The sequence below is a fragment of the Clytia hemisphaerica genome, unplaced genomic scaffold, assembly GCF_902728285.1.
Source record: "Clytia hemisphaerica strain Z4C2 unplaced genomic scaffold, Clytia hemisphaerica genome assembly, whole genome shotgun sequence".
Lineage (NCBI taxonomy): Eukaryota > Metazoa > Cnidaria > Hydrozoa > Leptothecata > Clytiidae > Clytia > Clytia hemisphaerica.
The window spans coordinates 26,031-149,541 of record NW_027104423.1 but is presented as its reverse complement, the minus strand read 5'-3'; the positions used below and the strand labels follow the sequence as shown (position 1 = coordinate 149,541).

Below are 123,511 nucleotides of genomic sequence, written 5' to 3'. Positions count from 1 at the left end.
CGTGCAAAGGTATGCATCGTGGATTGCACATCTCTTGCCGTTTTACAATAAAAGTATCTTCAAATATCACCCTGTGCTTCATCCAAAGACAAAATATGCAAGCTATGCAAAACATGCCTACAGCGTCTTATTTGTAGATCGAAGGTACTAGCAATGAATTTTACACATAAATGGGCTCCCGATCTTGATTTCCCGACTTTCTGTTAAACGTTCGACCTACCCCCTGATCTCAGTCAGATAAGCTATGGCTGTTTTATTTAGGCTATAGTTGAAGGTCGTTGTGGTATCACTATAGACAAAAATATATGACCTAGTTTTTATGTAAGACCAAATTATGTATTTGATATGAGGGAATTCTCCTCAAATCATGTAACAATTGCGTGGGGTTGATGGAAGGTTGAAATTAAGATGTTACTGCTACTGCACTTCAGTTTGTTGCTTGGTGATCCTTTTGTTTAATACCCCAAAAAAGTTCCAAAATTTTCAACCCCCCCCCCTGGACCTTATTAGGACCCCTCCCCCCGTTTCTTAATTTTTAAGAATATTTTCAGCTGTCAAAGAGAAGGCCCCTCATTTTATAGCCTGATTTTAGCCTATATTTACCTTACTTTTGGGTTTCAGAAGCACGATTTCCAACCCCCCGGTAATTAGTTCCCCCCGCCCGTTTATTTGGAACCTAAGAGTAAACGTCTGGTGTATTTCGGAAGATTAAGATTACGTCATGAATATCGTGAATTGTTCTATCTTGGTCGATTTTAACACTCTGAATATCAAAATCAAAAGAATCTAATCATAGTTTATTTTTCATTCAGAGGTTGGCTCAACTATGACGTAACAGAAAGGAATTCAATCTCCATGGAAACAAGTGAATTATGCCAGGAATTTCATCGTAAGTACTGTAATAATTATATACGTTTTACCCAAAATTGAGTTTGTTTTTATTGTTATTTCAACGTCACGCACACAGAGCAAAACGTCATAAATTTGTTCACATTTGTGTGTGGGGGTAGCTAATTAGATATGTGGCGCAAAATTTGCCTCCGCGAAATTAATGAAATTTGCGAAAAACGATGAGTAAATCAAGGAAGTTGCTTGAATGAATGTAGGTTTTGAGTAAAGTACAGTGTCACGTTAGCCAATGATATGATGTAGGGTGCGAGCGCCCCAAGTGGGTGACCCTAAATCTGAAATAGCTTAATTTTGGGCAAAGTAGGTTCAAATTAACAGAAACAATTTCCCCCTTAAAATAAAAAACAGGACATTAACGATATGAAACTCACCAAAAAATAAGAATAGCCGAGGATCAACAAAAAAAAAATGTGTTCTAGGCGAAAATAAAAAAATGCATTGTTTCCGGAAGCCGGCCGGGTGAACAAAAAGTTTTTTCTGACCCGGCCGCAGATCAATTTTTGTTTGTTAGTAGTTGATACATTAGTATTCAGGGCTTGCTTTATACTGTTTTTACATAAAAGTTATCTTTAGAGTTCTATTTCAATGATCTTAAGTTATCAAAAACAGCAACAAAAAAAATTTTCCGGCCGGCCGCATGAGAGCTTTTTTCCTTCACCCGCATTCCGGAAGCACCACACTTTTTTTTATTTTCGCCTTACGTTTAAATTTTATTGATAGCCTCAATTCGAGGACGTAAAGTGGACGTAAGTTTGTAAAAAGAATTTGACATGTTGAGTTCGTAAAAAGCCTAACTTCAGTGTCAATAAAAACAAATACATGTAGCGTGCCCTTAAGCACATTAAGTTGACCTACTATACTACCGGGTGCGCCACAAAAAAGTTTCTCTCTTTAAAACTAATTTTCTAGAAATCTAAAAATTAAAAAAAAACTATTCTTATTTCATTGGAAAGAAGAAAGATAAACTTAAATTTTGATGGGTCATTTATTGAATTCGATTCATTAGATCAAAATTTATGCTCAATTAAATAAAAAAGTTACTTTCTGAAAGTGCTCAAAAACGTTAAAATTTTACCTATCAAATTAAACAGAAGCATAATTACATAATACATCATTATCTTCGTTTCAGTCATTAAAAATGATAATTAGCTGTCTAAATGACCTTTTGTTATGTAAAGGAAGGTTGTATCTCAATACAAGGAGGAACATTTGTTCAAAAAGGCCAAAAAATCTGGTAAAATTCATAAAAATCCATGAAATATGGCTTTCGAGATATATCCGGCCTTACATAAACTTTATCCAATCTAAAACCAAAAATCGGAGAAAATTTTCGGTAAAAATAAATTAAAGTGATTTTGATGAAGATTTAAACCCTTTCGGCATTTCAGTTTCGAAATTTATGTGTTTAAATTACTGAAAAATGCTTTTAATCATGTAAAGGCTATTGCAATTACCAATTTTAATCTAAAAATTTGATAGGTCGATTTTCGACGTTTTCGAGCACTTTCTGAAAGTAACTTTTTTATTCAATTGAGCATAACTTTTGATCTAATGAATCGAATTCAATAAATGACCCATCAAAATTTAAGTTTATCTTTCTTCTTTCCAATGAAATAGGAATGGTTCTTTTAAAGCTTTTAGATTCCTAGAAAATTAGTTTTAAAGAGAGAAACTTTTTTGTGGCGCACCCGGTATCATGTCCCACTCGATTTTTGAAGTCTTTTCTTCGTATTAATGTGTATATTTCATCCTTTCACACGCAGCAGTAAAGACATAACAATATGAGAAATGACAACGTCTGAAGATATCCCTTAACAGTTAGTAAGTTATTTTAAGATTTTCCAAATTTGTGAAATTTAAATTCACAATTAAAGACCTTCGCTTCAATGGCCTTTTATTATTATAGAACTTTTATCTGAGGGTGATAAAGTTAGATAAGGTCGGTTGGGCTATAATCTTAGCGTGGGTCGCGGTTAAGGGGCGGGACCAACAATTTAAACAACTTACTTCAAAGACATAAATGACAATATTCATCATAATACAATATTCTGTAGCTAACCTTCTCATATCACCTTTCCGTCTAATTCGTACTTCGTGTTATTAACAGGTATTCTACGATGTATCTTTTTTTGTTACTGTCAGGTTATAGCCCCTAGTATTTTCCCATCCCTCGTTCTTTTTCTTAAGTCACGTTTAACACGCTTAACATGCTTAACAAGTTTACATTTCGATGTATCTTTGGCACACCCGGTATGAATCTGTACTGTCTTCAACTAAATGGTTCGATAAAGATTGCTCTAAATTACTGATTAATGAATCATGCATTTTAAGTAGAATTCTTTTTTCCTCTTTATTTATAGGTTGAAGTTTATTTTGAAAGTGGTTTTGTGGTATTTTATGATGGATTACATAACTGCTGGGTTGATTGCTGCCATTGGGAGAGTTGCCAAGAAAAGTGTTTCACTGTTTTACTGTTTTCACGACATGCTTTATGCGAAAGCTAAAAGATGGTATTATCAACTTTATTTAATGACTATCTATGGGTTTCCTGTTTGGCTGATAGTTATCAAAATTGAAGTAAGGTATTCGACGCAATTTTCAGCGTTAAATACTTCCTTCTATCTTTTACCAACTCAGACCAACAAGCCACTCTTTAAACCCAAATAAAGAAAACAACGTGCAAAGGTATGCATCGTGGATTGCACATCTCTTGCCGTTTTACAATAAAAGTATCTTCAAATATCACCCTGTGCTTCATCCAAAGACAAAATATGCAAGCTATGCAAAACATGCCTACAGCGTCTTATTTGTAGATCGAAGGTACTAGCAATGAATTTTACACATAAATGGGCTCCCGATCTTGATTTCCCGACTTTCTGTTAAACGTTCGACCTACCCCCTGATCTCAGTCAGATATAAGCTATGGCTGTTTTATTTAGGCTATAGTTGAAGGTCGTTGTGGTATCACTATAGACAAAAATATATGACCTAGTTTTTATGTAAGACCAAATTATGTATTTGATATGAGGGAATTCTCCTCAAATCATGTAACAATTGCGTGGGGTTGATGGAAGGTTGAAATTAAGATGTTACTGCTACTGCACTTCAGTTTGTTGCTTGGTGATCCTTTTGTTTAATACCCCAAAAAAGTTCCAAAATTTTCAACCCCCCCCCCCTGGACCTTATTAGGACCCCTCCCCCCGTTTCTTAATTTTTAAGAATATTTTCAGCTGTCAAAGAGAAGGCCCCTCATTTTATAGCCTGATTTTAGCCTATATTTACCTTACTTTTGGGTTTCAGAAGCACGATTTCCAACCCCCCGGTAATTAGTTCCCCCCGCCCGTTTATTTGGAACCTAAGAGTAAACGTCTGGTGTATTTCGGAAGATTAAGATTACGTCATGAATATCGTGAATTGTTCTATCTTGGTCGATTTTAACACTCTGAATATCAAAATCAAAAGAATCTAATCATAGTTTATTTTTCATTCAGAGGTTGGCTCAACTATGACGTAACAGAAAGGAATTCAATCTCCATGGAAACAAGTGAATTATGCCAGGAATTTCATCGTAAGTACTGTAATAATTATATACGTTTTACCCAAAATTGAGTTTGTTTTTATTGTTATTTCAACGTCACGCACACAGAGCAAAACGTCATAAATTTGTTCACATTTGTGTGTGGGGGTAGCTAATTAGATATGTGGCGCAAAATTTGCCTCCGCGAAATTAATGAAATTTGCGAAAAACGATGAGTAAATCAAGGAAGTTGCTTGAATGAATGTAGGTTTTGAGTAAAGTACAGTGTCACGTTAGCCAATGATATGATGTAGGGTGCGAGCGCCCCAAGTGGGTGACCCTAAATCTGAAATAGCTTAATTTTGGGCAAAGTAGGTTCAAATTAACAGAAACAATTTCCCCCTTAAAATAAAAAACAGGACATTAACGATATGAAACTCACCAAAAAATAAGAATAGCCGAGGATCAACAAAAAAAAAATGTGTTCTAGGCGAAAATAAAAAATGCATTGTTTCCGGAAGCCGGCCGGGTGAACAAAAAGTTTTTCTGACCCGGCCGCAGATCAATTTTTGTTTGTTAGTAGTTGATACATTAGTATTCAGGGCTTGCTTTATACTGTTTTTACATAAAAGTTATCTTTAGAGTTCTATTTCAATGATCTTAAGTTATCAAAAACAGCAACAAAAAAAATTTTCCGGCCGGCCGCATGAGAGCTTTTTTCCTTCACCCGCATTCCGGAAGCACCACACTTTTTTTTATTTTCGCCTTACGTTTAAATTTTATTGATAGCCTCAATTCGAGGACGTAAAGTGGACGTAAGTTTGTAAAAAGAATTTGACATGTTGAGTTCGTAAAAAGCCTAACTTCAGTGTCAATAAAAACAAATACATGTAGCGTGCCCTTAAGCACATTAAGTTGACCTACTATACTACCGGGTGCGCCACAAAAAAGTTTCTCTCTTTAAAACTAATTTTCTAGAAATCTAAAAATTAAAAAAAAACTATTCTTATTTCATTGGAAAGAAGAAAGATAAACTTAAATTTTGATGGGTCATTTATTGAATTCGATTCATTAGATCAAAATTTATGCTCAATTAAATAAAAAAGTTACTTTCTGAAAGTGCTCAAAAACGTTAAAATTTTACCTATCAAATTAAACAGAAGCATAATTACATAATACATCATTATCTTCGTTTCAGTCATTAAAAATGATAATTAGCTGTCTAAATGACCTTTTGTTATGTAAAGGAAGGTTGTATCTCAATACAAGGAGGAACATTTGTTCAAAAAGGCCAAAAAATCTGGTAAAATTCATAAAAATCCATGAAATATGGCTTTCGAGATATATCCGGCCTTACATAAACTTTATCCAATCTAAAACCAAAAATCGGAGAAAATTTTCGGTAAAAATAAATTAAAGTGATTTTGATGAAGATTTAAACCCTTTCGGCATTTCAGTTTCGAAATTTATGTGTTTAAATTACTGAAAAATGCTTTTAATCATGTAAAGGCTATTGCAATTACCAATTTTAATCTAAAAATTTGATAGGTCGATTTTCGACGTTTTCGAGCACTTTCTGAAAGTAACTTTTTTATTCAATTGAGCATAACTTTTGATCTAATGAATCGAATTCAATAAATGACCCATCAAAATTTAAGTTTATCTTTCTTCTTTCCAATGAAATAGGAATGGTTCTTTTAAAGCTTTTAGATTCCTAGAAAATTAGTTTTAAAGAGAGAAACTTTTTTGTGGCGCACCCGGTATCATGTCCCACTCGATTTTTGAAGTCTTTTCTTCGTATTAATGTGTATATTTCATCCTTTCACACGCAGCAGTAAAGACATAACAATATGAGAAATGACAACGTCTGAAGATATCCCTTAACAGTTAGTAAGTTATTTTAAGATTTTCCAAATTTGTGAAATTTAAATTCACAATTAAAGACCTTCGCTTCAATGGCCTTTTATTATTATAGAACTTTTATCTGAGGGTGATAAAGTTAGATAAGGTCGGTTGGGCTATAATCTTAGCGTGGGTCGCGGTTAAGGGGCGGGACCAACAATTTAAACAACTTACTTCAAAGATATAAATGACAATATTCATCATAATACAATATTCTGTAGCTAACCTTCTCATATCACCTTTCCGTCTAATTCGTACTTCGTGTTATTAACAGGTATTCTACGATGTATCTTTTTTTGTTACTGTCAGGTTATAGCCCCTAGTATTTTCCCATCCCTCGTTCTTTTTCTTAAGTCACGTTTAACACGCTTAACATGCTTAACAAGTTTACATTTCGATGTATCTTTGGCACACCCGGTATGAATCTGTACTGTCTTCAACTAAATGGTTCGATAAAGATTGCTCTAAATTACTGATTAATGAATCATGCATTTTAAGTAGAATTCTTTTTTCCTCTTTATTTATAGGTTGAAGTTTATTTTGAAAGTGGTTTTGTGGTATTTTATGATGGATTACATAACTGCTGGGTTGATTGCTGCCATTGGGAGAGTTGCCAAGAAAAGTGTTTCACTGTTTTACTGTTTTCACGACATGCTTTATGCGAAAGCTAAAAGATGGTATTATCAACTTTATTTAATGACTATCTATGGGTTTCCTGTTTGGCTGATAGTTATCAAAATTGAAGTAAGGTATTCGACGCAATTTTCAGCGTTAAATACTTCCTTCTATCTTTTACCAACTCAGACCAACAAGCCACTCTTTAAACCCAAATAAAGAAAACAACGTGCAAAGGTATGCATCGTGGATTGCACATCTCTTGCCGTTTTACAATAAAAGTATCTTCAAATATCACCCTGTGCTTCATCCAAAGACAAAATATGCAAGCTATGCAAAACATGCCTACAGCGTCTTATTTGTAGATCGAAGGTACTAGCAATGAATTTTACACATAAATGGGCTCCCGATCTTGATTTCCCGACTTTCTGTTAAACGTTCGACCTACCCCCTGATCTCAGTCAGATATAAGCTATGGCTGTTTTATTTAGGCTATAGTTGAAGGTCGTTGTGGTATCACTATAGACAAAAATATATGACCTAGTTTTTATATAAGACCAAATTATATATTTGATATGAGGGAATTCTCCTCAAATCATGTAACAATTGCGTGGGGTTGATGGAAGGTTGAAATTAAGATGTTACTGCTACTGCACTTCAGTTTGTTGCTTGGTGATCCTTTTGTTTAATACCCAAAAAAGTTCCAAAATTTTTCAACCCCCCCCCCCTGGACCTTATTAGGACCCCTCCCCCCGTTTCTTAATTTTTAAGAATATTATCAGCTGTCAAAGAGAAGGCCCCTCATTTTATAGCCTGATTTTAGCCTATACACGCTTTTTTTTTTACAAGAATGGTGTTTTTTCATTTCATCATGGATATTCTTAACTTTTTGGCGAAAATTATCCAAAAATATTCTTACGGTATTCTTAGGTTAAGATCGAAATTGGCAATCTACAGGTTAAAATGCATTAAAAATGACATTCTTAGGTTCAGTTGCTAAATTCAATGATGGTGATATTCTTACCATATTCTTAATTTTTTGCCCATTTTCATCATGGACATTCTTATAAAGTGTATTCTTATAAAAAAAAGCGTGTATTTACCTTACTTTTGGGTTTCAGAAGCACGATTTCCAACCCCCCCGGTAATTAGTTCCCCCCGCCCGTTTATTTGGAACCTAAGAGTAAACGTCTGGTGTATTTTGGAAGATTAAGATTACGTCATGAATATCGTGAATTGTTCTATCTTGGTCGATTTTAATACTCTGAATATCAAAATCACAAGAATAATAGTTTATTTTTCATTCAAAGGTGGGTTCAACTATGACGTAACAGAAAGGAATTCAATCTCCATGGAAACAAGTGAATTATGCCAGGAATTTAATCGTAAGTACTGTAATAATTACATACGTTTTACCCAAAATTGAGTTTGTGTTTATTGTTATTTCAACGTCACGCACACAGAGCAAAACGTCATAAATTTGTTTATGTGTGTGTGTGGGGGTAGCTAATTAGATATGTGGCGCAAATTTTGCCTCCGCGAAATTAATGAAATTTGCGAAAAACGATGAGTAAATCAAGTTGCTTCAATGAATGTAGGTTTTGAGTAAAGTACAGTGTCACGTTAGCAAATCACACGATTTAGGGTGTAAGCGCCCCAAGTGGAGCGAAAAACGCAAAAAACTTTTAAGAACAACCCTGATTTTAAAATAGCTTAATTTTGGGCAAAGTAGGTTCAAATTAACAGAAACAATTTCTCCCTTAAAATAAAAACCAGGACATTAACGATATGAGACTCACTAAAAAATAAGAATAGCCGAGGATCAACAATAACAAATGCATTCTAGGCGAAAATAAAAAAATGTAGTGTTTCCGGAAACTGGCCGGGTGAACAAAAAGTTTTTTCTGACCCGGCCGCAGATCAAGTTTTGTTTGTTAGTAGTTGATACATTAGTATTCAGGGCTTACTTCATACTGTTTGTACATAAAAGTTATCTTTAAAGTTCTATTTCAATGATCTTAAAGTTATCAAAAAAAGCAAAAAAAAATTTTCCGGCCGGCCGCATGAGATCTTTTTTCCTTAACCCGCATTCCGGAAGCACTACACTTTTTTTTATTTTCGCCTTACGTTTAAATTTTATTGTTAGCCTCAATTCGAGGACGTAAAGTGGACGTAAGTTTGTAAAAAGAGTTTGACATGTTGAGTTTTAAAAAGCCTAAATTCAGTGTCAATAAAAACAAATACATGTAGCGTGCCCTTAAGCACATTAAGTCTTTACTTAAGGTTCAAATGTCTTTGCCAAATTTTCGAGAGACCATATCTTTACAACATCGGAAACAAGAATTTTGTAAAATGTTTTTTTTTTAATTTTCGTCTTAAAGCAAACAAAGTGATTTATGAAATGTTGGAAACACGCCTGTCATTTAGAAATATCAATCAATTAATTAATTGATTCTCCTGGCAAGTGTTAAGGAAATGCTGTTTGTAAACAATTTGTTTTTACCAAGTTTAAATTTTCCTCTTATGACTCTGTTAAAAAGATTTTGACGCAAGATTTGTTTCTAGATGTGCCTTTAGAGTATTATAACTAAAAACATCTGAAAGTTTTAGATTATGTGATTTCACCTGACAGCGTCTCAAGTATTACAGTGGGAGGCCCCATGTTGGCCGGCTCAGCTGAAATATTTTAGGCCTTACCCGCATAAAGGTAGTCGAACATGTCTTGGGATGCTTGGGTGGCATTCCAAGGCCGGCTATCATTCCCTATATTTTAATTACTTTCTTCTTGTTAAGCTGACGGGCGACTCACAGGTGGCATGCTTACTCAAAATACCGCACCTGATCTCAGACTTCGGTATTATAACTTCACAATATCTCCAATGTGAAATAGGGCCGCTGTTTTAGAGCTTTACAGAGGGCAAACGCCAATCTTTATGGGAAAATCAGGTAATAAGTAGACTAGTAAACTAGTCGGTTATTACTTAAAACCTTATAATAAAACTGTCAATCAAATAATGTAAACACTAATTAAATATTCAGCGCGCGTGAGAGAAAAGGAAAATAACCGACTAGAAGCTACTTCCAACGCCTTTTTTTCTTCACCTAAAATCGTAAGGAGAGACATACAGATTTCTGTATGTCTGACCCGTGCGGGATTGCATTTATTTTTCTTTCTGTTTATTGCGTTTTTAGAAATGCTCATTTATTTATATGTTCCCATGTTCAATGTTACTATGAAATATTATTCAGTCAAAAAAGTTGGATGGATTCTCAAAAACCTAAAAAAAGTTGTAAAATTAAACAACGTTTTTTGAGGGAAGTAACTTCTAGTCGTTGAAATTCAGAAAAGAGACGCAACTTCTATTTGGAGCTTGATTTTTTGTATAATAGGTCTGTTTTCAACGACTAGTTTACTAGTCTAGGTAATAAGGTGCTCGGCGGGGGTTAGCCTGTACCAAACTCTTCGCATCCAAAAACCGATAATATAAAAAAAACCACCAATGGGATGGATGGTACAGGTTAGGCAGGAGTCGGTTAGGAAACACTGTATTTGAAGTGACTGTACACTTTCCGCGATCCCAAACATGGAAGATACGGAATTGAACTGAAATTGAGGTTGTGGGTCACCAACAGTCACCAATTACCTTCTCATTTGCAATTGAAGATCCTTTCAGACGTTGCTTTGACGTCAATCGTTCTACCAATAAAGGAAACCTACAAAAACTCTGGTAAATTAATTCGCATGGTAAAGAAGAATGGAGTACGGAAACTGATCGTGCTGTTTATAAAGAGACACTTAGAAACACATTTTCTATCGAATTCCTCCGCAACTAACTTCGATTTAAAGACATCTCTCTAATTAATTAGAAAGCAATCATGTTTTGACCACAGTATTGTGATGACATATTTGGTTTAATGATAAACAACGTAGCTCCTTTACTCAATCAATGAATATAATACATAAATATAAAAGTTCTTCCAATATATTGTTGTTCAGACATTGAGTCGTCAACATCCAAGCGAGCGATAGAAACATTTTTGAAGAAGAATCACAGTTTGGAGTTATACAAATATGGTGAGCTCCTTGCTATACTATTTCAATTTAAGGATGGAAACGAAGAAAGTAGATAATTTAATTTGATTATTTTTGATAGTTTTAATTATATCGTAACATCTTCTTTTTGTGTTATGTTCGTTTCTTGGTTCATAAGAATTCTTGGAAAAATAGTTACAGCAAAAAATTAGTTTTTGAAGTGGTAGCTCTTCCTTCCTATATTTATAGTTATCGTTACCTATACTTTTAAGTGTAATATTACTTATGTCTTTTCTTCACATTTTCGTCCCACACAGCATCTTCACTTGGTCGTTTTCTTGACACTCACAATATGTGCAACAACAATACATAGTCAAAATGCAAATGCGAATGCAAACGCTTGGAAGGTACGACCGAGTAACAGGCCTCGCTGGTTTACGCGACCCACACGACCGACACGACCTGTTGTCGCTTACACAGATTATGAAACAACATCTACAACGACAATTACAACAACAACTTCCACGACAACACAACCGACTACAACTACGTCTCAACCAACAAAACCAACACCCAAAACTGAAACTGCAGCTACAACGAGATCAACATCAGACAGACCACAACCAACAACAACTAAACAAACAACAGCGACGACAAGTAAACAGACATCTTCAACTGATTCCACGTCACCAAAAACACCCACGACACCTCCACGATCAACGAAAATGACAACAACTTTACGTTCTTCAGCAACAGAAAACACTGAGCTAAAACCAACAACAAAACAAACACCCAATACAGAAATAACAACATCCTCGTCCAGGACGACTACAGCAGAACCTGCTACAAGGCAACCTACCCCAACGCAAAAGACACGACCTACAACAAGACAGACTCAAGCACCGATTTCTACAACAAAATCGACAGTAAGACCAGCAACAGACAATACGAAAACAACAACACAAGACCCCAACGTCACTAAAAACACTACTACAACAACTTCTGAAACAACAGAAGGGACTGGTCAATCAACACCTACAACAGATAAGTCATCCACAACCACATCAATCAGAACCATACCGACCGACGACAGTCTACCATTCACCATTTCAAAATTCATCAAATACAAGATCGGAAAACTCTCAGATCTTTATGGTCTTCCTTTTAAATCATTGACCGAAATCTTTGCAGCTCTGAACACGTACAATATCAAGAAAGTCATCAAGACAGGTGTCCGGTACCAAGCTTGTCCGAAATTATATGAAAAATCAGTTAAAACAGCTGCGGATAAATTACTGAAGACATTGAAACGACAAATCAAACAATTTAAACGAAAAGATAATCAAGTATGTTTTGGTAATCGAAATGGGAAATATGATTGCGATGAATGTTGTAAACCTTCAGTTAAGAAAAACGTGAGTGGGTTTTGTCAATTCTGTGTTTGTGTCAATGATGTTTCATTTATTGGTGAGCAAATTTCTATAGCTTCAAGTAGCACCAAATCTTCCGAGACTGAGAGTATTGTTACTGCAACAACTTCCTCAAAAGATACAGATGTTCATACAACAACTAATACTCCAGCAAAAATGACCACACCTCAAACTTCAGATCATTCTTCTCAAGAAGAGAACATCTCTGGTGAAAACTCGGCAACATTGATAGCATCAGAAGCAGAATCAACTCCACATGCTTCAATTGGCAGTAACAATGAGCGTTACAGAAGACGACGTTCTACAAATGGTAAGAATTATGGTACTTTTTTTTTAGTGAGTCTCATAACATTCATTACATCTAGATCGTACTTAAACGATACGCATTAAATTGCAAAGAATACTTTATATCTTAAATACGCTATATGTTTTTTATTTCTTAAGCATAGGGTTCATTTGAGATGAGGCTGGACTTATGCTTAAATCTCTTTTGTTCTATAACAATAAAGATCTATTGTTATATCAGCTTAAACATTATCTTAATAGATATAAAAACGACTTCGGTGAACGTTATTTTAAAATCTCGTGCATTTCTCATAGGGATGACGGAAGAAGAGCAAGCTGTCCTTGAAGAATTGAATCTTCACAACACTTTGGGAGCACGTGCTACACTGAGAACAAATTGTCTGGAGAGGGGGAGTGGGAACGACCGAAACACCGTCAACATGTGTCGATCATGTCAATATGATATCAACCTACCAAGCGAGTAAGTTGCCTTTACTACTTTCTTATATGGTGCAAGGTTTCTTTAAAGATCTTTGCAAAAAATAGGTTTAAAGAAAAGATTCTTCTGTTAAACCAGGTATTTTTTGAGAAACTCTTTTACCAGTAGATTACTCCATCATTGTTTAATTTCATCTTTTAATACCAGTGGTCCCTGGGAGAGACAATGGTTCAGCTCCATGGAAGCTGAGTCATTATTCCATGACCAGTCACTTAAAGGTTTTATCTTTACATAAGTGTTCCCGTTTCATATATTTCATATCATTAAAATGTCTCCCTATTGTTATATTATGGTGATATAAGCAGAAAAGTGTTTTTCTTTTCCTCTTTCTGGCCAATGTTAAAAAGCTTGCGAATTAAAATGAGTAAGCAAACGATATGACTCTTATTTAGAAACAAAACCTTTAAAATATTAGTGATTTTACTTGACTCCCATCTCCCCTTGATCTCCCATTTTCTATCGATTCTTATTATTATAGTTTACTGAAATAGAATCTCCGATCCGCAACAGGAAAATTGCGAAGGAGTACAGTTGAGTCTCTTCATAACTCGAACACGCACGGGGAACACAAATTTGTTCGAGTTAAGGAAATTTCGTATTATGAAGTAAGGTTTATAAGTCATTGTTAACTGAAGGGACGAGAAAACTTGCTCGAATTGAGGAGACATTCGAGTTATAGAGGTTCGAGTTAAAGAGACTCTTCTGCAGACTCTTCTTCTTTATATATTTTGTATACCATGTGTGCTCTGAAATTATTTTATGGATTGTTTCTCTATAAAAATAATTTTGACTTGTTACTTTCCATATTTTTTACTTTCACTTATTCTTTCTTTCAGTCATTACCCAGAATCCTTCATTCATACCACGTGCGGGAACGGTGAAGATATTTCATGTTTCACCAGTGAAGGTGTTTGCTCTAAAGTCATTGTCGTCAAACCTGTTTTGAAATGGAAAAATGATGGTGGTTATCAAGAATTTCATGTTCCAGTAACAATCGGATGTGCTTGTGAAATTATCAAGGGAAGCATTATGGAGGTTTTTGTATAAATACGTCGATGCTGGAAAATTTTGCCTTTGGAGTTAGGACGATAGCTTACAACGTAAGTGTAAGAAAACTGAAGGTGTGTGATTCCAAAAACAACGCCAGTCCTTACTAAATTACAGTACTTACGAACTGAAACCTCCCATATGAGCATTTTAAACAATTTCGTGACAAATGTCTTTCTAAATGGAATGTGTACCGGAAAGATTTACTGAAAATTACCGGAATTTATTGAAGCAGCGAAAAATTAGAGCTGATATAGGGACGATACAAAACTATCAAACATGAATTAAAATTGATCATCTAATTCCGCCATTATACACTCTATTTCATCGTATTTGGAATTTAGAAAAGACTTCTATGTTTTATTTGAACCATCGATTTAAATTGCCTTATTTAGAACCATAGGGATATGGTATTGGACTGACTCGAAAAAACGGAGTGATATTTCTTTTGCTTTGATAAAATTTTATTTTTAGAAATTGTATATTGATCTTCGAAATGTTTTTTTTCATTTGATCATTTTTTAAATCTGTATATAGAAACAAAACAAGGATTGAATATATTATATTAGTATCTGTAATTCAAATATATAAAGTCTCAAATTAATTTCCAGATACTCTTAGCGGAACCTCGTGCTTTGTTTTAAGAATCAGCAAACTTTGAGCCAGTAAAGTTCTGTTCTTGTTTTTTGTGATTTTTAGGCTTAAATATTCAGTCATTTCTGAAATCTGAGGCTAAGATTTTTCTTGTATTTCTTTCGAAAATTGAGCCTCCCTGATCTTTTTTAAAAAAATTTCTTAGGAAAAAAATGTATTTATGACAGTTTATCAGAAATCATCGAACAAAAAAGTTCCTAATTTCTCACAGCGAGATCGATACACCAGTGGCGACTTATCATAATGTAATAAAATTAAGTTTATTTACTTCAATCACCATACAAGGTTATCCCATTCCACTATCTTCACACCTTTTTTGTGTTTGTTGGCCCAAAATTTGAAACAAGGTTTTTAATTTGATTAATACTGAATAAATACGATTCTTCAATTATTAAAATTCCCATTGTTAAAGAAATAATTGTGTGATGGTTTGAATTTTAGGAATTCTGTAGGGACTTTAATCAAAATAATAACAAAGGAATATTCATGAAATTGAAAATAAAGCAGGAATCAAATTGGAAATTTTTAATTTAGAATTTCTTTTGATTAAAATTTTTGGACCTTTGATTAAACTAACCACATCGCATATTGGATTTATCGCCTTGAGCTAATAAGCATACAACAGGAAATTAAAGACATGATCTAATTTTTCAACAATTTCATATTGGAAATTCGCATACACATCCTAAACATTATTTTTACAGTGAAAAGTAAGAATTGAGTGTTATATGAAGTAAAATATTTTAAAGCTGCTGTGAAACTTGAAGTCTCCAGAGTCATAATAAATCAGCACAACTGTTATTTTGTCTTTTATGGATTTATTCGCACAAAATTATTTTTACGGAAAGAGAATCAGCGGTTTTGTATTGAACAATTTGGTCGTGTTTTTCATCTCAATGCATTTATGAAATCTGGATGTCATTATTTCAATAAAGTTTTTATCGTATAAATATTTGACCAATAAGAATTGAAAATGTTGCAGGATCGGTCAAAGCATATTGTCACCATACTGTCACTTATCACTTTTACTTTCGCTTTCGGTTGTGATCCCAATGACGGTGTACCAGTTCAAATCTCACAATATGGAACTTACAATGTTATATCGTTTGTCTCTTTTAACTCATCAATGAACAATCCAATCTCCGAGCAACTTTTACGATTCCATATGAGAGTAAGATATATGGCTGCGAGAGAATTGCAAAGTTATCAAATACTGAAGACTAAGAACAACTGTCAGACACCTGTTGGCTTCATTGCGTATAATGTTTGTGGAAGCCATGATAAACTAACAAGCATCCTACTTCAAATACTGATCGGTACAAGGTTTTATTACCAAGATGGTGACCAATCAAAATCAAACATAATCGCAGTAGTCTCATTCATGCCAATGTCTTTAACAGTACTGACTGGTCAGCTTTTAAAAGCATCTAAATATGACATACCATTCTTGGCCTATACGGAAGAAAAAGGTTATGACAATGTCCTTGGACTATCGACATACAACTTGATCAATAGAGAGATAGAGCAATCTATCCAAGAAATTCAATACACCAAAACAACGCATGTCTTATTATTGCTGATCGAGAATGACCTCGTCAACCAAATCCCTAGATATCATCAAAACTTAATCTGGCAACAAATGGTAGATTTGCAAAGCATCACCGTCATGAAATGGATCTTAAACATGCAGAATGTGAGTGAGATTCACAAAGTAGTGGACACTTTAAAATACGATAAACAAATTGATACCATTATAGTATGGTCAGATTTTGATTCTAGAGATCGATTTATCAAATATGTTGATGACATTGATGATAGATTATGGTATTGGTATTCAGAAACTTCCTTCAACCTATTCTTTCAACACAACATTTCTCTACCATCTCTGGTAACCCATATGTTTCATAACAACCCTTTATTTGCTTATCAATCACTGAATAGAAAGTATACTTTCTCAGATATGCAGAGTTTTATCTATGTGCAGCAATTATATGATTGGGTAGTCAATGATCCTTGGTTCAATTTATACAGAAAATATCATCCGAATTCTACTCTTGAAAAATTGGATATTTCTACCAGTATGCGCTCAGAGGTTTCTCAAGCTATTATTTTACCTATTTGGTGGTCTCAAGCTGTTCGTCGTCTGTGTCATTTCAGATGGCCCCTTTCCCGTGTTCGATCCCACATACATAGACTCAGTTCAGGAGTACTATACAGAGTGTTAAAGTCTGGCAGGTTAACATCGATAAGATCTAAAACACCGATTTCTGAACTGAATCGAATCCGTAAACAAAATGATGGTCTCTATAACCGGAAATCTTGCCTACCCGGCTACGAATCTTACATGAAAACAACGGAAGTATCACCTGTCCGGACTTCATTTGCATGGAAATGCATCCCATGCGAACCCGGATATGCAAAATCATCGCATAGTAATCACTCTTGTAAGGCTTGTACCCAATATTTTGAGCCAAATGCTGATAAAACCTTTTGCATTGATCCCTACACGAATTATTATTTGAACTTCGATAGGCACAGTATCTACATCTTTATATTTTGCAATGGAGCTGTATCATTGTTTCTATGTATCGCTCTTGTTATTTTCATCGTTAAACGAGATACACCTCTTGTCCGATCCTCAGACCTCCCGTTGACTCTTACGCAAATCTGTGCTCATCTGATCGTCTCTATAAACCTACCTCTGACATTTATCGGCAAACCAACGGTCTCAAAATGTATTCCGATGTTTAGTGCAACCGGCTCATTCTTGATATTTGCAAATACAATCACTCTAACTAGAAGCCATAAATTTGTTTACATTTTCAAGCAAATGAGACGTTTATCACAGAATCATGTTAAGAAAACTCAAACCATGCATTATTCCTCGTTGGTATTTTTTCAGCTACTCTACATCGTGTCTTGTGTCTTTATATCATGGTCGCAGAATGAGTGGATTAAAGAAACAATATATCCTGAAACTAAACGACGTGAGATTTATTGTAACGTAACCATCCAAATGAAAGGTCTTAACTGTTATTTAATGTTGATCGTTTTGGGTTCTTTCATACAGTGCTTTCGTGCACGAAAATTGCCGAAAAATCTGAACGAATCTAAACGTATTTTGTATTCGTCCTTTCTAAAATTTGTACTACTCGCCGTACACTTTCCTATATGGTATGGACAGAAAACCGATCTCGATCGCGCTTCCGTACGACTGTTTGCGTTAGCCCTGTTTAACGCGTTTGATGTGATCTTCAAAATTGGTTATATGGTATTTATCGTTTATTTTCGAGCTGATCGAAATACGAAAGAATCGTTTCGAAAAGAAATTTTTGACAGTATACGATCAAGGTGAAATTATTCCAAGATGAAATCCATATGATAGCCTATTTTCCTTGAATTTAACTTTCTTTTGGCAGAATTACGGAATTGTCAGGGGACGATCATTTCCTTCAAGCTTTAAGATATTTTCTAAAGAGATTCTTATTTTCCAAACTATGCGCAGTTGGTTTGTACGAAATCCTTTTTTAATTATTGCTATTCACGAAATACATCTTTAATTGATAATCCATCCAGTTATCATCTTTAGTACTCAGCAGGTATTTTATCTGATTAAGCTCCATTATTATGCTGCCTTTCCCAGCTGGCACACAACGTTGTTTTAACGTTCAAATAACGTTATTTGGACGTTATGAATGTCACATGGACGTTGTTTTGACGTTGTGTGCTGTCTGGGTTTAGAAACCTATTTCCTGAAATGCGATTACTCTCGAGAGATCTTATCTATTATATCAAAACATTTGTTTTCCGTGTCTATTTAAATATAGCAAAAAATCTGGAGATTGAAGTTCTCCATTTTGATACTTTGAATGAGTAATCAATTTTGTAATTAGAACGTTTTTCCTTCCTATGTACTTGGATGAATACCAAGAAAAACTCGTTAACCTCCAAAGTCATTTTAAAGCAATTTTTCGTTGAAATCTTCCACTAATGAAGTAAAACCTCATCGTTGAATCATCATAATCCTATTAATTCTGGTAAATTAGCAACTTTAGTCCCAGACTCTTTTGGTGAGATGGTCAAACATTATTAATGAGAAGTCTGGTAAAGAACTTGGTACTCATTTTAATTGAGAAAATGCGTACACGCATATGTAAAACCTCATTGAAAATATTGGCTAATCAGTATAGTAAATGGCTTGGCTGGTCGTGCTATAGAGAAAAGCTGCATACGAAACTGTTGTTATAGATTCTTTTGACACAAAAATGGTAAGTCGAACTCATTATAAGAGTACCTAAATAACGGGGGGGGGGGTCTGTGACACTAGTCTTAGTAACTATTCATAAATCCTACAAACGAAAATAGATTTTAAGAAATTCTTTATTCCTCTATCATTCACCTAGCCGTAACGTACACGTTTTTTTTTTTTTTAAAGAAACTAGTTTTACCAAGCAGCCTCAATGTTTCTTAAGAAATCGGCCTTTTGAGCCTTAAATGTTTCTAACATGTTTCTAAACTTTTTGACATAATCAGCCTCATGGAAGGCTGCATTGGAAGGTTCTTAAAAAAACCGAATTAAAAATCGTTATTTTCTCATTCTCAGCCTCAGCATGTTTCTTAGATGTTTTTTTTAGTTTTTAGGCATTCTGAGCCTTATGTTTCTTAAAAGTGTGTTTCTTAAAAAAAAAACGTGTAGTGTATAAAAAAATATATATTACTTTTTTTACAGAATAATCAGAGCAAAAGTGATGAAGAGAAAATTATCAGAAAGAGGTACGATCTATGTTTCAAACCTTGTTTTTGAGTTTCCAAATCTTTAATTGAAGACTGATCAGGAAAGACCTGGAAATCTTGCGAACGAGGCTGTTTTTTTAAAGTTGAGGAAAATGATAGTTTAAGGGAGGCTTTACAAATAATATAATACCGAGCCTAATAGATTTTGACTCCAAAATACCTTATATTTTATACTTTATCGTCGGCAAAAATTGATTTGAAAATCGTTTTACCGTTAAATTTTATAGCTGACGTTTTTTTTTGCCCGCGATAATTTTTGCCGGTTAATATTTTTTACCAAATGATTATCGGTTACTTTGAAAATTTTTTTGTTTAAAAATTTTTTAATACTTTCTTGTTAAATTATTCCTGCTTAAAGGACAATAATTGCAATAATTGCTCAGTTTATCTTTGTTTTTCAGCCTTGATTTCTCTATAAGGCCGATGTTAAGCCAGAAAAAAATTTATCGGCAAAAACTGTTCGTCAGTAAAAAGTGACGAAATTTGAATGTTTTTTACCTAAGAATTTTCTACTGATAAGGTACTTGCTTCTTTTTCTTCAAAGTAATAATATTCATTTATCTTTTAATCGTCCTAGGATGGCAATAAGAGACTTGGAAGAAGATAAGCATCGTAAGAGAAGATATGCTTTTTTGAAAGCTTTCCACGTCATCAAAAATCTTCCACCTGAGAACGAGGACTCTTATTGGAAAATTGCGTCCTTTAATGGTCAGCCTTTTACACATCCAAGAACAACTCCTCCAGAATCACTTAAAATGTGGGGCGCTGACAGCCAACACCAAAATGTTCTTTTCCTCCCCTGGTACAGAGCTTATCTTTTACATCTTGAGGAGGCTCTTGTGAGAAATGCCCCTGAAGATGGAGATTTAGTTGCTTTGCATTACTGGGATGAAACATGGAAAGAGATAATCAAAAAGGGTGAACCACCTTTGCCAAATCTCTTGGTAAAAGAATTTGTGGAGATTGATGACGATGGAACCACGATTTCAAACCCTCTTCTCGGATTCACTCTTCCTAAAGCAATACCTTTATCCCAAGCAACATCAAAATATGTCAAACCCGCAGGTTATACAACATGTCGTTACCCATACTCAGGGCTCAGGAAGCCTGAAAATCCACTTCAAGAAACCTTCAACGCCAAAATCCAAAATGATTATGTCAATCATAATCTCCCAAAAAGTCCAACTTTTTATTTGCAAGAAAATATCACACATGCGTTAAAGCATTCCATCCACAAGAGTTATAAGGATTGCTTGGAAGTTGAAAAATATAACAAGTTCTCAAACATCCAGTCAGGTAATCACAGTGTTGAGCTGGCCAGTATCCAGATGCTTCAAGCGTTAGGTGGGACTGGTGAGTTTTCCTTAATTGCTGGTTCCCATGGTGATTTAGGATCAAACGAAATGGCGGCTTTCGATCCGCTTTTCTTCTTGCATATGTCAAATGTAGATCGCGTTTTTTGGCTTTGGTATGAGAAATGGGCTCATAACGTAGATATGGGTATGAGTAAGCCAGATAAAGGGGAGCAACCCAAATATGGTCAAGGACCCAGTCCAAACCAAACTGGGAATGAAGTGTTAACCGCAGATACGAATTTGTACCCGTTCAAGAAGGCAGGAAAATACTTGAATAGGAATGAGCTTATGGATATCAAGGAACTAGGTTACCACTATGAGAGAGGTTCTATGACCTTACCTGACCCCCCTCATGATTAAATAACAGTCACAATAAGTGCAGTTGATTGTCTCTAATTCGATCTTCATGAGACTGAAAACTTTCTTCGAATTAGGGAAAGATTGGAATTACTGAGAAGCGGACCAATCGGACAAATATTTCAGTTCGAATTACTGAAATATTCGAATTAGAGTGAGTCCAGTGTTATTGTTTTGATCCATTATTTTTAACACAGGGTGTATGGAAATTTTTCTTGCTTTTTTGCTTCGTTTCAAATCTCATGGTCATGGTCGTTTACATTTTAGGGTTTTAGTATACAGTGTTCGTGTACTTTTAGAACATTGTTTATCTATCAGCATATCAGTTATTATCAAAAGTTACGAAAATTATTATTTTGATTTTGCTAATTACACGTATGTTTTCGAAGGATTTACTCCTTTTCTTCAATTCCTTCAACTCTAGTATTTTTGTAGAAATATTTCTTAAGTAGATGTTTGTTATCTTTTTGGTATGTTTTATATTTTAATATTCTTGAAATGACAAGGTGTAGACACTATACAATTTTTTACAATATTTACAATTTTATGCACAATATAAAATCAAATAAAAATATAAAAATTAAAGCTGAACTATTAAATACTTTCATTTAGTTTCCAGAAATAACTTGTTCTATCCTAAGCACAAAAGTTTTCCAAACATTTTTTTTTACTTAATTTCCATTTTGTGTTACAGTACTGTCTCATTCGAGCCTGGGAAACCTTATTTCTTCGAATTATAGATAGTTTTTAGTAAATTTTTACTTTGGTTGAGGGCGGAAGTTTAATTCGAATTATAAATCGAAATACAGAAGTTCGAATTAGCGGAAGTCGACTATTTTTCTAGTAATTTGAAAATTATTTTGCTCTACCTTGATGTATATTTAATGGTATTGTTGGTATAATTTTTTTTCGCTAAAGTCTTAGTCCCATCCCTTTTAAAATTTCTCGAAAGATTTGTTTATCATGAACATGAGTACCTTAAGGGAAGAAATTTTGGCGGATTTGGTCAAAATTCGCCAAATCAAGTTCCGGCAAAATTTAATTTTTCAAGCGATCCGCCAAATTAAATTCCCTCTGAAACACTTTTTCGGCCGCTGCCAAGTTAGATTCCCGCCAAAGTTTCTTCCCTTAAGGTACTCATGTTCATGATAAACAAATCTTGATATTCTTTTAGATTACATGGTGTCCGGAAGGACTTTTGATTTCATTCCGTCTATCGGCCACTTCATCTTCATCATCATCACTGCTATCCAAACGCACTTGTTTTTTATGTTTCATTCTACGATTTTGAAACCATACTTTGACTTGTTTTTCACTCAGGTTCAAACCGACAGCAAGTTCGACACGTCGGCGTCTTGTCAAATATTTATTGGATTGGAATTCACGTTCCAGTTCCGTAAGTTGTGTTGTATTGAAACTTGTACGGAATCTCTTCAAACCATCACGATCATAGTCGAAGTGAAAATCTGTATATAAATAGAAGAGAAAAGTTTGAATTTCAAATAATCAAATTTTGAAGAGCCTCACATTATACTCTCAGATTTTTAGGTGCCTAATAACCGCTTTTTGAAGACACCTGAGAGAAGTTCACTGTCGCATGTTACTCACTGGAATCGCAGCGATATATTTTTTGTTAAGGAAACAGCTTTATTGGTTGAGAATTGGCTATGTACTCGTTATGACCAACGTTTTTTTTCGTTTTCCAGTTTCGCGATATGAAGATTATATGACAACGAGAAGACAGAGGTATGAAAGTTGGATTCTTTTCTATTAAGTAGGATATTCAACCTTATTCGGAGAGATGCCTTGGAGTTTTTACAAGATACTTCACTAATTGGTCATTTAAAGTGATAGAGATGACGCGTTCTTTAGAAAAAGTAATAAGACTCTTTTATTACATCCCAACGACCAACCAAATCAAATAAGAGCTTGTAAAAACTCCAGCTTGTCCCTATTCGGAGGCTTTTGAAATAGTAATATTCTTACCATAATAGAAAGGTCTTGGGTAGAAATTTGGATAATACGAATGTTTGATTTGCATTGCTGGAGGAAGTGTGGGCGGTGGAGGCGGTGGGTAACGAAAGTAGGTGGGTTGGGAAGGTTCAATACAGCAACAATCTTTACAGCTATGTTCAAATACCCGATGAGGTAGGGCTGGTAAGGGTGGTATGGGTGATTGTAAGGGCGGAGTTAAGTCGTGTTTACGATTGAATTGTGGGTGTACTATAGTAGGGCGGGTTGGTGATAAAGGTCGTTCGTAGCAGTTGTAGCGACTTATGGGTGTTGCTTGTCTCCGATGTATGTTTGTAATCTCAGCTCTTTCATCATGGGCTGTTTTGGCGGTTTGAGGTGGTGATGGGGTAAAGCGTTGCCGTGGTGATACTGTACATCTGTCAGACATTTTCGTTACTGGTGAACGCGAGCGTGAGCGTTGGTATCGCTGTTTCAGTTCTCGTTTGTTTTTCGAGTCTTCTTTGGTTGCACCGGGAGTGACGATTGATCTACGATATAGTGATGGACTCGCAGCACTTTTTCGATGAATCTCCTCTTGTGTATGGGTAGGGCTTGGGATTTCGTGAGTTTCAGACTTTGGTGATCTTCGGGAAAAATCGCTTGCATGTGAACTTGAAAGATGGCGTTGAATTGAATAAGAATGGCGGTATTCTTCTTTTTGACTGTTTAAATCTGGTTTTTGTTTAGGCTCTTCACTCTGTGTATGAAGCATTCGTTGACTGTGTAATGGACTCTGATTATGTCTCCGTGTGTCGGGACTTGGTACGCGATGATGATATATTGGGCTTCTGGTGCGATGTATATCTTCTTTCGTATGTGTTGGGCTAGGTATGCAGTGCTCACTTGGTCGCTCATTGTGACACCAACAAGAAGATTTGAATGCAGGTAATGGAGGTGAGGTTGGTTTGTTTTTCCAAGATGACGTCAAATCACCAAGCATCTTTCGACGGTTAATTGTGCCAAGCATTTCAGTTGACGAATAAGCTATCTTCATTCTTCTGAATATATTTCTACGATTTATAAGTTTGTGTGAGTTCACCTAACGGCTAGGGTGACTTATCACACAGGTATTATGTTTTTACTTCAATCTTGTCACCGTCAAACACAATATCTTTCCAACGCTTAATATGATTAAGCCAACTGACCTTGGAATGTCTTTTTCTTCCCTTCTTTGACTTGGTTTACTGCTGGTCGACAAATAACTGATTTCTGACCGATCATTCTTCACCCATTTAAATATCAATTCGGTAAATAGTATTAAGTTTATAAATGATGACCACAAATTAAAATACAATTGACAAGACAAAGCTATCTTATGATACACTAATACACTTTTCATTGAAGCTTAAATTTCTTAATCCTTTTCACTAAGAGAATTCTTTCCCCCTTCTAATTTACACACAATCGTTGATTTTTCACGAGATGAGTTGACGATAAAAGTAAACCTCGATGGCAAAAGCTCCTTAATATAAATGGTTTAGCAACCTTTTAACCACTTTCTTTCAAGGGGGTTTTTAGATTTTCTAAAACAAATTTACAAGTTTTTTTTTTCTTTTACACATATCGGAACTTATACAAAACAAATCAACCCTACATAAGCTTAAGTACATTATAAATAATGTGAAAAAATATTTAAAATCTCCCTCTTTTTAAAATAAGCCATTATCACATATGACTAATTAAACTGTCCTTTCAGTGTGTTGTGAAAAACGCGGTACTTTCCAAAATAAAGATCAAATATCTTGATCCGTACAATCTTCAATGGAATTACAGATACAGATACAAAAAAATTCGGTCCCCCTTTTTTGACCTATTGTTCATTACCCCCTACTATTTTAAATGCGTGAGAATTTTTTGATGAGTCTGTCTACAGTTGATACCCCTAAACAATTTAAGCGACAATAAAAATTGACCATTCTGACTAATAGAGTAATTGTTATGATTTTTGAATGTCATAATAAAAGGGTTCCCGTGGGACGTAATAAAAAATCGATCATTCTTTTATGACTGTTTGATTGCCTTATGAAAAAAAATCGAAAAAATGACGATTTTGTTGCGGTATTGAAAAAAGGCTAATTTGTCTGAGAAGAAATCTAAAGATCAAACGGAAATTTTCGAAATCTCATTTTGAAAAACTTTAGTTTTATTTAGTTGATTATGGTCAATTGATCAATAAAGTGACAACACCGTTATAAGACTAATTGAAATCGAGGTTTTATAGCGTTTGTGCTGAAAATAAAGCTGCGAGTACGAAAAGATCGATTTGAAACAATCTTTTTCTTTTCGATTTTCAATATTTTCAAGATTAATGAGAAGATTTCTAAAACAACTTTTTCGACGCGTTTGAATTTGTAATCAAGGGACAAAAGGAGAAGTCAACTCATGAATACTAGGCCCCAATACTCCCAAAATTAAGGTTATAATTTATATGGAGCGCATCTACGTACATTCAGTCAATTACACGATTAGATTGCGAATTTGCGCTCGTTGAAAAGATAATTGCTAGTGGGATATTTTATGAAGATTTAAAAAAAAATTGGTTCACAAATACACTCTTCTCGAGATGCATAAATTTATTATTGTCCTCGTTTTCAAACAGATTTCATTGCTATGAAATTATAAATTTATTGTTGTCCTCGTTTTCAAACAGATTTCATTGCTATGAAATTATACATTTAAATCAATTTAAATTCCCAAAAGGCTAACATTAACTCTAAAACAAAAGTACTTGAAATTCAAAATGTCTCGTGAGGTTTAAACAACAATATTATCATTGTGAATATGTAATTTCATAGCAATGAAATCTGTTTGAAAACGAGGACAACAATAAATTTATGCATCTCGAGAAGAGTGTATTTCATTCAACCATTACATTATACGTTATTCTAAAAAAACCTCACCATGCTTTCACACTAATTTTGATAAGAAAACATAGTTACGACTTTACCTAGGTCTAGGTAAAGTGCCAAATTGATAATTCTGCGGCGGGTTTGTAAAAAAGCGAATTTCATGGCAGGACATTTAACACTTGACAATTTATTCAACTCGGTTAATAAACTCCAAGTATCTAAACTATATTCAAGATCCATTTCATTCCAAAACTTTGAATTACAGATGATAGAATCTTGAAAAGTACCGCTCGCTCTGATAAAGTTGTTCAACATTTTTCAAATGGATGTCTTAAGGTCGTTAAATGTTCGATAGCATCTCGGTAAGCCCTTTTAGAACCTTCTAATTTATAATTTAACCTTCTAATCTTAACTATGATTAAAATCTAGATTACTATTATACGTATTCGTTATTCTAAGTAATACTTTATTAATGTTCTTAAGAAATGACTCAAAATTGTATAGAACCCTCACGAAGCTTGTCGATTTTTGAATCTGAAATACCGCGATCGTAAAAGTGATCTAGCTTATCTTTTAATCGCCAATTCACATTTTCCCGCTCTTTGTTCCAAAGGGAAAAGATCAATCGAATTTCGCCGAGTTTAAGCAGTCTTGAAATTCACCAGTGAGATTTAATAAACCAATTTTTCCCATCGGAGATATTTGAATTAAGGGTTTGGAAAATAGGCTAGTCCCAGTCCGAATTTTGAAAATCGGAAGAAATAAAACTCGACCGAATGAATTGGTGGTTTTTATTAGACTTAATTTCCGAAATGACTCTAAATGATCTTCCAATCTTAAAAAATATATTTTTGGGTTTCCCAGTGTCGTCTTTGTGATATTTATAAGATCTCCTAACGGAAACACTTGGCGCGCGAGCAAGGAGCAACATCCGAGAAATCTAAGTATTTAGTGCCTCAATTCCCTTTCCATGTTTCCCTTTCCTTTTCATTTCAGGTGAAAGGTCAAAGGAAAAATAGTAAACTATCTAGAATTCCTAGATTTTCATGTAAAATATTGACAGAATTTTGCTATTTTGAATTGAGTAAAGATTTAAAATTTCTCTCCGCCGGTAAAAATGGCGCAATAATAAGATTAGAACCAAAAATACAAATGGTGGATATGATTTAAATGAGTAGACGAATACACGTCTAAAGGTGAGCGACAAACAAAAACCGCTAACGATAAATAAATTCACTGATAGATGCGTGAGAGAAATTAAAAGCGAACGGAGACAGAGGTACTAACTGAAAAGTCAGGTATACAAAGATACCGCATTCAAATTGGATTGGTATCAAAAGCAATACTTAATCATACTTAAAGACGTGTAATTCAAAAGTGTTAATGTATCTTTTTATATACACACAATTCATCAAATATCTCTTTTGTATCATTTAATCGCCTTTGCTTTTCTATCTTTGGCGCTGACTTGGACGTGCAGGCTACATTTTGTTGCTAGTTTTTATGAGCACTCTTCCTCGCTTTTTGCAAGCTTTGGGTTTCTTATAAACCTTGCTTTCTACATCTGTGTAGCCTTCATCTTACAATTGATTGTAATTCATGCGTGGATGAGTTCCATAATTCATCAGGGACATCCTAATGAAGTATAAGCCCGAAGGGCTAGAAGCGAATCTTTATCCTTTCACAGGCAAGAAAAAGCCTTAAGGGCTCTGACCATACTGAGTTTTTAATATTTACCACTTACAAAATATAAAGTTCTGCTTGATGTTGCCCACAAAACTGTGGCATGTTATACATTTTATGTTAGGCCAATTATCCTTGAGAGAAAATTTAAGAATCGCAATGAAAAAATTTGATGAAGAAGAAAATGAAGACTTTTGCAAATGAGATATTTTAACTTTGAAGAGCTTAGTTTGGTCGAAGAAGAAATTATTTGAAAATTTTTTTGCGGTAGATGGTGTATCTTTTACGAAACTAAAATAAATTTTTCGGAAAATTTTTATAAAAGCTTATTTGCTTCAAAATCTTAAAAATAGTGCTTTTTGACCAATTTTCCATCCCAATTTTTCATAGAAAAACAACCATAACTTTTGATGCTTTAATTTAGAAAAAATTTCCGAAAAATTTAAAACAGTTCAATTTGAAATTCAGTTTGAAAAAAATTCGAAACAAAAAGGCTAATTAACCATTAAAACTTAGCACTTTTTGTAAAAGAAGGTGATGCAACATATTATTAACGTTTTTTTAAAGTCATTTTTGCAATTAAATTCTTAATTACTCTTAAGGGATTTGATTAAAAAGCAATTTATAAAGGCAATTCTTTGTTAAAAGTGTTAAAAAACCTAAAACATAACTTTCGAACTTTTATGTTCAAATACTAAAATCAATTTTCCGACTATGGTCAAAACCCTTAAGGCCGGTCTCCACTTTCGCGCGACATGAGCGAAAACTTTTTGACGTTATTGTAAGGTCATTGGTCGGTTGAAAAATGAAGCAATTCCATTGGTCAAAATTGACGTAACGGTTGAAAAAAGTAGAACATCCTTTAACTTTTTTTTTGTTCGTGCGAAACTTTTTTATGACGTAATCTTTTCTTTAGGCAAATAAGGTTGAGAAAAAAACTGTCGCCCATTTCGCGCGAAAGTGGAGACCGGCCTTTAGATTACACAGTATTTCTGACGACGGATTGGATTTAGCGATTTCTATGTTTCGAGTGGAATATTTTTTGAAATCTAGCGGAGAATTTTACTTTCAGCCCGTAATTTGTATAATAACCACACGGGCCGCTCAAGGCCGTGCTACTTTGGTGGGATCTAGGGGCTTGACTTCACTTCTAGCCATTCGGGGTTATAATTCATTTGGACACCCACATAGAGAATACCTGTGCACATCCAGTTTGAATTTCAACCTCTTACACTTCCCTTTTTCACTTACTCTATTTCATTTGAACGTTGGAAAATAAACTAGTGTCTTGTCTTGTTTAAAGTAAAATATACAAGGTACTGGCAAGGAAGGGTAGGTTCTTTGGTTGAAGAGTAGGAACCTTTAGTGTTTGTGAACATTTTAAGACATTAGGCTTGGAACTGTTAAAAAATCCAGAACATTCGAACGTTTTAGATGTTCTTAAAAAAAGATCATGGCATTGAATTGGTGCTTTACAAAAGCTTAAGGTCAGCGGGTCAGTTCAGTTAAATTGAAGAGCCTGAAGATTTGGATTTGGTGATGATAATCATGATGTCAGCCCCCCCCCCCAGAAATCTGAAGGGCACCTAGGCCAGGTTAGTAGAGGGGGCTAATGCCTTGCAATTCTTTGGGGTTACCTATTCATTAAGGGTACCTAGCTGTCTTGATGGAGGCTCTGGGGGCTGGTTATGTTTTCCAAATCGAATATTTCAAAATATTTCAAATTATTGAATTTTTTTACCCCAGCACCTAGTTCCCCATCCAATTTCTCTTTCGTTTCCCATCACACCATCTTTTGCTATATTTTTCTAATGTGGTTGTTTTGATTTACAGCCACCATCTTTATAGCATAACAACAAAGCTTATTAGCAGACGTTCATGCGTGAGCGCTTTCCACACTATCATTAAGATTTTAGGAATGACAAAAGAACAAAAAGTGTCAATTAAAAAAAAATGTTTTTGGCTGAATGGGGGTACCTAACTGAAAGCAATTTCTCAATGGGACCTAAATTGCTGGGGACACCATGCTCAATGGGGGCACCTGAAAAGTGGGCTGAAACCATGGATAATGAAATTTTCAGGGATTTCACAGGTGAAATCTTTTGGTCGAAGTTTGCTAAAGTAAGGGAAGAATTTCGCAAACGCCACTACATACCCAGCTGGCATACAACGTTTTTTCGACGTTTATCTAACGTTCACAACGTCCATATTACGTTTAGGTGAACGTTGAAACAACGTTGTGTGCCAGCTGGGTAGGATGTAGTAAGTAAGGGGCATTATAAGATTTGTTCTTATGAGGAAAATATATTTGGTATGCAAGTCATGATTATCAGAAATGATCAACATATTATGAAAACCTCTAGAGGTTGATATTATGAGAGAAATCGATAGTTAATCGTCCAAATCACATTAGATGCTTTGTGAGAATGTATCAGCTTAGATACCACAATGAGGGGCTTTGTTAGGCATTTGTACCCTATGATGCCAATTACCATATCAATTGGTATAATTGCATTACTAAGATTTTTTAGTGAAACAGCCCCGTCGGCTCTTTAGTCTTTTCAAGTCTCCCGACTTCAGAGACTCAATGACGACTTTCGGAAAATAAGTATTTATTTCTCATTTTATAACTTTAGGCATATTACGCATTAAAGTAAATTAAAACTTTTCGTTATTTTTCAATAATGATACTTTCAAAAAACTTCAACCTTTCTAAAGGATCTTCAGATCACTAAAGCAAAATAGGGTACGGGGACGTGTAGATGGGGCCCCGTCTACTCACGATTTTTTCTGAACTCGATAGTAGACGGGTAGTTTTGGACAAAAATTTCTACAATTTTTTGTAGAAAAGCCTCTGATTGGCCGATTATGTCTATTGTTGTCCCGAAAAATTTATGCAACAAAATTCTGATTGGCCAGTTTTCAAACGGTTTTTTTCTGGTGGCAAATTCAAAATCTCCAATTCTACCATACTAATTTTTATCTCATGTGAGCTTTGTGAAATGGAGTAAAAATTTGTATGGGTCCAGACTAGGGGATGTGCTGCTGGCCAGGTTCATTTTTTCGAAATTTGAAGTAAGGGTCATAAACACACAAAATCTGGCATTCGATGACCAAAATGTTAAGAACAAGTTAAGAATATTTTAAGGCTTTTCAGACTCTAAAATGGCCAATTTATGAAAATGGTGAAAATAAGAAAATGTTAAGAACACTTTTAGGCTTAAAACTCAAAAAGTTAAAAACATCCTAAGGCTTTTGGTTATTCTTTAAAACGTGTGTTTTTCCTCAGTAACCTTTTGTGTTTTTAGGCTATGCGATAGCTTTATACCAAACACCCTCTTCTCACGGACCCACTGGGAACCCTTCCCACTAGAAAAATTGGCCTAAATATCGTCCCCAGTGGAAAATTATACTTCAATTTTTGTCCCCGCTGAAAATAATCAAATAGACCTATCCTCACTGCAAAATATTATGCTAATTTTTCCATCCCCATTGAATTTTCTGACTTGAAAACAATGGATTTTAAATCCCTAGCCATAAAAAATATGAGAATATTAATCCCCATCGAGTTTCAGTCTGTTATTTTTATCCCCACTGGCTTAGACTGGAGTCGTTTATAATGCGTGTAATACTAATAATACCAATACTAATAATAATAATAATAACAACGGGATTTAGTTTGTATAAACGACTGGAAGAATCCGGTGTTCCAGCCTTATAGATACAGGGGTTAGCTACGCAGAAACTTGCGTAGCGAGAAAATAATTTATCAAGCAATAACAAACTCTCAAAACAAAATCAACTCAAATGAAAAACTTTCAATACACAAATCCACATACATGTTTTTCTCAAGAATTATTTTGAGCGGGAAAAAGATTATAAATGCAAATATTGACACTTTTCTTTTGTTTGGAGTTAGTGCACAAAGGTTTCTAGACGACTAAAATTGTTCCCTTTATTACTTTTTGCTTTCTTTCTACTATGTATGAATTAGTCGTCTAGCTTGCTAGACTACCACTGGCTGAAAAATCCTACCGGGTCTGTAAAAAGGGAGTGCTTTAGAAACATCCAAAGCTGTTAATTTGGTTGATTTGCATGGATCTTTATTGGAAATTACCAATAACACTGACATTAGTTAGAACATAACTAAAGATTGGAAACAAGTCTAATCACTGTAAAAAGGTATTATATTATATCAATAATTTGATGAAGTCGTCTCCTTTTATCAACCTCAAGTTGGTTTTATAAAATAATCAAAGCTGCTTAGTGTTACGAGATAGGCGCTTGAGGGGCAATCAGCACAAGTTTGTTTTGGTTACAACATGACTGTTATTTGTTTAAACAGTCTTTGGAATGTTTTAAAGCTGTATTTAGAACTCGATTGAGAAATATTTAAATACTTTCATATGATGGGTTGTTTAGTGATTTTCCAAAACGTTTATTCACAATATAGTGTCATATAAACAAAAAATTACATCTAGTTTCCAATCCTAACTCCATTTTTTATATTTCTTTTTTTTCAACCCCAAGTCTATTTTTTTGCAGATTTACCACTAAACTATTGAAAATTATTATAATGAAAACAATCTCGTATCAAAACTCAGCCTCATCTTTATCTTTAGTGATGGTTGTACCGATTTTGATTTTTTGACGCAAATTACTTTATTCTTAAACGTATTACTGAACCTGAGTCATATTTTGACCGTTATGAATTGTTTTTCTTTTGCACTTCAATCTACTTCATATAAAGAAAGAGCTCTCAAATCTTAAGAATCTTAAATTAACCAGGGAAATTCTAAAAATCTACCACAAAAAAAGATTGTTCATTGATTTTTCTCATGTAAGTTCCTTGTTTGAGGCTGATCAAACTTCGTTTTATCATCGAATATTTGAATAACTGATGTTTGAGACACTTTCTGTGGTCCTTTTTCCTTCAGAGAGGTTAAGCTTGTTGTTTATTTTCATAAGTAAGAAGGAAGAAATCCTTAACTCAATCAAGCTTGATTTTGATGAACCTTTATTCGAAATAATTTTTTATACTTCTTTTAATTCTGACAAAACAAATCTTTTCAGTACATTTAGGAGTAAAGACCAAAATTCGGACGGCTTATCCCCGTTGGTACGTAATGGTGTTAATTATTGCATCACGGATACTCTGAACTTTCTTGAGGGGAAGTCATCCTAAAATATTCTTACGTCATTCTTAGGTCGTCAAGATCAAAACCCAACTTAATTTAAAATTTTACTCATTACTCGGGGTGATAATTGGCAATATACGGGTGAAAATGCTTTAAAATGACACTCTTAGATTCAGTGTCAGATGCCAAATTCCATGATGGTGATGTTCTTTGCATATTTTTTTTTGGCCTATTTTATCATGAATTTTCTTATAGAGTACACTCTTGAATCAAAATCAAAGATTGTTAGACTATATGTGGATATTCTTTGTTTATGTCATTTGTGCACAAACATTCTTTAGACTGGGGTCAGTTAGAACTTAGGAGAATTCCTCAGATTTTCCATGCAAAGTTACTTTATTCTAACAAATTGTTACATAGCTACAGTAAAAAGTAAATCTAATAATATAAGGGCGAAAATTAGATAATAACTTTTTGGGAAGATTTCAAAATCCGACCTTGCCGCAGAAATCAACAATTTTATAAAGCTATCTGAACAAAAAGCCTAATCAATATGTGATACTAGACTGGACGAGGAGCAAAATCGTAAATCCTAGAGAGCTAATTTTGACGAAAACAAGGCTAAAAATTCGGCTTTTGTTCATTTGTTCAGTTAAAAATGAAGAAAGATTTAAGGATGTGATTCTAGAAATTTCCCAATCAAGGTCTCAAAACAAGAAGTTTGTGACACACCCATACCCCAAACAAACAAATTCATAATAGAAAATAAAACATGCTAAAATTAAAATGATAAATACAGACTTTCTATAACTCGAACATAACTTATCGTAAAACTTGTTCGACTTAGAGATATTCAAGTTACAGAGTTTCTATTTTAAAGGGACTCTACAAAAGTTAGTAAATGACAAAGTAAAGTATAAACTAAATTACCTTAAAAAGCGTTTAGGAAGGGGGCCTTATGAAATCATATGAAATTCAATCTATTCCATAAAGGGCGGTGACCGCCCATTTCCCTGACTGACTTTTCCCCAACAGACATTTCCCTGACTGACTTTTCCCCGACACACAATTCCCTGACACACAATTCCCCGACTGACTTTTTTCTACAGAATCGTCCGGTAATCAAAAACTGATTCCTTTTTTTGAAAGACCTACCAATATACGTAGCCTTTTAGGAATTAGGTGCCTAATGAATGGACAAAAGCTCTGAATCTACCATATCGTCTGTTAAACCTAAAGAATTCTTTAAATGTAGTATAGATTTTATTTGAATATAATATAATTTAAATATAGTGTCAACTTTCCTAAACAGACTGTATTAGACCTTTGGTGTACAGCATCCTTTCGCTTTACTCGTTAGTGTAAAATTCATCAACATTTTTCTCACCGCCTTCAGCATATTGGGAATCCATTTCGATCGCCATCTCATCTTTGACTTGTCGACGACGACGCTCATAATTTTTACTACGCATACGCTTCCAATCTTTCTGGGCACCATACCTCTCATCTTGGTATTCCATTTCATCTCTCTTTGATAATTTGATCACGTGTAAAGCTTTCCAAGATGGTAAAAGATCAAGGAGCGAACCTTGCCAATAATTATCAACTGATTCTTTCAATTTTGCTACATAGTCGTGATCTCCGTGTAATCTTTTCAGAGCGATCCACTTTCCACCATCCTCCCAATTTTTCTTGATCTCCCAGTTTTGATTGGTCTCATACCATTGATAACCCCACTTGTCAAGGTTGTAATGTCTGTCCATTCTCACAAAAACATCTTTGCCACATTTATGACTTGCTATATCAGCTCCATCGAATACACAAGTGCATGCGAGCTTGTTTTCCACATGCGTTGAGCTGGTCCACCAACCTTCCCACTGTTCATTGGTTTTACAATTGAGAGTTTTATTACAATAGTCCCTACCATAATGCATCTTTTTAATCATAGAAACTGCATTTTGGGCGTACATGGTTGACCAACGAATTTCATTATTCAAATCTTCTGCGTATCGGTGAAACTTTTTCTTCATTGCTGGTAACTCTGCATAGGTGGCTGTTAAAGCAGAGATACTACCCAAGCAAAGAATTACATAGTCACGAAATGTTATTAAGCTTGTTTCGATCCTTTTAGTATCATAAACAGGGAGTTCTTTATTCGCTTGAACTTGGTTTGAAAAGAGAGCGAATTTCGGTCGCGCCGCCATGATGTCCTTAACAGCGTCCTCCTGGCATTCATTGACTTCGATTTCTGAAACTTCCTTCAAACAGTTTCCCCACATTTTGAACAAAGACTTGTATTCTCGACTGATCAAATCCTTCTCCAGATGGATTGTCTTTTGGTCGACATATCCTTTCATTTCGTCCAATCGCTCGTTTACTTCATCCGTTAATTTTTCGATAGCTTTGTTGGCTTGGTCCAAAATATCTTGAGGTGAAGGTGAAGTGAATGCGTCAAGGACCGCCAAACCAATCCCAAAGGCTCCCAATGCACCGCTCAACTTGGATGCAAACTTAGACACTTTTTGGATAGTTTCAATTCCTTGTAGAATCATACCACCATTATCAACTGCATCAACCAATGTACCAAGATTAGCTGTAAGTCCAGAAAGAACATCTTGTTCCATTTTCGCCACCGGTGCAATGATCTTCTGAACTATGACTTTATTTCCTCCTGGTGCATAACCTTTGAATTCGCAATAAGCATCTGATGTATTTAAGTACCTTGCATAGAAACGTCCAGGTTGTTCAAGTGCCTTGGTGAGTTCCTCAAAAAAATTGAAGGAAATAACCTGGGTGGGACTTGCGAGTATGAACAGCAGCAAAATTACCTTTAAATACATTTTTATGGAATGGATATCTAAGAAAGAAAATAATCAATAAGTTTACCTCCACCAAACCCTATCATTATGTTGAGAAGGCCATTTTAGAATTTCAGAATTAGTACCCCAGTGATGCCTGATTAGAAAAGTAATTTCGAGTAGACAAGGTTCTCTATTTTTCGAATAGAAAAGTTTTAAATTAAGGTTTAATATAAGGCACTATGGCAGATTTAAGACAATAGAGCAAGTACAACGGAAACATGCGAAGGAGCGCAACGCTCGTTAAAAGAAAACGAAATTACGATAAGTTCGATCATAGTCCGTATAAAAAAACCCGTTCTGGAAGCCTTTTGTTTCTTTCCATTGTTTCTTAATCGAGCTTGCGTTGAGAAATTCGATTTTTATCGATTTTTATCTTTTGATATTAACAAAGGAAAAAGCTAACAAAAATTTAAAACAATAAGCTTCCAGACCAGGGTTTTTTATACGAAGGACAAAAACTTATTTCTACTGGATCCAAATTACCTAAAAGGCTCTGACCATAATGAATTTTTAATACTTGCCACGTACAAAATATAAATTTCTGCCTGATGTAGCTAACAAAACTTTTGCATGCTATACATTTTCTGTTAGGCCAACTACCCGGGGGGTACTAGGGTTGCGAGCTGACGGGGGGGGGGGTGTGCCGCCCGACTTTCGAACTTTGGACCCTTACCGGGACTAAAAAGGAGAAAACAAAGGAAAGTTTTGAGAATTTTACGACCCTTTGTGGGATAATTTTGACCAATTTTAACCAAATTTCGATCTTTCAGGGGGTAAAAAGTTGAAACTTTCCTATTTTTCTGACCTGGAAATCCAAATAAGGTACCCTTAAGGGTGGCATATACTGTACCCTCCATTTGCCTAAGTACCCCCCCCCCCCCCCCGGGGGGAGGCAACTATCATTGAGTCTGAAAATTAAAAAATCGTAATGAAAAGATTCGATGAAGAAGATGATGAAGACTTTTGCAAAGAAGATTATTTTAGCTTTGAAGAGCTTATTTTCGGCGAAGAAAAATATTTTGAAAAAACTTAACGTCGATAGTTTATCTTTTACTGAACTAAACATTTCGGAAAATTTTTAAGTAAGCTAATTTGTCTCAAAATCTTGAAAATAGTGCTTTTTAACCTATTTTTCATCCCAATTTTCCACAGAAAAACAGTCATAATTTTTGATACATTGATTTAGAAAATTTTTCCGAAAAATTTAAAACAGTTCATCAATTCATTGCGGACAGTTTGAAAAAAATTCGAAACAAAAAGGTTAATTACCCATTAAAACTAAACACTTTTTGTAGAAGAGGCAAAAGAGGTAATCCAACATATTATTAATGTCTTTTTTAAGTTCATAACGTCATTTATGCAATTAAATACTTAATCGCACGATGGCTTATTTTTTCTTATTTGGCACGCCCTCAAAGAGAGCAATTAATCGTTTATTGCATCCTGTAGAGAGCAATTAATCGTTAATCACACTCTCCAATGCTGCGCCAATGTTTACAAAATTGATTTTAATGTTTTTTCTTACATTTTTTTTGCATCGAACGTTTTAATTGCATTCGAAATTTATTTAGTGAGAAAGAAAATCAATAAGCAACAATAAAAGAGAGACATAAAGAGAAGAGAAAAATATAAAACTCTCAGTGTAATTTCTGTAATTTACTTTCCTTACTGGGAAAAAGTAGTGACAGCCATTGTGCGATTAGCTCGTAATCACATGATAACTCGTACAATTCGAAAATTGCACTCGTGATTTTTTTTGTTTCGAATTTTCCTCGTCCTTTACGTCCTTTCGGACTCGGAAAATTAATAACAAAAAAATCACTTGTGCAATTATATTCGAATTGCACTCGTTATAATGTGATTACAAATACTAATTACTCTTAAGGGATAATATATGATTGAAAAGTAATTTACAAAAGCAATTCTTTGTTAAAGTGTTGCTGAAACTAAAAACTAAATTTTATGTTCAAATACCAAAATCAATTTTTGACTATGATCAGAGCCAAGTTTAACAATTTTTTTTTAGGATAGAATTTCTATGGATAACATTTTTTATAAAATATCTTTAGTTTACCAATGCCTAAATCTTTCACATCTGCCAAATTTAAAAAAATCGATCATTCACCAAATTAAATCCCAGCTAAAAATGTAGCTTTGGTCATTCGCCCAATTAAATCCACGCCAAGCTATCCTCCCGTTCGTCATCATGGGATAGTCCTGTACAAAAACTGGCGCCGTGGTACTGGGGAGGGGGGAGGCAGTCGACCCTTGACTCGACCACATTTTTTCAAAGTAAAAAGCAAATTAACTAATCAAACCAAAATTGTTTAATAACGTTGGAGCAAACCTGATTTACCTTAAGGGAACTAATTTTTGCGGGATCTAAATTTTGCGGTTTTTGCGGATTTAGGCCCAAACCGTAAAATTAAGTTCCTGCAAAATTTTTCAAATGCGAAAAACAAAGGTCGAATAATACACTCTTCTCGAGATGCATAAATTTATTGTTGTCCTCGTTTTCAAACAGATTTCATTGCTATGAAATTATACATTTGAACCAATTTAAATCCCCAAAAGGCAAACATTAACTCTAAAACAAAAGTACTTGAAATTCAAAATGTCTCATGAGGTGTAAACAACACAATTATCATTGTGAATATGTAATTCATAGCAATGAAATCTGTTTGAAAATGAGGACAACAATAAATTCATGCATCTCGAGAAGAGTGTATTCACAGTACGGCTCTAATTTTCTTTCAAGTGAGAAATCCGCAAAATTAAGTTCCCGCAAATATTAAATATTAAATCTTGAACTGCGAACCGCAAAAATTAGTTCCCGCAACAAAAAATAGTTCCCTTAAGGTAGGTGATCTACCTGGTTTAGGTGATCTTCAATCGGTGCCGAAATATTTGGCACAAAAGGGGAATTCCTTTAAAACCGCAAGTGATTTTTAAGTGCTTTGAAGTACAGTTTGGAAGTAGAGTTTTAACATTGGACCTTAGGATCTCAGGATCTAAAAGCTTAAAAATGTTCCAATAAGGCTGAGAATATAGCCTGGAAGCCACTTAACCCCTCTCAAATCAAAAAATCCAATGAAGCAAAGTGGAGTACTGATACTGCAATTCTCACCCGACCTTTAAATTCTGAAAAACGTTAAAAACACATAATTGCCAATTTCAGCCAATATTTCAGCGCTGATTGTAGAAGGGCTAAAATTCCTTTGTCAGTATATCATGGCCATATCACTTTCAAAGTGGAGCTGCGGGCCCTGAAAAATACGCAAAAAGAGCATCTTTGTTAAGTAGGAAACTAAGAATTAATGTCTGTCCACATATAATTGGCAGTGGAAACAAAAAAGGCTGCAACTTTTGATACCTTTCGAATCAGATAGCGTTTTTGTGCTCGTTGAAAAGATAATCACGAGTGGAATAATTTCAAATAAAAAAATCTGATTTTATTTTGAAAAACGAAGATGAAAAATGAAGAAGAAAAAAATCAACTTCTTCCCTATTTGAGCTATAAATACTTATTTCACAATAATGGAAATTTAATCTTAGCTTATCTTCATTGTGAAAAAAATTTTCAAAAATATTTATTCAGTCAAAAGATATTGACTTAATTGTGCAGCTCATTGACCTCAAAAAAGGGTACTTTTTGCTGCTTTTGCTGTTTTTTGGTCCCAATCAGGCCAGACTTTTGTCCATAACTTTTGACTAATATAAATTTTTTTGAAATTTTTTTTACAATGAAGAGAGCTAAGATTACATTTGATTATTGGAATTAGTATTAACGCTCAAATAGGGAAGAAGTTGATTTTTTTCTTCTTCATTTTTCATCTTCGTTTTTCAAAATAAAATCAGATTTTTTTATTTGAAATTATTCCACTCGTGATCATCTTTTCAACGAGCGCAAAAACGCTATCTGATTCGAAAGGTATCAAAAGTTGCAGCCTTTTTTGTTTCCACTGCCAATTATATGTGGACAGACTTTAGTTCACCACGTACAATACCATGTCCCGAATACGTCGCTGCTATGTTGAATATGACAAAGCTTTCTTCTTCGCAGCTCTTGCGATGATATTTTTTTTCAATAGAATCTGTTTTTAGAAAGATCTTTTGTTTTTGTTTTTTCAGTCCTAACAACACTTTTGATTTTCACGTGTTTTTTCTTCAATAGAATCTGTTTTTAGAAAAAACTTTTTTTTTCTTTTTCAGCCCTAACAATACTGGGAGTTTCTGAAAGTCGACCAGAAATGACGACCACGACCGGCGACCACGACCAGCGACCAGATAAATTTGGGTTTTTGAGTTTTTTCTCATTCTCCACTTTATTTGCTTTATATTTATTGCATATTAACACAAGAAAAATAAAGAAGCACAACATGTCTACTTTTGTATCTGTAGAGTGTCTCTCCTAATCATTTGAATATATTTAATATTGAAGAGTTCACCCCTGTCTCATCTAATTAAAGTCACGTGCCAAATACGTAAAACAACCATTTCGACGCTCTTGGAGCTTGATCATGGTGTCAATTTCTATTCTTTTGTATTATCAGCATCACAATAATTAGTGGCCAAAACCTTTTGAAAATGGTTTGAGAAGCTTTGTATTTCATCATCAGATTGTTATTTCTGTCGATATTAGTCTTTTGTCAGCATAAAGACAATAGAATAATTGATTAGATTCATCTCTCTAAAACTGGCCTTTCCAGTTTTTTCCTACTGACAAGTTCTATCTATTCATACTAAAGGCATATCATTCACCATAATTAAGATATATGGTTTAAAAAAGCTTACAAACATCATACCTAATGACCCTGTCAATATCTTTGTCAAATAGTGTCACTTTGTCAAGAAAATGACTGATTACTTCAAACGCCACTTTTTAGTATTCTGAGGACTTGATTTAAAGATTCTCTACGGTGGAGAGAGCAGATAAACTCGATAATCCAAATTTATCTGGTCGCCGGTCGTGGTCGCTGGTCGTGGTCGCCATTTCTGGTCGATGTTTAGAAACTCCCAACAATACTTTTGATTTCCACATGATTATTTGTTTATAGTATTTGTATTTCTCAGGTCTAACCTTTATGAAACAATCTTACATCTTTACAATTTATATAGATCTTATCATTCCATTTGTTTGTCAATTCTAATTCGGATTTCCCTACGGACGGTGCATTTAGAACATTGGTTGTCAAACCGTTCCAAGTATCAATGCTCCTATAGTAAAGTGAATTCGTTTGGTATCCTCAACTACCGTCAGCAAAATTCCTCTTTAATTCGAGATTGTGCTTACGTTGAGGTCGATTTCGAAGGACGAGTTTCTGACACAGGGAAGATTTATCATAGACATTAAGATGTTTTTATACTTCCACCATATCCCCGATTTTACGCCGAATCTTGAGGCTGGGTAGGTTCATGACTAGTAAACGTTCTTCATATGAATGGTTTTATAACCACCGACAAGTCTTGTGGCCCTACGTTGGACACTTTCAATTGCATCAGAGTGTTTGATCAGCCGTGGAGTCCAAAGTGCTTGCGCGTACTCAAGGTGAGGTCTCACAAATGCAATAAAAAGTGTGCGGAGCAAATTGGGAGAGAGGAAGTCGAAGCTTCTGTCTATTCAATCCAACGATCGAGTTAGCCTTGTTAATCTTGGTGTAGATGTGCTCTTCGAATTTCAATTCACTATCAATAATCACTCCGAGATCCTTCTCTTGATTGACATGTTCTAGGACAGAACCATTGATCTCGTAAGGATGTGCATGTTGAATGTTCCAGAATTTCCCTAGTGTCAACACGTGGCATTTGTCAGGATGGAATTTCAACAACCAGTCATCAGACCACTTTTCCATTGCCTCGATATCGTGCTGAAGTCTAATCGCATCTACAGCGTTATTTATTTTCTCAACCAGCTTTGTGTCATTGGCAAAGAGGTACATTTCGGAGTTGGTGACTTCAGCTAGATCATTGATATAAATAACGAAAAGGAGTGGACACTTCCTTGTGGTACACCACTTTGCATCTAGTATTTCTTAGATAACTTTCCATTGACCTTCACATTTTGGTAACGATCGGACAAAAATTCTTTCATTCAACCAAGTACCCTTCCTCTGATACAATACGCTTCGNCGTGATGAAAACTCTGATCCAGCAGGAGGTTCATTTGTAAAAACACTGCAAAACTGATCCTGTAGGATGTCAGCTTTATCCTCATCAGTAAAACGAAGTGATGATTTATCATTTGGATCAAGGCGAAGAGGGGAAATTGATGAAGGCGACGTTTTTCTTTTAGGCTTTGTTGAATATCTATCGATTGCAAAACTTCCCTTTTTTCCGTAAGTTATGTTTTCCCTTCGTAAGAGGAACGTACCGATTCCTAAGCTTGAATAATTTATCTCGCAACATCTTCCAGCAATCATTTACGTTTGCATTTCCTGCTTTTTGATGGAAACCTGTAACCCAGTCAGAGTTCTCAAGATTCAAGTCAAGTTCAAAGTCCTTTCATTGCTTCAAAATTTGCCTTATTGTAGTTATAGTTTTCATTAATGCATTCTGTTTCAAGGTAACATTCGAACGTAAATGATAGAACAATGTGATCACTTTTATTAAGTGGTGAAAGATAGGAGATGTTGCTAACCTGGCTTTCTTCTTTTGTCAGAATCAGGTCAATAAGTGATCGCGTGTCGGTACCTGTAGCTCTCGTTGGTTCATCGACGTGTTGGTAAAAGAAGGAGTCTCTTAAAGCTTCGAGAAATTGTTCGTCTTCCTTCGTGTCGTCGTGAGGAGTTGATCAATTTTCCCAATTGATATCTTTATAGTTGAAGTCTTCGACGATACACTTATGACTGTATTTCTTATTCATTGCAATTTCCTTCAGAAGAAGGTTAAATGCTGTATTGTTTTTTGCTGTTGTTGGCGTGTTGGTTGGACTTCGATACATACATCCGAAAAGCAAAGAATCCGCTCCTTTGAGTTTGACTTCCAGCAAGCATACCTCCTGAAATTCACTATTGGGTGTCACTGTGATTACATTTTTGATCGATTTATGTGTAAAAACGATGATTCCACGCCCCACATTATTTAAGGCATTTGTTTCGTAGGGTTCGGAGTAGCCTTCAATGTGGTAACCTATTTAAAAACTTTCGGTTATGAGAAGTCAGAAGGTTCCCCCTCCGGCTCTGCTAGGTGTAAACCCCTTTGGTTTTAAAATTTCGGTTTCAAAATAACATATGGTTATTAAACCAAACTAAAATGAATTTAAACTAAATTGCTGGCTAAACTTTCCTGAATTAATCCAGACTTTGTTAAAAAGTTATACACCGTTGGAAAGATATTCTCGAGGAGAATTATCTAAAAGATTGGAGATATTTATAAAATCGAAAATTAAAAATCACTTTGAACTTCGTAGATTTTAGTAAAGTGCCCACATACTTTTGTAGAACAAATTTTCCCCAATAACTATCGTTTTAAGGCACTAATACAGCTGAATTAGGGCAAAAGAGGAAACTTTCAAAAACATTTTCCCAAAAATTAATAAGCCTCCGGGCTGGAATAAGAATATCCTTGGTGGAAAATCTGCGGGGGGACGCTTATTAGGTACCCGAGAGTTTACCACGGAAAATAAATCTAAAACACCCCCCAGTTTCACGCGTACTATTTCCCTTGCTCTGTTACACCAATTTTTTCAACCTATTCTGACCTATACTACCCAAATTGATGTTTTCACGTTGTCGTCGCAGTTGTCGTTGTTAAATGCAGAAACAGGGGAAGGGCTTACGGCTTACTAACTTCTAAGGTTCTTCTATAAGATGGACTTATGTTAGTAGATGAGTAGAGCCTATTTCAATTTGTGCTGTCATAAAATTACGAAATTATTCTAAATTTGCGTTCCCTTTACCCCATGTTTTTTGCCATGCGTTGCAAAAAATTATAATTTTATTTTGTTTGAAGAATACTCATGCATTGAACAAACAATTGAAAAATTGAAATTTTCATTTTGTGTAATAACTTTTGTCTGGACTAAATTTCTTCCAATTTATAACTAGGTTTATAATTTTATAAAATTACAAAATTATTCTAAATTTGCGTTCCCATGACCCCATGTTTTTTGCCATGCGTTGCAAAAAATCTTAATTTTATTTTGTTTGAAGAATACTCATGCATTGAACAAACAATTGAAAAATTGAAATTTTCATTTTGTGTAATGACTATTGTCTGGACTAATTTTCTTCCAATTTATAAATAGGTTACAGAGGTTTTAAATCTAAATACACCCCACGTGTTTTTATTATAATAGTGTTTTTCAAATGAGAGGACAGATCATGGCAAAATTACAGCCCGGAAAAAAGTAGAACAAATTTCTTGTATCTTAATAAATTGATTCGAATCAATTTTACTCCATTGTCCCAGGGACAAAATTAGCGTGTCCTTTGGGTATTTCCCTCATTTTTTGTCTCATGAAAATGAAGTTTCCGACGGACGAAGGGAGTTGGAAACGGATTTCCTTACGGTTTGGGAACGAGTTTGTCATGTGTAGCGTGTGTAAATAAAAATGGTAGCATTTTTCATTATCGCCCTCGGCTCACTTGAACATCTGTGCAGTTTCATCATCAAAAAAAAAAATTTAATCTAATGCAAGCTTTACAGTATATGGCCCCCAAAACGGAGACGGCCCCCAAAACGGAGGTTTTCATTAAAATGAAGATTCTGACTTGTAGATTTATCAGAATTAAACGATTTTTGTTTATTTTAAAAGAATGATGGTTATACTAAAAAATGAGCATGTTTTTGATGGTTTGAGACGGATTCAAAATAACATATTTGCGTCTAAAGGAAATATTTTAACACCAAAATTAGATAAAAATTGCATATAACTCACTCTAGCTCCTTTGGATATTGAAAATAAGTTATGAAAACGGGGTATAGGAAACTTTCTACACCTAATGCCGTTCAGAAAATGCAAATACATCTGTGACTTTAGAGGCTGGGTAAAAGATGTAGCATCTTGCATGTCAACCAGTATTTTGGAGCCCTAGAATGGGCTCTTCCAGAAAAAATCCGTTCATGGGGGGTGGAGGATGAATTGTCCAGGGGTAGTGAAAAAATACCAAAAAATTGCAATGTCCAGGAGGTAAATTCCAATGTCCAGGGGTAATTTTATGTGTCCACGGGATTGATTTGATGTTTGTCCAGGGGTATAACCCGTGTCCAGGGGGTTGAAAATCAAAATGTCCAGGGGTAATTCATGAAAAAAATAATATATCCTCCACCCCCCATGAACGGATTTTTTCTGGAAGAGCCCAATCAGCATTGACAAAACCGAAAATTCTAAATATGAGAAAAAGCAAAAAATCTTGGAATTTTATTCCTATCACCTTGAGTTAATAGTTTATAACAAAAGATTAACATTATATATAAAATTTTTCGCTGAATCAGCAAAAACGGCAAATTCTGTCATTTTTTTGCAAAATATAGGAGAAAAATATCTTTAAAGCTTAATATTTTCAGTTTCAGTTAAGCTTTTTTTCTAAAATTTTCACAGCTTATTGCATACATGTCTGGAACTATTTTCAAAAGAGATTTGTTTTCAAAAACTTAATTGAGACGTTGTTAAATCAAAATTGTCATTTTGAAAATTTCTAATTTTTCAGTTTGGACTTTGCAATATCGAAAATCTTGAAATATTTCATAAAAATAAATTTTACATCCATTGGGTCGTAAATTTAAGGGAAAACACAAATATGTTCATAGTTTTTCCCCCTATTACCACTGGGCTTAATAATTTGATTTTAACTACACCTCCGTTTTGGGGGCCCCAAACCTGCATTTTGACAACCAGGGGTATACTGTAAAAATTTTATCAAATAAATTTATGCCCAAAAGCCTATAAATCATATTTCAAAACTATCTCAAAGATATCTCGAGAAATCGCTAAAATTTCAAACCTCCGTTTTGGGGGCCATTAGAAAAAAGCTACCTATCTTTAAGCGATTGATGAAAAATATTGTTAAAATTGAAAATTTTGAAAAAGAACTTCCAGGAAATAAAGTTTTCATGCAGCAAAATTTTTTGTAAAATCTCTTTTCCTCTAGATTTGAGAGAAATTTCAAATTTGATCGCCGTTTTGGGGGCCACATACTGTAAACATTATTTTTCTGGTATCACTGGTCAATCGAGACTTCAAAAGAAGAAAGAACGGTAGTTAGAGCGTGTCAATCGGGTCGAACGGAAAGTTCAGTGGCGCTAAGGAAAAGACAACAAACAAACGACAAAGATAAATGTTTTTGAATTGTATTAATATTTTTAGTTTATTGCTGGCTTTCGGATAAACGGTAGCTCAAAGGTTCTCCCTGTCAAAATACTCATACTTGGTATGTACTTCCGTAGTTCGGGAAGAGACTGAGGGTTTAGTCCATGAGGAATTGGGGCCCATCTAGCCTTCGGGGCCCCTATTCAGCCCTATCCGAAAGTTAGTCTGATTCGTCAACCTTGAGAACACGACAAAGAGAAGTACGTTTCACAATGTTGCAACCAGGCTAACACCTAGGTAGGAAGTAAGATATGTAATATACTGTACACTGTTCACGCAACGATGTAAAAATAATAGATAACCAACTACAATCCTGGACAGAACTGTTTGTCCACCCCCTCCCCCCAATATCAGTGTTGATGTTGAGTCTTTTGAAGGTGCAAAAATTCAACTCCAACATTGATTTTGGGGGGAGAGGGGGGCTTGTCGGTGGAAAAGAGTTATTGGACACCAGTTTTGACCACGATTGTACCTCTAGAAGACACTTCTCCCAAGAGAACAACCATTGTTTTCCTATTGAAATGAGCACTCCTTTAAATAGCTCTGTGTGCAGTGCGTGTTATGCTTTTAGCTAGATTTTGACACACTTTTTGACATCCACTGAATTGATAGAAAATTTGAATTGTTATTTACTGCAAATTTTGGAATTTTTTTCAAAAGATAAAGGTACCAATCTTTAGACAAATTGACTATGGATGGGCCTGATACCACTTAATCTTTATCTGGATAAATAAACGCTCATAAAATGATGTTATCTGAAAAATATATGTGTGATTCGAAGTGCGATATCTCACGAATGAAAAGTGCATGAAGGTTGCCTGATACAAAATAAACAGATGAATGTTTATAGAACAATAATATCTAATTAAAAAATTCCTTCTGTGAGGCTGCCTATAGGAAAATACACTTTTTCTAACCCAAATTTTGGAAAAATATACATCACGTGATCGATTCTGGCCAATAGAAGGTTACAAATGAAGCAAGTTTTTATTTAATTACACTTTTTACGATGCAAAATGTCATTAATATTTTTACAACCGTAACACGGATGTTTTTTGAGAATCAAGGCAAGTTGGTTATCTATTATTTTTACATCGTTGGTTCACGCCAGCCAAAGACCAAATGCTCAGAGAAAACAAATATGTGTATTTCAATGTGTTTTGAACCCTTTGAGTAAGATAAGTAGGAGTGGAAAATAGGAAGGAACAAATGTTGGTGGGATAGAGCTTTTCACCAACGCGAAAAAAACTTCTCGTCCCCAAGCCTTTATGAATAAATTTGAGAATAATTATTTTGTGAATTACAAGTAATGTTCAAGCTCGATCAAAAGGAAAGTAAATCTGAACGAAGAAAACGGGAGACAAGAGTTTTTTATACTCAAAAAAAGTTTATTTTGTGAACAAATAATATAATACAATATTAAAATTCAGTAGAACGCCATATTTCCAGTAATAGTAATTGAAATAATAATAAAACTGATAGATATACTAAACTCACTAAAAATCTAAAATTTATCAAGCATTCAAAAATATACTACAATTGAGTAAGAAACCATTCCGTCTCGAAGACTGCTAATTTGGAAGCTTCGACTATGGTAATAGCAACAGAAAGATGCAATTCTTTTCTTCAATATTTTTTTCGAAAAACCTTTAGAGTCTTTAGTTTATAGAAAGTATACATATAATGAAATTGTCCCAGAAAAGAATACATAAGACATTCCAAAATACTTAAAGTAAAATTCACCATATCAAAAGTGGTTTACAATTTAACCTATATGCTTTTAAGTAAAAGAAGAAAAATGGAACAAAAATAAAATCTCCTAACATAAACTATGATACAAATTAGTGGAACTAAATGATACAGAAAGTCAATAATTCCATCTGGAACTCCAATTTGCTTGGAGAGAGGCTCAATCTCCCACAGCAACTGAATATAATAGAAATAATTGGAACAAAAATAAAATACTGTAGTAAAATTGCTATGAACAATCAAAATAAATTCCTAGCACCATTTTGACATTAAGTAATGGCTTCAAATTTGAAAAATGTCAAGAAAGTTTTTTTACAGTCTCATCACCTCATTCTGAGCAAACATCTAAGATTTAGTTCCTTTTAGATCTTTTCTGAGACATATCATTATCGATGAAGGTTAATTATCAATGTAGGTGCTTTCTAAAGTACTAAATACCAAAATTAATAAGGTTCTTTGAAACAATGTCTTATTCAAACTAATAATAATGAGGGAAATACAAATTTTTAAATGACATATTTACAATTCATTCGTCCAGATGACAAAGCACGTTACGAAACGTCTGAAATAGAAAAAGAAATTTAATGTACAGAAATAGGGAAAAAACAAAGTCAAAAACCCTCACGGCATCTTTTTTAAACAAAGATAAATGCATTCAGATGTATTTACCCCAGAAAAATGTGGTCTCTTTCGCCAAACTAGCCTAGCCTTGATGAAAAAAAGCCCTCGAGACAGAAAAGTCAAAAATTTTGAAGAATAAAGAACCTTTTATTCTGAGAACAAATTTAAAGGTATACTTACAACTACATGATGAATTTTGATATTTCCTCATTATTTGATCTTGAGTGAACTTCAAAAAGGAGTCGTACTGTTCTGTAAATTGGAATAATCTTGTATAAATAAAATTTTACAGGAAAACAACAAATAAAGCTGAATAACAATGGGGAGAAAAGTAACAGGCCAAGAATCAGTGGAAGTCAACGCTTTATAATTCAAAGTTCTATTATTTGAAATTTAAATACAGTACAATTCCAATCTCTCTATACCATAAAGGAAGAAATTTTGGCGGAAAGAAAATTTGGCGCCAAATTAAGTTCCTGCCAAATTAAATTCATTTCACGCATTCCCCGAATTCGTGCTATTTCATACCTTAAAACAAGTTTTTTTGCTTATTTAATAACGCTTTTTGCCAAAAATATCCTGCAACCGCCAAATTAAATTCCTGTCAAATTTAATTTATCCAGCTATCCGCCAAATTAAATTCCCTCTGAAAAAACTTTTTTGGTCACCTGCCAAATTAAATTCCTGCGTTATTAAATAAGCAAAAAAACTTGTTTTAAGGTATGAAATAGATAATTTAAATAAAATTCTTGGCCACTTAAAGATTGAACCAGAGAAAGTCAACTGTACAACTACTACGTCTTAATTAGCTGTGACTTTTTCTTTTAAAAATAAAGCTGCCCATGTGTAAAAATATTTACCTGACAGTCTATCATTGAGAACTTTGTCATATTCTTCACGAAGTTTATCCTCGCGTTCTTTCCACAATCTTTCACAGAGCGAAACGACTTGTTTGACATTCAAACTGGTCTGTTCTGAACGCTCAGTGGTGGTTCTAGGGGGAGACATGGAACTACTACATGGTGACATTGAACCTCTAGGAGGTGACCAATATCCTGTGTTGAAGGAAGTTTGGGATCCAAAAAGACTCTGAAGGTTGGATGTATTGTTTTGAGGTGATGAGGGACAGGCCAATCTCCTACGGCGTTGTATCCTTCTCCATTCATCTTGTACATTTTTGGCCAACTCATCTAGAAAAAAGATTGTGTAAGTGTAATTAATAAACTGATAGCGCTTTTAGAAACATCTGAATATTGTGCTTTTAAAATGCTGACTAATTGAAATTTCTAAACACTAGACAGAGACTAGAGTGACTATATTCGCGATCATATAGTGTATCATCGTGGTTGTGCCCTGGCAGGTTGGTTCCCCACTTGGAAACTGAAGAAGAATCCACTGACCCCTACAAGGCTTCAAAAATTAATGATTTTTTCTGCAAAAAACTGAAAAAATCTTTTTACGACCATAAACTTCACATAAATGGAACAAACACTTTAAAACAGGTTTTTTCAATTTTTTAGAAGGGGAAAACCAAGGACAGGTCTAATTGATTGTTAATGGGTCAGTGAAATTGAAACCTTTTTTTATTTTTCCCACCAAAAACCTCAATTTTAGAAGTCCTACATTCTTCAAGCAATCACACAATCCTGGAATCCAACCGCGAATGTTAAGATATAGCCTGAAGACCAAATCCACAGATTAAGGCATTCGCCGTGTGTTCTTATAAGGAATACATCTGTGACTCTCTGCTTATACCATGAAGTTGGGTAACTTGAATCAGTGGAGGGTAATTTGAATCAGTGGAGGGAAACTTGCATAGCCATCAAATGCCTGACCATTCAAAGTAGCAAAATTTCAAAGCAAATGAACTAGGGGGGAGTACAGAGGCAGGGTACTGACCCATAGCCAGGTGGTGGTGTCTATTTTTGCATTTCAAAAAAGTTAGTACCCGGTACTACTTTGGGGGTTGGGGTGTGTGTACTTTTCACTCTTCAAGCAAGTACAGGATACTATATAGGTACCTTTTCACAGAATTTTGCTGTTTTTCAATAAAAAAAGTAGTTTGTTGCAATGTTTCGACTTTTTTCAAATTCTAATTTTTTTGATTTGAAATTTTTTTAATCGACTAATTTTTTTTCTCAAAATGGTCAAGAAGTGTCCAAATTAAAAAGCTTCTGACTCCATCATTGATAGTTTGCTTGAATTATCTGTCAATTTTCAGTCTGAAAAACTAACAACAGTACCCCTCTCTTGGTCTAATCTGTAAAATTTAAGATTTTAGGGGTGGTGTCCCTATTTTTTACAGCAAAAATGAAGTAGGCTACGTCATATCTTCCTTCGTTTCGAGCGTAAAACTCCTACTCTTCGGGCTATGAGCACTGCTCTTGTTTTGAATCACACTAGGAAATCAAGGTTTCAGAAATTACAACATCAACCATCTACAGGATGATGATGTTTTTGAAACAACAAGGGTGAGAGTTACCTGAATCAAGTTGAAGATCCCAAGGCAATTAAAGTAAAATATCGAAAGCTTGAAACAAAAAATAATGACCAAACAAAATTTGTTATGCAATTCCCGAGATAAAACCTTGATTGTAAGGCCTTGATTACACACTAAATTAAGAATAATTCCACACATGTAAATGGGTCAGCGTATCATGAGCTCTGGCAAAATTTCCAGGTAGTAGCCTATCTGGCGGTGCACGGATCTAGGTGGTTGTCTTCTCATCCGTAGATCTTTTTTCTTGGGAAGTCGTTCTTCAAATTAGTTTTTGAGCTTGGCTTGGTTCAAATTTTTTCATCTATGGCTTAAAATTTAGGTAATTCTTCATAGTTTTATCTAGTGTTAATTTTATTAAAAAGTACCGGTACAGTTTTTCATCAATCCCTTTAGAAATTTTGCGGCACATTTTCTTTGATTGAGTCCAAGTAATTGATAAAGCGCTTCCGCAGCATTAATCTTTGATAAGCAATTCGGCGAGACGCTAGTGTGACTAACTGAAGGAAGCAAGTGTTAAAGAATAGGCTATGTAAGCAAAATACAGGGGTGTAATAGATTTATTTTTAACTCCTTAACCAAGTTTATTCCTCTTTTCATTAGGACATTGGTTAAATGGCTTTTTCAGTCGGACGTTGACCGATGACGGACGCTTATTTGCAGCCCTGTTAAACATTATTAGGCATGACATCGCTTAAGATTAAGAGATACCTTAATGCCCTTAATTTCCGCGCGCCTTTTATTTTCGAGCCCTTTAATTTTCGCCACAAGGTGAAGGAATTTGCTCCGATGGGAGAAGGAGTATTCACTTTCCAAGTGAATCATAGTGCCACAAGTCAAGACACAAAACAAAACCAATTTTCTTCTTTCTATGGACATGTTCATAAAATAAGGCAAGCTCTGTGACATTCAAAAAATAGGAAAAATTGGTCTTATGTTGATAAAACCTTCAAAATAGCCTCTACATCAATAAAATTTTTTGGCTAAAAAGGTAACAAAGGTCCAAAGGCACTAGAATTGAAAGATTTTGGATTTGTAGGTTATTTTGCCAAAAACGGCTAAAAATGTAACATTTTCATTATAAATGACCTAAATTTTTATTTCAGGTGAAAAAAATTAGAGCAAGGCTTGGAAATGAAACTTTAGTATGTTAACTTCCCGCTGTTGTTATTCGCGGAAATTGCACATCGTTAAACTGAAGATATTGGCTAAAGACGTAACATGCTCAGAAAATCAACTTCTATTCATAATTTCAATAATTTAGAATTTATGGAACTTAAACAATTACCATATACTATCTAGACTATAAACTTAGCTATGGAAATACCTTAAATTGGCTTATTTCTTGTTAAAATACACATTTTGGCTAAAATGTAACAAAAACAGTGTTCGACCATTTCAAGATTTTATAGTTTCAAAATTAAAAGAATTGGGTTCAACAGAATTCAAAAATATAAAGGATTGTTTTTATTACTTGTCTTCAAGTCAAAGTTTTTAATTATAGGCTCATGTCTGGCTAAAAGTGTAACAAATATAACATATTTTTGTTTTATCGAAAACGTCATAATTCAGAAGTAATGCTGAGCTATGGAACTTCTGAAAGTTTTTTCTAAAAAAAGACTGTATATAAATGAGTTTAATAGAACAAAATAAGTTATAAAATAAGAACTTTCAAGATAAAACCATTCTTAACTGGAATAGGCTAAAGTGTAACAGAACATATTATATTGTTGTCTTAGTTGTTTTAATAAAAATGTAATTAAGAAGTAATGCTAAGCTATCAGCTATGGAACTTCTGACATCTTCTTTAAAAAAACTAATGAACTTATGGAACATAAAAAATTATGAAATAAGTACTTCAAGATAAAACATTCTTAACAGGAATAGGCTAAAAGTGTAACCATCAAAAAATGAAGATTGAGATTGATATCCCATTAATTCAATGAAATTATCGTGTTTCCCCCATGTTATACTGACAGCCAAGCTTCGGCAAGTATGACTTCTGTTACACCTCTCATTGCAAAGTGATGTTGCAAATATGATTCATGTTTCAATCAACCTTTTGTAATACTTATTATTACAAAAGGTTGATTGAAACATGAATCATATTGATAGTGCTGTTAAACAACTTGTTCATTCTCCAGAAACGGCTAAAAAAGTAATAAAATTGGATATTTCTTCCCAATTTTGTTACAAATTTAGCCAATTTTGGCTGATTAATGAAAATAAAGGCTTTTGGAAGGTTCATCAAGTGAATTATCTGTCATTAAGATGCTATTTTTGAGATGTGAATTATGTAACTTAGACTAAAGTCTGAATACCAGCCAATTTAATAAATACTTCTATCAATGGGCCTGAAAAGGGACCATTATTAGAGTTATAGGATTGAATGTTACCATATTAGCCAGTTTGTCCTATCATTTATTGGCAAAGTCATAATATTGTCTAAAACAATGCATGAACTAAACAATATATTGCCTTTTGACTAAGGATTCGTTGTTATGTTGACAAAATCTGGCTTAAATGGAACAGCACATTGGGATATTTCAGCCTTGTTACACCATTAGCCGATCAACTTTTTAACCCAAATGCATTACCAATAGCATCCCCTTCAACCCCCTAATGATGCTAATGTACCATTTTTTATGTGAATATTGCCTAATAGCTGTTTTAGAGTCATTAGCCAGCTTTTCTAAAATTTGCAATGTTACATCATTAGCCAGAATTCTGGCAAGATTCAAATTGTCATAACTTGAAATATACTAAACTATAGAAATCGCTGTTACCTAATTTGCCAACAGAAATCTAATGAGCTAACCATCATGTTATTCTTTGAGAAGGATCAAATTCTGTTAGAAAGATGTAGGCTAATTTTGTAACATAGGTATGAAATGTCACAAAAACCTCAAAAACTTGCCTTTTTTTATGAACATGTCCCTATACTCTTATTTTTGATGAGAGGGGGAAGCAAAGAGAAGCTAGGCGATCCTTAGAATAGCCATAAGTGACTAGTGCGCAAAAATAGGCCTTTTTCGCCCATCCTTTAATTTCGGGCAGAAATTAAGGGCATTAAGGTATTTTAGCCTGGATATCCAGTTGCAGACTGTAAACTATTTCACAGTCTAGTTTTTTATATTTCATGTTCTGGTTTACAGCCTGGTCTCCCTAGAGCGATTTGCATTCACAGAAAATGCAGTCGGCTTGCTTGCGCTCACTCGGCTGAAGCCGTAAGGGCCAACCTACATTGGTCAGAGAAATTCTGCAACAAAAATAGGGTAACCCAGTCCACCATTTGCTAGTTCACATTTTTAGCTTCAAGAGGTCTGAAAAATGTAGATTAATAGAAACTAGAAAAAATTATTTTTAAAAAGTACATATTTGGTGGCTGATAGACACTTTCATAAAAAGAACGAAATAAAAAATCCTTTTTTTCAGCCGCCAATGGACCATTTACCCTTAAATTTTAATGTACATTTTTTATCTGCAATTTAGATTGACACTTCCCCTCAAGGATTTTTGTTTTAATTTTCATGAATTGTGAATGTACAGTCTGGTGGCTGATGTTTAATGGTACTTATATTTTTCCACTTTCAGCCACAACGTACTTTTAACGTACAACTTTCTGTTACATGAAAACATGAAAAAGAAGAAGTGGGGGCGAGTTTATTTTCCAAGAAAACATGGTTTGTCATGGTGACACACGCAAACTTGTTGATGGACTTTGGTGTAATCTTTTAGATGTTTTAAATAGCTTTAGATCTTGAAAGGCTCCTTTTAATTAATTTCTGTTTTGGTGCCCTGGGTTGGCTAGAAAAGTTTTGGGTTTGCACTTTCATTCTCTTAGGGAGACCAAGCTCTAGTTCTATTAAGTAATCACATAATACGCTAACGTACATTATCATGATATCATTATCTATAATTTTAGAACTTTGTATGCTGGGGTAAGTTTTGTTTTTTCTAAAATTTTGAGCTTGGATAACCAGGCTAGAGATATTTATACATTTTACCACCCGCAATTTTTTTGTAAATCAGGTTTGTTTGGATTTAACTTTGTATTTTAATGCCCAGCCAGGTTATTCATTTGGAGGGCTATGCACGTTTCCCTCCAATGATGCAAGTTACCCGACTTCATGGTAAACTGGGGTAAAATATTGGTTTTTAAAGTATAGGTTAGGGGCCATTCAAAAAGTATGTTCGCCGCCAAGTGGGGGGAGGGGTCAGCAAAAAAGCGAACGAAAACGAACGGGGGAGGGGGGGTCAAGTCGATCTGTGTACGTTCGCTTTTGCGTAGGGGGGGTGCTTGTCACAAGCGTGAATTTTAACTTTGTCTATGAAAAATCTTTTTCTATCCATCTCCTAATTACATTTTTTCTTTGAATGGATAACCGAAGATAATTGTTAATCCCCTAAACAATTGTGTATGTTATAATTGTTTAGCAATTATTAGATAATTAGAGAGCAAAAACTTAAGGTGCGATAAGATTAGAATAACGAATAGAATAACGCCAAAATCATATTCTTTGAACTTGACTTTTTATGTATTTGTGATTGTTGTAAGAATTATAGTCCGGGAGCTGGAGCTCAACTACTTTTTGCCTTTACTAATTGTGATCAGGGGGGGTTCATGCAGTTATTATATAAACACTATGACAATTACTACCGTGGTGGTATATAAACCAAAATTTGGGAAAACAGTTACTCCACCAGTGGACTAACTGCAACATGGGTGGTGCCTAAGCCCAAAATTGTCGATTTTGGTAGGATATGGTGTACTAAGTGAGCACATTTTTCAATTTTTCACTTAAAATTTTAGGTTTTTAAAAATTCCGGAAGCAAAAAAATTCAAAACATTTTTTTCAAAAGTAAAAAAAAAATCACAAAATTTTTTCTTCAATCAAGGCATGAAAGATATTTTAACAAACTTGGAAAATGATTGAGATATTTAACTCTTGAACGGTCGTTAATAAGACGTACCCAGTAAAATGGTATTAAAAATGAGGAATTCAGTGAAAAAATTGCCAAATTTGGCATTTTTGGGGGTGGTATACACCAATTTTGAGGGTAAAATCAGTTAGTACACTATGGAATAACTGCAAGGGTGTTGGTGTCTGTAGAAAATGTCCAAAATTGCAGTTACTCCACATAGTGTCAAGGAGTAACTGCAAGACCCCCCCCCCTGTTGTGATGGGGGAAAAGTAAAGCGCCATCATTCAAATCAGAAAGCGAAGATAGCATACGCCAAATTTTCTGACTATAAGAATTAGGGTGAAATCCAAAAATCAGGGGGGGGTCGGTGGGGGGGGGAGGGGTAGAAATTTTGAGATAAAAACGAACGTACGTACAAAAGGGCGGGGGGTACTTCAAAACGAACGCTGACGAACAAGGGGGGAGGGGGGTCTGAAAATAGGGAAATTTGGACGAACGTACTTTTTGAATGGCCCCTTACACGGGATATTTTTGCCACTCACTCACACAATGGTGTAAGCTGTACCTTATTTTTCATTTCGTTGTTTCTGTGCACAAAGTGGATGTTGTTTACAAAGTCAAAGAAAGAACTGTGGAGATTGTGTTGATCACATGAAAAGGAAGAAAGAAGGATTTGATTTTTCCGACTCAAAATGAAACATTTTTCTCAAAACACTTAGAGTTGACCGGAGGACATGAACCAAACTATCAACTGGGCCTGACCCAACCTGTCGTCAGAATAGAGGACACGCACTGCTCTGCTATTGCTGCTCGCGCATTACATATCTTATTAAGGGGCCGTCGACATTTGACTTTCGAATTTTTTAACGGCATTTGGCCGTTATGGTTCTGACCCCCTCCCCCCTCTACGTTAACGGCCATCAAATTCTGTAAAGTTAAAAAATTGTCAAAAATCAATGAAACTCTTAATTTTCTCCTTCACTTTCATCGTTCTTTCGTCAGCCATCTTTAATATCGCTACGGCTTTGCTCAGTTTACATTTTAAAAATAATGGAGATAATTTCTAAACTTTTTTCCGAAAGTTGGGCGAATTAATTATCTCTGTAATCATACTCAAAAGAATACAGCATTTCAAAGAAAAAAGACCGACCGTCTGCGAAATTCAAGGGCCGTGCGGACCGTCTAAACAAAAGGAACACGAGACATAAACATCAGGTCGTTTGTTTTGGTTAAAATTATTCTAAAAAATAGCGAAGTGAATACTTTAGGATGCGACTTTAGCAGATCTTAGTTGATAAAAGGAGGAAAAGAAATATGGAAAGTAACATTTGTATGGAATAAACGTCTCAAAAATCGATATTTTCTGGTGAAAAGAATTGATATGTGGTGAGTTGACCCCTAAAGAGATTTTCGACCTTCCCTTAACGGTACATGGTCGACCCCCTCCCCCCCCTTTTAACGGCCAAATGCCGTTAAAAAATTTGAAAGTCGAATGTCGACGGCCCCTAAAGAAGATGGCTCCAAATAAAAATCAAAGCAATTATTTTCAACAGAGACAACTCAATCATCTTGATATTCAACTGTTTTAAATCAGAATATTACTTACAGTATGATTCATATAAATTTTCTTTCAATCAAATTTCCAAGCAATGCAAAAAACTTACCTTTGCATAATTTTGGAGTAGCTTCAAGGAAAGGAGAAATACTTGTTGACGAACAAGATGTAACTACAGCTCCACATCTTCTCCTTTTAGGAGATGCACTGACTTTATGATCAGGACTGTTACCAAGAAGATCAAAGTTGTGAGGTCTCTTGAGAGCAGCACAAGCCATTGTTAACAAAAATTGAGAATTTTGGAACCAAAGAAAAACGAAACACTAGAAATATAACGGTAGTAAGCAGCTTCAAACCTTTGTTCAACCTTTTATAAGGCTAAGAAAGTCTTAAGCCTTAAGATTGCGAAGATATTTGAAGCTAAACTTTCGTAATTTTCTTTGAAACACCAAAAAGTCACAATATTTAACAACTTTGCGAAAACACCGGCTTCTTTTCAAAACAAGATTTGGCTGCCATTTTTAAAAATTGATTATTTTTTCAGTAGCCAATCAGCTGTTTCCAATTTGGTTGGAGTTAGTGACGTAAACAAACAATGACGTAAAAAGTATATAAGTGCAAAATAGGGCGCTCGGGCGTACGCCCGGGCGACTTTATAGGTTGGAGCATATTCCCCCACCATGTAGTCTGAATCGCAGACCTCTACAAAACCCCAGGTAGTATATAAGAGTACGAATCCGTTACGCCAGGAGCCTACCCACCATGTGAAGGAGGGGGCGTACGGGGGTCGCAGACACCGAAATACCGACGTATATTTCTTGGATCACCGTCAACACCGACAGCAAAATTTGGTAAAATCCTTATTTTCGTCACCGCATGGCATGTTTGACACCGAAATACCGTCACTTTTTTCTTCAAACACCGAAACACCGACAGAAAAAAGGGTTAATACCGTCACACACCGTCAAACCCGTACGCCCCCCTTGTGAAGTGCCGCCGCATGAGTATCGTATATCATAATAAAATGGCTGGTTATACGAAGTGGCTGTGCATTCATCACTCCATCATTGCACCTCGAGTAGTTATCTTATCACAGTTCAGGGTATCTCATTACACGGGCAAATGAAAATCGTTCCGCGTGTGAGCATCACCACAGCTTTCAACCTCGTCCTTGCGTATTTTCAGCTTTTTATCCTGACCGATAACGCCTCTTGCGTCCATCTACCGTGAAAAGCACAGCTCAAAATCATATATTTACGCTGTGCCGACGAATCGAGATTCTATTCAGCGCGCAATCAACGAAGACAAAAGTAACCATGACGACCATCCAAGATCTTGGATGAGGTTCAAAGTTGACATTTTTATTCCCGTCGTTGAAAACACAACAAAAAAATATCATCAATGCTTTTTAAAAAGATTCAGTGATAGAGAATCATAACATAAAGTATGTCTATTATTTCGATTCAATTGAAAGTGACATTTCCATAATTAATAGTTTAGTAATTACTGTTATACATTTGGGGATCATGTAAAAGATTTCTTTCGAAAGAAACTCACTTCCATTACACTTGGAGGTTTCTGGGAAATTCGTAAATAGTAAACTGCATACTGATACAGTTTGCTAGACATTAATAAGGTATTATTTGCTCTTCATCTTTGATTCTTTCTACAATGATTAGATTGACACATGCGCGATAAAATTTCTATTATCGGTCTTCAGAGGTTAATATATTCTTCGAAAACTTAACCTCTGATACTCAGGGTAGCGTACATCAGTAATGTAAATAAAGCCCGGGATAAACGTAGACGAGGTTGCACAGATTACAACTGTCTCAATAATCTAACCTGGAGGTATTAGGTTTGCCGCGGATGACGGGTACGGGCGGTGTCTCCCCCCGGAAAACGTCTCTTGATAATTTTTCTTTCCTCTAGGAGCATTGTTCAAAAGCCAAAGATTTTTGTAATGCTTGAAAAGAGGGCAATACTTAATCTACAGTAATTCTTAAAATAGATAAGCGAGTATACAACAGATTTTGACTTATTTACCGCCGCCGCCGCCGGTATTGTGCTATTTCCGCTATAGACTTCTAGTCATAGATAACCTGCCGCCGCCGGGTAATATACGATCACCGGCGGAAACCTGGAGACTACCGCAATAGTATTCTATTCTCAAAGAAAGTTCTAAATTCAAAACCCGCCGCCGCCGGTAATATACGATCAGCGGCGGAAGCCTGCAGACTACCGCAATAGGATTCTATTCTCAAAGAAAGTTTTTAATTCAAAACCCGCCGCCGCCGCCGGTAATAGACGATCACCGGCGGAAACCCGCAGACTACCGCAATATGATTCTATTCTCAAAGAAATTTCTAAATTCAAAACCCGCCGCTGCCGCCGGTAATATACGATCACCGGCGGAAACCCGCAGACTACCGCAATAGGATTTTATTCTCAAAGAAAGTTCTAAATTCAAAACCCGCCGCCGCCGGTAATATACGATCAGCGGCGGAAGCCTGCAGACTACCGCAATAGGATTCTATTCTCAAAGAAAGTTTTTAATTCAAAACCCGCCGCCGCCGCCGGTAATAGACGATCACCGGCGGAAACCCGCAGACTACCGCAATATGATTCTATTCTCAAAGAAATTTCTAAATTCAAAACCCGCCGCCGCCGCCGGTAATATACGATCACCGGCGGAAACCCGCAGACTACCGCAATATGATTCTATTCTCAAAGAAATTTCTAAATTCAAAACCCGCCGCCGCCGCCGGTAATATACGATCACCGGCGAAAACCCGCAGACTACCGCAATAGGATTTTATTCTCAAAGAAAGTTCTAAATTCAAAACCTGCCGCCGCCGCCGCCGGTAATATACGATCACCGGCGGAAACCCGCAGACTACCGTAATAGGATTCTATTCTCAAAGAAAGTTCTAGATTCAAAACCCGCCGCCGCCGCCGGTAATAGACGATCACCGGCGGAAACCCGCAGACTACCGCAATATGATTCTATTCTCAAAGAAAGTTCTAAATTCAAAACCCGCCGCCGCCGGTAATAGACGATCACCGGTGGAAACCCGGAGACTACCGCAACAGTAATAGACAAACACCTACAACAATATGATCATAGGCTCAAGCAAAGAGTTTAGACACAACCACAATAGGATTCTAGCCTCAATGAAAGAAATTTATGAAATCAAAAATCAAAATCCATCTTATTATTAATTTATTAATCGAAAATAGATATTGTTTGGCAGCGCATAGACTTATAAACTTGAGTTTGAAAAATGATATAATTGCTTATATCATCCCTATCTCGATAAATTCCAAAAGGTCATTGACATACCCTGAGTATCAGCGGTTAAGTTTTCAAAGAAAATAGTAACCTCTGAAGACAAATAATAGAAATTTTATCGCGCATGTGTGAATCTAATCACTGTAGAAAAAATCAAAGATGAAGAGCAAATATTACCATATTAATGTCTAGCAGACTGTATCAGTATGCAGTCTACTATTTACGAATTCCCCAGAAACCTCCAAGTGTAGTTGAAATGAGTTTATTTCGAAAGAAATCTTTTACATGATCAATGTATAACAGTAATTGCTAAACTTTTGATTATTGAAATGTCACTTTAATTGAATCGAAATAATAGACAGACTTTATGTTATGATTCTCTATCGCTGACTCTTTTTACAAAGCATTGATGACTTTTTGTAAGTTGTGTTTTCAACGACGGGAATAAAAATATCGACTATGACGCTCATCCAAGATCTTGGATGGTCGTCATGGTTACTTTTGTCTTCGGTGATTGCGCGATGAATAGAATCTCGAACGTTCATTTATGACATGACATGACATGAACACCGAAGTGGTGGAACAATCGTTTTCTAAATTGAATCGATTCAAATATTCTACTCGAAAAATGAGTTACTGCAAGAGACTATTATTTTTTAAATTTATTGATCATAGTCATAACAAAAGGCTGACAAAGTAGTGGAATTACACCCCTGTCTCACCTCTGTGAACTTGAGAATCATATGAAGAGAAGGATCGCTTTTATTATATAGAAGGGTTTTTTGAGATTAAGTACGATGGGATGAGGGTAATAAGTGAAGGTTTAATTTTGTTTCATCAAGTCACTGCAGTAAGTTTTTTTATTTAGTTGCGTTCTTCTAAATGGTTTAACGTTTTTTTTGAAATATTTGATTTGTATAAAGTTTAAATACTAATCATGTTAGCTATTTTATAACTTTATTTTAAATGTGTTTGAAATTTTTTAAGCTCACTCTGAAAAAAACGTACACCTATGTCATAAATGAACGTTAAAAGGTTTGAACGATTATTTTTGACCAAACTCTAAATATTTTGATAAAAAAATGAAATTTGCCGGCGGGTTTCTGCAAATTACCGCGAAACCCGGCGGCGGCGGCGGTAAATTATTCTGATGAAAAGTGACATTTGCCGGCGGGTTTCCGCAAATTACCGCGAAACCCGGCGGCGGCGGCGGTAAATTATTCTAATGAAAAATGTTGATTACCGGCGGGTTGCCGCAAAACACCGCGAAACCCGGCCGCGGCGGCGGTAAATTATTCTAATGAAAAATGTTGATTACCGGCGGGTTGCCGCAAAACACCGCGAAACCCGGCGGCGGCGGCGGTAAATTATTCTAATGAAAATTGCTATCAATTTTAGACAAGTTCTGACGAATGAGAAATACCGCCGGGTTTCCGCCGGGCTACGCGGTAAATAGATTGATATCTGTGCCTAAATGAGATAAGCAAAGAAATGGAAAGGCACAATCATGAATGTATATAAGCCCCAATTGGGTACTTGCAGGTAAAAAACCGCTCTAAATTAAAAACCCTAAAATCAACATTCTTTTCCAAGGATTGGGAATTAGTACTAGATTCGTTTCTGTAAAGTGTCATAATATTTACTGTAATTGTAAATTTTTCTTAAAACATATCGAAATATTATTTATAAAAAATTCTACATTTCATTATCTCGCGAATTGACAGAACATAAAGTATAAGATAATGGAAATAATAAATTCCTAAAAATAACGATACAGCAGTCACTCAGCAGGTGGAAAAATGTGTCAAAAGCAATAGTATAATCTAATTTAGGTATTTTAATTATTGGCTTAACGTACCCACTTATGGGATACTTTTTATATTCAAAATAAAAATCGGGTTATAGGGATTTTGATTTATATGGATTATATGCTAGCTAGGATGAACCCTTTCAATACAATTAGCAAATCCCTTGAAAGCATACAACATTTTAGGATCTAAAACTCTCCTTCCTGCTCCTTGCTCCATTCAGGACCCAAAAAGTCTTTTGTCTACACAACCTGACACATCGTCATCGTCCACATTTTTACTTGGTGGAGTCTATTCAAAACAAAAATGGAAGTTTATAATAAGACAACAACAAACAGAATACAACAAACAAAAAGAACAATAAAATTAAAATGACTGTGAAAAAAAAAAAAAAAAAGAAGGAATAAATAAACGATATGCTGTAGAAAACCATTGTCAATATAAACAAGTCCGTTTGAATCTAAAAGTGGCATTCAGCACAACGATCACATTCGAAGTGCTCTGATGGAGAAATAATGAAAACCATGCCTTTTATTAATCTATTTACTTTCAAAATTAGATGTCTCCATCCAATTTTTGACTTTGAGATCTTAAAAAGTTGTGTATTTATTTATACAAGGCGAAAATTAAAAAATATAGTGTTTCCGAAATGCGGGTGAAGGAAAAAAGCTCTGATGCGGCCGGCCGGAAAAAGATTTTTTTGTTGCTATTTTTAACGAACAAAACTTGATTTACAAGCGGGAATATCTAACCAAACAACGTTTGATAGCTTGAACGGTCAACTGGATTTTCTTTATGATGAACCCATAGTCTGAGGCCGGGTCAAAAAAATTATTTTTTTCACCCGGCCGGTTTCCGGAAACACTACATATTTTTATTTTCGCCCAAGTTTGTAATTTTTAGACAAATAATTTTCGAAAATACAAATATATATCATAATTCTATTGATTACTTTAATACATAATAATTTCATAAAAGCTCACTTACAAATAACATTCATCTACATAAAATTCAAGAAAATAATTCCCAAAGAAAGAAAATATACCGAGGGCTAGCCATAGACAACAGATAACGCATTTGAAGGGCTCAGCAAATAATGTTTCGCTTTGATCTTTAAAATGTTAATAAAGATTGTTGGATTGTCTTTGAACAACATTCTATAATCTATAAACCCCTCTGATGAAGTATAAAATCGAATCTCTCTCCATATATACGTTTCCAACAACATCAGTTCTACCAAAAAAGTGCAACGGTGCAACTGAACTATCATAAAAAAGTTCTTCTATTTTTCAATTGATTAAAAGAATTCGTTAGATCACCTATCACAATGGTTGTCCATTGACTACCTGTTTTTACCTGATACAGGTAAAGGATGAGCCTCTGTATTGAACACCCATTCGTCAAGTCGCATGAGGTCATCATCAGAGAAAATGAGGTATAAATATTTCAGTGTTTCAGCAAGGAAGAAACTCTGTTGGACGTCGTCGTGAGATGGAGGCACTTGGTAAACATCTCGAATACCACTAAAACCAACACCGACGTGACAATGTTTTTCGATGGCCTGTAAGAAATTGAAATGAAAAGAAGAATTAATCTCAGAAAGTTCATTTCGTATAAAACACAAGCTACCTGGTTTGAGTTAATGATGTTTCATTTCTAATCTCTGACATAGTTTCAAGAAGGGTCAAGACCCCCTTAGGTAAGAGGACCCCCCTTAAGTGCTACCCCCCCCCTTAAGTGCTACCCCCCCCCCTAGGAAATTCATTTAAAATTTCACCCCCCCCCCCCCCTTAGAAAATCAGCATAAATGAAACGATTGTACAAGAGTCATCATTAGGTTAGATGATTTTATTGGAAAAGAAAAAAATTGAAATTTCGCATAATTCAAGGAAGATATCCCCTTAGGTAAAAAGACCCCCCTTAACTGGTAACCCCCTCTTAGAGAAATCTTGCTTTTGGTTCATCAAAACGCAAGACCCCCCTAAATGTAGGGGGTAGAAACTATGTCTGATTTCACAAAACTGTTTTACTACAAACACAGAAAGATATTATCTGCTTCCAAGAATCAAAAACGAGTCAATAAAAAAAGGTTGAGGAGGGACTATGCTGAACAAGAATTTTGTGATGAAACACTTATTCACAATATGAAGAACTTATGGCTGCTTCAACCTCATACTTTTTTGTATAGCAATACATTTCACAGTTCTATTGACTTCGTTACACAAAACATCTTGCGAAGTGAATAGAAAAAGATTATATACCTGAGCTGCATCCCATGCCCAGTCTCGATACTTTTGATCGTGTGTTAATCTCCACATAACGAAATAAGTTTCCACAACTTCAGGTCTCAAGATATAATACTTTTCATTTTGTCGTAGCGCTTTAGCTTCGTGTGGCCCCTCAAAGCGGAACGATTCAGGTCCAATATGAGTTGCTATAATCAAGAAGGAAAGATTAACTATAAAGCGCTACATAGTAAATTCTCAAAGACATCAGATCATCCCCATTAATTTCACCCAACAAAATAAATAATGCATGTGCTGCAAGGTTCACAATGACTTAAATAAAAAGTCTATATGCCTCGGCCATATTAACACAAAAAACAACGAGACTACCCACCTGAATTCCTGTAAGATTCTCTACAAGTCCTGGCAATTTCTTTACCAAGCTCCATATGTCTCTCTTGAAGGTCGCTCGGTGCATGTTTTGATCCCAGGCCAAACATACCACCAGAGAAACAAGCCTACAATGGTGAAAACATGTATTAGCATTTTTTTTCCAAAGAAAATCTGAACGATAAACGATTTAAAAACTAACGATTCTCAAATTCAACTTGGATTTTAAACCAAATTTGTCGTCCCCTAAGAATCATTAACATAACCATAACAAGCCATAGAAGAAATACTAATATTATCCGTACATCAGATATCAAGCAGAAAAAGTTTGACATCAAATTAATTTCAACTTTTTTTTTTGAGTTAATACGAATAAACTCGGTTAAACTCGTTCAGCTTGCGGCTCCAGGGTTGATGGATTTTTTACAATCTTTGATTGGAGATCTCTACTTACCAGATGCTCCATTTTGCTTTCAACCGATCCATAGTTATAAACACCAGCGTATGTGAAGCCTCCTCGTGATTTGCGAATCAAATGTTTATCGATTGCCTACGTCAAAAAGAATTAGACACGTTTTTAGTCAATTAGAATTGGAAATATGAACTAATGAACTCGATATATTTCTGAGTATTTCTAGTTAAGAAACAGAAACAATAATCGGAAAGTATTTACTACAAAAGATAGATTAGAGTCGACATTATACTGTTGCATGGAGTTCGGAAAAGCCAGTAACTAGTATCGTTTGTTTTTACGGAGTGAACGGCTTTCTATCTATAAAACTTAATGTCCCCTCGGTTTGGACCATTAAACCCTTCGTTTATTGCAAAGTCGCCTCGAACTATTCAATAATCAATCCTGAAAAGTCTTTATTAAAAGCTTTTAGGAGGAATACCCAAATTCAAAATCTAAACCATCATACCCTCATAGCATCAAAGTACATGTCTTTAGCCAAATGATCAGTTTCACCGCTCATGATCCATCCCTTGATCAGATATTCATAAAAACTATCGCCAAGAGCACCCAGAGAAACGTGTTCTGAAAAATGATTTTATAGTTTAAATTTTAACTAACGAACGAAATCCATTGTTTTCGCTGTGAAGATCACTGTTTCCAGGGGGGGGGGGTACCAAGTCAGTGTACTGGACCATAGGGTACTAACTTGATTTTTGGATTTTTTTCCAAAAAATTAGACCACCACCCTTTTTAGTACACTGTACTAACTTTTTTTTACGGTCGGGGCTTTGACACCACCCTTTTAGTACACTGTACTAACTTTCTTCCACAGCCGGAGCTTTGATACCACCCTTTTAGTACACTGTACTGAGGTTTTTCTTTAACTAGATTTTTATTACCACCCTTTCAGTACACTGTACTAGCTGTTTTTTCGATCAGATAAGTTTAGAAACCACCCCTTGTAGTGCACTGTTCTAATTTCTTCTTGGCCAGATAAGTTTAATTGCCAGCATATACAAAGGTTTTGAAGCATTTTGCTAAGAAAAGCACCAAAATAAAAAAGGAAAGATTTGAATATTAAAAGACTTGAATCCTTATATAGTACAAACACTGAAACAATGAAACAGACAAAGCAAAGTCAATCAAATACAGTGAAATTAGCTGAAATTAGCACGTCAAAACACTCAAAACCAACTTTGAGTTATTTCCCTTCTTGTGACTTGATTTCTGATTGTCTGGCAAGCTGTAGAAGTTTTTCTTTTTTGAAAAATAACAAGACGACTTGAAGTCGAAAATTTCGCCAAATATTTGCAAAAAGTATGCTAAAATGCTGGCTCTGAAAAAGCTGTTAAGAAAATTACGAGGTGGATTAGAAAAAAGGTTTAGGTCGAGTCATGAGAAATGATTCGGACACGGTCATTTTTTATGATGAATAAGCGAGGCTGAGCTATATTAAAACTGCTGCAACCAGTAGTCCCCTGTCCACCTTGTAAGAACTAATTACTTAAAAGTATATCCCCAGCTATCAAAAGTTATTGATTTGATATTATAAAGTATATTGCCTTTAAGAAAAATAAACATGCCCATATTGTGCGCATTCCCTTGTTTACTTTGTAAGAACTAATTACCGAAGGGTATATGGCTGTCTATCAAGAGTTATTGACTTGATTCTTATAAAGTATATGCTTATAAGAAAAATAAATATGCTCAAATTGTGCGTCATCCCTTGTTTACTTTGTAAAAACTAATTACCGAAAGGTATATGGCTGTCTATCAAGAGTTATTTATTAGATTCTTATTTTAAAGTAAATGCTTAAAAGAAAAATAAACATTCTCATATTGTGCACTGTCCCTTGTTTACTTTGTAAGAACTAATTACCGAAAGGTATATCACCGTATTTCAAGAGTTATTGCGATTAGATTCTTATATGGTAGATGCCTATATGTTAAAATAAACTGTTCCCGCATTTTATGCCAACCTTTATTTACTCTGTAGGAACTAATATCCGAAAGGTATATTGTCCATATCATTTTACTACGCTTCACAACCAAATCCTCATTATTTTAAACGCATAATACCTTAAGGGTATTAATTTTCGCGGGGATTATATTTCGCGAATTTCGCGAGTTTTTCCGAAATTCGCGAAATATAATCCCCGCGAAAATTTTAAAAACCTGTGGATTCACGAAATTCGCAAAATATAATCCTCGCGAAAAATTTAAAATCATGATTTTTGCCTGAACCCCTAGGAAAATGAAAGAAATTCGGTTAAAAAGGGGCTGATTCGCGAAATTTTATCCTCGCGAAAATTTACAATTCCCGTCTTCGCGAAAATAAGTCCCGCGAAAATTAAATTATTTCGCGAAAAAATTGTCTCGCGAAAATTAGTACCCTTAAGGTAACCACTCTCTGTTTTTCATTTACGCATGTCAAGTAGAACATTCATAAAAAAAATAATAAAGGAATAAAGTGTTTGTTTAAAGTACAATGAGCAAATAATATTAATGATATTTGAATTGTTTCAAAATTGTACGTTTTATATTTATTATTTTTCTTTTTGAAAAAAAAAAACGACCACAATATTTATACATGGTGAGTGTGACCGAGGAAAGGTAGAAAAACAAATTAAATTTAGTGAGTTCATCCACCGTATCGAGTACTTTCGTTTTCTAATTTTTTTTCCGATGACACCGCGAAAGGCTATCGTAATACTTTCGCTAAGCGAAATTAAAAATAAAAGACTTAATAACATTGTACACAAACTGAAACGGAAAATCTTTTATCAAATGTAATATTATACAAAATATATAAAAAGGTGCTTTCCCTGTAAAATTTTATAAAATATCAAATTTTGAGGTAAAATTTGAGAAATTTCAAAAGATTTTGCCCTGAAAGGGCAAAAAAATTCGAAAAATTACACTATAAGGGTCGCTTTTCAGCCAAATTTTTCCTGCACTGTAAGGGACCAATTTTAGAGACCTGATTTTTGGCCGAACGTACGGTCGTTTTCACCCCCTCCCCCCGGTGATTTCACTTATATACAGATTTTTTTCAATTAACATCAATCCAACAAGGTTACTAAAAGCATAAAACAATAGAGCGGATTTTTTTTAATAAGTTCTTGTTGTTGCCATAATGTAGATAGGGCCTTAAAGAAAACGTAAACAAGATTGAACTTAAGGCCGGTCTCCACTTGCGCATGCTGCGAATCTGAAACAAATCCAATCAAGTAAACAGGAAACATTGGAAGAAAATCAGTGTACCAATTTGTATAGCTTAACCAGCCTTGACTTGAAGGTTTCGGACCAGCTTGGACCTGGCAAATTAGGGCAAATATACATGGGAATTCACTGGGTTTGTGTGTTTTTACCATGAAATTAGTACAATGTACTAACTTCTCAGTGTGTATCAATTCAGAACACCAACCTTTCTAGTACAGTATACTAACTTTTTCATTGTATTTTTCTCAGAGGACCACCCTTTTAGTACACTGTACTAACTTTTTCATTGTATTTTTCTCAGAGGACCACCCTTTTAGTACACTGTACTAACTCAATTTAACCTAAAAAATACACCACCCCACCAGCTATAGGCCAGTACACTGACTCGATACCCCCCTGCTGTTTCAGGTATTTCATTATGCATGGGTTATGCCAAGACAACATTTAAAAAAGAAAGTGTTTAAAATTCGTCTTACTTTGACCCCAACTGCCAGTCTTTGGGTTGAAATAATTTGGGTATAACCCATCAGACTTTGGTGTATCGTGCATCACTTTGCGAATCTTATTCACCTGTTAAAAGAATTAGAATTCAACGTAATAATTAATCTATGAAAAGGTTCAAGGAAGGTCAGGTGACGAGAAACTAAATTTACTTGATAATACAGTGGACTTTCGTTAATTCGAACTTATTTTGTTCAAATCTTTCTACAATTCGATCAATTTCTCATTCCCCGTCATGAAGAAATACTCCTTAAACTCTTTCCACAAATCGAATCTCTCTGTAGTTCGATCAAATTACATTTTCCGTTCGAGTTCGAATTCAGGAAACTCAACTGTATCTTTATTAGTGAATCCTACTATCTCAGAATCCAAGTTGAGCTTTCATAGACAATCACAATATTTTAGTTGTATTTAGAGTTGTAAAAAATTCATTAACAATCGTCCAGCGTGAAGCTATCATGTTTTACCTTTTGAAAATGAAATAATGAAATTACATATCATTATCAAATAATTTTTATGAAGAATTTACCTTTTCGAGGTAAACATTTTCACCGGTAATTTGTGTAAGATAACTCCATTCCAAATGTAGACTTCCAAACTCTGCCAAGATAGAGCTTCCCCCTGAAGCCCAATTATAATTGAATCCATAACCGCTAAAAAAAGCAATGAATGATGATTATCTACTTAAAAATAAGCAACCCTCCCCGTCTAGTTTTTATTTTCAAATTCAAAAATATACTGAAAAAGGAAATGCAGTAAAACGAGAGTAAACAAAAAATACCCATTTTTAAACAGCTTAAAAATTCATTGGCCCGTTATCTGTCGACTCAGTCATATAATAGCTCCCTGGAAACAGGACTGTTATTGCTTTAGTAGAAATGTGTCTGCTGGTATACATTGGAGCAAAGTAAGTCTCTTGGAGATAACAACCGTTTTACCTATTTAAATTCACAAGAGCCCATGGTACACCTGTTGGTGTTTTGAAAGCTGGCAGGAGCTTATCTGCTAATTCTTTCGCTTTGATTTTGAACACCTGTTAACATAAGAAAAATATAGAATTTGCTTGCTAATTCACCACCCATTTTAGTAACACAATCATCCTGAATAGCAACATCCTACTAATTGATAAGAGAAAAAGCTTTATACATAACGCATTTGTTTGTTAAGGGAGCAATAGACTGATACCAAGGAACACTACTGGAAAAAGAAATACAATGTAAAGTACCTCATCTTTGGTCAGCGCGAAAGCTGATAACAAACCACCAACAAAACGAATGTTCATTTCAAACAATGAAACTTGAGTATTCTGAAAAGTGAAGTTATAACCGAAAATGAAAACATAACCATGGGAGAAAGAAAACATAATAAAATACGATGCTACACAAAGTATCTTTTCGACCTTAAGGGAACTAATTTACCAAATAAACGAAAGTTAGTTCCCGTAAAATTTGGTTCCCTTATGGTATTGGCTAGACGTCAAGAGGAAGCCTGGGCATGACTCTCAACTTCTCTGTTCTCTTCTGTTCACTGGTAACCCATCTGACTTTTAAAAGCAATAAGACAGTAGCGAAATAAGGTAAACTTCAAATAAATTTAAAAAAAGATCATAATTAATTGCTTTTAGATATTTAGTAAGAATCGAGCCCACTAGTTCTATGGTCATGAGCATTTAAAGCTAAAATTTGATTTTACACTCTTTGAAAAAGGTAAAAATGCGAGGGTACATGTGTACATACAGTACATGTAATTCCAACAAATCAAATTAGACCAACTTACCACATTAAAACTTAAGTGTTGTGCAACCCAGTCTCGTGCAACTTTGAATTCATCTTTCAGCCCCATAATGTACAAAGTATCTAAAGCATCCACAACAGTGGCACCCATCTGTGAGCTACCAAAGATTCCGGCTGAATGTCCTCTCTTTGCCAATGGTTTCAGTTCATTGTGTCCCATTGCATGATTTTGGTAGCCATCCCAGGCGGTTTTCATCATCTAAAAATAAGGAGATGATAGTGAAAAAGCTGGTAATTTCTAAACTGGAAAAGTGATAAAGACCTCCATGAAACATTGCCATGCAGTTGGTTGACAACAAATTTCAATTCTTTACTGTTAGAGGTAAATGAAATAAGCGAATAAAACTAGAATAATGGTGGTTTTAAACCCGCTGATAATACTGCTTACCTTTCTAACAAAATCTCTCCTTGTCTTAGCTTGGGCATCTTTGGGTTCACCACCAGTTTCCACGCCCTGATGGTGAGGTGCTGCTGTAATCTTCAAGAGCTGTTGTTTTCTCTCGTTTTCAATCTCAATCTCTTTCTGTTTCTGATGGTGGTGATGAATAAAAGGAGAAGCAATCATTAATAAAACAAACACTGATGTACAAGTCACTAACTTCAACAGCATTGGTTTTTGAGACTTCTCCATGTTGAACTTCATTAAAAAGAAATGTTTAATATCTGAGGATTTCCAAAGTCACAACTTAATTGCTCAAGTTTTCCCTTGTTAAATTATAAATGAAGTGAGGTTAAAATAAGAGTTTGAGATATAACAAACACCAGTCTCACACTATGGTTGCTTCAAGAATGAACAATGTAAATAATCAAATATTTAAATAATAAATATGACATGGGATATAAATTTTACAGACAAAACTGTGTCAAATAATTCAGGGTTTGACTTTGATTTATAAATGCTTTGACTTATGAAAATAATATTTTACCCCAAATATACATCAAAAAACGTCTTTTTTAAGAAAGGGATCTGCTGAAAGATCTGCTTTTTGACAAAAACCAAACAACAATTGTTTTGTTTTGAGTTTCCAAGACATTAAGAATACACTTCCTTAAGAATGAAAATTATGAAAACAAACAACCACTTGGATTTCGAACGTGATTCAATACCAATAGTAAAAAAGGTTTATGTATAGATGCTCTAGTCCCAAGTAACTATTTTATATAGATTTTGTAAGTGCAGTAGAAGATTTCTCGAAAGTTCTTACTTGCTCTTTAATGAAAGCTGCCTTTTCTCTAGCAATTTCCTCCTTGATCCTTTGGTGCTGTTCATCACTGAGATCAGGGTCCTTTTGGTGACCAAATTTTTGCTCTAAATTAGCTTGAGTTTCAATTTCTGCATGATGATCACGTGGAGGATCATGCATTCCTAAAAATGAAGAAAAAGAAAAAATTACAAATGATCAAAACAGCTAAAAGGTACCATTAAAAAAACAACACCTAGGCCTAGTTAAAAAGCAACCCTCCTATTACGCTTATGAGTGGATAAATTTTAGTCTGGCAGTCATTTCCAAAGTGAAGAGAACGCTGAGTGATCATAGTTTGACAATAGTGCTGAGGATCATCTATTGATTATCAAATTACCCCTTTATAATACTAAATTTGAAAGGCAAAAGACTTTTTGACTCGCTTTCCCTGATTATTAATTTAGCATTAGGTGAAAGTGAAAGTGCAATATTGGGTGCAATAATATTAAGTTTCGAATACAAAAATTGACTTTGGCTTTCCTCTGTTTTTCTTTAACTAATTAAAAAGAAATCAAAGCATCCATCTTCATTATATAAAATCTACACTATCTAAACATAAAAAATCTGTTGAACAGTGAAAAAAAATGCAGCTATTATATTTTGATTTTTCCCGACATGTTTCGGACTCGGTCCGTTCTCAAGGGATCAAGGTATTCCTCACACCTCATGGATTGAACCAAGAACTCAATCTTCTCCAACCGAGCGCCTAAGTCTGACTTACACGTTCATTTTAAACATAAAAAATCTATGTACATAATTTTGTGTACCTGGTATTTGTTTTTCTTATAAGAACAATTTTTTAAATAATATCTTTTGTCAAATTTGTGGCCCCACTCCTGAGAACAGCAGTTCACCATCAACGCAACGAAAAGCAAAAAAACAATGAAAATCTGACAGCAGAAATATGATTGGAAAACCAATGGATCCGGCGAGACTCAAACTCACACCATACTAGCTAGGTCTATTCACTGAACAGAGACAGTGAATTAGGAGAAATCCATCTCCACATTGTTATTGTGTTTACAATACACCAACTACAGTACTAAACTAACGAAAAGGTTTGGGCATGCAACTACAGATATTTAATCATGAATTTTGCCCTTTGTATTAAAATGATGGTAAAGCAAATGCCCGTGAATGGAATGGTTGTGAGTTCGAGTCTCGCCGGGTTCATTGGTTTTCCAACAGTTCTGGTGGCTGGCCAAAAGACAACATGAGAGCGACTATATTCACTTCATTGTTGTAAAGGAGAATTGAAATAATTTTTATTATTATTCAATTCCCAGGACCCTGGTTAACTGGGTTAGTTATACTTAATTATATGTTACAATTTGTTTTGTTTTGTTTTATACATTTTTACTTAAAAATCGTGTATAATAAACAATGGCTTATTCATTCACATAACAGACACATTTAGTTCAAGCGGAAAAGGTTGCATTCTTCCACTAAAGGAGCATTGAAATCAAATGAAGTAAACATCAGAAGTTTCATAAAAGAAGAATATTGGTCTAACTTGTTAAAATGCAATATCATCTAGCATAGTTGTGGCGAATATGAACATGAAACTGACGAAGAATAAGCACCTGAAGTGGGGCCAATGACGCAGCAATAGTGTTACATATTACCACTGATTGTTGTAAGGCATTCTTACAAGAAAATTGAATCGACAATACAAACATACAATAGCACTACAGACGGCAACATGCTAATGGAAGGCTCGATGCTTGGCTGGCAATGTACAGAAGTAAACAAAAGGATTATAAACTGACACCTTTTTTCTGAATAAGTGAAGACTTTTCAAAATGAGACATAAAAAAGAAAAAACATCCACAGAGAAAGAAGGACATACACATAGAACAAATGAAAGCCTTCAGTAAAAGGTCAGATTTCAAAGTTTTTGAGCTTTTTCAAAAAATGACTTTTGTTTTCTCCTAAGCATAACTTCCCATCCATTGATTTAAAAAAAAAATTATTCTCAGAGGCATTAGCTTTTTACGACCATTTCATTAGCTTAAATGATTGATGATTGTGAAACTCAGAGTCTTGTGACAAAAAAGGGTTTGTCTTTTTTTCTTGATTGCATATCCTCTCCTAGTTGCTTGAGCACTGTTTGAAGCTTGCAGACTCATTTTCTATTATTAATTTCCGGTCCAAAAATTTAATAAATGACCAACCAAAATTTCAGTTAAAAGGATTCCGGGATGAAAGATGAAACTTTGTCAAGGCAGAGCTATCACCAAAAGCATTTGAAAAATTCAAGTAAAAGTTGTCAAGAGCGTTTCTATCCCAAGATATCACCAACAACTGCACTTTCTATTCCCTAATCCAAGAAGATTCTTTATCAAGTCTTGAGAAAATTGAATTTAAAGTTTGTTTACCAGCATAGTAAATCAAGGTAAATATATCATTTCTATTTCTATTTCTATTCAATAATTTACAAGAGGTTTTACAAAACCTATTCTCACAAATATTATCTAGAAAAGAATATAAATAAGGTAAATAAATAGTGATAAAATGTATCTGTCTTAAAAATAAACTTAAAATTAAAATTTGCATATAAAAACAAGATTTTATTTACTAAAAATAAATATAAAAACATCTTAAAAGGTAAGGCTTAGTGAGAAGAGAGACTCCGAATGATCATTACCAATGACCATATTATGTAAGATTCAAATCATTCTTTTTAATAATTTTCCTAGCTTAATTGGAAAATAGATGATTAACTTTTATATTTGAACAATATTATATTTGAATAAAGATGAAGATTTTTAAATTTGTTTGCTAAAATAAGGAATTTAAAATACAAATATTATGTCCTGAAATTACACGATCGGAGCAAGTTTTCGATAATCTGGCCCGAACATGGTCCGAAACTGTGCGGGCCCGCGCGGGCCATTTTTAAAAAGTATTAATCAAGAGGCCCGAACATGTTTGGGCCATGCCGTGGGTCGTCATCCTTGTTGTTGCAAATACATCCTGTAGATGACTGATGTTGTATTTTCTGAAAGCTTGATTTCCTAGTGTGACTAACTGCCAGTGGTGGTCGGAAATTTCGATAAAAATCCATGTACTTTTGCAAAATGTATCGAAAATTCCACTCTTTTTTGCCTTTTTTAATTCAATTGCCTTGGAAATTCATACATTTTCTTCTGTCACCTTAGAAATTTCGAATTTTGGTGAAAACTTTTGCCCTCTGAAATCCTGTGTCGTCTGCCCCCCCCCCTGTTACAGACAAATTCTGGAATGGCCCAATTTGTTTTGATAACTCCACCCACAAGTTTATCAATCATACTTCCTTGTTCCTCTTAGAGTGCACAGACACTTGCGTATGTTCCACTACGGATTTTTTTTATATTTTGATTTAAAAGCCTACTAGGTGCGAAAGAGAAATTGTGTATATTTTAATACGCCGTTCATTACAGTTAGGGAAACCATCCAGGATCCTGCCATTCTATAAGCCAGCAAAAACTAAATGACACTTGTAAACTTAAGTTTCTTACCATTTTCCATCGAAAACAACCAAAAACATTGCTACTTCCCAAAGCCGGAGACCAAAACAAATTATCTTCCAAGATTATGGCGCCGTTTTAGATCTATTGTTAAGGCCATCTAAAATGGTGGAAAGAGTTGCGGAAAGACAAAGGCGCTCGCTGTGTTGAGGGTGGTAACGCCAAAACGCCCAATATGATCTTCCAACAGAAGGTGAGTTAGTTGCCGTGCGAGTTACGTCATGCACTCAACCGCAGCGCATAACGAAGCATGTTTAAATGAATATCATTAATTATAAGAATATCTTATGTGCTTACTTTCAGTAAACTTCAAGTGCTTCATTAAAGATGAAGAAGGTAAAAAGATAAAAAATGCGCTGGATAATTTTCATTGTAACAGTTTGGTCAATCATCGCTGAAAGTTTGAAAAAGTTTTTCCGATGCAAAAGAAAATGTCAGCCAATTAAAAGCACAGTGTGCTTATACTTACTTTGTTTGCTACGTTGTCTAGCCTAGGCTAGGCACGACCCACGGCATGGCCCGAAGATGTTCGGGCCTGTTCGGACCATGCTCGGGCCACAAAAAAGTATTATTGAATCGGCCCGAACATTTTGTTCGGACCATGTTCGGGCCATGTATTTACCTTTCCTGGTTTAAGATCATCCATAGTTAAATATTTTCATTAGACAAATTCAAAGTTCCAAATACCAGTTTGATTCACAAAGTTGTATAACAGTACAAAAAACGATCCAGAAAAATTCTGCTTCGAATAGGAGAAGATCACGAGAAAAGGGAGCGGGATAAAGACTATATTATGTAAGATTCAAGTCATTCTTTTTAATAATTTTCCTAACTTAATTGGAAAATAGATGAATAACTTTTATATTTGAACAATACCGTGAAAAAGGGTAACTTGCATCAGTGGAGGCTAACATGCATAGCCCTCAAATGAAAGGCCCGGCTGGTCATTAAAATACGAAAATAAATCGAAACAAAAATGGTAGAGTAGAGCTGCGAGCGGAGCTGCGAGCGGAGCTGCGTATGTTTATTTTAATGACCAGCCAGGTCATTCATTTGAGGGCTATGCATGTTAGCCTCCACTGATGCAAGTTACCCTTTCTCACGGTATATATTTGAATAAAAATGAAGATTTTTAAATTTGTTTGCTAAAACAGTCAGGAACAGTCGCCTTATTAGGAGACGCCTCCTGATTAGGAGACGTCTCCTGATTAGGAGACATGTAGGTCGCTTGGGGTCGCTTGATTAGGAGACCCGTCTCCTAATTAGGAGACATAAAACTTTTATCTCAATTTTAAGGGCTTTAGGCTTTTCCGCGCATTTTGAAACTAGTTTTAATGGAAAGAGCAGCCTCGAATTGGTAAAGTTTTAAAAAAATTATCAAAATTTCTCGGTGCAATCGATCACAATCCTAATATAAAGCGGGTATAAAGCACTACAAGGAAGCCCCTCTTGATTTTTTTCATGTCCGCCATTTTTCTTTTTGAGACGCTTTTGTTCAGAAGACAGATTCTTACTTCTGATTGGTTCTTATGGATTATTAGAATTGTGATTGATTCCACCGGTGGATTTTTCTGAAAATCACCATATGGAATCAATTTTTTGTGCTCTTTCCATTGGGAGCAATCAAATCATGCGCAGTTTGCTCGTTCACGAGATAATTACACCCGTCTCCTGATTAGGAGACGTGAACCTCAGGAGGCGTCTCCTAATAAGGCGACTGTTCCTGACTGTAAAATAAGGAATTTAAAATATAAATATTGGGTCCTGAAATTACATGCGCGATTGTAGCAAGTTTTCGAAAATCTGGCCCGAACATGGTCCGAAACTGCGCGGGGCCATTTAAAAAAAAGTATTAATCAAGAGGCCCGAACATGTTCGGGCCATGCCGTGGGTAGGGTGCGCACTCGTCGGGATTTTTTGCGTGGAAAAAGTCGAAAATCAAAATTAGAACATTCCATCCATCATAACTTATCCTTAACAACTCCAAACTTGTTCATTCTTTTTTTTTAAATACTCAGAATTTATCAGAGAAAACAAAGAAAAAAACCCCATCCCATTACCTACCTTCAATAAAAAGATATACCATTTATTAGACATCAAGGTGAAAAAATGGCGACTCGGAATTCGTGGCACTACCGTCTACCTTGACCACCATTTTTCAAATGGCTATCGCTAATGAGCTGGATTAGTTATGGACTCGCGGTTTTTTTTATAAAACGCGGGAAAGATAGTACTTTAGTTTGTCACGTGGTAGCCTTTTCGATAATCTACGAGCCGTCTTTAAATCGAGAAAAAAGAAGAAATTTCGATTTTTCGGCACTTTTCTGAAATTTTTATCAGGGCTACCATATATGGTTGGAAAGCTAAGGGTTTCAGCTTTTCATTGGTAAAACTTGTTTTTAGCTATCATTTCCAGCTCATTAGCGATAGGCTAAAGTTTAACAGTCATCGGACCGATTTTCAGACCGCGCCAGCTAAACTCCTCACGCCCCGCCACACGGAAGACTAGATTTCATCCGCCATTTTTGGCGCGATTTTGGTGCTTCCGAAAATTATTTCTTGCTGGCGTGGTGTAAGGAGGCGATTCTTTGAAAAGGTGGTTTTTTGTGGTTTGAAAATGGAATAACTTTGGAACTACTTAACCAATTTTAACAAATGACCCCTCATTTTTCTCACAAAGGTAAGGACTTTCAAATGAAATTAGTTTGGTTTTCAAAATTTGAGGGGAAAATTTTGGGCTGACCACCCTACCGTGGGTCGTGGCTAGGCTAAAAAAAGTGCAAAAAGACACGAACGCCATTTTTTAATGAGTGACGTTATGATTTTTTTGATTGCGGCTGCAACCTGCGTACAGGAACTCGCCAAATGTTCCTAACTGCATTAACTCAAATCAAATGACTTTGGAAGTTCGGTGGGTGAAATGGTGGTCGAATTGCCGCCTCATGTATGTTTTGTCAGATAAGTCCCAAGAGCAGTTGATGGTATGAAGGATCTTTGCACAATTGTTTTATAGCTTAATTCAAGGTTTTAGACATTTTTTTAAGCCTTGAAACAGACCAGACTGCCAGATCAGAGAGAGAGAAAACAAAAATATTACCATCTGTTTCCGGAACAGCAGGATGTTTTTTTGGTGGTTTGATTGGGTTGGGATTCTTCGAGTTGAATATTCTTTGAATTTTCCTAACAAACCCTCCTTCCCCAGAGCTATCAGCACCTTCACCTCCTGGCAAATATATGATTCCTCCCACAAAAATGACCAAGAAAATCACAACAACAAACAGCAAAGTGCATCGTTCTCTTCGTCTAGCACCTATTCCAAGACGAAGTCTGAAAACCATGATTGAATTTTCTGTTTAAACTTTGGTGGATTCTTTAAAACTGTCAGTTACATTTACTTTACATGACTAATAAAATCTTAATCTGGTTATAAAAGAGTGGAAAATCTCGATTGTTTGATACAAAAATTGTTGTTGTTGACGTGCTCGCTTTGAAGCTGCAATATTGGATTCGAAACTAGAGAAATTCCTGACCGGAATATCGTCGTAAGAATCTTCATGACAAGCCAACGCAGCACCAGTCTGTAAAATACACATCATTAGCGCTTTAACTTCTTGGTCACACTTTCCATATCAAAAAGTTGAATAATATCAGCATACTTTTTAGACGGGGAGAGTTCGCAGATAATTCTCAAGAGAGAGCACAGCGATTTCCTTGCCTGGTCCTCCGTCCTGGTCACTTTCATTTCATGACATGAAGATCCATGCGAAGATTCTGAGTAAAGTTTTTTTATTTTTCTTTGAGACTTATTAAATTCTATCATTTATTTTAGTGCACTATATAAAAATTCAAAAAGTGATGCTGGTATTTTTTACCTGGGTTTGAACCTGACAAGTGAATACACAGTTTAGTGAGCCAAATGACTGAATTGCTGTCATTATTGCTGCTGATTATTTACCAAAATTGCACCTTTGCGTACCATATTCACTTGCTTTTAACTAAAAATCAGGTGCTGAAGCTATTAAAATCAAAACTACAGAAGTTCATGCCAGTGTTAAGAAAGCCTGGAAGTCACAAATCTGCTGCATTTAGGCAGACTTCTGAAAGGTATAAAACTTAATTTGTTTTTTTTAGGCCGCGGTCACAAATTATAAGTTGTGTTCGCATCCTCTGACCGACTCACTTTCTATCTTAAAAATCCAACCCTTTTCTAGTCGGAAAGTTGGAAAATTTGTTGGATTTTTTAGTGATATTATTCAAAGAAATTTTTAGATTCAGCGTAGCCAGCGTCGTTTTGATCATCAAGTGTTTTTAAAGGAATTATATATTCAGGCTGATGGAAATTAATGATATGTTTACCGTAATGACGATTTTCAGAATTCGATGCGGCCAAGTTTTCATTATTCATTATTCATTATTTTCCTAAAACATTTATGTTTTCGTTATTTTCCCATAAACATTATTTTTACCAGATTTTTCGTTTTTCCTTATAGATACACAATCTCCTCTTGTGTCTCCGGAACTCTCGTGTTTTTATTGATTCTTTTGGTTCCCGTTTGTACTAGCTTAAAGAGATAAATCTTTTTCTTCCCGCTAGAGAATTATATAATGTTATCTCCACAATATGACAAAATTAAATTCACACGGTAAAGACTACTAGAGGGCCGTTCAGGTTGTTAACAATCTAAAAAAGCTGCAGGCCGTTTGTTTTGATATCAACTTCGAAAATTTTTGTTCTCTGCTCAAGTGGGAGGAAAAATAATGACAACTTTTCGAGAAAATGGCAAATAATGACAACTTGATTTTTTGGGTGATAATTAAGATTTTACTTAGAAACTTTAATTCTCTTACCCCTGTCTCGGCCCCCCCTGATATGAGCAAGGGAACTATGTTGGCCACCCCTACTGAAAATTTCAGATCAAAACAAACAAGGAATTAATTCCTGTAACTCGAAGAAAATTGGAAAAAGCTGGTTTTTGACTGTTTCTGATCCTAAAGTGCTATTTTTTGGTAAAAGCTATGCAATTTATGTTTAGATTTCTAAAAAGCTTACCCATTCATTGTCAATATATTTTTTATTTGAAAGTAATCTCTTCATGGAATGAAAAGATATAGTCAAATCTTGTAGGGTCATTTTTCAAATAGATTTTGCCAAAATCGATTTTCGCATTTCGCCATTTTACCCTACGCTTCATTTGAATCAAATATAATATAATACATTATATTTCTTAGTTCAAAAATCAAAATTTCATTTTTCATTTGTGAAAAATGAGAAAAAAAGAACATAGAACATAGAATTACTATTACATACTAAAATGCCCCCGTCTTTTTCTCTCGTTTAGTTTCCGATCTCGGGACGTGCAAAACGCCCGTTCGTCAAATATCCACCCAATCATCTTAAATTCACTTTAATTGTCCTTTGACTTTCAAAAAATAGTATTTATATAAAAATTATGAATTTATATAATTACAAAAAACAAAAAGTTTGATACTTCATTAGTTTTATTATATTCAATAAATTCCTAGTTTCAATTTTCAATGGGTGTTTTTCTAGCACCTCGTTTATCGCGCAATTTTTGCGTCACACAAATATTCTCGGCCGCTTGTAATAATTATGCATTTCCAAATTTGGTTCTCCATTGTGAAGTCAGGATCTATGGTGACATCACCTAAGCATAAAAAAGAAAAGATTTCGTCAGTTTTATGCATGCATTAATTTGTGAGATATTCTATTCGCCGCGCGAGCGCTTTTCATAGACTAGTCAGTGTTGGGGCAGAAACAATGAAGGGTGACAAGAAGGCTGTGTTCGTAACACTTGATGTGAATGTGTTCAAACTAAAAGAGAAAAATTTGACTAAGTCTTACAAAATGTCTCTAAGTCTGAAAAGTATAAGTTTGAAAAATATAAGTCTGAAATCTAAGTCTAATTTGAAATTTATATGTCAGTACAAAGATTGATTTGAATATTTGAATTGAAAAATGAAATCTAAGAGTATATGTATAATTTGTATGTCTATGTTGAAAAAATGTAATAGAAAATAAAAATCCAAGATGGCCGACCTAAATCCTACAAGTGCATGACTAAGCAAAAAGAAAGCACCCAGGCAAAATGGCAAACAAAAGCAAAGACTGAAAAGCAAACTTACCAGCTAGCCTGGGTGTGAATGTTGTGAAATGTGAAATGATATTTGAGTTTGAATTTGAATTTGATGTTCACCCTTCAAGTGTCTCTTGTGAAATGAATTTAGCAGGTCTGAGAGTGACTCTGCAATTTATGCACTTTGATGTGTAAAATACAGACCAAAAATTTATAAATTACTTATGCAAAAATAAAGCAAAGTTGACTAAATAAATATTGATTTGATGAATAAATTAACATAAATTAACATAAAAATGGCCAAAAGGCACAAAAACTCCAAATGCAAAAAACAAGACAAAACACAGACCAGACTGAAAAAATGCCAAAAGGCAGGAAACTGAAAAGACCAAAAGAACATGAAACTGAAAACAAACAAAACTGCAGCTGATGCTGTAACACTCCCCCCACAAAAATATTGAATTGAAAAATATATTTGTATTTGAAAAAACAATTTATTTGAATTTTCCCATTGATCATAATTATATTCAAGTTGAACACTTGAAAAGTTCTTTAGATAGATCTAGTTCATCAACACAGTGAATTAATATCAGTGATCTCACAGATCTTGTAGTCAGACGTTTTACATTTTCAGATGAATTTTGGTATTCAACGACAACTTTTCGTATTTTGTCATCACGATCCACTTTCACTTCTTTGATAATCCCATATTGATACGTGGATGAAATGACGGAATCCTGTTTTGTGAACAGAACGATATCACCAGCCTTGACGTGCTTGTTTGAGTTGAACCATTTTGGTTGTTCAATAAGATTTGGAACATGCGACACTAGCCATGAGTCAAACCAAGCGTTGTAGATCTTTTGGTTCGATCGGATAATCTTGTCATAATCATTTTGAACAGATAAGGTACCACTTGGGCCACGATTGTTGTTTCGCCCAAGGATTAAGCGGTTGGGTGTTAGCAAGTCTCCCATTTCGAAGTTTCTTTTCACGTTTCGAACAGCTATTGGTGCATCATTAATGGAGTTTGTGAGGATGGCTGCCATTGTCTCCCACTGTATGATTGAAAGTCTTTCGTTGTGCATTGATTTTTCTAAGGATGATCTGACCTCACGAATTTTCCTCTCAACACGGCCATGATGATTATGACCACCAACTGGGCATGTTTCAAAGTTGATTCTTTGATCTTGATGAAGTTGGAATGCGATGTCAACAATGTCGAGTTTCATTGTCTCGCAGCCCTTGATGAGCTGACCTCCTTCGTCTGCCAGAAGTTTGTTAGGATATCCAACCTGACAGGAGAAACGTGTGAAGGCTTGCAAAAACGACGTAGTAGAGTAATCCTCCATTACTTTGATGTTAACAGCAGTTGTTGTTGCGCAACAGAATACAACCAGCCATATCTTTACGGTAGTGCGTTTGTGATGTTGCGAGTAGCTTGAAAATGGTCCTGCAAGATCCACTTGTGATATGTAAAATGCAGGTGCGATGATGAGGTTGTCTTGTGAAAGTGGTCCCATTTCCACAGCGATTGTCTTTTTGTTGATATAGCGACAGCGTGGACATGAAGAACGTATGAAGTTGACGAGTGATCTTCCTTCTAAGATGTATGCGGTCTTGAGGACTTCTCGCCAGTTGTTTCAACACCAGAATGTTTGACGGTGCTATTCCAGTGGATGTCGTTGATTATGCTGACAGCCAATGGTGAGTGTTTATCGATGATTGGCACACAAAATGACGTTGATGTAAGATCTTTCATGGTTGATGTCATTCTACCAGCAACTGTAATCGAGTCTTCTGGCAGTAAACGACCAATGTGATGAAGAATACCATCCTTTTCAATTGATATCTTGCCAACCTTTTGTTTGACGAAATGTTTGACCTCTTGAGTAGCCTTCTGAAAGAAATATCTCTCAGCTTGAGATATCTCCTCATTTGTAAGGATTATGTGTGGTTTAATTGAAGAATTGATCTTTGTTTTCCCTTTAGTGCGACAAAGTTTGATGAAACGTAACATTATTGCGAAGACACGCACAACTTTGGTGAAAGAATGGCGATTTGGGTCAACCACATAATTGGAGAACTTGTATTTTGTTGCGTTTTGTTGAGAAACTCATCAGTGATTAGTTGATTGTGATAGACAGAATGAGTTGAAGGAATCTTGGCTTCACGATTAGCTTGTTCCAATTCCACCTGACTGAGCCTTATTCTTTGGCGGTTAGTGCTGGGAATTCTGATACTTCTTGCGTCATCCACTGGAATCCATTGATCCACTGGGAGGATTGGTCAACATCGGTCATGGTTGTACACCTTCTTGTTCCAATGTCAGCGATCATGTTGTTTGATTGGACGTATTTCCATGATGTAATGTCTGTTAGTCGGTGAATCTCGTTTACACGGTTGCGGACCCACTGCTTGAGTTGTAGTGAAGTGTTGTTGATCCAGTAGAGGGTGATTTGCGAATCTGTGAACTTGGAAGCTCCAGTATGTGTTGAATGGAATGACTTTCTTACAACTTCACTTGTGTGGGTATTGATGATTGATGCATACAGTTCCCCTCTTGGTTGCGTATATCATCCGGTACAAGTAAGGAGCAGGCGAAGATCAATTGACAGGAGTAGTCGCCTTGTTTCGTTTGAATCGAGCATAGATAGATGAGCATGCTAGATCCTGGCTTGCATCACCAAAATCGAGAGTTGTGATGTCTAGATTAACTGCATCTGGTGGCACAATAGCACGGTTGAATTGATGGACTTGAGTTCTTGAATCATTTCGAAATGTGATGACCAAAGATGTCTGAGATCGTTGGGTAGAATATCATCCCAATCCATTTGCGTTTGACGAGAGTGTGGAGGTCCATTTTCAATGTTGCAGTAATCGGTTAGAAGTCCAGAGATGTCAAACACTTCAGATGCTTTTGAGACACATTGTCGACGCGTGAGATTGAGTGGTATTTCTTTGATTTCATGGGTTTCTTGCCTCGATATTTTTTTGCGAAGTTCAATTCTTGGATATCTAGGCTGATTTGATCTTCCAATGGATACCATTTGAGACCAGCCACTGATACGGTCTCACCATCAGCTGTTAGTTTGTCATGTGGTTGTTGATTTGAGAAGGTGAATCCTTTAGTGAAAATCCACCATGATTGACCACCAGTTCTAAGTTGTCGGCTAAGTGGTTGGCTTCTGACTGTGATTGATGACCGGTTATGCAGTCATCAACGTATACATCATCGGTTATGATCTTGTGAACTTCCGGGTACTGGTCTTTGAAAATTTTTGCAGTTTCACGAAGCGCATGCTCCGCCTGGTTCCCACTTGATTTCACGCCATAGATAAGGGTTTTATGACTTTCTCTTCGGGCGGTTTGTCTGGGTTGAGATTTTCTCCCACAGATAACGTTGGAGACACCAGTGAGTTTGATCGAGTTGTATGGTGTTATACATTTTAGCAACATCTGTGTGGATACCAACCTTGTGTCCCCTCCACCGCAGGAAAATTTCTAAGAGCTTATTCATGTTATTCCTTCTTTTGCAATGATGTCGTTGAGTGAGAAGCCACTTCCGGTCTTCATTGAAGCGTCGAACACAATACGGCACAGAGTTGACACTGAGTTCTCCTTCCATACTGCGCGCCATGGAATAAAGTTGTTGATATTGGTGTTTCGAAGTGTACGTTGTACATCTGGGCTGAGGTTTTTTAAATAATCCACGTAGCCAAGAGTTTGAAGTTTTTGCTCTGAGTTGAGGACATCTTCCTTGTCTTTGGAGTACTTTGATAGCCGTCTCAGTTGTTGGTTGTAGATCTGGAGTGCAATCTTTCTATTTGGAGAAAGATATAATGATGGGTCATGTAGAAGTGGTAAAAATGCAGTCGAATTTTGCTTGCAAACATCAACATTGATTGATTCATTGATAACATGTTGTTCAACTTCTTCTTGTACACTCATGACCTCGTCAGTTGTTGAAAGTTCTTACAGATTTACAGCCACGACAGTTGATACATCTGTATTGGAATTCGCTTCCAACGTCTTGTGATTGGTTGAAAAGTTCAGACTCTCTTCAATGGCTGAGTTTGATGTAATGAAGATGTCGGTATTCTTGTTTGGTGTATCCGAGCAGGTGAAGGTCAGGATTGACATGATATCCCAACTTAAACAGCTCGTGTTGATCATTGATGAATTTATTGGTGTTGAAATGGTGATCTTTGATGTTGTTGAAGACAGGGTGTGGACCACCAATAACGCCGGTTGATCCGTCTGGACTTTTGAAGCATGATCTGTAAATTGTCAGTCCTGATGGCATCTTGAATACCTCCTCCGGGAAGTATCTTGAATATTGATGCCAATCATAAAATCTGTATGACCACCAACTTGTTTTGGGACCAGAGGAAGATTGCATGGATCACCACCAGATTTGGCATAATCTTTACGAATGTCGTTGATGACTTCACCGTCCAATTTGTATGTCGGAAACTTCTGAGTGATTTGGTCCAAGCATGGTCCAACGAGAGTTGCATCTGTTCCATCAATGAGTGGAAGATCAATTTTGTAGGTGCCGTGCTTGCTTTGACTTGATATGCCACCAACGCCGCCCATTGTGATAGACCAGCATATTGTTGATTTGCTCGGTTGCCAAGTTTTTTGATTGCGTGATGACGTACAATGAAGTCGTAGCACCCAGAGTCAGAAATATGGTGAATTGTTTTCCATTGACAGAGATTGGTTGTAGCATGAAGATTGCTTCCGGGTCCTCATCGTTTGAGTCGTAGCAGAATGGAAGGTCAGCTTTATTTCTTTGGAGTAGGCTGGCACAGGTTGTCGGATGATGCATCTGGTTCTGTAATGTTCTAGGATGTCCAGGTTTTGTTGGTTCGTCTTATGTTCTTCACAAACGAGGATATGCTTCCTTGGCTTGAAAGTTGATGGTAAGGATGCTGGCATATGAACGTCTGTTGACATTGACCCTCTTTGTGTTTGCCTTGGTCACGTCGTGGCCCCGGGAAGAGACACTGGTAGCAGAGATTCTTCTGTTGCAAGGTTTTGAATCGCTCAGCTGGAGTCATTTCGACGAAAACTTTGCAGGAGAAATATGTACTAGCTTTGTTCCACTAGGACCATTGGTTTGTGTATGATCTGTTGCTCCACAGATGTAGCATGAAGATTGGTCAGGAAACGTGTTGTAAGTTGATCGACCTCCTTTACCACACTCCGCCTTTGGGTTTTTCGGTGTCAGGTTGTTTGTTTGATTTTTGGATGGCAGCTTTCTGTTGGTGAACTTTCATCTCTTTCTCCAGAAAATCAATCAGTTGTTTCCACTTGTACTTGCCGCTCTTTGGTTCTTCACAAGTAAGAGTAAGCCATCTCATCATTCGTTGATCACCAAGTTTTTCACACTGACTTGGTTCAGGCGTTACTGTAGTAAAGTTCATTTTCATATCATGAGTGGCTGCAAGTTGCATTAATCTCTCATAGAATTGGTTCTTTTGAAAGAAAGTCAATTGTTTTCATTGGATCTTTAGATTTGGTTTCAATACTGTACAACGATTGGAGCTTGTGTTGAAGTAAACTTGCCGGTCGCCGAATACGTTTTTAAGTCGACCCCAGATGTCTTGGATGTTATCGATGTTTCGAACGAGTGATAATGCTTGACCATCCAGATGATTGTTCTTTAGTAATTCAGCTTGCATTGATTGTGGTACAGAGTCCTCATACAGTTTCTTGAACTCTGCGATGAAGGTGTATATATCAATTGGAGAATCATAGCCGCTAAACGATTTGAGTTTGATGTTCAGTCGCCGCTTGTTGAAAGTTTCGAGTTTGTCAAGTTCTCTCGACTTGAGTTCGTTGTTAAGTTTCTTTTCATACTCCTCCTTTTTATCTTGCAGAGAGGAATATGATGATTTCAGTTCTTTGTATTTGTCCATCGGTGGACGTAAGTAAATAAGTTCTTGTAATTTATTGGAAATCTCCTTCAGTTTCTTTACTTTGTGGTTTCAAGAAGAGTCTTGCGTTGCTTTAAATCGACATTGCTGATAAGACTGACAGAGCATAACATCGAGGCAGTGAGAAAGTTTATAGAACGATCAATTTCGCTTACATGAAATCTGATTTCTGTTTGTCTGCATTGGTTTGTATCTCAGTGTTTACATCACTACTGTCTTTGAAGAATTTGTTAACTCGTCCAATATATTGAATGATATCACAACACAGCATGGTAAATGGTTTGGAGTATGATTTTTCATAATCATCCTTTGATAATTGTAGTTTGATCTTTCTATTGTTTTTTTTGTATTCGTACCAATGTTTCTAGCTTTGTAACGCATTCTTTCATCCTCTCAGGGTGTATCATATCGACCGGATTGTCATCAATGGTATCTGTGATATCCTCATGAAGTTGCGCCATTAGAAGAAAAAGTTCATTTGTACCTGTATTTGTTGTATCAGGTGGTGGAGTGTCACGTGGTTTGACATCCATTGGAGTTGGTTGAGGTGGGTCCACTCTGGTCCGAGGTGGAATGATCTCGGTGAGAGGTAGATCGCCATCAGTTGGAAGTGGTAGGTCGCCTTCAAATAGGGGCGGATCCGACATTGATGGAAGTGAATCTGTTGATTGAGGTGGAAGTAATTCCTTGGGTTGATTTGAAGTTGCTTGAAGTGGAGGTGTGGTCTCCTTTGGCTTTGATATTTTACGACCAGTTTTTGAGTACGAGTTGAAGTCGAATCTCCCCTTCGGTCGTGTTTGCATTGAGGTGTGATTGAACCCCTTGCTGTTTGAATGTTGGGGCAGAAACAATGAAGGGTGACAAGAAGGCTGTGTTCGTAACACTTGATGTGAATGTTCAAACTAAAAGAGAAAAATTTGACTAAGTCTTACAAAATGTCTCTAAGTCTGAAAAGTATAAGTTTGAAAAATATAAGTCTGAAATCTAAGTCTAATTTGAAATTTATATGTCAGTACAAAGATTGATTTGAATATTTGAATTGAAAAATGAAATCTAAGAGTATATGTATAATTTGTATGTCTATGTTGAAAAAATGTAATAGAAAAAAAATCCAAGATGGCCGACCTAAATCCTACAAGTGCATGACTAAGCAAAAAGAAAGCACCCAGGCAAAATGGCAAACAAAAGCAAAGACTGAAAAGCAAACTTACCAGCTAGCCTGGGTGTGAATGTTGTGAAATGTGAAATGATATTTATTTGAATTTGATGTTCACCCTTCAAGTGTCTCTTGTGAAATGAATTTAGCAGGTCTGAGAGTGACTCTGCAATTTATGCACTTTGATGTGTAAAATACAGACCAAAAATTTATAAATTACTTATGCAAAAATAAAGCAAAGTTGACTAAATAAATATTGATTTGATGAATAAATTAACAAAAATTAACATAAAAATGGCCAAAAGGCACAAAAACTCCAAATGCAAAAAACAAGACAAAACACAGACCAGACTGAAAAAATGTCAAAAGGCAGGAAACTGAAAAGACCAAAAGAACATGAAACTGAAAACAAACAAAACTGCAGCTGATGCTGTAACAGTCAGAAAGTTGGGTATTTCCAGTGAGTAAACGATTCTGACCAGTTCTGACAATTAACGAAATTGATGATGATGATTCTTTTTTGGTCAGAAAAATGTCTCGTATTGGGGGTTCTAGTCTTGACCCCTAAGCCTACGCAAGATTGAAGCGTTTGGGTAAACAAGACAAAACTCGAAAAAAGCTGGTGTTTTTGAAGCGCTTCCGTGCTTTGCTCTTTGTGACGCACTGTTGATGATTTAACTACAGGAATGTTTTTTATTTAATGTAGTTCAATTCTTTTGTTTACAGAAAGCCCCTTTTTAAAAAGCAACTTTGTGTATGTGACGTTTTGTTGAGGCTGTTCAGAGAATATTGAGAGAAAAGAGTAATGAAAAAGTGTATATATTTTCAGAGGAATGATATTTTATACGTGATTAGATTAGTTTTATCCCAATTTTATAGTTAGTTTGGACTGTTTTCCAAGTGAAGTTGATTAAGGATTCAGAAATTTACTTTTCTGTCCACCGTGCCTTGGTGCGGAGCAAGGGAGGACAAGGAAGGGAGAAAGTATCATTGTACAAGCTACCAGGGTGAAACACTGCACCAACCACCACAGAAGGTGGTTGCAAACTATAATTAGCGAGAAAACCCCGCCCAAAGCATGAAACTGTGCCACTAACATTTTGAGGATGATTGTTTCAAGAGAGATTTACAAGTTAGTATGGTAGTATGATTTATGTTGAGAATTGAAAATCCCATCATTTATTTTTCCAATGTCTGACCAGTCTGACAACTCTGACAACTCAGACAACTCTGTCTCAGTGACCCGGTGGTAATTAGTAAAGTGGGAGTCCTTTTCAATTTTTTTTCTGGTAAAAATTGTTTGTAGCTGTAAAGCTTAATTTTGGTTTATTTTTAACACAAACTCCTTGGGCTTGCACCGCATAGACTGCTGAAGGAAGACCAGTTAGTAAATTTCCGAAAATGTCCTCGTCAAGACACTTTTTGGGAAATGTTGCGAGTCAATAATGCACTGAAAGTTTCCCTGATCAAACTTTTCATTTAGAGCTGCAACTTCCTGACAACACAAACAATGAATTTCTCTCGTTTCGATTTGGCAGCCCTCAGACTCACACCAATCTAAACTCCCAATTTTATCTTCAGAACAAGTTTCATAGTCACTCTCGTCTTCGGATGAAGAAGTGCCACTCTTGCTTGTACTTGGTACTCATAGAGTTAGGGATTGAATGTCTTCAGCTTGTTAATGAGGTGATCAATATCTCTCTCGCTTACTCTATCTTCTCTCTCTCAGAATCTGCCTCGTTTCCACTGCTACTATATTCTTCGTAGCTTGAGTATATACCGCTTTCCGAGTCAGAATACATTTAGGCAAATATTCAAAAAAAATTATAGCACAAATTTATTAGGTTATTATAATTACACCACTCTTTACTTAAGTTTCTAGCAGAAATAACCACTTTTTCACTAAGTAAAAGGTTCATAATTCACTTCAGTAAACACAGCTGCAAGTTTTTAACAGCCTCTGTGACGTAAGCAAAAGGTCTCGTTTAAAGGCATACAAAAGCTGACAAAAGTGAGTAGCATTTTAAAGGAAACAAATAATCAATCATTTTAAAAGTTTATATCTCTGTGTGTCTTTTTAAAAGAAGAATCCAATAGAACAGATAATAAAAAAATAGAAATTTTTACCAAACCATTCCTTTAAGGTTTTTATCCGCAATTTTCAAAGATTTTTTGCGTTAAAAAGCGATACTCAACTGCTTTTGATTATGCAAAAAAATCACATTGCAGCTCGCACGCTCGATGATTCATGTTGCCTGAACAAACCTATGCCCAGAGCCGGTTTTCCGATGATTTAAGATGATGACAGACCGACCGACTCACATTTTGGGGCTGGAAATGACGCAAACATTACTTATTGGTGACCCAGGCCTTATTTCATAGTTCTTCTTTTGACTTTGTCAAAAGTATTATCAAAGTTTGACTAAAGTTTCTTGTATATAAGTGAGAAAGGTTCCACAAATTCTGGACGAAATTCAGAAATTTAGATATATACCGTGATGGCGTTGAAGAAGAATTAATTGTGAGCGTTGCTTTAATTACATCAGTCATGGCTTCTTCTTCATATCAGACGGTACTGTCAACTGCTCTAACTGGGGAATATCTGACAAAACATGGGACAACAATTCAGCCACCATTTCACCAAACCTCCAAAGTCATTTGATTTGATTTAATGAACGGCGTATTAAAATACACGATTTCTCTTTCGCACCGAGTAGGCTTTTAAATCAAAATATGAAAAAAATCTTAGTGAACACACGAAAATGTCTGGAACGAAGAAGAACAAATTAGTGGCAAAACAATGGTGGGTTAGACGTCATTCGCGAGGCAAGTTACGCACTCACTATTTGTTAATCGACTGATAGGCGGTTAGGCGACGGGTGTTCTCTAATTCTCCAATCAGCATCTGGTCATTTTGAATGAAAACAAAAAGTTAAAAAGGGCGCGTTATCAGTGAAAGATATTGTGACATGTTATGACAGAAAGTATGATTAATAAACTTGGTGGAGTTATCAAAACAAATTTGTTGTCAAAGAGATTTAACAGTAAGTGAAAATACAGACCAGAATATCAACAGTCCCATGTTTCTACTAATCGCCTCAAGTTAGAGGAGTTGACAGTACTAATCATTAAATTTGATTATCAAAGTAATCAAAAAAATTGCAAATATTTGATCACTTTCTTAACAACCCTTCAGACTCGATAACTGTTTGAGTACTTTGAAATGAGACAAAATGACACATTGCAAGCGTGCAGCAGCCAGAATATCAACCAACCAAATTTTGTCATTCAATTCCCAAGACGGCGCTTCAGTAATTACTGCAGCTATTCTGCCATTTTGTATATGTTTACCCTGGGTTTCCTCAAATAGTTTATATTGTGCATTCTGATTGGTCAGAGAAAACAAAAGTGGTTTTCGCACGGGAATCACGTCTTTTAATGGGATGAGCTGGAGTTTTTATAAGATACTTCACTAATTGGTCATTTGAAATAATAGAGATGACGCGTTCTTTAGAAAAAGCAATAAAATCCTTTGTCTCAAGATTCAACGATCAACCGAATCATCGAAAACCTTGTAAAAACTCCAGCTTGACCCCTTTTAATTGGGCAAAATAAAATTGGTTTCAGATTCTAACCCGCTGCTTCAGAAAACATGATCGAGAGTGATCGAAAGTATCTAGATCGCAGTATTTAGTCAAAAATGAGTGCGAATGGGGTACATTCCTCTGGAATGGTCGGCGCATATCAAAAACTCCTCTGGGGCCATTCTTAGATATTGTTAACCACAATTGGAGATAATCTATGCCAGAATTAACCCTCTCTATGGGTGTTATAAAATGGTGCATAGGTCGCAGCACTGATATACTATTTCCTGGTATACTTTAATAGGATAACATTTCCCAGGATTAATTATTGCGGATTTTGCAGATTTGGGCATAATTTAATTTTAATGGCTGGAGTCTGCTAAATGCCCTCTCCTTGGAAGGTCTAATGTCTTGTGGTGTGCTCTTTATACAATATAATTCTTCTTTGGGCTAGGAATGTTTTGAACAATCCATACTTGAAGTTTGTTATACCTGCACTGCACCACACTCCATCTCCTAACATCCCAACCATGAACCTCCTACAATTCGAAATCACCTTACTCACTTATCTTACCATGGCAATGGTCATCCAGTATGTCAACATATATAAAGCTGTAAGTATTGTTTCAAGTGAACTTTTATAATTATCAAATATGGTAGCTCTCAACAAGATTGTTTTGAAATGTTGATTAAGTTAGGGAGACTATTCATTTAGGTTTTCTGTACCCAAATAATTGTTATCAATAAAGGGATGCTCACTATGTCTATATTCTCTAATATTTTTGATTAATATTGTTATCATGTATTTTCCTTTTAGAATTTCTATGTGATGGATTACTATTTGGTGATGATCATATCACTAATCCTCCTCAGAAGAGTTTATTGGCTGCTACTCAAACAAGTAAGCTTTTTTTCATCATTTACACTAGCTTTTTGACCTATTTGAATACTGGGGCCCCCAATCGGTTTGTGCGATATCTTGATAGGGAATATTTTCTAGAGTGCTTGCATGATCAGAGGTCAAAAGTAGATCTTGATTTGATTTTTAACCATAATTTTCACTTTTTTCAAAGAGATGCATCATTATCCAAGTTTTTTGCAGTTGATGTTGTGATCAGATTTACCACTGGGGGAGCCTCAATACCCCATTACTGATGTAATTCACTGATTATGAAAACGAAATGCTATTGCCAACCCTACACAGTAAAATCCTGGACTCTTAAAATAAGAAAAAAAATCTCAAAATAAGAGCACTTCTCTTAAAATAAGAGAAACACACTTGGGAGACTTTTAAGAGCACTGACACTTACCAAGTGTATAGACAAGTGCAGAAAACTTACCAAGTGCTCACTTTTTAAGTGCATATCTCTTATAATAAGTGTGATATTTCAAGTGAATTTTTCTTTGATTCCCTTAAACTAAGTGCAAAAGTCTTGATTAGTTCAAAACTCTAATGTTTATTTTTTGCTTTAACGGACGTCCGAAACGTAGAACGATTAAAAGTTAACATTGTCTGTTTTGAAAGTAATGCTGTTATTCAGCAAACGTAGTCTTCTTGAAAATATAACTGTTATGAAAATTTAAAAAATTACAAGCCCTACCATTAAAAAAATCGGAAAAAGTAAATTACAATTGCTTGAAATATTGGTAAAAACAGCCTTTTTAGTGGAAAAACACTGGAAAAAGTGCCCTTTTTGGCCACCAACGGACGCTGCCTTGTCTTTCTAAAATATGGCCTGCAAAGTATCGAAATAATGAGTATTAAAGTCCATTTAGTGCCAAAAGGGAGAAAAACCTTTTTGAAAATCAAGATAGGAACAAAAATAAACCAGCTGCGCTGGAAGCTCCGGCTTAAGAGATTAAAAGATGTGAAAGATGAGCTTGTTGAGTTAGTTGTGTTAGAACGTTGCCCACAAACTGCTAATCAGAACAGATCAGGAAGCAAAGTAATAGTTTTATTGCAGAGCGAGTATGAGAAATAATCTTAACGAATAAATAAACCAGCTGGAAGTTTAGCTCTTCTAAGTGATTACACATGCACTTTCTTGCCTAAAGAATCAACCCCACCCCCGCCAACTCATCCTCGACTAAAAAGTTCAAAATTGGAGCTAAATGAGATAAACATTTAGAAGTCAGTCAATATTTCCGAGTTTATGATTTGATTGTCCAGACAAAATTTCGGGGAGAGAAATAGCCAAATTAGAGGCCACGGGCTTTTAGCTAGCATTATTTTTTCTGTTGGGATAATACTTGGGTGAGAGTAGGATAAACCAAATAAAATGGTACAATAGTGTGTATGCAATAAATAGTGGTATAATTGGAAAAAACCTGTTTCGGGTTTGAAAAATCTTCAAAAGGAACGGTCGCCCCAGCCAATGAAATTACGACGAAGTCCAAAGAATATCATTTTCAGTTATAGCACTGTGAAAATTTCTCCGATCTTGTTCAAATTTACACAGCAATTGTGTTTTAGTATCCTTTACTGAATTCTCATAGTGATATGTTTGTGAAAAGTCTGTGCCGGGTTTGAAAAATCAAAAGGAACGGTCGCCAGCCGCGATTAAATTACCGTCAACTGCTCCAACTTGGGACTATCTTACGCAATATGGGAGGGCCATTCCACCAACATTTCACCGAACCTCAAAAGTCATTAGATTTGAGTTTAATGAACCGCGTATTAAAAAATACACGATTTCTCTTTCGATTTTACAGTAAGTGAAAATACAGACCAGATATCAACAAGTCCCAAGTTGGAGCAGTTGACGGTACGATACAAAGTTCAAAAACGATCATTTTCAGCCATAATACTGTGAAAATTTCTCCGATCTTGTTCAAACTTACATAGGAATTGTGTTTTAGTATCCTTTACTGAATTCTCATAGTGATATGTTTGTGAAGAATCTGTGCCGGGTTTGAAAAATCAAAAGAAACGGTCGCCAGCCGTGATGAAATTACGACTAAGTCCAAAAACGATCATTTTCAGCCATAATACTGTGAAAATTTCTCCAATCTTGTTCAAATTTACACAGGAATTGTGTTTTAGTATCTGTTATTGAATTCTCATAGTGATATGTTTGTAAAATATCTGTGTCGGGTTTGAAAAATCAAAAGGAACGGTCGCCAGCCGTGATGAAATTACGACAAAGTCCAAAAACGATCATTTTCAGCCATAATACTGTGAAAATTTCTCCAATCTTGTTCAAATTCACACAGGAATTGTGTTTAGTCTCCTTTATTGAATTCTCATAGCGATATGTTTGTAAAATATCTGTGTCAGGTTTGAAAAATCAAAAGGAACGGTCGCCCAGTCAAAAAATGATGAATACAAAACAGGATCAGATCGTTTTCAAATTTGCACTGTAATGTTGTAATTTTAGTATTCTCTTTCGAATTCCAATGGATGTGTGTTTGAAAGTTTCATTCCATTGTCAAGTTACAAGTTTTATGATTTTGTGCCTCCATAGAGAAGTTTGCCATATGCAAGATTTTAAGCACTCGAGCAGCTGACGATTCATGGCCAAAATTTCTCCAAAGTCTTTCCACATTGTTGGACCAGTATGCATCAAACTTCTCATAAATCATGTCCAAAACATCATGAATAATGATGAAAATGATATCTTTCACTGAGATTTGCAGCAAGCCCACTTTCGGCAACCATCTTATACTTTCGCAATATTATCGAAATCCAAATAATCCGTTTTTATTAAATCGGAATAGATCATCGGATTAGATAAACAAAAAAAAATGTCTTGACCTTGAACGTCGTTGTTGTCGGAAGAGAGAATTAAAGGCTCCTAGGCCGGAGCAATTAGGCGCTTACAAAGATTTCTACAATCTTCTGCAAAATATCATGAGACACCTTGCAAATATAGCAAATTTAAGATCCCCCCTCCCCCAAAACAATGTTGAGTGCAGTAACAGCTTGATTCCATAAACAACATTGTTTTGGGGGAGGGGGGTTGCTTTTTTGTAAAGTGTCTCACATATTTTGCAAAAGATTGTAGGTGGAAACCGTAAAGATTTTCAAGTTTTATATTCACTGAAATATAGTTCATGCACTTATTTAGAAAAATATTATAAAACATCCCTGTAGTTGACAAATAACTTTTTCAAATATTCCAATTTTAGGTCAAAACGCATGAGATTGAGGACTCTTAGATTTTGGTAATGTTTTTGAAAAGGTATGGGGACAATAAAAAAGGTTTCCAAACTCTGAGGGGGGGGGTGGTTAAAATTGAGCAACCAAATGACTCATAGGACACCATGTCTCAATCTAACACAGACAACTTAATGAATTTACATCGAGGGGTAAATAACTCGAAAAAATCTTGCTCACTTTTCCAAAATAACCCCAAAAAATCTAAAAAAAACTAAATCTTAAACCTCAGAAGTTTCCAGTAATCCCAAAAAATACCAAAAACCTAAATTATCCCAAAAAAATCCTTAAAACCCTAAAAAATACCAAAAATCTTTCGATCTTATAGGCTTTACTAGTCTAATCTAAAAGACTGGCTCTTATGCAGACAAATCATTACATTATTGATAAAAACAAGAAATATTCACTGCATATTGACCAAAACGACTATCAAATTGTGTCTCAAATTACACATTATTAAACCCAGATAATTATCAATTACTTAAATTCGATGTAGTGATTGTCATCATTGCTCGTGATATTTAAATTTAGTGTACTGTTTTGAGTTTCTCATAGTTTATTGATTTCCAAAGGGTGTTTGTTTCATTTTCATGTTTGTGTCCAGTATCTCTTGAGAACAAAACTGTGACTTAGAAATCCAGGAGAGACTCGATAAGGATAATCATGCGTCATTCAGCGTCATTTCATAGTATAAGGTGTCTTGAGGAAAGGGTCAACCATATAGTTTTTCCTGAAAATGGAAGTAAAACATTTATTATAACTGAAACATTTTACTAACAGCCCAATGATTGGCTAGTTTATATGATTGGCGAAGTTAGGTTTAAAATGTCTTGTACAGTCATGGACAAAAGGTTTGTAGACTTCTGCAATATTTGCAAAATACTTCAATATCGATCAAAAACAAGTTCCCAAGAGGTTCTGGGTGCTTTCCTAACCCATCCAAAGCTGTTCATTCAAAGACACCCACTGCAGTCTAACCACAAGTGCTAACCACAAGGGCTTGATTAACTGGCTTACACCTGTATCAAAACGCTGATTTTTTGCTTGTGCTTCCCTCAAAAGCAATTCAAAAGCAATGCAACGACTTCAAAAGACACATTGAAAATCAGACACATTGAAGTGTCATTTTGCTCTATTTCTCATCATTTTTCACTGAAATTTCATTTGTCTACAAACTTTTGTCCATGATTGTAGTGTACTGTACAGATGGGACATAAAATTTGGCAGCTCAGATCCAAGATAGAAAATAGGAAAAGTGTTTCTTTTGCTTACCATTAGTTTTTTCTGCCTGAAAGTAGAATCCATTATAGTGAGTTTTCTCTTGAACATCCCAACCTGAAGAAATGGAATGAAAACTTGTTTTCAGATTTTTTGAAATTTTGAGTGAAAATCCATGCACATGTCATTTCATGATCTACCTTAAGGGAAAAAATTTTCGCGAGAAGAAATTTTCGCGGAATTTAATTTCGCGAATCAGAGTTTCAAAATGGCAAATTTCGCGGAATTTAATTTCGCGAATCAGCCGATTTCAAAAGTTTCACGGAATTTAATTTCGCGATTAAGAAGAAGTTATCAACTTAAATTAACTTTTAAACATCACGGAGTTATTTATATTTGTTTATATTTGATAAGAAATACACGTTATAATGCTTAAAAATCAATTGTGTCCATATTTTTTGGTAATACCTGGTCAAAAACAACAAAATAAAAGAAGAAGAAAAAAAATCGAATTTCAAATTTCGCGATTTAACAATTTTGGTTTGTTTCGCGGAATTTAATTTCGCGAATTACACCCAAATTCGCGAAATTAAATTCCGCGAAAATTTCTTCCGCGAAAATTTCTTCTCGCTAAAATTTCTTCCCTTAAGGTATACTGTCCTTTTGCTTTCTTTTTAATGCAAAGAAACAATTTCCCAAGTGGTTAGTACACACTTTAAAACAAACAGAAATGAGCCAGAAATAGATAATAAATAGATAATAAATAGATTTATAAAAGTCATTAAATTTAATGGCAATGGAGAACCATGTTGAGTCTTTCATCTCTTACCATAACCACGGTCAGAGATAAGCAAGTACCTCCCATTAAACACGGTCAGTATTATATGCATGAGAGATCAACAATGATAGAAATTAATTTGACTTTCCTCTTAACTAATATATTTAAATATTTTGACTAAAAGTTCATAATTTTTCTTTAACTTCTGATAAAAGAGAACCATGTTGAACCTTTCATCTCTTACCATAACCACGGTCAGAGATGAGCAAGTACTTCCCATAAAACACGGTCAGTATTATATGCATGAGAGATCAACAACGATAGAAATTAATTTGACTTTCCTCTTAACTAATATATTTAAATATTTTGACTAAAAGTTCATAATTTTTCTTTGATAACTTCTGATAAAAGAAAATCATGTTGAACCTTTCATCTCTTACCATAACCACGGTCAGAGATAAGCAAATACTTCCCATAAAACACGGTCAGTATTATATGCATGAGAGATCAACAACGATAGAAATTAATTTGACTTTCCTCTTAACTAATATATTTAAATATTTTGACTAAAAGTTCATAATTTTCTTTAACTTCTGATAAAAGAGAATCATGTTGAACCTTTCATCTCTTACCATAACCACGGTCAGAGATAAGCAAATACTTCCCATAAAACACGGTCAGTATTGTTTGCAAGAAAGGATATTTTCCAAATTTAAGAAGTGGAAAAAATGAAAAATTTCATTTCCCTTCCCCCAAATACAAATAAAGACCAGAGCTGGCCTGTGCACCTCATTAGAACAGAGACTGATTTTTTTGGGGCTTTTCTTAGCTACATTTGACATAGCTTTTAAAACAAAAACAAACAGACAAATCTGTGAAAAACTCTTCATGACTGAAAGCATCTCAAAGCAAAAAACCTACCTTAGAACAATAAAAGCAAAAGAAAAAAAAAACATTACATATACTTGCCTTTTAAAGTTGTTGCTTGTCAAGATTATTTATCATGGCTTCCTTCCAAGATGGCGACTGAATCTTTTCCCTCGTGTTTTGACTTCGGTTTTACAATGTTTGCAAGTGGCGGATAATGGGCGGGAATTTTTAAGTTTAAGTTTAAGTTTAAGTTTAAGTTTTAAGTTTAAGTTCTCTTTCGCTTTTTGTAGTACTATTTACAGTGAATAAAAACCTGAGAGTGAAAAGAGCTCATAAATGGGAGCTTTCTACGCCACTCATCAGTATAAAATCCTTTAAAAATATTACAGGAAACTTTTAAAATATTACGGAACGTTTTCGTAATAATAATAAACTAAAGGAATGACTGCCTCAGGGGCAGAATAACGTTTACACGCACAAATGAAAAGTCTAAAGCAGCAATAATAAAAAAAAATAAAAAATTTAAGATAAAGTAGCTCAAGTTATAGAACAAACCAAATAAAGCATATACACAATCGATAATCAATGTTTTACTGTGTTCTATATAGCCTATCTTTAAGGTGACTACAGAGGGAATGCGAAGATAATTCAGCAATGTTGTGACAATCAAGTTGATGCCACACTAGAGGGGCGTGGTACATGACCGGGCAATCAGCTTTATTAGAGTGAATAACAAAGACGCTGTTTTTGTCATTACGGTTGGCTGGGTTGTCGATGTCATATGGACGAGGATGGCAAGTGAATAGATCGATTAATGATTTGGTTAAATCTTTTTTTAAAAATTTATGTACAAGTTTGCAAGCTTCAAGTTTAAATAAACTGTTTATGTTTAGTGGTTTGAATTCGACATTCAAAATAGAATTGTTTTCAACCTTGTTGTTAATGAAGGCATGAGCTTTAGCCATGATTTTGTTAATTTGGTTCAACCCAGGGGTTTCTGGGCTTCCCCATGAAGTTATGCAGTATGTTAAGTGGGATTGAATTAGGGCATAGTACAAAGACATTAGATTTCTTTTTGAGATGTATCTACCTACCTTGTGTAACATACCTACCCCTTGTTTGATCTTGGTGCTTACCAGTTTTGTGTGTTCTTTCCAATTAAGTTTCTCATCTACAATGACTCCAAGATATCTACAACTACTGGTGTTTTTGAGCTTTTCGCCTGAAACAAATAAATTAAAATCTTTAAGTTTGTTGTGTTTCCCATAAAATAGTATGAAGTTTGACTTGGAAACATTTAGTGTAAGCTTGTTGCATACAAGCCAATTCGAAATTTTGTCCAATTCCAAGTTCAGTGTTGTTTGAAGCCTGAGAGGATCTTTGTCACTAAGAAATAGGCAAGTGTCGTCTGCGAAAAGAATGCTTGAAAGAGTTGTGTTTAGAGAGATGTCATTTATATAGATCAAAAATAGAAGGGGTCCCAGCACAGATCCTTGTGGAACTCCATGAGAAATATGTTTGGGATCAGACTTTGTTTGATTTATGGTCACTGTTTGTAGACGGTTGGAAAGGTAGCTGTGGAACCACTTTAGGATGGGACCACGAACACCAGATCTTTGAAGTTTTTGTAGCAGAATAGGGTGATTAACTGTGTCAAAAGCTTTGGCAAGATCTAAGAAGATAGCACAACCATATTCTTTGGCTTTAAGAGATTTTTTGATCATTCGACTCAGTTGAAGAACAGCAGAAGACGTGGACTTACCCTTTTGAAAACCATGTTGGTTTTTGTCAAGATATTCGTTTTTGTCGAGAAACTTTGATAGTCGCTTGTGCATTACCTGTTCGAATATTTTGTCAAACAGGGGTAGTACGGAGATAGGCCTGTAGTTTTTGATGTCATCCCGAGGTCCTTTTTTAAACAGAGGGAGAACTTTTGCATGTTTTAGTGTCTCAGGGAATACTCCACCTTTTATTGAGTGATTGATTATGTGTGAGAGTGGTTCAGCAATTAAATCTGCAGTTGCTTTAATAATATCAATTGGAAAATCGTATAAATCTTTGGATTTCTTGTTGTCGAGTTTGTTAAGGAGGGTTAAGATTTCGTATCTTGTTGTTTTTTGAAAAAGGAAACTTGAATTGTTTTCTGGTGCTGATTTCGAAACATTTGAGTCAGAATTTTTCGGTAGTTTTTTAATGAGATTAGGTGCTACTTCAGAATAGTGATTGTTGAAGGCTTGGGCAATGTTGAAATTTCCACTGATGTTTTTGGTTTTATAAGTCATGGTGTTTGGATAGTTAGATGTTTTTTTTCTACCAAAAAAAGCATTGATATTCTCCCAGAATTTTTTGATGTTTTTTCCTGTGCTCAAAAATTTGTTTCTCATGTAAAGGAACTGGCTTTTTCTAGTCTCCTTCTTTATGTCTTGTCTAGCAACTTGATATTCTCTTTCTACCTCTGTGCATTTTGTTTTCATGAATTTGCCATACAGAAAGTCTTTGTATTGGCTTTTCTTTAAAATATTTTCTGTGATCCAAGGTTTTTCTTGCCTTTTCATTTCTGACTTTGTGACGAATTTGTGAGGAACATGCATTTGAAAAAGAAGGTCTAGACCTTTATGAAAGAAATTGTATTTTTGGTTAGTATCTGAAATGCTTGTAATTTTTTCTAAGAATTTGATGTTAGAGAAATCTTTTCTGAAATCCATGATGTTAAAGGTTGAGAAGTCTCGTTTGAGTTTTTTGGGTTTTAAAGGTTTTGTTCTTTTTGTTGGGATCATTAAGAAGTTGGGCAGGTGATCAGTAATGTGAGGAATGAGATTACCACTAATGCACTCATCTGAAATGTCGTTGTGATAGATATTATCAATGAGGGTGTGTGTTTTTCCTGTGAATCTTGTAGGCTGAGTTATGTATGGAAACATTGAGTTTGTTAGCAAGGTGTCAAAGAAAAGTCCAGTGTTTGGATGAGACTCAGTGTGTAAAAGGTTGATATTAAAATCACCCATGATAAAAATTTTCTTTTTCTCCCTCCTAATTTTTCTGAGGATTCTGTTGTCAAAAATTTCAGTGAATTCTTTGACACAGCCATTTGGATGCCTGTACACTACACCAGCTAGGACGTGTTCAGACTCAAGTTTGATTTCAAGAAATAATGATTCAAAATTGCATTTCTTACCTGTCACAGAAATTGACAAGTCTTCTCTCCTTGTAAAATCAATTGATTTATTGATATAAAATCCAACACCAGAGTTTTGGCTTGTACCTGGTTTACCTTCGAAAGGATGATAACCATCAATTGTGTATTCGTTCAATTTGTTGAAGGTTGTATTCCAAGTCTCTGAAAGTCCTATGATATCAAACTTGAATTTTAAAATAGATAACAGATCGTCAAGTGGTTCAACATTTTTGTTGAACGAGCGAATATTTGTGTGGAAAGTAGAAAGAAAGTTAGAGTCAAGACTCTGTTTCATTTTAATGAAGTTATCAACTTGATAGTATTCAAAGTTAAGTAATTCTTCGTTGGTGTCACCACCACAAAAATTTAGATTAACTTTATCAAGATGTTTAAATTGCTCAAAGTTGTCTTCAAAATTTATATTTTTCTTGTTATTTTTAATAAAAAAATGATTATTAGTTAACATGTCATTAAGTAGTATGTCATCTAGGTCTTGAAAAGGGAAATTTAAACATTTAGAACATGACCAAAGTTTATAGTTTAGATCAGTTAGATTAGGAGTGTCAGTGCATGACAGGTGGAATGGAAAAGGGTGATTACCTAGTTTACAGTAGATGAATTTGTTAGATGTTATTTTTTCCTCACATTTAAAACATGACTGGTTGATTGTTTCCTTAGAACATGAGTTAAAGTTTTCTATTTTTAAATTGTTTAAGGTTATGTCCAGAAAAGGAAGTTCATGAGAAAGACATTTATGACAAAAGTATGGATATGGTGAATTGGTTAGGTTTTTGTAGTGTTTTTGATTGATTTTGATGCATTTGATGTGGAGCCAGGTATGACAAAGTTCACAAAAAACACCACTGTTAAAAACAAGCAGGTCACAGACGTGACATACTGCAGATTCTTTTAAGATTGAGTTTTCAGGCAAAGTGTCAAAAGCCATGGTGACCAGAGAGGAAAGTTAAGGATAAATATAATTGTAGCATATTATTGAAAGAAAGTTTAGGTAGTTTTCTTGTTCTTAGGGATGAGATTTGTAATGTCGTATTCATCTCTTAAAATCATTTTCTCACTCTTGTGTTCCTTATTGTGGGTTTGCCATGCATACGTGATTCCATTTTCTGTTGTTACTCTGTCACAATGTCCAGGTATTTTTAGTTTGTCCCAAGCTTGTTTGAATATTTTCCTGTTATAATCTGTCAGACTTTCATTAAAATAAATAGAGTTGTTTTCGTTAAATCCGATTTCAGTTGTTTTCACGTTTTTCAGATTCCACCTTGCTTCCCACATCTGGTTTCTATATCGCCGAGATGTGAACTTGACAATTATGGGTGCGGTGCGTTTGGATGAGGTGCGGTGACTGGCTGCGATGTGTTTAACTTCCAACTCTACGCCAATTTTGTTAGCGATATCCAGAACAATGTTGTCAGTGTTTTCATTATTTTTCCTAGGAACTCCAGAGATATTGATCATTTCCCTTCTGCCGTATTGTTCAAGGTCGTTGACAAGGAAATGAAGGTCAGTGATGGATCTTTCTGTGTTGTTCATTCCGTTTTTAAGTCTGTTTATATTTAACTCATGTTGACTTGAGTCTGTGGATAGAGATTTTATTTTGGTCTCTACCTTTGATAATTCCAGCTTCTGTTTTTCATGTTCCTTGTTGATGAAGTCTTGTGAGTCGATCACTCCCTTTAACTCGCCCTTCATGTCTGTAAGAGCATCCACTAGTTCGTTGATGCGTCTGTCTGTACTAAGCTCTAAGTTTGTCATCCGTTGTAAGATATTCTGATTTTGCTGGAAGATTTCCTGATTTTGTCGGATGATCTCTTCGTTTTGCTTGAATATTTGTTGTGATGGTGAAAGTTGGTCATCGTTGTTGTTTTTAGTTTGGTTTGTTGATATTTCAGTGTCGATATTTTCTTGATTTTTGTTGTGTTTCTTTGGTGTGTTTTGTTTGATTGGTGTAGAAGAAGTTGAATTTCTGTTTATGAGGCTGCTTGAGCTGTTTCTTGTTACTCTAGTATCTTTTGGCGATGGTTTTTTGGCTGTTGCTGCTTTGTCCGCCATTTTGCGTGCGTCCGCCATCTTGAAAGTTCGCGAAAGGCATTTTACATTTATTGTTTGAAAATGTTGGTCAAAAAAGCTTGCAACTTACTTTCTAGATTCAAAGTATTGTTGATTAAGATATTCAGTAAGTTTTAAATGTTTTTAAAGAAATTTTGGGATCAGGTCTGGTTATCGTGGTCGCTGGTTGGATTCTTTAACAGTGAACAGAACTGTTAAAGAATCCGCCCCAGCGTATTTTACTGACCAAAAACTGTTTAAGAATCCGCCCCATTCAGTTAAAGAATCCACCCCTACTGTTTAAGAATCCACCCCTCTTCAGTTTAACAATCTGCCCCTCTTCAGTTTAACAATCCGCCCCTCTTCAGTTTAACAATCCACCCCTACTGTTTAAGAATCCGCCCCTTTTCAGTTTAAGAATCCACCCCTCTTCAGTTTAACAATCCACCCCTTTTCAGTTTAACAATCCACCCCTTTTCAGTTTAAGAATCCGCCCCCCTTCAGTTTAACAATTCGCCCTTTTTCAGTTTAAGAATCCACCCCTCTTCAGTTTAAGAATCCACCCCTCTTCAGTTTAAGAATCCACCCCTCTTCAGTTTAACAATCCACCCCTTTTCAGTTTAACCATCCACCCCTTTTCAGTTTAACCATGGATTTATCATAGAACTCTGGATAAACATCAAATAAAACGGTGGAGAGCGAACTATTGTCTTTCCATTGTTTTAGAAAATAATCGATGTTCTAGCTTTGTCCACAAAGGACAACTGTCATGGCGGCTCGAAGGTCCCTGATTTTGAAAAATGTTTAATAATCACATTTCTGAAAAAGTCCTGTACCTTCTTGTTTATGTATATTTACCGGATGCAACTTTGAAAATGAAAGATGAAAGCAAGAAAGCTTAACGAATACATTTATGAAATTAAATGTGAAAAAAACTTCATCAAATAAGAAAAATTGAGTAAAAAGCCTAGAATGACGCTGAAAATAAGGTTGGCAATATCTTTCCAATCTTTTCTTGGGAAGAGCTAGGATTGACATATGTTAGACTAGAGTATCTTGGCTTCATAGTGATATGAATATCTTTTGGAGGCACGCGGTGGTACGGTGGTTTCGGCGAGGTGGAAGTTTGAAATTTTCTGGTGTCAACATTCAATTTGTTATACATAGCATGTTTGTCGCATCTTTCTCACAGCCTGAAACGTCATAACGACATATCACTAGCAATCAATTTGATGCATTTGACTCTCTTGAGAGATCTTTAAGTCTCATTTGGGAATTGTATAGCTGTGTTTTGATGAAAAATGCAATAAAAAATTTTACGAAAAATTATTAGTGAATGGAGGAGAGTGAACAATAATGTCATTACTGCGGAAAAGGCTAGAACATGAGAAATCGATGAAAAACCAGCTCGTTGTGTATCCAGAGTTCTATGATAAATCCATGGTTTAACAATCCACCCCTCTTCAGTTAAAGAATCCACCCCTTTTCAGTTTAAGAATCCACCCTTTTTCAGTTTAACAATCCACCCCTTTTCAGTTTAACAATCCGTTCCTCTTTAGTTTAGCAATCTCCCCCCCCTTATTAATCTGATAGCAGCTCATTTGATTCATCAAAAAAATTTACAAATCCGTGCGGATAGTCTAGTAACTACATGACAGGACAAAGACTTTCCTTCAATCAGATTATTTTGCTTACTTTAAAGCAGTCGCCCGTCTGTTAACCCAAGAAGTGCCAATGTCAGATATATCCAACACGGCTTTTGGAGATGAGGATAAAACCATCCTGACAATTATTTTTCAACTTGAAATCTTTGTTTTTTGCCTAAGTTGATGGCAATGAAATGTATGAATTACTCTTTCTTGCCCTGTCACCACATTAAATTCGTGAGCATGTCACATTTGGCTAGAGTTTTGCGGGTAATTTAACAAAAATTATTGTTGGATAATGGTCGTTGAAGTTTTGGCGAAATTATTCGAAATCAATGTTTCAATGTTTCTTTTTTTTAAACCTATTTATAGGTCGCTTTATCGGCAAATTTTATTTCAGTGAAAATGAGTCTGTAACGTGGTTTAAATTCACAAATTCACGCGCAAAAATGTCTGCTTTCATGGCCACACAAACACTTTGTTTCACGCATTCACGCACACGTTCAATTCAATTGACACACAAAAAAATTCCATTTAACGCATTCACGACAGCAAAAAATTTACGCAGACCTCAAAGCTCCCATTCCGAAAGGGTTGAAAAGTAGCCCACTATTCCGAGATAGGATCTAATCTGTTCTGTGGAAGGCTTACTTCAGAAGCTGAAAAGTTTTAATGGTTTGTGCAGCAGGCATTCATGTAATCTTTTCAACAATTTACGGACGGATTTTTTAAAACTTTCACGCTAAATCGGGGAAATCGGGCAAAATTCTTAAATTCACGATATTTATCGAACGAAAGTTCTCCAATGCATCACGTGCAAAGATAAATTCAAAATTAATGTATCCACACAACGTATAACGTATCCGTATTATTCACGCAATCCTCCAAATTACGGAGGGATCTGATAAAAAGATCCCTCGATTTAGATATAAATTGCCACATCCTTTTAGGGCAGAGCGTGGCGTGCGCAGAATTTTCATGATCTGTTATGATATTAGGTTATCACGGAATTAATTAATGTGAATGAATAAAACCTTAAAAATCCAATCCCAGTAATTTGAAGGTAAATATAGCCAAATACGGGCCTTTATGTTGGCAAAAGAAATCTTCTTAGTCTTCGTTTTGGAAAATCACCAAAGTTTGAAAAGAAAATGAGAAAGGTCACAAAAAGTTTTCAGTTTTGCGGAATTTAATAATGCGAATTTGTGCCCATTACTTCCGCATTGAGTTATTTCACATCGATGTATTCTCGCATTGATTTATTTCATTGAGGTAAGCATATCCAGCCTGAGATTTGGATTTGAATTTGGGTCTGACTTTTTTAAAGCTAACATCTACCGCTTATCCCGCTCTGCCTAAAACAACCTGCCTTCGAAGGCCTAAAAGAAAAAGTTATTAGCAACGAGCCACACGCTTTTTTTTTATAAGAATACACTTTATAAGAATGTCCATGATGAAAATGGCCAAAAAAGTAAGAATATGGTAAGAATATCACCATCGTGGAATTTAGCAACTGAACCTAAGAATGGCATTTTTAATGCATTTTAATCTGTAGATTGCCAATTTCGATCTTAACCTAAGAATACCGTAAGAATATTTTTGGATGATTTTCGCCAAAAAGTTAAAAATATCCATGATGGAATGAAAAAACACCACTCTTATAAAAAAAGCGTGTATTAACCAACCTCTTATTAATTTCTAGTTTAGGGGATATCAGTGTTTAAAGTGCGACAATTTAAGAGTTGATGACTCTAGTCTTCATTACAATAGTGGAGGGGGGCGTACTGGTTGATCGGTACATCGGTATGAGGCCTTTATTGATCGGTATTTCGGGATTAAAGGAAAAAGTCGATCGGTACTCGGTATTCAAACCACCGCTCGGTATCGATAATTGACACCTTTTTATGTCTGTATTTCGGTATTTTCTGACTATTTATCGGTATTTTGGGATCTTAAAGTAACCTCAAATTTACTGCCTTACATAAGAAACACACTTAACCCTTTCACTGTGACTCAATTTATGGTCAAAATTGTTCAATGTCATAGTAATAATGAGCGATCGAGTTAAACCTCTGAGCGCCAATGTCGGCTCCAATGTCGGCTATAGCCAACATGGGGTAAGGCTTCGCCCTCCTGCCAGTCCCATTTTCGACTTGAAATCATCATTTTTAGTTGATGGAAATGAAATGCACTTTCAGGATCAACACAAAAAAGTTGCAAATTTGTTCTTTTTGGAGAGATTTTGGCCTTTGAAGTCAAAAAATGCCAAAATTTCCCAAAAACTCACTTTTTTGAGATTTTGACCATTTTTTGGCCATATTTGGACGACGAGTGAACGAAACTCCAAAGAATTTGCCTCAGATATTCTAGATTCTGTCCTCTAGCGAATAGAATTGAAACAGGAGTGATCTGAAGGCGCACCACCAAGAAATTTACCGTCAGGTAAGTCAGGGTCACGCAGCAGCTCTGACTTTTTTAGAAAGAATAAATGCCGCCCACCCCGCCCTGCCTAAAATAGGCGGCACCGAATGCGCCTTAAAAGAATAAGAAGACTCTCAGCTATCTAATGAGCTATAAATCAACCTCTTCTTGTTCAGGAGATAGTCGTTTAAAGTTTGAGCTAGCTCATTTTACCAAAAAAACTGGCCTGGCAATCAACGGGTTAAGAACATTGATCTATGCTTATGAATAGTGTTTCTTATAAATTATAGTTCAAAAATTGGGTTTAGTCATTATCAAACATTTCACAATTCCACATAAGTAAAATGTCAAGCATATCAAACTAATCTGAATCGAAAAACTGTTTTTTTTTACTAATTTGCTTATGAAAAAGATCAAATTAGGGTTACTTTCTTATGAAAACACTGCAAGTGACCCAGTGATCCAAACCGAAACTCAGAGACTTTCTTGAAATTCAGTTTCATGACCAAAAACACATTTGTCCAATCAAAACAGTAAATAATTTGATTTAGTTTAGAACGTTAGTTTATGCTCATAAATAGTGATTCCTATGGACAAAAGTTCCAGTTCTAAGCCTTGAAATTTTTTCAAAATAAAATAATAAAATCTACTTTAGCCATCTTTTACATATGATGCTAGCCTACTCAAATACAAAACTTTAGAAAATAAATCGTTTTTGTGGGAACTGCTCCAAAAGCCATCTTATTTTGTTTAAAATTTAGCTGAACCAAGTCCTTAGTTTTTGCGAGGTATGGCAATTTGAAATTTAGTTCCAAAATTGGCCCCCAATGGCCCGTGCGTCCGGAAAGGGTTAAAAAAAGGAAACTGGTATCTAATCTTGTAAACTTAAGTTTCCCCTATGTGTCTTCCAGTAGCACCTTAGATGGCTTTGTTCATAGTATGGATGAAAAGTGTGGATGGTGGGTGGGGGGGAGGGGGTAGGCTCTTAAACAGAGGGGTGAATTGTTAAACTGAAAAGGAGCGGATTCTTTAACTGAAGACGGGCGGATTCTTAAACAGTAGAGGCGGATTGTTAAACTGAAGAGGGGCGGATTGTTAAACAGTAGGGGTGGATTCTTTAGCGTGTTTATGTATTCGAGATAAATCGAGCAAGACGGTATAAAGCAAAGCTGACATGGGGCCGAAATCGCCGTCCACTTTGCTCGACGACGGTAAAAACACCAAGATACCGTCGTCTGCTTAGGTGAGCAAAGGCGATATAGAGCTGTACATCAACTATCGACTTTGTTTTGTATCGATTTCACTTACCGTCACCGTCGATATCTGAAGAGGGGCAGATTCTTAAACTGAAAAGGGGTGGATTCTTAAACTGAAAAGGGGCGGATTGTTAAACAGTAGGGGTGGATTCTTTAACTGAAGAAGGGCGGATTGTTGAACTGAAAAGGGGTGGATTGTTAAACTGAAGAGGGGTGGATTATTAAACTGAAGAGGGGTGGATTCTTCAACTGAAAAGGGGTGGATTCTTAAACTGAAGGGTGCGGATTCTTAAACTGAAGGGGGGGGGCTGGATTCTTTAACTGAAGAGGGGTGGATTCTTAAACTGAAAAGGGGTGGATTCTTAAACTGAAAAGGGGTGGATTCTTAAACTGAAAAGGGGCGGATTCTTAAACTGAAAAGGGGCAGATTGTTAAACAGTAGGGGTGGATTCTTTAACTGAAGAAGGGCGGATTGTTGAACTGAAAAGGGGTGGATTGTTAAACTGAAGAGGGGTGGATTGTTAAACTGAAGGGGGGGCGGATTCTTAAACTGAAAAGGGGCGGATTCTTAAACAGTAGGGGTGGATTGTCAAACTGAAGAGGGGCGGATTGTTAAACTGAAGAGGGGCAGATTCTTAAACTGAAAAGGGGCGGATTCTTAAACTGAAAAGGGGCGGATTGTTAAACAGTAGGGTTGGATTCTTTAACTGAAGAAGGGCGGATTGTTGAACTGAAAAGGGGCGGATTGTTAAACTGAAGAGGGGTGGATTGTTAAACTGAAGAAGGGCGGATTGTTGAACTGAAAAGGGGTGGATTGTTAAACTGAAGGGGGCGGATTCTTAAACTGAAGGGGGGGGGGTGGATTCTTTAACTGAAGAGGGGTGGATTGTTAAACTGAAGAGGGGTGGATTCTTAAACTGAAAAGGGGTGGATTCTTAAACTGAAAAGGGGTGGATTGTTAAACTGAAGAGTGGCGGATTCTTAAACTGAAAAGGGGTGGATTGTTTAACTGAAGAGGGGTGGATTCTTAAACTGAAAAGGGGCGGATTGTTAAACTGAAGGGGGGGGGGCGGATTCTTAAACTGAAAAGGGGCGGATTCTTAAACATTAGGGGTGGATTGTTAAACTGAAGAGGGGCGGATTGTTAAACTGAAGAGGGGCAGATTGATAAACTGAAGAGGGGTGGATTCTTAAACAGTAGGGGTGGATTCTTTAACTGAAGGGGGGCGGATTCTTAAACAGTTTTTGGTCAGTAAAATACGCTGGGGCGGATTCTTTAACAGTTCTGTTCACTGTTAAAGAATCCAACCAGCGACCACGATAACCGGACCTGATCCAAATTTTGCTTTTGAAATCTTTTTGCCTTCTTTCCAAACATTTCCACCCTTGCTCAAAGTTCTGCAATATATCTTTTCTCTCTCTCTTTTTCAACGGTTCAACACGAAGAGAGCAAAATAGAATTTGCTTTTTTGTTAACAAAGCTAACTTACTCAATAGGAGCAATTATGAGTAAACAAGACTCTTTGTTTCTATTGTGAAAGTTTTTTATCATTATAAGAACATATCACTTAATTTAAGAGCATTTTTACTTGGTTCTTCGACTTATGCTTATATTGTACATAATCTCTTTATCTCTCCGCGTATTTTTTTTGCATAAATGTCTTTTCCTTGTTTTAAGAAAACTTCACTTATTTCCAGAGTGCGCAAATTTTAGTTTTTATGTCTTTTCCTGATCAAGAGTGTTTCACTTGGAATAAGAAAGTTTCTCTTGAAAACTCTTAAATCTAGATGTATTCACTTATCAAGAAAACAGGATTTTACTGTGTAAGGATTCATTTTTCATGGGACAAAGCCGCATGTGATGAGCTCTGGGAATTACGTCTGGCAAAAGTTTAATGACCAAAAAACTCTTAACCCCCCAAAAATGAAGATTTTTCAAAGTTTAAAAATTTGACGGAAATCATTGATTTGATCGAAAAGAGTGTGAAATTCTTTCTGATAAAAAAGTGTAATACAACAACTCAAACATTAAAAAGAAAGAAAGGCATTTGAAGTTTTAAATTCTGTCAGGTTGAGCACAATCATCGTCAGATTTTGTTTAAAACATGACAAATTTCACAGGATTTTTAACTTTAAATGGTCATACTTTGTTATAGACTTTGGCATCAGAAGTTATGTACTCAATGATATACTGGTCGAAAGTAGCTGGCAAAGCACTATTACTGTTATCCTATTTCCTACTGATTACACTCTCCATCTACAGTACCATTCAAACGAGTGCCCTTGAGGATGTCTTATTTTTATGTTACCCGTAAGTTTATTTTCATACTCTTAGATTTGAACACCACAAAACAGTGGAACCTCCATAGTCAGAACTTGCACTATGAATTGTAATTGTCATCCTTTTAGACCACGCCATAGCAGGACAAAAGTTTGAAGCAAAGTGAAAATTCCACATTATTGTGAAAGTTAAAAAGTACAAATTAATTATAATAAAATTTGAATATTATATACATTTTACTTTAAGACAAACCTTAAGAATATTGAGAAAATAGTTATTGACATTCAATGTACATGCTTTTGATTTGAATGTCTTTCTATTATTACATACCGTATTACTTCGAATGACCCCTTGTCCCCCTTCTTTTAAACGACCCCTTCTTTTAAACTTTTATTTGAAACAAGTAGCTGTAAGGAAGTTTAATATAAAGAAAACCTATTATACAACAATGATTGAATTTTTTTAACATTCTTATTTAATATAACTGATTTTGACCCCTTCCTACATACCTAAATTGACACAGGGGGGGGTCGGTAGTAAAATCTCAGACATAATGACGTTTACTACGGTGGTGGTGTGACAAAAAATCGAAAAAATTTTTTACTACCTAGGGTAGTTAAATACTAAAATAGGTGGTATCTATGTGTTAAATGTTGAAAAAATTTTACTACCTGGGTAGTTAAAACTGGTAAAATTAGCAAATTTTAGCTATTTTTGTAATTCTTTTAATTTTTTGGATGACTTTTCTGAAAAAATCTGAAAATTTTTAAAAGTTGAAAAAATTTTCTGTTGGAAAGTTGTTTGCTGCAAACAAAAAATTCTCGAGATTTTTTGTCAATATAAAAAAAACTTTTATTCTAAGGACAAAACATTAATTTTTACACAAAGTGAAAAATGTGTCACAGAAAAAATCATTTTTTAGCTTTTTTTGTAAAATCAGTCCGAAAAGCAACCAAAAAATAGGTGGTCTTTATGACAAATTGTCCCAAAAACTTTTACTACCAGGGTAGTAAAATACCTCTTCCAAAAGTCTGGGTGGTGGTATGTAAAAATTCGTAAAAATCCTTTTACTACTCATATATGTCTGAGATTTTACTACCGACCCCCCCCCCTGATTGACATATTCTTTCTCAAATAGTAAAAAAATAGCAAATTACGGTTCCCGTTCACTTAAAAATTAAAGTGACCTTGGCTAGAGATTATTTAATAAACGCCCCAGAAAACGCCTCCTTCTTTTAAACGCCCGCCCCCTGAATAAACGCCCCTCCTAAAAACCAAAATAATTAATAAATACACTTGGGGCGTTTATTCGAAGTAATACGGTAGTTTTCTGTTATTCTCTTTCATTATTTCAATTATTTTGTCTTATCAGGTACAGCATCCCTCCAACCTCCTTAATCCAGAAGTTTCCCAGGTTGTCTGAGGGGGGGGGGTTGATGAAGTTTTGTTTGACCTCAGGCCTCAGTATTTTAGATTCGTCTTTTTGAGTAAGAATGTTTTTCTTATTGAAACCAAAACTGCTCTTGCAAACCTTTGAAATCTGTTTTATTTTAGGGTAATCCTGTACCTGTTGACTTTTGGTTTTACATTAAATCCATATAGTCACTCAGTGCTCTTCAAATTAGTTCCCCATCAAAGTTACAATATGCAAGATTTAGTATCAAACAACACTTCATTGTTTCACCAAGCTGTTACGTTACAGACAAACCTAAGCACACGGTTAAAGAAAACGGAAACTAATGGTCTACATAACGGGAAAGCTGGTAAAGGGAATACAACAAATGGTCATATCAGTAACGGTGGCATTATGGAGATTTTGGAAAATCCACAAAGTTATGGAAAAGAAGCTTGCACAATGAGTCCAGATACAGTACGCTATGAAGCACAATGTTTACGAACTGATTTTTATCTACGAATCAAACAGATCTTGTTCAATTCTCTGATAAGTGCATATTATGTAGGCTTCATACCGCTCAAGTTTACACAGGTTGGTTCACTTCACCTATTCATTACATTCGATTTAGATATATTACATTTGAGCCTTTCTAATCTGAATAATTTATAGATCGTTTCAAAGGGTTGTGTTAAAAACTTTAAATGATGGGCGTCGTTGGAAGATTTTTTTTTTAAGTTTGGAATACTTGGTAGGTGTAGGGGATTTAAACCACCTAAAATCGTAGCAGAACTACTTTATTGTTGCTGCGAAACAAGGCTCTTCAACTTTCTACCCAATCCTACCCGAAGTTTCAACTCCTCAAGCTCAAAGTTTTCATACTTTTCAATAAAAATGTTACGGGCTGAAATCTTGTGTTTTCTGCTCTTTCAGAATGGTTGGTTATACTATGACGTGTGGTGGTCAATGCAACATATCTTCTTTGTATGGATCAACACGTTCATGTTGCTTATCACTTTCTTGGTTCCACATCATTACATAAATGGCCTTCACAAATGCGCTATACATCTTGGTGGATGGAAAAAGTATACTGGTCAAAGAGACACTACCCCGCACATGTAAGTTTCCTGAAGTCTAAAATTATCCATGAATCAGATTTGTTTCACCTTCTTCTAGAGGCTCTCAAAGCCTTGACGGGCAGGAATAGTAAATTAAAACGATGAACACATCACGTGTAAATGATCACTCTCAAGTACCTAATAGATTTGGGTTAAAAAAGTTTGGGGGGCTGATAATTATTGTACCTCTAAATACCCCTAAATAAGGTAATTAAATCAGGCTATTTAGATCACAATAAGGGACTCTCCTTTTGACAGCTGAAAATATTTACAAGAATTGGTAAACGGGAAGGCCTAATAAAGTCCGGGCTATTACTACCGTTGACACTATCTGTGATTACTAATTACCTATTGGCCTTAAGCGAGGAGGGGTTGAACCTGTCAGAAAAAGTCCGCAATCTGAGAAAGCATTTTAACATATTCGCTTGGCTACCTTAACCTAAACCCAAATCTTATTTCTTAAATAGTTGGTCCCCATTAACGACTTGGCCACGTGATGCGTTAGTACGTCATAATAAAGGATTGTTTAGAGCCATAGAGAATCAAAATACTGCAACGCCAGGAGATGTTCACCATTCTAGGTTCTATGTAAGTTCTTCATTTCTTCACTATCTTCCAATCCTCGAAATTGTAATAACATTTTTATAGATTATCTCATGGGAAATGAAAGCAAGTTGTAAATACGTTCAAGGAAAGGCGAGTTTGTCCTTCTAACAACCGAAAAGTTACCTTGTTGGTAAATAATATGAATAAGATTTTAAGTATGTATGTATCTATGATAATCATCCAATCTTTTTCTTCTATTTCAGTACATATTCAATTCACCATTACGTTTATTGAATTGGTTAACCATTATCCAATTAGCATCTGTGATTGGTCAATTTTATGTTTTGTTATGGTCAAGATTGTGGTACCAATGCCTATCTGTTGTCTTGATGTCCCCGATCAGTTATTACCTGCTCTTCCGCATCCTACGTGGTCGTTGGGCAGTCGAGGCAACTTTGAAGGAACATCAAACTATAAACACTGGACATGCTGGATAACGGATACCCCCTTTCGGAATCGATTCGGATCTTTGAACGCATTTAGACGATTTTTTTAGAGAAAGCAAAGAAAAAACAGGAATGCATTGTGACAATAAAAGTCTTGAAAAAAAGTTAGAAGATAGGTTTTTCATTAACCTTTGTATTTATTTTTCCTAACATTTTTTTCTTATTATTTTGTGTTACTCGAAACTACGCGGAGTTATTTGTTATAGTTTTTTCTAGAAGATTTTCATGCTCTGAACATGCTGCAAACCATTTTTTTTTCTGTTATTTTCCCTTATTTTCCCTTATGTTGTCCATAAGGTCAGTAACTTGAAACTTTTTGATTTACTTGAAAAGTGAGTATATTGTTTATTCTTCTCCTTTAATTTACATAGAGTTTTTGTAAAAGAATTTAAGACCCTCCCGGCGCTCCGGAAACTTCCGGAGTTTTCCGGAGCAGCTAAACAAACACTATTTTTCTCTCCGGAAAGTTCTGGAGCTCTTCCGGTGCTTCCGGAGCAAGTGATTTTTATCAGTTTCTAAAAAACCGTTTAAACATGGTTACAAAAAATATTTGTCCCCAGGTTATGGACACTTTGGTCAAATAAAATACTTTGAGGATGATGGTTCAGCCAATGAAATTGAATTTGTCACATTAGATAATATTCGAAAGCATCACTGGTCAAAATATTGAAACTACCATGAGTCGGCTGATTTTTTTTTAATACGCGCGTGTGCAGTTAGCGGAAGTGCACCGAAACGTTCCGGAGTTCCGGTGCAGACCGCCAATCACCGAAAATCGTGTTCCGGAACACTGGAAGTACTCCGGAATCTTCCGGTGCTCCGGACGTTTCCGGAGCGCCGAGAGGGTCCCTAAGAATTTTGTTCTTCATTCAAGCAGATTCAAGCATTAACATGATTGCAAAGTTATATCGTTTCAGCTAAATATTTAATTTGCAACAACAAAGAAAATTAACAAATCAACAAAATACAACGAGGACCAATGTAAGTAAAGCAAATTTCATAGTTTCATATACCGGGTGCACCAAAAAAAAGTATACAGGTTTGTCGAGATATTGTGAGCTTCAGGATAAAAATTTTTTGTTCATTTTTTTTTATCGTATAGAGGATGCTCTAACTTGAATTTTGAGCTATCATACATTAAATTTGAACAAGTAGTTCGAAAGTTATTTTAAAAAAGCTGACTTTTTTTCCAAGCCGAAATTTCAAAAAATCATTAAAAACAGCAATCAAGCTATCAATAAGACAAGATGACAAAAACATAATTTTATTGTTTTTTTGGTGGTTTTTTTTTCTTATTTAAATTTTACCAACAGTTTCTCCATCTTATTTGCAAGTCATGAAACATTTCCAACACGAGCAAACTCGATGCAGACCCAAATTCTTTGGGCAACTAGTCGAGGAATAGTGATCTATTTTTTCAAAAGTTTTCTCACATAGCACACACATAATATCGAAACCTCTCTTTGAGATTTCCAAAACTTTTTTTTTAGCTTTTCCAAAAATATTATTCCACATGGGAATAGCTTTTTTTACCATATTTCTAAATTCCGTAACGAGTTTTGATGAAAACAGTTGCATTTTTTGGTATTTTTATGTGCAAAGAAGGTAAGTGTCAAGAGAAAAGTTTGCTTGCTGTTTTTGATGATTTTTTGAAATTTCGACATTAAAAAAAAGTCAGTTTTTTTTTAAATAATTTTCGAACTAATTTTTCAAACTTTATGTATGATAGCTCAAGATTCAAGTTAGAGCATCCTCTATACGATAAAAAAAGAATGAACAAAAAATTTAAATCCTGAAGCTCACAATATCTTGACAAGCCTGTATACTTTTTTTTGGTGCACCCGGTAGATCACTTAACTTTTCATGCTTTAGTAAGCGTATCGATATTTTTTCTTTCTTTGAGCCTCTGAAGACCCTTCTTATTAAAACTGAATGTGACCCGAGTAACGTACACGTTTTCTTTTATTAGAACAAACTATCATAAGAACAAGACGCTTCGATGGCCAAAATATTAAGAACGTCTTAAAGAGTATTCTGGGGCTTTGTGGACTCTAAAGTACCCTATTCTTTATAAAAAATCGTACAAAAATACTCACTAAATGGCAAAAATAAGAACATTTTAAGAACATTTTTAGGCTTAAAACTCGAAAAGTAAAGAGCATTCGAAGGCTTAAAAAAAATTTGGATGTTCTTACAAATAACTTGTATTCGACCTTCCTAGTTATTCAAACTAAGGCCTTGCTGATTAAAACTTTTAAGCGATGTTGGATCAGAGACGTATTAAACTTTAGAATCTTTTATTTACAATCTGCAGTACAGTACAGTAATTTACAGAAATAATGAAAAATAAAATATCACTCTTGCAACGAATGGATTTATGTACGTGGTTCTTTAGAAGACCTTTTCATGCTGCTTTATCATAATTAACATATTGTACAATATTGTCAATATTTTAATGTTCATCTCGAAGTTTTCAAGTTGATTTGATTCTTTCGACAATGAAAGACGATATGTATCGAAATTGATTTTCAACGATTTTGCCGATCAGGAGTTTTGCAGAACTTTAACATTCTGATTCTCCGTTTATGCCCTCTTCTAATCATCGTCCAACTTTTCCAAACTCGAATCCTTCAGCTTGGCTGCGTTTCTGACACGAAGCAATCGATTTAACCGATTCTCTTAGTAATGTCAATCGAACGATGAAATTAATGGCTCTAAATAAACCACTTGCAATGATGAACAAGAAAATAATATCTCGCATGATATGAACAAAAGTACAGGAACATTCTTTACAGAGATTTATATAAGCTGTGATTACGAGACATGGTAAATAGTTCACGATGAAAAGTACCAACATCCAAAGGAAGGTTGTTGTGACACGTTTATCCATCTTTGTGAAATTGTGTAGAGTTGTTTTGCGTTTTCCTTGTGGAACTCCGACATCGATAGACCCCGATCTTGGTGTAGGACTCTGACGATTTGCGTCCGCGCGCTCACTTTCGGTCAGTCGTCGTTTGAATAATATCATTGTTGCTACCATTATGATCATTGTCAAGACGACGGTTGTCAAGGAGAATACAACCAAATAACGCAGGTATCCTACTTGGAAATACATGACTGATAAAGCTGCTGATATGAGCCAAGTCAGTATCAAAACAACGATGGTTCGAGCGCGTGTGATGACTTGGTAGAAATAAAATGGATTCAAAAGTACACCCAAACGGTCAATACTCAAGAAAGCCATTGATAATACTGATACGCTATTGGTCAAAAAGAACAAATAGTGCATGGAGGAGATTTCGAATTTCGGTATGTCAGATCGAAAGCCTTCCTTTAAATGGAAACTTATCGATAAAGCATTGACGAGGACTCCAGATATGAGATCAGCAAGTGCGATGTTAGCAATAATGAGGTAGAATGTCCGGTGAAATAAATGATACATTTTGATAATGGAAACCAGTATAAGGATGTCTAAAGGTACGGCAACGAAAGATACAACCATAGAAAAACCAGCATTGAAAAATGACATTTCAGCGATTGGTGATTCATCCAAACATTTTGAATCCAAATTATCCAACATTTCGAGTTTTTTTAAGGTTCTTTGTCGATTAGTTTTTTAATATTCTAGTCTAAAACACAAGAGAGAAATGGTAATTTAATTATGAAATGATTTAATGACAATAACCAAAGATGTTCAAACTGAAAAGGGCCCTTTACTCATAGTTCTGTTACTCTTTCAAAATAATTCTCTATCTATCCATGCCATCTCACTTTTATCTTTTACTTAGACGTCGTGGTCTTCCTAAACATGAACCTTGCTACCTTCCCACACGACTTTCATCTCTAATTGATACACAATTTCTCACACATCACACACACAAATGACAGAATATTTAAAAAGAAAACATTCAACAAGAAGTTTCAAGTATGATGTCATTTCTTTCCCATAATCTATTTGAATCCATCCTTTAAATTCCAAACGAAACACATTTACTATCCAAACAAACAAGGGACATCTCTGTCATTTTGCCGTTAGATCTCTTCTCAAATTTCGTCTAAGACCTAAACATTTGCGGTATCTCATTGTGTATTAGCGCTAACTTGTAGCGGCCCGTCTACTTCTTTTATCCGTCAGTGAGAATTTAGAGAAAAAGAAGAAATCAAATCCACCGTCCTCCATCCATCTCTACTGAACGACTTACTTTCCGAATCAGCTTAATTTCATCACCAACCTCTAGCGGTTCGATGTGCTTTAGACTAATCTTTCAAAGGAAAAACTCATTCCTTTCATGGATTGACCATCAAACATCTAATTGAATCTTTATTTGGATTACTAACTCATCTCTGAACTTCTAAAAAGTCTCCTTTCACACTTCATCACTATTTCAAAGTTCGTCTCTATCATCCCACTTGATCTTCTTGGGACAGAAATGACTAAGTCTCGGAAATCATTTTTTAATCAGATCAGACAAAGACAAGTTTTATTTTTAAATTGGTCTAATTGTTGATTAAAACGTAAAAGGATAAGTTAAAGCATCGTCATCATTCGATCTAGGTCCGAAGGGACTTGTGTCGGAACAAACAATTACCCTCCCTCTATAGCCCGTTAGCGTTATAGGTAACAGCTACTGCACAATCTCTAGCCCTGTTTCCGGTCTCAAAATATTAACCTTTAGACACCGCTGTTTTTAAAAACAGCGCGCGCTGCTGCCGCTGTTTTTTTCATGAAAATGGAGGTTTCGCGGAAAATGTCATAAAATCTGAACCGCTAAAGCTTAAGTAAAAAGTAAACCCATTTTGAAAAGCTAAGGATCTATTTTTTCAGATAATACCAAAAAAACGCCTCATCACCCTTTTAAACCTGACTACACAGCCTCAAATCAAAACAGTAAAAATTCCATGTTTACGATTTTTTCACTTTTTTTCTTTTTTTTGACAAATTGAATGAAAAAAGTGGGTACAAGGTAAAGATTGGTCCCAGAAAAATTATTTTGTTTTAGTTTATGTTATAAGCCACCATTGTGTGAAATTTCAGGGCTGAAGAAGCTCATTTCATCTCAGAATCTAAGTTTCGGGGAAGCACACTTTTCCACCAAAATCGACACTCTGGCCACAACAGGTAAAATAAGTGGTCCCGTTGCTCTAAAATTGGCCCTGCACTTACCCTAAGCCTGTAAAATTACTACAATAATCATAACAGACTCTCTATCATGTAAATTCAAGCAATAAAACACCAGAATAGTGGAAAAACTGAGGCAAAACAGCCCTGAGTTGTTGGAGCTAGAGATAGGCATGTATGTCAGGAAATACCCCCTAAAACCCCTTCAAACCACATAGAAACTGCCAATAAAGGTTCTCTATCTCATATAATGATATTTATATGCTGAAACCAAGAAAAAACCAGACATAAACATGACTTTTCAGTCCAAAAATCGGGTAGAGACAAAACGCTGAACGGCGGAACGACGGAATGCCGGAACCGGAATAGCTGTTCCGGCCGGAATAGCTATTCCGCGGAATAATGATTTTTTTTATATTTTGTATTCCGCGGAATATGATTATATATTTTTTTCCATCTGGGCCAAGTCAAGCTAACGAAGGTATGACATCGCTGAAAAATTTCTGTCAAGCACGGCTAGAAGTTGGTCCAGTGGTTTAAAGCGTTGGTTTCACGCATTAGGGATCCCCGGATCGAAGCGGGCCAAAGTCACCTTTAAAATTTTTATCCAGGTTTTGATGTTTCATGTTTTTTTGGGTGCAGATTCCGAAAAAATAGGTCTGAAGTCCTGAAAAGTTGACGGAAGGGCGCTATGAGACCGTAAAGGACCCGTACGGGACCGTGAATGACCCCCTCCCCTAGCGCCGGACTGGGTAGGTCTCACGACTTGAAACTTTCTGGAGACGTCAAGCATATCGAAGGGGGGGAGCATGCCAAATTTCATCACTCCACTGTTACCGGTCGTCGGGCTACGGGCCGCGCAAGGTACGCTGCAGGATGTCCCCGTACGGACGATTGCCGGGTCGTACGGCGTTTTTAGCCGGTCAAATTTTCCGTGAGGTATAATTAATCTAGTTCTATCTTAGTTATATCTAAGGGAAACACTCAAACATAAAATCCCAAACAACACCCCGGGAAAGGTGTATTAGAATGACTTCACAAGCGAGTGCACGAGTGCATTCCTTTATATACCATACGAAAAACAGCCAATGAGGTAGCCGATTGCTGATTTTGGTTGATTATGGGTGGTAATGGGTGATTATGGATGATTATGTATATAGATATACCCTCAGGGGTGATAAAAGAGAAAGATTATTATTATAATAAAAAATCATATTCCGCGGAATAGCTATTATAAAAAATAAAAAAAAATATAAAAAAACCATATTCCGCGGAATAGCTATTCCGGCCGGAACAGCTATTCCGGTTCCGGCATTCCGGCATTCCGCCGTTCTGCGTTTTGTCTCTACCCCCAAAAATCCATCAAACACCCTCTGTCCACCACTAAAACGATGTTTTGTTGACATTTGAAAAATACACCGACATTGAGTTCCGATATCTCGAGATGTATAAAAGCAGGACCCGTAAAATTTTTAAAAAATGAACCTTCACCCCTATCCTGTCTGCTAAATTTTACAGAATAGAAAAATTCAAACTGGTCTTTATTTTATTAAACTTTGAAAGGACCCCAGTATCAAAACGTACGTGGTACGTCTCTCGGCCTGTATATATGACGTACGTGGTACGTCTCTCGGCGGCTAAAGGTTAAGAAATGTGCGCTTTCTCGAACACTTTGGACCAGCAGGCTACTAAAGTAAGATTTCTAAGCAATCTTCATCATAAAAATTCAAATAGCACTAATGATAGGTACTGTAGCACGAAAGGAAACTAATCTCTAACATCTTTCTTTTCTGTTTTTTTTTTCAGCCTCCCCATTTTCAAGGAACTACCCTTCTTTTATACTCTAACTTTGATTTCAGACAATTATCTTTCCATCTCATCTTATCACCTCCCCTCTCACATCCTCTTGACCTTATGTCGTCTGATTTTGAAATCAATTTCTTTCAAGTAAGTCCTCTTTCAATGATCAAAATCTAATGATCGACTGTTTTTTTCCGTCCAAAGCTTCAATATTTTGCATGTTAAATTGTCTCCCCACCATCCAAAAACATGTTCCATTTTGTTGCAGAAAAATTACTTTGGTCCGCTACATCACTTTTGAATTGTCATACGAATGTCCTACGATTGTTTTTTTCAAAATCTATC

At 35.4% G+C, this 123,511-nt stretch overlaps 10 protein-coding genes and 3 long non-coding RNA genes across 15 annotated transcripts; 5 read left to right on the top strand and 8 right to left on the bottom strand.

Moving 5' to 3' along the window:
* The first annotated feature begins 2,624 nt into the window (after positions 1–2,624).
* LOC136820397 (uncharacterized) lies at positions 2,625–47,211 on the top strand. 2 transcript variants are annotated; one of them, XR_010848572.1, is made up of 6 exons: positions 2,625–2,726; positions 3,270–3,419; positions 4,401–4,477; positions 22,718–22,793; positions 23,104–23,143; positions 46,033–47,211. It is a non-coding gene; the product is annotated as an uncharacterized lncRNA (long non-coding RNA). The 2 variants fall into 2 exon arrangements; XR_010848571.1 differs by having other exon boundaries at positions 2,625–2,730.
* LOC136820401 (uncharacterized) lies at positions 10,927–14,821 on the top strand. The gene is made up of 4 exons (XM_067076585.1): positions 10,927–11,018; positions 11,294–12,716; positions 13,007–13,172; positions 14,027–14,821. The coding sequence occupies exons 1-4, from the start codon at positions 11,016–11,018 to the stop codon at positions 14,235–14,237; spliced, it is 1,803 nt and encodes a 600-aa protein (XP_066932686.1). The 5' UTR covers positions 10,927–11,015; the 3' UTR covers positions 14,238–14,821.
* Positions 15,865–18,246, top strand: LOC136820394 (uncharacterized). Its single transcript, XM_067076578.1, has one exon. It carries the CDS (start codon positions 15,865–15,867, stop codon positions 18,244–18,246), a length of 2,382 nt encoding a protein of 793 aa, XP_066932679.1.
* Positions 18,972–22,011, top strand: LOC136820396 (uncharacterized). The gene is made up of 3 exons (XM_067076581.1): positions 18,972–19,159; positions 19,621–19,664; positions 20,263–22,011. The coding sequence occupies exons 1-3, from the start codon at positions 19,157–19,159 to the stop codon at positions 21,398–21,400; spliced, it is 1,185 nt and encodes a 394-aa protein (XP_066932682.1). The 5' UTR covers positions 18,972–19,156; the 3' UTR covers positions 21,401–22,011.
* Positions 22,226–24,810, bottom strand: LOC136820395 (uncharacterized). The gene is made up of 2 exons (XM_067076580.1): positions 23,384–24,810; positions 22,226–22,863 (listed from the first exon to the last, which is right to left on the bottom strand). Exons 1-2 carry the CDS (start codon positions 24,402–24,404, stop codon positions 22,568–22,570), a joined length of 1,317 nt encoding a protein of 438 aa, XP_066932681.1. The 5' UTR covers positions 24,405–24,810; the 3' UTR covers positions 22,226–22,567.
* Positions 33,519–35,935, bottom strand: LOC136820405 (uncharacterized). The gene has a single exon (XM_067076588.1). It carries the CDS (start codon positions 35,918–35,920, stop codon positions 34,430–34,432), a length of 1,491 nt encoding a protein of 496 aa, XP_066932689.1. The 5' UTR covers positions 35,921–35,935; the 3' UTR covers positions 33,519–34,429.
* A 406-nt stretch (positions 47,212–47,617) lies between the features above and the next one.
* On the bottom strand, positions 47,618–58,131 carry LOC136820392 (akirin-2-like). Its single transcript, XM_067076576.1, has 4 exons — positions 57,708–58,131; positions 49,481–49,810; positions 48,801–48,872; positions 47,618–48,561 (listed from the first exon to the last, which is right to left on the bottom strand). The coding sequence occupies exons 1-4, from the start codon at positions 57,874–57,876 to the stop codon at positions 48,551–48,553; spliced, it is 582 nt and encodes a 193-aa protein (XP_066932677.1). The 5' UTR covers positions 57,877–58,131; the 3' UTR covers positions 47,618–48,550.
* Positions 58,132–63,240: 5,109 nt separating this feature from the next.
* Positions 63,241–79,550, bottom strand: LOC136820409 (mannosyl-oligosaccharide 1,2-alpha-mannosidase IA-like). Its single transcript, XM_067076592.1, has 13 exons — positions 79,134–79,550; positions 72,489–72,649; positions 71,672–71,812; positions 71,267–71,482; positions 70,716–70,796; positions 70,429–70,523; positions 70,020–70,143; positions 69,466–69,559; positions 66,234–66,349; positions 65,768–65,863; positions 65,318–65,441; positions 64,960–65,132; positions 63,241–64,259 (listed from the first exon to the last, which is right to left on the bottom strand). The coding sequence occupies exons 1-13, from the start codon at positions 79,372–79,374 to the stop codon at positions 64,041–64,043; spliced, it is 1,881 nt and encodes a 626-aa protein (XP_066932693.1). The 5' UTR covers positions 79,375–79,550; the 3' UTR covers positions 63,241–64,040.
* Positions 79,551–79,759: 209 nt separating this feature from the next.
* On the top strand, positions 79,760–116,493 carry LOC136820410 (transmembrane protein 39A-like). Of its 2 annotated transcripts, none has more exons than XM_067076594.1 (8): positions 79,760–79,811; positions 93,271–93,430; positions 93,634–93,717; positions 112,560–112,714; positions 114,239–114,671; positions 115,011–115,195; positions 115,663–115,783; positions 116,005–116,493. In XM_067076594.1, exons 2-8 carry the CDS (start codon positions 93,347–93,349, stop codon positions 116,236–116,238), a joined length of 1,296 nt encoding a protein of 431 aa, XP_066932695.1. In that variant the 5' UTR covers positions 79,760–79,811; positions 93,271–93,346; the 3' UTR covers positions 116,239–116,493. The 2 variants fall into 2 exon arrangements, with proteins under 2 accessions (XP_066932695.1, XP_066932694.1); XM_067076593.1 differs by lacking the exon at positions 79,760–79,811 and adding an exon at positions 79,864–80,140.
* Positions 81,840–82,238, bottom strand: LOC136820406 (uncharacterized). Its single transcript, XR_010848574.1, has 2 exons — positions 82,181–82,238; positions 81,840–81,869 (listed from the first exon to the last, which is right to left on the bottom strand). It is a non-coding gene; the product is annotated as an uncharacterized lncRNA (long non-coding RNA).
* On the bottom strand, positions 96,800–100,025 carry LOC136820411 (uncharacterized). The gene is made up of 3 exons (XR_010848575.1): positions 99,938–100,025; positions 98,245–98,307; positions 96,800–97,702 (listed from the first exon to the last, which is right to left on the bottom strand). It is a non-coding gene; the product is annotated as an uncharacterized lncRNA (long non-coding RNA).
* LOC136820407 (uncharacterized) lies at positions 104,019–105,101 on the bottom strand. Its single transcript, XM_067076590.1, has one exon. The coding sequence runs from the start codon at positions 105,099–105,101 to the stop codon at positions 104,019–104,021; it is 1,083 nt and encodes a 360-aa protein (XP_066932691.1).
* Positions 116,494–118,527: 2,034 nt separating the features above from the next.
* LOC136820404 (cannabinoid receptor 1-like) lies at positions 118,528–119,990 on the bottom strand. Its single transcript, XM_067076587.1, has one exon. The coding sequence runs from the start codon at positions 119,825–119,827 to the stop codon at positions 118,847–118,849; it is 981 nt and encodes a 326-aa protein (XP_066932688.1). The 5' UTR covers positions 119,828–119,990; the 3' UTR covers positions 118,528–118,846.
* Positions 119,991–123,511: the final 3,521 nt, after the last annotated feature.

Excerpts from the sequence above, each read along its gene's own strand:
- LOC136820401 (XM_067076585.1), top strand. Across the intron at positions 12,717-13,006 it reads AAGACGACGTTCTACAAATG|GGATGACGGAAGAAGAGCAA; the intron begins GTAAGAATTATG and ends CATTTCTCATAG. Across the intron at positions 13,173-14,026 it reads GATATCAACCTACCAAGCGA|TCATTACCCAGAATCCTTCA; the intron begins GTAAGTTGCCTT and ends TCTTTCTTTCAG.
- LOC136820394 (XM_067076578.1), top strand. The coding sequence starts at position 15,865 with ATGTTGCAGGATCGGTCAAAGCATATTGTCACCATACTGTCACTTATC.
- LOC136820396 (XM_067076581.1), top strand. Across the intron at positions 19,665-20,262 it reads GAGAAAATTATCAGAAAGAG|GATGGCAATAAGAGACTTGG; the intron begins GTACGATCTATG and ends TAATCGTCCTAG.
- LOC136820395 (XM_067076580.1), bottom strand. The coding sequence starts at position 24,404 with ATGAAGATAGCTTATTCGTCAACTGAAATGCTTGGCACAATTAACCGT. Across the intron at positions 22,864-23,383 it reads CCCAAGACCTTTCTATTATG|ATTTTCACTTCGACTATGAT; the intron begins GTAAGAATATTA and ends ATTTATATACAG.
- LOC136820405 (XM_067076588.1), bottom strand. The coding sequence starts at position 35,920 with ATGTATTTAAAGGTAATTTTGCTGCTGTTCATACTCGCAAGTCCCACC.
- LOC136820392 (XM_067076576.1), bottom strand. The coding sequence starts at position 57,876 with ATGGCTTGTGCTGCTCTCAAGAGACCTCACAACTTTGATCTTCTTGGT. Across the intron at positions 49,811-57,707 it reads TACTCCAAAATTATGCAAAG|ATGAGTTGGCCAAAAATGTA; the intron begins GTAAGTTTTTTG and ends TCTTTTTTCTAG. Across the intron at positions 48,873-49,480 it reads TCTCAATGATAGACTGTCAG|AACAGTACGACTCCTTTTTG; the intron begins GTAAATATTTTT and ends TCCAATTTACAG.
- LOC136820409 (XM_067076592.1), bottom strand. The coding sequence starts at position 79,374 with ATGGTTTTCAGACTTCGTCTTGGAATAGGTGCTAGACGAAGAGAACGA. Across the intron at positions 70,524-70,715 it reads TCGCGCTGACCAAAGATGAG|GTGTTCAAAATCAAAGCGAA; the intron begins GTACTTTACATT and ends TTATGTTAACAG. Across the intron at positions 70,144-70,428 it reads GCTCTTGTGAATTTAAATAG|CGGTTATGGATTCAATTATA; the intron begins GTAAAACGGTTG and ends TGCTTTTTTTAG.
- LOC136820410 (XM_067076593.1), top strand. The coding sequence starts at position 79,953 with ATGACTGAATTGCTGTCATTATTGCTGCTGATTATTTACCAAAATTGC. Across the intron at positions 115,196-115,662 it reads AGAGACACTACCCCGCACAT|TTGGTCCCCATTAACGACTT; the intron begins GTAAGTTTCCTG and ends TTTCTTAAATAG. Across the intron at positions 115,784-116,004 it reads TTCACCATTCTAGGTTCTAT|TACATATTCAATTCACCATT; the intron begins GTAAGTTCTTCA and ends CTTCTATTTCAG.
- LOC136820407 (XM_067076590.1), bottom strand. The coding sequence starts at position 105,101 with ATGGCGGACGCACGCAAAATGGCGGACAAAGCAGCAACAGCCAAAAAA.
- LOC136820404 (XM_067076587.1), bottom strand. The coding sequence starts at position 119,827 with ATGTTGGATAATTTGGATTCAAAATGTTTGGATGAATCACCAATCGCT.